This window comes from Saimiri boliviensis, chromosome 17, assembly GCF_048565385.1.
Source record: "Saimiri boliviensis isolate mSaiBol1 chromosome 17, mSaiBol1.pri, whole genome shotgun sequence".
NCBI lineage: Eukaryota > Metazoa > Chordata > Mammalia > Primates > Cebidae > Saimiri > Saimiri boliviensis.
This window is the reverse complement of record NC_133465.1, coordinates 32,862,482-33,006,660: the sequence shown is the minus strand read 5'-3', so window position 1 is coordinate 33,006,660 and position 144,179 is coordinate 32,862,482. Positions and strand designations below refer to the sequence as shown.

Here is a 144,179-nt window from a genome sequence, read left to right as displayed (position 1 = left end):
TGGTCTTGATCTCATGACCTCATGATCTGCCCACCTCAGCCCCCAAAGTGCTGAGATTACAGGTGTGAGCCACCACGCCTGTGAGTTTTTTTTAGGAATCACAATAGACAGCTTTCTGGAACACTGAAGTCTTTGGCATCCCTTGCTCTTTATGAAATGACTCCCTTAGATGAACAAATAGATCGGAGTCGCATTCCATGTGTGTTTGGTTTGGGTGCGTTTTTGGTGTGTCCCTGCCCTTGAGCCCTGTGAATTGATGTAAAGCATAGGACTAATGAGATCCTGGTGCACATCGGCTCTCCCTCAGCCACCCTCAACTCCTTCCCTGGACAGGCCTCAGACTCTGACCAATCAAAGGCAGCTCTTGCCCCTTGCTGGGGGCTAGCCCCCTCCTCCATCACCCACTATGCATATTCCAGAGGCTGCAGTGATTGTTCCCTGAGATGGCCTAGACTCCATCCAATCAGGCACCAGCCTTGTCTCCATCACCTGCTCACCACGAGCTTTTGTGGGCACTTCACATCCACAGTGAGTGCTGGGGGCTGCGGCCTTGGGCTGAATCACTGCCGGGAAAATGTTTGGCAGCTTCCAGCCAGGGAGCGGGTGGCACCAGCAGCCACCCAGCGAGGCCACCCGGCAAATGTAGCAGCAGGGGTTTTCTCCACTGTTGAGCTAGCATTTATTATTCTTAAAATAAAGTGGTGCCATGCAGCATTAATTCAGGAGGAGAAGCTGCAAATTCCAGGCCCTTTTGAAGGCTTGTTTTCACAATGAATTAATGGGCCTTAATTTAACACTGCATCAACAAACCAGGCTGCTGAAGGAATTCCAAGTACTAGCTGCTTTCTGCACCCATTCTGGCCCTCAGCTGCCACCACAGGGCTGTAGCCACATTGCTTATCACCGTGCAAGATAATAACAGTAATAGCTAATATTTATTGAGTGCTTACTATGTGGCAAGCATTGTGTTCAACGCTTTTCAGGCATTATTGCAATTAATCTCCACAAAAAGTCTTTGAAGTAGACATTATTATTATCTTTATTTTATAGAAGAGAAAATAAGCTTACAAAGGTGAAGCTTCTTAAGGTCACGTAGGTAGAAAATGATAGAACCAAAGTGCAAACCCATTTGCTGATAGAAGTCCCCAGAAAATGTTGTTTGCAGGCATCCAGGTGTCCTACATTCATCGCTTTGTGACCAGGTCTTTGCCTTCCACTCGCCAGACCTCTAAATTAGATGAAACTTACCAGCCTTAAATATAAAATATAAAACAGGCTGATGCAGTTTGATTATAATGCAACTGTCTGAAGTAGAAGTAAATATTCGACTTGAAATATAAAAGAAATACCATTTAAAAGGACTACTGGGCTACTTGTGCCTGAACAGCCATGCTGTTTACATCTATTCCAGTATTTATGAGGACAGTTCCTGGCCGTCCTCATAAAGAGTTAGTGTCAGTCCCATGACCAGCTCTCTGAGACAGCTTTGGCTCTGACCTCGCCAAGGCTCTCAAACAGGGTTGCTGTCCCACCTGGCTATAAACAGTCCCACCTGCTCAGCAACCTGCAGGCAGCCAGTGCCTCCTCCCACATCCTCCCAGGTGTTTGTGGGTCTGCCAGGAGGGGCGAGAGGCTGGGGGCCTTTACACACCACTGGGCTAGGGAGTTCTGGCCTTTGCTTCTGGCTAGACCTAGGCAGGATGGAAATAAAGCTTGTCAGTCTGTTTTCCACGTCAAGTCTTACTCATTTGAAGCAAAAAAAAAAAAAAAAGTTCTTCTTAGTTCCAGCTTAGAACTAGAAAACTTGGTATTTAATCAGCGAATACTCCCCAGCACCTGTGTTCCTAGCCCCTGCCAGGTGGTGCTTCCCTTCCCTGTCCAATAAATCTGATTCGACTCAGCCACACATTTTCCAGCATTGTCTATGTGGTAGACTCTTTCTGAGGCCCTGGGAACATAGAGGTGAATCAGGCAGAGCTCTGCCCTCAAAAGAAGTTCACAGGCCAAGGGGAAAGGCAGCCACACATACACCACATCTCCAGGAGAAGCCGGACAGTGACAAACAACAGCGACAAAGGGTATTAGAGAAGGGACGACTAATCCCCTGTGGGTTAGTCCCGAAAGGCTTCAGAGAAATATGGATCCTTGATCCAGCCTTGAAAGATGAGTAGGATTATCAACCAGGCAGAGATGAGGGACAAGGGCACCTGAGAGTGGGGAACAGCAGGAGTGAAGCCAGGGATTGGTGAATATGGTTGACAGCGGCGGAGAGCAGAGAGTAGTCCGGGATGATCAACATAAAACTCAAGGAGACAGGGAAGAGAAATAATGGGAGATGAAACTCTAAGGAGGGCCAGAAAGGCAGAAACTTTGAGTGTCCCGCTAAGGACTTGAGACATCGTTCTCCAGGTACTAAGGAACCATACATGCTTTTAAGCAGGAGAGCGACTCAGTCTGGCCTTTTTAGAGAGAGCCCACTTGTGTCAACACGGAGGACAGATTCTAGGGACAAGGAGAGGATGTGAAAAACACCTGGAACTCGGCAGTAACCTCAGAGAGCATCTTTTTAGTCTCTGGTGGTCGTGACATGTTTTGTGACATAGATTTTCTACCTTTCGCCACAAAGAGCACCCAAAAACTCTTTTGATATGTGATCGTGAACAGAAAACCTCTCTGAACCTTTTTTTGGAAAAATAGTTTATTATGGAGCTCCAGCACTCAGTTTGTAAAGTGATTTGGGAGGAAGGGGAAGTGTATGCTCCTCTCTTCTCCTCTCTCCTGTTCTCTCTTATACATACCTCCCCTTTCTGCCAAACCACATTAAAATGACAGACGAATAAATATAAGAATAAGCTCATAACCACCTTGTAAAACAAGGAGGATAAAAATATAATAGTTATCACTGAACAGCAAAGAATCAAAACATAGAAAAAAAGGCCTTTCAGAAAAGTGAAGAGATAAAACTAGTGGCCTAGTGACATTAGCATACCTCTATCCCTTCAGAGAGAAATAGAACTCAGTTATAATTTTAATGAACAAATACGATTTCATAAATATGTAGAGGACTTCATAACCTATAACTAAAGCATTGAATATTTGCAAAGACTGACGAGGATAAATGCATAAATAAAATTTCAGTAAATGCCAGGAAAAGGTAGGACATTAAGAAGGAATCTTCTCTGGCCAGAATAAAATAAAACTAGAAATATTAACAAAAGAATAATATCAGAAAACTGACCACAAAAAATTTCAAAAGCACTATTCAAAGGTAACTAAAATTATAGATCACTTCAAAATTAGAAATACAAAGATCACTATATATATAAAATCCCAGGGGATTAAGACCAAAGCCCAGCTCAAAGAAAAAGTGATCACCCAAAACACTTTAATTCTTAAACAAAAAGAATGAAAACAACCAAGCTTTCAATTCAATAAGTTACATGATAAACTATGAGATCTTTTAAGGCAGATGAAATATTTAATCTTTCTAGTTTAAAGCAAGAAAGAATGAATTAAAAAGAAAAAAATCTATGAAGTTAAACAAACTAAAATCTGGTTATCTGGAAATTTGGTAAAATGCACACAAAACTGGCATGCAAAGAATAAAAGAAAGGAAACACAAATATCCAATATTTTTTTAAAGTGACTAGAAATTATGAAGGAGATTTAAAGTTACCAGAGAATAGTAGATACAACATTGCCAAAAAATTTAAAATAAGGATTTTTCTAGAAAATAAAAATTTCAAACTTTTATTCGTGTGAAGCAAGAGTCTGAGAAGTTTGGGGAAGCATAGAAGAAACTGATAGAATTGTCCAAACACACACACACACACACACACACACACACACACACACACACACAAATGGTGCCACAGCCAAAGGATTGATGGAGAATGTATATTAAACATTCAAGGACTGAATGTACCCAGTGTCATTTAAACTGTCCCACAGCATAGGAAAATATGGAAAGGGTCTCAGATTATTCTAGGAGAGATGCAAAAGCCCTGAAAATGACAGCATGCAAACATCATGCATACCTGCATGCACACACATACAGCAAGAATTTATAAACCACTTATGAATACAGATGCAGCAATTCTACATATTAGCAAATTAGATTTAACAGTACATTAAAAGAAGCCTTCAGCATGTACAACTAGGATTTATTCTAACAATACAAGGGTTGTCCAACACCAGCAAAAATATTAACATAATTTACTGTAATCATAGGTTACAAAAAAATTCTACCAATGGACTCCTTCTAGGACAATAAGCATGGACAAGCTTTTGCCTATTCTTTCTGTCAGGTACAACTAAAATCCCTGGTCATATATGTATAAATAGGCATAAGACGACTCTGAAAGGTGGAGAGAAGAAGGGGAACTGACTTGGGACTTTCAGACCCAAGGAACAGCATGATGATGAGTTCCCTGAGTTACAGTTTTGCCTCATGTATCCCAGAGATGAAGAAGTCAGCCACATAAACACCAATGGTGCAGACTAAATAAATAAAAAAAGCCTGAACAAAGCCTGCTCTCTCAAGCCAAAGAACCAGGAAAGAGACAGCCTACCAAGAATGATAACTTATAGATAATAAGTGCTGTACTCCAGCACAACACCACATAAAAATACTGTGCCCATATGATGCCCATGCACATCAGCAAAGGCCAAATGGTGAGCCTAGACTTCCACCCCCACCAGTGATAAGGTTCTGCTCCCCAAGGGGCTGGAGTCAGAGGAGGCTGAGTGGAAGATCAGGACTTTCACCACCACCCAAAAGTAATGAGGACCCCAGTGCTGTCACTGGAAGCTACCTGGTGATCACTAATGAGACATTCCTACCTCCTCCCATCCCCCACCCCACCACCCCACACACACACCCACAGAGCCAGGGAGATATCAGTGGAGTCCTAGTGGGAAACCAGAAATCCTCCCCTATCCCCCAGTAATAAAGAGTTTCACCAACTCTGGTGTCAATGGAAGCCAAGTATGAAGCCTGAAATTCAACCCCCACCTAGCAGTAACAAGGCAGGGTCTCCCTCTACTGATGGAATGGTATTGGAGAAATCCAGATAAATTTTAAGGTTTAAATAAGATTGAGTCTCTGCTATGGTTTCAATACGTCCTTCCAAAAGCATGTGTTGGGAGCTTAATCCCCATTCAACAATGATGAGAAGTGGGACTTCATGAGAGGTGATTAGGCCATGAGGATGGAGTGAATGGATTAATGCCATCATCACAGAAGTAGGTTCCTTTTAAAAAGAGGAGCTTAGCACTCTCTCTTGTTAGCTTGTTTCTCTCTATATATCTCTCTGTCTCTCTCTCTCTGCCTGCTGCCTTCCACCATGGGATGACATAGCAAGAAGGCCCTCACCAGATGCAACTCCCTCAATCTTGGACTTCTCAGCCTGAAATGTGAGAAAATTAATTCTGATCATTATAAATTACCCATTCTGTAGTATTATTTTATGGCAGTATGAAACAAACCAAGACACTCTCATAACATTACACTCAAATAGTCCAGGCGTCAATCAAAAATCGCTCCATGTATTAAGAAACAAAAAGCTCTCAAACTGAATTTAAAAAAAGATAATCAGAACTATGGGTTGAATTGTGTTCTTCCTAAAAGATCTGTTCAAGTCCTAATCTCCAGTACCACAGAATGTAACCTTATTTGGAAATGAGGTCTTTGCAGAAGTGATCAGTCAAGATGAGGTCATAGCGGAATAGGGTGGGTCCTTAATCCAATGTGACATTCTTCTTTATAAAAAGAGACATGGAGACAGATACACAGAATGTCGTGTGGAGACAAAGGCAGAGGTTGGAATGGTGCCTGTGCAAGCCAAGGAATACCAAGGGTTGCCAGCTGTTGCCAGAAGCTAGCAGAGACGCCTGGAACACAGCCTCTCTCAGAGCCCCCAGAAGAACCGAACCTTGCCAATACCTTGATCTCAGACTTCTAGACTCTAGAACCATGAGAGAATTCCAGTCATTTTTAGCTACCCAGTTTGCGGTACTTTGCAACAACAGCATTAGGAAATGAATACAGATGGCAACATTGACATAACAGATATGCTGGAATTGGCTGACCAATATTTGAAATCAGTCACCATAACAATACTTCGATGAGCAATTACAAACACACTGGAAATAGAATGGGCAGATACATAGAGACGGAAATTAGATAAGTGATTGCCTGGGCTTGGGGACAGGGCAGGTGAGGTGGGGAGGAGAGAAATGAGGAATGACTGCTGACAATTACAGAGTTTCATTTTTATGTGATGAGAATATTCTAAAATTGTTATAAAAGTTGCAAAGCTCAGTGAACCTACAAAGAACCATTGATTCATACGCTTTAAATGGGCAAATTGTATGATATGTGAACAGAAATACAGCTGTTTTAAAATACACACACAATGGCAACAAATAAAAAAATACAAACTCTCAGCAAAGAAATACAAAGTCTTAAAAAAGAAATAGAAAACATAAATAAAAGCCAAACAAAAAGTTTAGAATTGAAAATAGAGTAACAGGCTGAGTGCAGTGGCTCACGCCTGTAATCGCAGCACTTTGGGAGGCTGAGGCGGGCGGATCACGAGATCAAGAGATCGAGACCATCCTGGCCAACATGGTGAAACCCCGTCTCTACTAAAAATACAAAAATTAGCTGGGCGTGGCGGCACATGCCTGTAGTCCCCACTACTTGGGAGGTTGAGGCAGGAGAATCACTTGAACCCAGGGGATGGAGGTTGCAGTGAGTGAAGATTGTGCCACTGCACTCCAGGTTGGTGACACAGTGAGACTCAGTCTCAAAAAGAAAAGAAAAGAAAAGAAAGCAACCAAAATAAAGGACTCAATGCACAGAATCAGTAACAACGAACAAGATAGAGGAAATCATCAGGATGTGAATACAGAGCAATAGAAATTATCCAATCTGAACAACAAAGATAAAATAGACTAAAAAAATGTAACGGAACCTCAGGAACCTATAGAACTGTAACAAAAGAACCAACAGACATGTCATCAGAGTTCCAGAAGAAAAGGAGAAAAAGGATAGGCTGAAAAATAACTTCTAAGATGGCTGAAAACTTGCCACATTTGGCAAAAGATGTAAACCTCCAGATCTGAGAAGCTGAATGAGCCCCAAATAGGGCACAGTCCAAGAATACAGAGTTACATAAAGACATAATAATTCTTTTCTGTCTATCAGTTTTGCATTTCATCCCCCAAGGTTGCCGAAGCTAAGTCTGATATGCGTCCTCACTTACCTTTCCCTGTTCATAGGCAAACACACAAAGACAGGTTCAAGTTGTAGCCTTATTTTGTTTTGCTTTTTACAAATATATGATTATACCACTCACCTTACTTACTGTTATACTTAGCAATATATTACGATCCTTTCACAGAAATCTAACTCATTCTTTCTAACAGTTGCATAGTATTTCATGCCCGGATATGTCATAATTTAGGCAATTGGACTCTTATTTTGTACATTCCAACGTTGTGCCACTTCAAATATTAGATGAAAAAATGTTCTTGTGCTACTGTCCTTAAGTACTGGCTTTTTTTTTTTTTTTTTTTTTTTGAAATGGAGTCTTGCTCTGTCATCCAGGCTGGAGTGCAGTGGCGTGATCTCAGCTCACTTCAACCTCTGCCTCCTGGGTTCAAGTAATTCTCCTGCCTCAGCCTCCCAAGTAGCTGAGACTACAGGTGTGTGCCACGATGCCTGGCTAGTTTTTCGTATTTTTAGTAGAGACAAGGTTTCACTGTATTAGCCAGGATGGTCTTGATCTTCTGACCTTGTGATCCACCGGCCTCGGCCTCCCAAAGTGCTGGGATTACAGGCGTGAGCCACTGCACCTGGTCACATTTTTACTTTTACAGAATACTTTTACAATACCCAAGGGGGATTCTGGGTTAAAGGGTGTGTAAATTATTCTGGTAACAATGGGAAAAATCAGTCAATTTAAAGTTTAATTGTTAAAAAGTTTCTATTTGGGAGGTATATCCAGAATTTAGAGGGACATCGAAACAAGAAGATCGAGGGCAATGTGGTAGAGTCACAGGGAAGGTGACATGTGAGCTAGAGCCTGAGAGAGGAGTGGGTGTTTGCCAGGTGAGTAGAGGTAAGTGTGGAAGGAGTGTGGCCTAGGGAAGACCATCGCTGCTGACCAGAAGGAGAGGGGTTCACCAGACAGCCCAAGTGAAAGATGTGCCAGGGTGCTCCAGGCGGAGGGAACACATAAAGGTGAGGAGAAACGCAAAAGCATTTGTCTGCTAAAGTATATTGGGGGCGGGGGGGGGGGGTGCGTGTGTGTGTGTGTGTGTGTGTGTGTGTGCATGTGCACACGTGCCCATGCTGGGAAGAAGGGCAGCTTGTCAGGAAGAACAAAGATAAAGAGATCTGATTTATGCTGAACCCAACTGGGATTCCTTGAAGGCTTTTAAGCAGAACGACATGGTCAAATCTATTTTAAAAAGATTCCTTGGGGGAAGGATAGCATCAACAGAGAAGCCTGAGGTTGGAGGTGCACTCCTAAAAAGGATGCATTTACAAGGGCACACGAACCCTTGCAAGGCAGCTCGCAGTGGGAGGGCTAGAAAGCTGGGTCACCAGAGCATGGTGAGGACAAGCAGCTCAGTATAGGTGTCCCCAAGGCCTTTGCTAGCAAGCTCCAGCATCCATGAGTCCACAGCATCCACAGAAGCTGTGGACAAACAAGGCTCACTAATGTCAAAGGTGTTTAACTACCTGAGGCAAGGTTAGCTCAGCAGTCATGCCCTGCAGCCTTCACTGACTACTCCAATCTAGAGCTTGGGTCACCCGCTGAAACACCCAGTCTATGGTTACAGACTTTTGTAAGCATGTCCACATCCTGCATTGCATGGCCCAACTTCACAGAAACTCCCCCAAAGCAGGGCCCCAACGTGGCCATCCATGTCCCCAAAGACCTGGAATCAGGCTTTAACACACTGGTGTTAAGTATGTAAGTGCTGATGAGTTGACAGGCTGCTTGTTGATTGACTGATCATCACTCAAGTTGCCTGAGGTTTAATGGTTTCATAATTGAAGAGGGCACGAATTGAGCTTTCCCCCTCAGTCCCCACTTCCCTCTTTTGCAGAAAATATCTTAAAAATAAAATTAAGATGCCAGGACTGCCATCCTCCCAATTTGAGAAGAAAAACTCTTACCTTCTTTCCAATATGTCGTCTTTTGCATATAAAGACAATGCTCCCAACCTGTTCCTTTTCTCAAAACAGAGGAACCAGTTCTGAGTTCTGTTCAAAGCAGGTAACTTGGACCACACAGTCATCTGAGCTCTCACACGTTTGTGGCCTATCCTGCAGGGGTCACTATGGGTCGGAGGCTATCTCAGGGCTGTCTGTGGATAGATGAGCTCCTTTGATAGCCAGGACCAGGCCAGACACAGTGGCTCACACCTGTAATCCCAGCACTTTGAGAGACTCAGGCGGGTGGGTCACCTGAAGTTGGGAGTTCAAGACTAGCCTGGCCAACATGGTAAAACCCGGTCTCTACTAAAAATACAAAAATTAATAGTGCATGGTAGAGGGCACCTGTAATTCCAGCTACTTGAGGGGCTGAGGCAGGAGAATGGCTTAAACCTGGGAGGTGGAGGTTGCAGTGAGCTGAGATCGTGCTGCTGCACTCCAGCCTGGGTGACAGAGCAAGACTCTATCTCTCAAAAAAATAAAAATAAAAAATAAATTCAAAATTTCTTTTAAAAAGATAACCAGGACCAAGGTCCCCATTGAGGCCAAGGTCAGGGCCCAGCCTGCGGCATGACGCAGCTGCCCAGTTCTCAGAAGCAGCAACCCCGGCATCCCCAGCCCCAGAGTCTCACCACAGGCTTAGGAGACCCAGTCCACATGGGATGTTCTCGGCTCCTCAGTTGTTCGTGCACAGAACAGACCTGGCTGTCACTGGAGCTGCCTCTAAGCTGGCACTGCAGAGCAGCCTGGCCAGCACCACCTCCCTCTCAGAAGTCGGTTTAATATCCTTCCCTGGCACCTTCTCCCAGGGAGCGATCTGAGTGTGTGCTGGAGACAGCGGTAGCTCACATCACCATCACGATGATGTGGCAACCCAGACAGCTCCTCCACTGTGTGGTCTATCTCTCCATCTGGGCCCACAGGTTGCTCTTCAAAATTAAATCAGAAACTATGGGAAATGAATTTAAAAATCACTAGGCTGCCTGGTTTTCCCACTAAGGGCTGCTGAAGCCAGCCACCTAGAAGTCCATTGACAACAAACCGTAAGTAACCCTTCATCCAGTCATTGCCAAGCCCTGTCATGAATTCTCAGGGAGGCTAGGTCCTGGAATATGATCTTCCAAAGGCAGGGACAGGCAGGGGAAAGGGACCAAGTGGAGCGAGTAGACCTGGGGAGAGAATTCGGTCCCCCTGGGGGTGAGGGAAATGTGCCCTTGTTTTAACCAAAGATGGAAGAAACAGTAGACTTTGGCCATGCTGAAGATTCCTTCTACAACCAGATGCAGGCTTCATCATGTGGCCCATGGCCAGAGAAAGAGTGTTATCCTCCTGGTAAGCTAATACATTTCCTACTAACTGAATCTCGTTGCAGCGGAATCTTCCTGGTTTTCTAAAATCTAATAGCGTTGCCAAAGGAAAACCTCATTCAGACAGCAGCTCTGTGGACCAGGAGCTGCAGGAGGAGGATAAACATTGAGGGGACTTTTTCCAGCTAAGAATGGTTTTTACATTTTTAAGTGGTTGCAGCAAAAGAAAGAAGGTCGAGGAGAAGGAGGGAGGGGAGGGGAAAAAAGAGGAAGAAAGTCATATATAACCCTCAAAGCCTAAAATATTTACTCTCTGACCCTTTACAGAAAAACTTCACCGATCACTAGTCTGAAGCAAAAGGCTTGAATTTCAACCATGGTCCACAATTTTGGTGTGAAAAAAACATTACTTTGTAACTTTATTTTATTTCAAGTTTCTGCTAGGGTGGCATAAACCAATCTCAGTCAAGTTGGAGACCCTCTCCTTTCCCTGGGGTTGCGACCACGTTCTTATATAGCTCATAATCAACTGGGTGCTTGATGTCATCCAACCACAAGAGCATCCCTGAGATTCCCATCATCCTCTCTGCCTCTCGCATGTCTCTCGTCTGGCTCTTTCAGGCCCGCAAGCTCCCTCCTGTATCTCTGTGGCTTGTCTGAAAACCCAGCAAGCATTCAGCTGCTTCTGCACCACAGCAGAGAGCAGGATTTTTACAGATAGATCATGGTCCCATCGTGTTGATAACTTCTTCCTCTAAGTTTCCCTGGGGATCCCCTCAGAGAGTGGGGCACAGGCCCTGTCTACTCCCAGATCCCACAAACTTCTCTTGGGTCATGTTACCTCCCCAGGGCTCTGCCCAGGAGGTGGAGACCAGATCGCTCCCCCTGGACACACAGGGAACTATACTCGCAGCCTTTTCTCCACTCCTGTGTTCTTTGCTTCCTTTAGCGTTTGGAATCTTTGCTCTTTCAGAGACCAGAGGATGGTTACTTTTCTCAATCGCCCAGTCTTAAAAATGTTTGTCTAACTGTTCAAAGGAGCTTTTGTTCTGTCAAATACTGTTATTTTATAACATAAAATTCAGGAAGAGAATTCACAGCCCTTTCCTTTCTGACATACCCCTTCTCTGAAGGATTGAGCACAGAATGATCAGACTGCTTAGAATTGGAGAGAAGGCTATGCTGGAGGAGAGCAAGGTCTGCCATGTTTCGTGACTATTTTTCCATCATGCCAAGCTGTTCATTTATAATTAACTTATTTACTTATACCAGTTTTATAATACAGCCAGCTTATATTGGCTCTTGAGAGCCAATTGTTGAATTTTCAGAAAAGTTGCAAGATGATTGTTAAACTACTGGTAGCTTGAAATCAGCCACAGTAGGAGCATTTATACCACAAAAAGTGATGAACATACAAAGCCAGGCATCTCCTGACCTACCTCCAAAAGAGCTAGTTGTTAACATTTACTAGCACACCACTGCTCATACCCACCTCATTCCACAAAGGATTTAAGGTAGATTTTCCAAGTGCGGTGTGTCCGAGATGTTAATCCCCGCCAGTCCCACTACTCATTCTCACTCTAATTAGATTTTTTCTACTCACAGTTTCTGCTGAATAAGCAGCTATGTTTCCTACCCCATGACCTGGTATCGCACCTGATATAATACCAGACAGTCCCTATCGGGGCCAGAAAACTGTGTTTTGGAGACCTTGGTCTCCAAGAAAGATGAGGCTGTATAGCATTCAGTGTATGAGCCACCCCAGATCCACACATTTGATTTCCAGTTGGAATGGCTGGAGCCATGGCTTGTCCCTGTTCCTGTGGTCTTACAGTCACAGTAACAGTCAGGTTGCTGTGAACTCTACCCTTGCAGCAGCCTGAGGGATTTGCTCAAAACCCTCATCACCACTCACCCCGTGCCTGCTGCAAGCCTCCTGCCTCCCACCTCAGGACGTCCTTGTTGCTGCAGAGACAAGAGACACCAGGCTCACATTACAAACAACCCAGAAACATGAGGCATTAACATCCCTCAGAACAAATTTTAACCAAAAGGATACGGGAGCCCACAGGTAAATTCCTATCCGTTCCTCCCCTAAGAGTCCAGCCTAGATCAGTGCTTCCTCGCCTCGGCGCTGTTGACATCGTGGACCAGATGGTTCTTCGTTCAGAGCAGGAGACGCTGTGCACTGGAGCATGTTTAGCAGCATCTCTGGCTTTCACCCACAACATCACCAAATGCCATTGTCCTCCTAGACATGGCAATCAAAAATGTCTCTAGATGTGGTCCAGTGTTCTCTGGGGATCAAAATCATCCCCGACTGAGAACCATTCACCTAGACAGACTAGAGATGCTACAGTTTCATATGGCCTCTCTGAAGATGTCCTGTAATACCAAGAAATCAGCTTGGTTTTTTTTTGTTTGTTTTGTTTTGTTCTGTTTTTTGAGATGGAGTTTCACTCTTGTTGCCCAGGCTGGAGTGCAATGGCACAATCTCGGTTCAACACAACCTCCACCTTCTGGGTTCAAGCCATTCTCTTGCCTCAGCCTCCGGAGTAGGTGGGATTACAGGCATGTGCTGCCACGCCCAGCTAATTTTGTATGTTTGGTAGAGACAGGGTCTCTCCATGTTAGTCAGGCTGGTCTCAAACTCCCGACCTCAGGTGATCCACCCACCTCGGCCTCCCAAAGTGCTGGGATCACAGGCGTGAGCCATCACACCCAGCCGAGAAATCAGCTTGTTAGGCAGCTGCAGTCAGCTTTGCGACACACTCTCCTGCCTTTGCTCTCCCTTCTTTCTGCCTCACTCCCCTTTTCCTCGCCCTTCTCCCTGAGAGTACACTTCCCAATAACATGTAAGCTTTTGCCTCCAGTTCTATGTTCTAGAGAACCTGGGTTGAGGCACTTGCTAATTAGATTTCATCTCACGAATGTGAACCAAGAGACCCAGAGGAACGTTGCCACGCAGTGGTGAAGGCTGCAGCTGGAAGGAACTGTTGCGCTGGGGCTGAATAGAGGGGTGCAGGAGCTAGGAGTGAGCACAAGACAGAATAAGTCTGCCAGAAAGAGAAGAGAACAGGAGCACAGAGAAGCAGACCTACTGAGAGAGTGAGAGCAAGCACGGGACAGAACAGGGATCCCTCTTATACCCTCATGGAAAAGCTTGTTTAAGTGAGTCTCTATTGCTTACAGTAACAGAAAACCACTGAAAGTTTTGGAAACACCCTGATTTCCCACAGAGCTCATACAAAGCTGATTTCAGCCCAATTTAAGGAATAACATTTTAATAGCTAGAGACATTCTCTCATGAAATAAGGAGGTGCAGAACAAGAGTCAATGAGCTTCCCCTCCCCCATTGGTCATCCTCAAATGGCGTGGACAGCCAGCCTCCCATCAGAAATATGGCAGAGCAGTCAGGCACGGTGGCTCACACCTGTAATCCCAGCACTTCAGGAAACCAAGGTGGGAGGATTGCTTGAGCAATTCAAGACCAGCCTTGGCAATATAGTGAGGCCCCATCTCTGCACAAAATTTAAAAAATAGCCAGGTATGGTGATGCACACCTATAATCCCAGCTACTCAGGAGGCTGAGGTGGGAGGATCACTCGAGCCTAGCAGTTTGTGGTTACAGTGAGCTGTAACTGGGTGACAGCCTGGGTGACAGAGCAAGACCCTGTCTCAAAAAAAAAGGAAAAGAAATATGGCAGAGGATGTGCTCTCACGCTTGAGGACTTAGGAGAGCTATCTGGGTGCCTTCTACAGCTCCTTCCTCCCCACCTGACTCTGGACTTCCCTGATTCCTGAACTTAGATTCAGAAAAACTCGATTTTCTACCCTGAACCTCTGACCACCTTGCTGTGTACCCCTAAGCAAGCCCCTGCCTTCAAATCTAGGTCTTGTTTTTCTCATCTGTATAGAAAGAGGTTTAATGTCATGCTTGTCAAAAATCTCAAAAACATGATGTTCACATGATGGATGTCAGAACCCAGAGCCCAAGTAATAATAGCAGGTAAGAATGCAAGGAAGGTGGTCATGCCTGTAATCCCAGCACTATCAGGGGCCAAGGCAGGTGAATCACCCAAAGTCAGAAGTTTGAGACCAGACTGGACAATGTAGTAAAACTCCATCTCTACTAAAAATACAAAAATTAGTTGAGCATGGTAGTGGGTGCCTCCAGTGCCAGCTACTTGGGAAGCTGAGGCAGGAGAATCACTTGAATCCGAGAGGCAAAGGTTGCAGTGAGCCCAGAGGGTGCCACTGAACTCCGCCTGGGCGACTGAGCAAGACTCTGTCTCAAAAATAAAAATAAAAAAGAACGTAAGAAAGTCTATGAAGGTCAAAGTAAAGACCTATCCTTGAGTGCAGAAATCTGGCACGGGATGCAAAGAACATGACTCTGCATCAACAGCCGTAGAATAGAATTTAGAAAAAAAATAGTGAACTCCAATGTCATGGAATTAGCAGTGTGGTATGGTCACCAAGAAATAAATGCTATCTGGACCATGTCAATAGAAGCATGGAGTCCAGAATATGGGTGGTGGCCATGTTACTCTCCTTTACACTGCTCCAGACTCATTCAAGGTACTGAGTCCCCCACACTCTCAAAGGGAGGGTCAATCAAACTTGATCAACTAGAATCCACTGTGTTGGAAGGACATTCAGAGGAGCTAGGAGTGCTCCTTCTGGGAAAGGGAAGATTTGGGGAAACAAAAACACCGATTTCAAGAATCAGAAGGGCTGTCACAGTTAGAGGGAGCTGACTTCAGTGTGGCCCAATGATCCAGACTTAGTTCAAGGAACTCCAATGGATAGAAGCTACTGGTAGATCAATCACAATAAAGCTGAGGCTGGGTTTTCCCATGTTCATACTGGGAGCTGAATGGGTTCTGCAGGGCCTGGATGGAAACAATAATCATGATTGTAATAGCTACTCATTAAGTGTTTTCTGCATGTGGAGGACTCTGCACATATTTCGTCTTTACAACAACCCTAGGAGGCAAGTAGTAGCATCTCTAAGTTACGGTCAAGAAAACTGTGGCTTCTGACTCCAAAGCCTGTGCTTAAATGCTGTTGAACAGGAGATGCTGGTGGAGAAGAGAGAGCTTCAGCTGAGAGCCTAGTAATGATCATAGCCAATACTTGCATGGCATGGGCAGGGCCCCATTCTGGGTGTTTTGCATATGTCAACAACACAAACCACAACACTTTAAGACATCATTCCCATCTATAGGAGGGGAATCAAGCAAGGCAAATTTAAGTAACTTGTCCAAAGTCACTGGTTCATAAATAGTAGACCTGGAATACTCTTCACTGCTGTACTACCCTGCCTCCCAGCTGAACTAAGAGGCTTTTTACTGGCTTCTAGATTCAGCACCTGTTACTTCCCACAGAGGAGTCTCAGAGACAATGCCTTTTCCCCATGGTTTACTGCAGAAACTCTTGCCAAAATTACAATTTGGTAGGGGGTTCCCTTGGCCCTGGTAGTAGCTGGGTTTTACTCTTTGCCGGTTCTATCCCATCTGACAGGCACACTGATTCTCAGGGATGGTGGACATCGTCCTCAGATACAGGCACCAGCCACATCAGCAGCCCCTCCTGAGCCCCAGCCCCTGAAACCTGGCTCTGCCTCTCCGCCACTTCACTCGAGTCTCTGACAAGGGCAGCTATTTTGGGTGAGAAATGGGGCAGGCAGAAAAAAAATTCATTCAAGCAATTAAAGAATCACTGCATTTTTCATGATTAACTTCATGTTCACAGATTGAATGCAAAAAGCTGTTAGCAGAGCATTTCCATTTCTGTACCTGACATGAGCAATGGGAATATTTGTTCTGCCCGGGAGGATTACACCTTCCATTAATCTCAGTTTTATTGAAAGTTTAAATAACAGACAGACACAATGTGATCAATTAGCAGTGTAATTCCAAGGAGATGTCATAGTAAAATTAAATCTCGAGCACATTCGCGGCAAAGATGCCTGCAAGTTCTCTCCCGTCTCCCTTCACCATCGCAGTGTGTATATTTTAATTGAAAGTTTATTCTGCTGTGTGCCTCGTCTACTAAATTTTAATTTAACATTGTAATGAGGAGGGTGTTTCTGAGGAGCTCTTCATAGACAAGTCCAGGAGGTTTCACAAATTAAGAGAACAAGTGAATTTATGGTACTTTCCAAGCTGCTATGGGAGAAGAGGGCACCCCTAATCCTTTAGAGGGAATCCCAGGGCCTGGAGGCCCAGCCCAAGGGATGTTTAGCAAGTGTGGACAGCTGGACCATAGGGTGACCACATCACAGAAGCTGTAAGGTCGCAAGAGATTGGGATCTCAGACCAGACCTCTTGCAGGAGCAGCAAGCAAAAGAAGCTGCACAGCTCTTCTTTCCCCGTCTCCCGGCATCCCTCCAGTGCCCCCTAATGACAAAACCCAGTAGGAAACCTGCTGGCTAAGTGAAAATGCTGTTCCCCCTTTAGCTGGAGGTTGCAGAGCTGAGTGTGGAAGGGCAGGTCTGGAGGTGAGAGGCAGTAGCTTAGTAACCAGCAGAGACTTGGGAACATCCCTTTGCCTCTCTGACCTTTTGCTTTCTCAACTGTAAAATGGAGATAACAATACCCAGTTCTCAGGGTTGTGGTGAAACACCAGCAAGACAGAGACCTATTGCAGGGTTTGGAGGCTAGAATATAAAGTTGAGAGGAATTGTTCCTTTCTACCGCTTTTCAGAAAAATCCCAAGGGAGCTTTTCCAGAAGGGAGACTCTCCTTCTTTCAGTTGACACCAGAAAATGATTATTATGTAGCTGAGGTTTCAGAAAGGTCTTGGTTTTAGAGGTGACCTGAAGTTCAGGCTGAGCGGGGAGGAAAGTGGAGGGATAGAACGTGCATTGTCCCCAACAGCAGAACCAAAGCAGAGTGAGCATCAGCCTATTCTGCTTCATCAAAGACAGAAGTCAGTCCCTACAGGGGTTATTTCAATGGAGACGTGAATTTATTCCTACCAGACTGTAACTAACTTATTGCTGTAACCCAGCAGCCTGCGCAGTACCTGGCCCCTGGCATGCACTCAATGTGTTGCAGATTTGAAATAAAATTACAGAACTGTAAGTACTGGGTGCACTCGTGGCAACTGCTGGTGAGAGGTGGTATTGCAACTCAGCTCTATCGGGCCCAGAAGTGAGTACATCTCTGGAAGCTGCCAGTGTGTAATCAAAGAGTTTCCAGGGAAAGAAAAAAATATATATGCTAATGTTCAGAATTTAGCTAAATGGCAAAGAAAAGGAAAAAGATATCGCGTCTGGCTTTATTGTCTGCCACTCTACTGCTTGTTTACCCCATTCCATCCACAATGCCTTCCTACCCAAGTGTACCCAGCAGGCTCCTGCCTCCGGTCCTTTGGTCTTGCTGTTTTCTCTGCCCAAAAACATCTTCTCATATATTCTCATGGCTTGCTTTGTGGTTCCTACTCAAATGTCACCTCCTCAGATGAGACTTCTCTGACCACTGCATTTAAAATACCAAAGATTTCCGTCATTCTTGCTTTTCTTCAATGCCCGTATTACCTGCCATTATCTTATATGTATATAAATATTCATTTTTTTCTGTGTCTCCTGAATATAAATTCCCTGAGGGTAGATGTCTTCATTGTTCTCAATTTTATCCTTAGCACCTAATATATTAATAACATGTCAGTCACTAAAAAAGTATGTGTTGAATTACTAGAGAGAAAAAGACTGTGATGTGACTTAATGACAGCACTTTTAGGTGATTTCACACTTCTTCTTCTTCTTTTTTTTTTTTTTCTTGAGGCAGAGTCTTACTCTGTCAGCCAGGCTGGAGTGTAGTGGCACAATCTTGGCTCACTGCAACCTCTGTCTCCTGGGCTCAAGCAATTCTCCTGCCTCAGTCTCCCAAGCAGCTGGGATTACAGGTGCCCATGACCATGCCTGGCTAATTTTTGTATGTTTAGTTGAGACAGGGTTTCACCATGTTGGCCAGACTTGAACTGGTCTTGAACTCCTGTCCTCAAATTACCCACTCACCTCAGCCTCCCAAAGGGCCGGAATTACAGGCGTGAGCCACAGTGCCTGGCTGATTTCTCTACTTCTAATGGATTTGTTGCACACTGTGCTGTGAAGACATTTCACTGCTGAGCACTGACAAGCATCCCTGTGAGAAAAGAGCCCCACAGTCTAGAAATCAGGAATTCGTCAGGGTCATGGGTTCTACTATTGTCCTTCCCTAAATGTCCCTTCTGGTCTTCATCAGTGCAGCGTGTTTACCAGTGAAGACCAGAAGAGACATTCTGGTGAAGCCCAGGAGAGGATCGATCCATGTCTGTGGTGGACAGAGTATGTCTTTCTCTCCTGTCATGGGGGAAAAAAAACAGCAAAGAGGCCACTAACTTCTGAAGTCTTAGATTGCACTTATGCAACTGAGACTTTAGTTAGTGTCCAGCGGCCCTGAGAACTCTGAAGCAGTCCATGAAGTAATTGTCAGTGCCTCACATTTATTACATTGTTACACATTTACTGTATTGTTCTTCTTTGTGTTCGTACAAGAAAGTCATTAAATCCTCATGATAACACATCTCTGACTTAATAATAGAAGTTAATGGAGAACTGGGATTCACTTTTCAAAAATTTGCTTTGCCATCAACTTGGTTAAAACAGAACTCATTGTATAACGCACCTGTCATCTGAATTTTCTGTCGTCAGTCCCAATCAGTCTATTCTGTGTCATTTCAGATAGCTAAAGAGAAGATATTTGGAAACTTGGTAACACAGAAGATTTTTTTTTACTAGTTAAGACTGGAATGCACACGGAGACCAACAAGATTAACTCTAGAATGTGGTTGATTCTGTATTCATGAGACAGAAGAAAGGTGATTCAAGATGCAACATCTTCTTTTGGAAACTCCAGTCTAAGTCGGCCAGGTCAAGACCAAGCTTACCAGATCCATCAGATTCTGGACTAGATCTTCCAACTGAACCTCCAGAGTCAGTGGTGAAGCTAGAGCATGTGTGCCAGTGTCTGACCACCCTAATTAAGAGGGCAGATAGGAAGAGACAGAGAAGCTGTTTTCTTCCACTCCTGGCTTCCTTCTTCCCCCACAAGCAGATGCTGCCACATGTCACAGGTGACACACCTTCCATTCTTCTGGCCCCAGAACTGTCTGAATCTTTTATTTGTTTGGTGTCCACATGGCAATTTTCATCCAGGCAGGAGAGTAAGCTCTCCAGTGGTCCTCCCAGCCACATCTTTCCATCGACAGGCCTCACATACCTGCTATGTCTCACTTCACACGCCTCACATACCTGCCATTTCTCAGCTTCAGCCTTAATTGCTTGTATTGTGCCTCTCGCCTTAAAGGAAATGTTTCCCACATCAAAATTATTCAATAGGCCTCTGATTTTCTTATCAGAAATGTCATTCTGACATTTTAAATCCCAACCAAGTCTTTCCCATAAGGTAGCTTTGATCTGGCCTCTCTCCATCTAAAAAACTTTCAATTATGACCACCAGGCTTGCCAAAAGCCAAAGAACCAGGCACCACACAGACTCCACCTGAGAAGTGCACTGACCAAATAGCCCACCGGACCCATCCCTGAGGGCTGGCCCCAAAGCTTTTCCTACAGCCCCCTCCAAAAGGCTCTCTTTCCCCTCACAGCCTCTACCCCACCCTTCACTGTGCCAAGAACTTCCTCAAAGTCAGAGCAAGCCATACTCAGCTCACTATCTCAGGAACAAAGCTTTGCCCAAGATGAGGAGGCCCAGGAGACAGAAACCCTAGATCAGTCAGGCCCAGTAAGGGCACAGAATCCAACTGGGAGGATGCAAAGGGAGAGTCTCAAATGCAGGAACTCCTCTCAGCATTGCAGCAGGAATCGTGAGGCCCCCAAAGTGCAGCCACAGTGGTGAGGTGTCACCACCCACAGGCATACAGGAGAAGAGGGAAGAAATGTGACTGGGACCCAGTGAGAGCTGGAGCCACTAAAGGTGACACCAGACCAGACATGGATGGATCCAGCAATTTCCAGAACATGGCCCAGATCATGGAGGGTCAGAGGAAGCCACACCTCATCCTTTCTCTCTTTCTCTCTCTCCCTTCTCCAATCTTCTATTAGGGCCTCACTGGCCAAATCCAACAGATAGTCAGCAATGAAACCCTGGGTGGTGTCGTCCTGGGCACAGCATAGGTCAGGGAGGCAGCAAGGGCAGGCAGGATTTGAGGGTAAAGGACAGGGGTTCACAGAGAATAGCAAGCACCAGCAGAGTCTGGTTATAAACATCTACTCTCCTGCCCCTGCCTCGCCCTCCCTGAAGCTGGTGCCCACCCAGCACCCATCACTCATGGTCCTGCTTTCACGATCTCTGTTTATCTCTCCTAGCTCAGGTCCACAGGACCACTGGCAAACCTGAGCATGCAGAATCTTCCCATTTTCCCTCTGTCTTCTCTCTATTTCCTTTCTATTCTCTTTTCATAAAGGTTCTTTTCATTCCCTCAAATACACTTCTTACCTAAGTCCCTGGTCCAAGGCAGCACTGTAAAGCCTAGGGTCACTTCCGTGATGTCAGGCAAAGAAGCCGGAGGAAAAACACATAGGATCCTCTCCTATTTCAGAATCTAAGAGCCTAGGATAGGCACAGGGTTCCACGATGTCCCCTCTGCAAGTGAGCCAGGACTGTGCAAGCACAAGCTTTCTCCACAGGGCAGCAACAAGCTGGGTTTCACTCCTGGCTCTGCCACTGGCTCCTGTCCAGCCTGGTGATTCCCCGCATCCTTACCAACTGCTCAAATGAACCTCCTTCTAAAAGAAGTCCCAGGAAGGAGTCAGAGAACTGGAAGAAGCTGTCATTGTTCCCTTGGAGTTACTGGGTCGACAGCAAACCCAGCTGTCAACCAATAGCCTTAAACACTGACACTCAGCAAACATGCAGCCAACTGAATGGAGTTCTGTGGGAGCCCGACGGGGAGTCCTCACTTTGTCATGCTCCCCATTCCCATGTTGAACTCTAATTCCTCTCCCCTCCCCCACGATGCGGCATGTTCTTGCCTACTTTATGGGCGTCCTTCTGTGGGGCGCTGATATGGCAGGGTTGCCAATGAAAAATGATCCTCGCTGGCCATTGTGCAAATTCACAGCCTTGCCTGACAGCTAACAAGCTCTGTGGCCAGCAAGCGCAACAGAGCGAAAGTCCAATTACGGCAGAGGAAAGCCTCCTACAAAGGGCTTAAATGCGCTAACAAGCCACTGCGGAAGGTCAGGGAGCCCCTAATGGCCCTCCTGCTGTCAGAGAGGCAGCAAAAGGCTGAAAGCGGCTCCACAGCTGCAGCTCGGAGATGTTTGTCGTGAATCTCTCTTGTTCAGAATCAGTGTTGTTGACAGACAAAAAGGGGGAGGAGGCATCACTAGGCAAGGGGACAAGCAAAGCCATTAGGCAATTTTTGTAAAGCGCAGCTCTGGATGGCTTCCTATGCCCTCCTCAAATCCCTCTTTGGTGATTCCCCATTGCCTGCAGAATAAAATACCGATGTCTCCCTGCCTGACCGTTAGAAAAACCCATTTCCCTACAGCCAGGTGTCTATGAGGGCAGTTTTTGGGACGTGAGCAGTAGAACTTAAAAGGCAGATTTGGCTTTTTTGTTTGTTTGCTGTTTTTGAGACAGAAGTCTTGTTCTGTTGCCCAAGCTGGAATGCAGTGGCATGATCTCGGCTCACTGCAACCTCTGCCTCCCAGGAGAGGTGCTTCAAGTGATTCTCCTGCCTTGGCCTTCTGAGTAGCTGAGATTACAGGCACCCACCACCATGCCTGGCTGATTTTTGTGTTTTTAGTAGAGACAGAGTTTTGCCATATTGGCCAGGCTGGTCTTGAACTCCTGACCTCTGGTGATTTGCCCACCTGAGCCTCCCAAAATGCTGGGATTACAGGTGTGAGCCACCACGCCTGGCCTAAAAGGTAGACGTGTATGCTCCCTCCCAAGTTCTTGAATTAGAATCTTGGAGGCAGGGTAGGGGCAGAATTCTTTCCTGAATGATCTCAACAAATTGATTCATTCACTCATTCATCCAATCAGCAAGTATTCAGTGATCAGTTATTCTGTGCCAGGTGGGCCCCATGCTGGGTGCTGGGGATAAGGGGTGAGCAAAAGGCATTCACACTCGATTTTTCCTGGAGGAGGTACTGGGGACAGACAAGAATCACATAATCACACGTCTGAGCTGACACTTAGTCACCAACTCTGAGTACAGCCAGAGCCATGCGTGGTGCCCACAATGACAGCATGATGAAAGCCCAGCCTTGGAGTCAAAGCCAGACTTCTCAGGGCTCCACTTCTGACTGTGAAGCCCTGGGCAAGGTCCTGCACTTTTCCAAGTCTCAGTTTTTTCCTCTGTGAAATGGAGCCAACCATACATAGCTCATACTCCTAAGAAGAGAGTGAGCTAATCCATGTGAGGCATTATCACTGTGTCTGGTGCTTCGTATGTACGGGGTAAATGTTGGGGGGTTGTTGTGGTGGCAGGACTGGAGTTAGTTGTCAAGCAACGTGGCATTAGTAGGTGCTCAGTGAAGTTGCAACGGAGTAGAACTGGACTTTTATAATTTCTCCTAGTTACATTTTCTATCACCAGCTGATTTGAGGAGAATTTCACTTGGGTATCATAGTCACTTTCTTCCTTTCCTTTGGATGAAGGGAACAGGACACAGAAACGGTCATTTTAAATCTAATAAGCGGGACCAGGTGCAGTTGCTCACACCTGTAATCTCAGCACTTTGGGAGGCCAAGGTGGGAGGATCACTTGAGCCCAGGAGTTAGAGACCAGCCTTGGCAACATAATGAGAACCTGTCTCTGTAAACTAATACTAATAATAATAATAATCATGATTATTATTAGTAGTAGTATTAGTCTAATAATAATAATGATTATTATTAGTAGTAGTAGTAGTTAATTATTATTAATAATAATTAGCTGGACATGGTGGTGCATGCATGTAGTCCCAGTTACTCCTGAGGCTGAAGTGGGACAATTCCTTTAGCTCAAGAGTTGGAGGCTGCAGTAAGCCATGATCATGCCACTGCACACCAACCTGGGTGACTGTGCAAGACTCAAATAAATATGTAAGCAAACAAACCAACCAACCTACTTTTCCAATCTTTGGTGGGTTGAGACTGTCTCATGACCTTGGCCAACTCTCTTGACCTCAAAGGAGCAGCATACAAACAAAGATGAGACTGGACTACGTGATGCCTCGGGCCCTCAGGGCGGGTACCAGTGTCTTGTTTGGCCAGATAGGACTTCTTAAATCTACAAGCATTATTATTTCATTTAAGAATGATATCTTAGCACTAAAAGCATAGAAAGGACATTGTTTCAGAATAAACTAACAACCTTCCCAAAAAAGAAATGTTGGCTGCCTTGCATGCATATGATGTGGACATTTGGGTCTCACTTTGACTACCTGGTAAAAGCTTCCCTTACAGACCACCCCAGTCCAAAGACCCACAGTGGTTGGGACTGATGACCTAATCTGAGAATGATGATGACGATGACAATGGTGATGCCCACGGTAAACATTTACTTTGCGATCAGTACGTCTGAGGCACTGTCCTGAGCACTTCTATTGACTCACTCATTTAACGCTCACTATCACTCTATGAAGTCGTTCTATTCGTGTCCCCATTTTGCAGAAAAAGTAATTTTCCCAAGGTCTCACCAGTAGAAAGCAGCAAGATGGAATCTAAGGAGCCTGTACTCTTAACCACTCCAGTCCACAGAGAGGGAAACTGAGGCCCGGGGAGGAAAAAGAAATTGCTCAAAGTCACACAATTAGGCAATCTGGAAACTCCTGCCTTCTGACATTTCCCTGAAACATGCTATGCTGTTTGATCCTGCCTCTCACGCATCCAGACCCAGCTCCCCTCAAGGAGGAAGGTGGCCCCTCCAAATAAACTCCTCAAAGGAGGTGAAACAATTACTTTTGAAAAGAGTCCGCTCATCATTTGGATAACTTGACAGTTTTTTTCTCCCACCTAGCAGTTTGTCCCACCTAGCAGCCCAGGTCGCCTAACCGAGGTAGTCAGCTACGGGTCACTTCTGCTGGACCTTTGCTTTGCCACCGAATGAGTGCAGCTGTGATGAGATGGGCTGAGGCTCAGGCACCCACAGGCAGAGAAGAACAACGTTCAATTAATCACCTCAAAGCCACTAACAAACACACAGCCATCCGGCATCTCCACTGAAAACTGGACAAGGCTGCATTTCAGCCTCACCTGGAAGTCCAGGTTAGACCCCTTAGATGCTGAAGGAGAAAGGCGCTGTTTTCCTTTCCTCTCCTCTCATCTCCAGCTCTTCAGCCAGGGTTTACTGAGCTTCAACTGTGTGTCAGGGGATGCATCAGAGCCAGGCCTGCAATGGCTCACAGCTTGGAAGGAGAAACAGATAAACACACAAGTCACTAGATCGCCATGTGGTAAGTATCACAGCAAATAGGTGAACTCATACCATGTCAGCACCAAGAAAGAAACATCCGCTTTCTTGGGGAGGAATCAGCCAGGATTTCCCCCCCGGGGACTTGAAGGATGAGTCGACTGGTTAGGGCAAGATAAGGCCAGCAGTGCACTGTCCTCTATGGAGGCCAGCAGAGCTGCTGAACCATGGAACTTTCCAGCATGGAAACAGGGTGGGAAGCCACGTAAGCTCCCCCACCTCATGGAGGAGGTGCCCAGCCTCTCCCCATGTCATGGATAAAAGATGCAAGTTACCCAACTGGGCCATGCCAGGCCACCACTCTGCGGGGGCCTAATGGTGGGGAACAGTCAAGAAACACAGATGGCTAGCCCGCAGGACTTGCTTCCTCAGCCTAAACATTCTTGCATTGTACTTAGATTCACAGAAGCATAAAACAGGCAATTTGGATTTGACATCAGAGGTTATTCTTCGATGCTGGAAAGTAGCGATCTGGCCTAGTAAAAATAACAATCCTTTAAATTTGCCTAACACTGTATAGTTACACTTCATTTCATTTGGCTGGTACCTGCAGATGTAATCAGTGTTCACATCTGCCCTGTGATCATCCCAAGTAATCCCCTGTGTGGCTGGGTGTAATCTATGCATCCAGCCACCAGCCGGGACTTTTCACCCTAAACTTTTGGTACCAATGTGGCCAAAGCCTCTGGGTTTGAGGCCTGAGGGAGCCAAAATTCTTTTCCTTCGGGAAGAAAATAAATTGCTCTGAGTAACTGAAGGGAATCTGGGATAATAGGCAGTCTTAATGAACAGCTCACACAGCACCTAGCTCAGTGGAGCGTGACGGGGCTGACAGGAAACGTCTCATCTCCAAACACAAATGCAGTGTCCGGCAAAAAGCAGGCAGCACAGGGGATATGCTTGACTGGGAAAAAGAAAAATGACTGACTACAGGGGAAAAAAATACCAATTACCCTAAATTTGGCAATTGATCCTTCACCCTGGCCAGGCATGGAGACTCCAGGGATCTCTTGGAGGAAGGCTGAGTGTTGCTAGTGAAACGGGCTTCAAGGCTCTTAGCTGCACATCCCCATGGAGCATGGGGGACAGAGTGGATAGGTGTCTGACTTGTGGCTGAAAATTTTAAAGGACAGAAGGTTGGCTGAAGTAACCTGTGGCTGCATTGTAGAGAGCAGAGGTCAGATGGCTCAGGGTGGTCTTCAAAGAAATTTACCCAGAGGGCTGCCTGGAGGGAGAGCATCCCCAGGAATCAGAGGTCTAAGGAAAATGTCATAAACTGCCCACATAGAGTGGGCAAGTGAAAGAGACCCCAGAATAGGGATGAGGGTAATATATTGCATCATAGGTCACGATGATTCACTCCTTTATAATAGAATGACACAGTGGCATGTTGGCTATGAGCTCCTGGTAAGCACAGGTGACTGCTGACAAGTGATTTGCTCCTTGACTTTGAGCTGGCCCAGTGACTTGCTATAGCCAAAGGGATACTCTGGGAGCAGGGGAAAAGTGAGCAGGGTGGGGATGCAGATGTGCTTGTATGTGGCTGGACTAGCCCTCTTGTGTTCCAGTGATCCATCCTGAGAAGATTAAACTGGGCCTGAGCCCTACAAGGAACATAGAGGGTCCGCAAACTGAATCCACAACCTGAACCCACAGCTTGAAGCAGACCCACCAGCCAGGCATAGTCTAAATCAGCCAAACAGCTGTGGGCTTGCAGACCCACGACCATGAGAATAAATAGTTTTTTGTTTGTTTGTTTGTTTGTTTTTTGGGTTTGTTTGTTTTTTTATATTTTTTTAATTGCATTTAGGTTTTGGGGTACATGTGAAGAAGATGCAAGATTGTTGCATAGGTACACACATGGCAGTGTGGTTTTCTGCCTTCCGTCCCCTTGCCTGTATCTGTCATTTCTCCCCACGCTATCTCTTCCCACCTCCCCACCCCCCGCCCCTCCCCCATTTCCCCCCAGTGGACCCCAGTGTTTAGTGCTCCCCTCCCAGTGTCCATGTGTTCTCACTGTTCAACACCCGCCTATGAGTGAGAATATGCGGTGTTTGCTTTTCTGCTCTTGTGTCAGTTTGCTGAGAATGATGGTTTCCAGGTTCATCCATGTCCCTACAAAGGACGTGAACTCATCGTTTTTGATGGCTGTGTAATATTCCATGGTGTATATGTACCACATTTTCCCTATCCAGTCTATCATCGTTGGGCATTTGGGTTGGTTCCAGGTCTTTGCTATTGTAAACAGTGCTGCTATGAACATTCGTGTGCATGTGTCCTTATAGTAGAATGATTTATAATCCTTCGGATATATACCCAGTAAAGGGATTGCTGGGTCAAATGGGATTTCTATTTTTAGGTCCTTGAGGAATCGCCACACTGTCTTCCACAATGGTTGAATCAATTTACATTCCCACCAACAGTGTAAAAGTGTTCTATTTCTCCACATCCTCTCCAGCATCTGTTGTTTCCAGATTTTTCAATGATCACCAGAGAATAAATAGTTTTATGTGTCAACTTGGTTAGGTTACAATCCCCATTTATTCAATCAAATGTGAACCTATGTGTTGCTGTGAAGGTATTTTATAGATATGATTAAATCCATAATCAGTTGATGTTAAGCAAGGGAGGTTATTCTAGATAATCTGAATGGTCCTGATTCAATTAAGAGCAGAACTGAGACTTCCCTAAAAAAGAAGAAATTCCAACTGCAGATAGCAGCATCAGCTCGTGCCTGCAAATTCCATCCTGCCTTTCCCAGCAACCTTCCCTACAACTTTCAGGCTTGCCTGGGCAGTCCCTACAATCACATAAGCCAATTCCATGCAATAAATCTGTTTATATGTATCTCCCATTGATTGGCCTTATTATTTTTTTTTCTTTTTGAGGCAGATCAAGACTCTGCCTCAAAAAAAAAAAAAAAAAAAAAAAAAGGCATCCAAGACTCCTGTCCTTCCCAGAAAATAGTGGTGCTTGGACGTTTTGGTGACAGAGACAAAGGTATGGATTTTATCTCAATATGGAAATACCAAGGGGCAGTGGAAGGCTTCTTGGGATCAGCAACCAGAGCATAGCATTGCTTAGGTTGGAAATGTCAACCCCATGGCCAGAGCAGGACCTCATCAAAGAGGAAGATGAAGCGGCAGCACATCAGCACTTCTAGGCTCTTTTCGTGAACCTAATCACCTGGTTTTTCATTCCTTTCATTCCTTGAACTCTCTCCACCTTTCAACTGCATGGCACTTTCAGCCCCTGTATTGCACCTGCTCTGAGCCCCCTGAGCTGTGCCTGCATGGAGGCAGGGAGTCACAGGAGCACTTTTACGTCCTGGAGTCTTTGATGAATAATTAGCCAGGGTTTTACCCTCTCAGTCCCAGGTCTAGACTTGAAGGTCAAATTCACTGAATGCGAAAGAGTACCACTGGGATGTCATAAGGAGCAGACGTGAACCATGGACCCCACACATTGAAGCTGAGGCTGAATGGCTTTACATTGGGATGGGACTATCTCCATATCCAAACCCTGCCCCTTCCTAGGACTGTGTCTACAAATGACTGAACTGCTCTGGATCTTGCTTTTCTTATTATGAGGACCATAGTGCCCACTTCATGAGGCTCTAATGAGGGATAAAGGAAACCACCTAGGGAATGGCAATGCTCAAAAATCAGTAGCTGGAATAATAATAATAATAAATATTACAATTAGCCAGATACACCCCCACTTGCACCTGTTTCTGCACCTGCACTGAGCCTGCTCCTGAGCCATCCTCCACCTGCACCTGCACTGAGCCTGCACCTGAGCCATCCTCCACCTGCACCTGCAGTGCTGTCGCCACCTCTGCCACCACTGTTTTCACTGGCCCCAGACCCACCCCCACTGCCAGCTACCACAAGGCCTTTCCTCCCGAAAGCCCCGTGGCCATAAACAGTTAATGTGATTATTGCATTTAGCCCACATTTGCAATCTCTTCCTCTCTTTAATCACTTTGAAGATGTTTCAAATTCCCTTCCAACGTGACTGAAATCAAAGTGGCACCTGTGAAGGCAGAAAGCCTGACTGCCGGTGCGAGGTGGAGATGTAAAACAGTCAGGTTTGATGGGGAGAAATTATGTCTTGCTTAATTCCTTTTACCCTATAATTACCAGATACGACCACGTGGGTTCACAGCAAAAATAACTTGCCACATGAAGACGTTGTCTATAGAATCCTGGTTTGAATCCCCAGTCAAGACTCTCAGGGGAGGTTCCCAGGCAGTCCCCCACCAGGCATCTACACAGTTCTGTGGTCCACCTTCCTCACTAGCTTTCCAGCCCCACCACTGACCCCCAACCACTGAGGCTCAATTCCCAGGTGCCCACTCTGCCTTATCCTCCTCCCTTCTCTGCAGCATTTGATCGGCAGTCACCTCCTTCTTTACACCATTCCCCGGTTTGACCTCCCTGCCTCACCCCACCCTCAGTCTCCCTCGTGTACCTCTCTCCCCTCCTCCCTTCGACCACCCCCTGGGCCCTATCAGCATCTCTCTTCTCTTTCTTCTTTCCTCTCTGTCTCTCCTTTTTCTCTCTCATCTCTTCTTTTCACTCCCATTCCTTCAGACAGCAGGTCTACCCTTCGGACTCTCAAACCCACAGCCCATCTGCGATCCCTTAGACTTCAGGACCCAAACTCCCACTTCCAGCTGCTGGCTTAGCGTTTCCACTGGATAGCCTGCTGCGTCCAAACCTGCGCCCTCCTGATTTATCTTTCCCCAGGTAGGAACTCCACCACTACGGCTTATATCTAAATCTCCAAAGCTGCCCTACCTTGTCTTTCTCCTCACGTCTGGATCCAATCTGACACCGCCCACAAGGGAACTATCATGGGATGGCTTAGAGGAAATGGCAGGAGCTTTTGAATCATAGGCACCCAAGTTCAGATCCGGGCTGGGAGCCTTCAGGTCATATGACTTTGGTGTCCTTATTCATAAAATACCAAGAAAAATTCTTACCTCCCAATATGATTTTTAAGAACTAAGTTATACAATATATGATTATGGTTAACACATCTTCCCTCCCCCCACATCCCTTTTCTGCCCTACTTCTGAGGCTTTTACTGAATCTATAGTGACAATCTCAGAACCAGTCTCTCTGCCCCCAAGCCCCAACACTCCCTTCCCATCCACCATCCACCCTCCTGCCAGAGGGCTTTTTCTAAAATTCAGTTCTGGACCCATCACTCCCCTATTTAGAACCCTTTGGTGGTGGCCTGTGGCTCACAGGTTAAAGTTTAAAGCAGAAGCTGTGTCAATGTGATGGAGTGAGAATCAGTTGACTATGGGGTTGTATAGACAAATTTCAGATCATCATCACCCGACCAATTAATGTTTTAGACTTTGAGCCTCACTTTTCTCTACTATTTTGTTTTTTGGTTTTTTGTTTTCGTTTTTGTTTTGTTTTGTTTTTGAGACAGAGTCTCACTCTTGTTGCAGGCTGGAGTGCAATGAGTCTCGGCTCACTGCAACCTCCTCCTCCAGGTTCAAGCGATCCTCCTGCCTCAGCCACCCAAGTAGCTGGAACTACAGGTGCCCACCACCATTCCCAGCTAATTTTTTGTGTTTTTAGTAAAGCTGGGATTTTACCATGTTGGCCAGGCCGGTCTCGAACTCCTGACCTCAGGTGATCCACTTGCTTCAGACTCCCCAAGTGCTAGGATTACGGGTGTGAGCCACTGTGCCAGGCTGATGTTTTCTTTTTTCATCTTTAAATGAAAGCTCTGTATTAAGAAACAGCAAAAGGTGGTCATGCCGTCTGTGGAGGAAGCACAAGGGTTGTAAGCCGTGCTGATGAAGGTAAATGGATCCTAAATGTGAACCTCCTGCACCCCCATAGTAGAACCCATGCAGAACAATGTCACTGAGGCCCCGGATTAAAGAACATCCCAATCTGGAGCCCCTCAGACGGTACACACCCCAAGAGCAAGAATTCCTACAGGAAGAAGGTAGTAAGTAAAAGGTCAGGGCCAATATGGCCAGCTGATTTTTATTTTGCTTGATTCACTAATAAACATGCATGCCTATTTTCCTCCTTAAAAACTGATTACGCACTGTTCATAGACAGATGCCATATATCACACACGTGGAAAGAAAACACCTGTGAGTCTTTCTTTTCCTTTCTTCCAAGTAAAATATCATTTTGACACAAGCCTTATTTAATTATCTGGGGCATCTCAGGACTCGCAGTTGGATCTGTTGAGAGGCGTGTGACCTTGGCTTTGGCTTTGGAGGATGAACCTGCTCTGTGCGTTCCCCTCCCTTGTCAGGTCTTTCTCCTGATGTCCACAAAACTTTCCCACGCCCCTCTGCACATAGCAGCTTGCCTGGAAATATATCCAGCACTTCCCACATTTTTTTCTATTGCACTTCTAAGGATTTTTTTTTTTTTTGCAGCGAAATATATACAACATCAAATTTACCATCTTAACCATTTTAAGTGTACAGCCCAGTGGCATTAAATACATTCACACTGGGCATCCCTCACCACCACCTCCAGAACTCTTTTCATTTTGCAAAATTGAAACTCTGTCTCCCTCAATCAACTCCCCCTTGCTCTCTTCCCCCCACCCCAGCCATCACCATTCTACTTCCTGTCCCTGATTTTGGCTACGCTAAGAACCATGCATGAGTGGAATCGTACAGTCTTTTTGTATCTGGCTTATTTCACTCAGCATGTAATGTCTTCAGGGTTCATCCACGGTGTAGTGTGCATCAGAATCTCACTTCTTTTTTAAGCCTGAACACCACATTTTGTTTACCCATTAATAGACACTTTGGATTGTTTTCACCTTTTTTAAAACATTTGAGGTAAAACATGCATCTGTAATTTAGCATCTTTATCATGTTTAAGCTTCCACCTCTTGTCTCTTGTGAATTACGCTGCTATTCACATGGGAGTGCGAATCTCTGTCCAAGCCCCTGCTTGTTTGTTCTTCTTGGATATACACCCAGAAATGGGATTTCTTCCCCCATTCTGTTTTGCATCACAGTTAAAGCGTTACAAATCTTCTCCCTTCACCCTCCATCCCTAAAACAGCAGCCCCTCGCATAGCACAAATCCTTCCTGAAATACAATCTCTCTCATTTTGGCACATACCTTTGTACCTGTCTGCGGGTGACCTGAGTTGGCTGGAAGTAAGCACTTGGTGAAGTTTTGCTGATTTGAACCCAGTTGAAGACGTGTGTTTCCTCCTGGCCATTCTTCTGAGACCAGAGTTCCCTCTAGGCCTGAAATACAAAAGGAAACCAAGATTTGCACATTTTTCTTAATTACCCTGGACACTCATTTCCATCCTCTGTGATTTCAGGTACAGACTTTCCCACTTAGCCTGGAATATTCTGTCATTTCAGCCCCTCGGAGGTTTGCCAGGAAATCTCATTTGCTAATAAAGCGCCCTTTTGACAGGGCAGAGCAACAAGGGCCAGAAAGTAGGTCAGACGCCTGTGGGTGAAACTGGCTTGACCTAGGCCATTAGAACAAGCAGTACCCTCCCAGACCAGCTGTGCAGAGGGCAGAGACGGGGGGGGGGGCGGTGGGGTGGGGGGAGTGGGGCAGCCCAAACCCACAAGGACACTCAAAGCCAAATGTGGCCATCACCCAAGGGATTCAGAAGGGAGAGGCAAATTGCAGGGGCCTGAGGTCTCCATGAGCCCTGCATTACTTGACTGGAGAACAAAAGTCTGTGCCAAGCTATACCGGGACTTTTAGTATAATAAACCGATACCAGACATAAGCTGAAGAAGAGCAAAAGGTCCCAACTGCATGGGAGGGGAAAGAGCACCAGGCTGGGAAGAACTTTTATTTTATTTTATTTTATTTTTGAGACAGAGTCTCACTCTGTTGCCCAGGCTGGAAGTGCAGTTGAACTCCAATCTTGGCTCACTGCAACCTCCGTCTCCCGGGTTCAAGCTATTCTCGTGCCTCAGCCTCTCAAGTAGCTGGGATTACAGGCACACACCACGGTGCCCAGATAATTTTTGTATTTTTAGTGGAGAGGGGGTTTCACCATGTTGGCTGGGTTGGTCTTAAACTCCTGACCTCAGGTGATCAGCCTGCCTCAGCCTCCCAAAGTGCTGGGATTATAGGCATGCGCCACTGCGCCCAGCCTCTAGGAAGAATTTTCATAATGGCCTCAACCTTTCTTATGCACTTGCCACAAGGTGGCTTTGTAGCTTCTCCCTCCAGGAAGTGAGTCTATTTTACCTCCCCCTGAACCTGGGCTCACCTGTAACTTGCACTGACCAATAGAATTCAGTCCAAGTGATATCAGGACCTTCTGGGCCAGACCTGGAGGAGCCCTGCTGTTTCTTCTTTCTCCCTCTTTCTGCCCTGAGGCCACTATGTAAGAAAACTGCTCTTGAGGGGCCACTTGGAGGTTAACGAGGAGTCCAGCCAACAGCCATAACCAATCTTGGAAACAGATGCTCAGTGCAGCAAAGAAAAATTAGCTCTGAGACAAAGAATCTCTTGACAAGGCAATCTTTAGTTTCTGCAGATAGGGTGCTCCCGTTAGCCATCTTGCCATGAGAGTACAACAAACAAAGGAAAAGCAGACATATTTATTTCTTATGCATTTGGGGTCGTCCTTACCGCTGTGTCTGATCTCTGCTGGTTGGAGCCAGACCTCACAATCTAAACTAAAACCCAATTGGCTAACAACTTAAAACTTTTCTAAACAAATAAAAGCAAAGAACAAAAAGGAAGTCCAAATAAGGAATAGACATAGGCCACGAGCTGGGACATGCCTGTGAGCAAGTCCAGCACAGATGTCTTGGTTAAAGTACAAGGACATGGAATGTACTACGTGCCTGTGAGCATGTCTAACAGCTACATAGGATAGGGCTTAACAAAGAGCTACTAGCAAGAAGGCTGTGAAGAAAGTCTTTTTAAAAAAAAACTATTATTTCTGACACTTACGATTTATTCCTTAACAAGAAAGGAAACTTTGAAGATGAACTTTTCTACTTCCCACAACCAACTGCAGACATGTGTGTGTGGCCAGCTAGGACCCTACAACCCCACCAACCATCCAGGCAACACAGAGAGCCCGGCAATACCAACCGCAGAACAGCCAGCCAATCACAAACCAAGGAAAATAAAACGCTCCTATAGTTCTGAGTCACTAAGGTTTGTCAGGTGGTGGTTGTTGCAAAGCAGTCGTTAACCCAAGCTGAGTTTTAATTCCTGCTCCACCACAAACCCGCTGCATGGCTTCAGGGAAAACTCTTCTGTTCTCTGGGCTTCTGTTTCCTCTGTAATACAATTAAGGAAGTAAGGGATGAGAAAGCAATAGAAAAATCACAGGCTTTAGAGCTCATCAGCTGGCATCTTAGCTGTGTCACTGCCTGTGTGACCTTAGACGAGTTCCTTAACCTCTCTGTACCTCCATTTTCTCATCTCTTATGTAAGAGTAATGATACCTGATTGGGTTTCTGTGAGGATGAGTCAAAATAAAGTGCTCAGCCCATGGTAGGCACTCAATAAATATTAATAGCAATGTCCGAGAGAGATCCAAGATGGCTGATCACTAGCAGCTCAGGATTGTAGCTCCCACTGAAAGCACAAAGAAGGAGAGGACGCCACACCTTCACATGAATTCTTGTTGCTCACGCACCAGGAGATTCCCAGCGGAGGAGCCCCACGGGTCGCCAGCGCGACTCTTGTGACCGGCGAGGCGGTTTTGCCGGCGCCTCGGAGCGTCGGTTCTCGGTGCAGAGTCGGAAAAGCACCCTCAATCTTAACGCCGCTGATTTAGTCGGTGCAGTGGGTTGCTCAGATTTCGGCGCTGAGAATCAGTAAGTTGGACGTCCACTCAGAAACCCAATTACAAAGACGGTGATTATAAAGACTACAGATGGATGAATCTACAACGAAGGGAAGAAAACGGTCAAAAAAGGCTGAGAATACCCAAGATCAGAACGCCTCTTCCTCAGCAGGGGATCCCAGTTCCTCATCAGCAACGAAACAAGGCTTGATGGAGAACGAGTGGGTTCCAATTACAGAAGCAGGCTTCAAAACGTGGATAATAAGAAACTTCAGTGAATTAAAAGAACTTGTTATAACACAATCTAAAGAAACTAAGAACTTTGAAAAAAGGTTTGACGAAATGTCAACAAGAATACAAAATTTAGAGAGGAAAATAAGTGAATTGATGGAGCTGAAAAACAATACGAGAACTACGTGAAGTATGCACAAGTTTTAACAGCCGAATTGATCAAGCAGAAGAAAGGATATCAGAGGTCGAAGATCAACTCAATGAAATAAAACAAGAAGACAAGACGAGAGAAAAAAGGATAAAAAGGAATGAGCAAAGTCTCCAAGAAATATGGGACTATGTGAAAAGACCTAATCTACGCTTGATAGGTGTACCTGAATGTGACGAAGAGAATGAATCCAAGCTGGAAAATACGCTTCAGGACATTATTCAGGAAAATTTTCCCAGCCTAGTAAGGCAGGATAATATTCAACTCCAGGTAATACAGAGAACACCACAGAGATATTCCTTAAGAAGAGCAACTCCAAGGCACATAATCGTCAGATTCACCAGGGTTGAAATGAAGGAGAAAATACTAAGGGCAGCCAGAGAGAAAGGTCAGGTTACCCACAAAGGGAAGCCTATCAGACTTACAGCAGATCTCTCAGCAGAAACCCTACAAGCCAGAAGAGAGTGGGGGCCAATATTCAACATCCTTAAAGAAAAGAACTTTCAACCCAGAATTTCACATCCAGCCAAGCTAAGCTTCACATGCGAAGGAAAAATAAAGTTTTTTGTGAATAAGCAAGCACTCAGAGATTTCATCACCACCAGGCCTGCTTTGCAAGAGCTTCTGAAAGAACCACTACACATATGAAAGGAACAAACAGTATCAGCCTTTCTAAAAAAATTATCAAAAAGAGCATCAATATAATGAAGAATTTATATCAACTAATGGACAAAATAGCCAGCTAATGACAGTATTAAACTCACATATATTATTATTAATTCCAAATTTAAATTGACTAAATCCCCCAATCCAAAGACAGGCAATTTGAATAAAAAACTAAAACCCATCAGTATGCTGCATCCAGATCCATCTCACATTCAAGGATACACAAAGACTCCAAACAAGGGATGGAGAAAGATTTACCAACCAAACAGAGAGCTAAAATAAATAAATAAAAAACAGAAGTTACAATTAAGCAACAAAGATCAAAAGAAGCAAAGAAGGACATTACATAATGATAAAAGGATCAATGCAACAACAAGAAGAGCTAAAGATCCTAAATATATACGCACCCAATACAGGAATACCTAGACATACAGGACTTATAAAGAGACTTAGACTCCCACATAATAATAGTGGGAGACTTCAACATTAATATTAGACAGATCAATGAGACAGAAAATTAACAACGATATTCAGGTCTTGAACTCAGATCTGGAACAAGTAAATGTAATTAACATTTATAGAACTCTCCACTTTAAATATACAAAATATACACTCTCATCAGTACCACATCATATCAATTTAGAGGTTTAAATGAAATCTTGGTTGGCTCCTTGTTTGTTATTCTCTTCCCTCATTTTCTTTCATGTCTCCATTATTGAGGACAATTGTAGGCATACCCATATTTAGACTGCATTCTAGCCTGGGCAATAAAGCAATACCCCCATCCTCTCTCCCTCTTCCTCTTTCTCTTTCTTCCTCTTCTTTATAAAAAAAACAAAAACCAAACAAACAAACAAAAAAACACCTTTATTGAGGTATTATGCACATACCATAAAACTTACTCATTTTAAGCATGTAATTCAATGAATTTTGGTAAGTTTACAGTATTGTGCAACTATTATCATCCAGTTTTAAAACTTAAAAAAACAAATTCTCCAAAGATCCCTTTCTTTGTTTACAGTTATTCAGTATTCTTACTTTAACCCAGTGCAATAGTCTACTTTCTTCCTCTATTGATGTGTCAGTTCTGAATATTCATATAAACAAAACCATACAATTTGTAGTCCTTTATATCTGGCTTCTTTCACTTAGCATAATGTTTTGAAGATTCATCTATGTTTCCAGGATCATTTTAGGTTAAAGTCTAAGTTTGCAAATTTATCGGACCACATAAGCATGAATTCAACCACAATTCTGTCCAAAGCCCAGCTTATAGATACAATTTTTTTTCTTACCCAATGCTAAGGCTGAAATAGACAAATTTTCTTGTTGACCGTTTCTGAGTAGCAGATTTCTTTAACATTTGCTCTTTTACAGAGGGTGTAGCTCTTTGTGACATTGCTTTTATGTCAAGGTTCCTTAATCGACTCCCTACCTTATCTCCAATGTGGCCCCATAGTGGAACCTCAAGGCCTTCAGATTTCAGAAGTTACTCTCAGGGAAAAGCCAGCCTCAGCACTCATTCAGCCCCAGAATTCTTTTTTTTTAAAAAAATTTTACTTTAGGTTCTGGGATACATGTACTGGTCATGCAGGGTTGTTGCATAGGTGCATAAAAAAAAAAAAAAAAATAGCAATGTCCTCAGGGAGGTGGGATTATGGTTAGGCACATGGACGTTGGAGCCACCTTATCCAGGTTCAAATCCCAATTGTGCTACTTTCTAGCTGTGTGGTTGTAGGCAAGCGACTTAACATCTGAGCTTCAGTTTCCTTACATTATTATTAGATGACAGTGGTACCTAGCTCATAGGGTTGTTGTAACAATGCAGAGTGTACGCATGTAAAGAGCTCAGAGCTGTTTCCAGCACACAGCAGGTGGCTCAGTGAGTATTAGATGTGTGGGCGTTTGGGGGTTTTTCAGTGTATAGAACCCAGTCCATCTACTCAACCTTCCCCTTGTCAGGTAAAGAGGTGAGGAAACAGGCCAGTGAGCTTGCCAGTTGATTTGTGCAAGGTCACAGAGCTAACAAGTGGCAGGAGATGATTCAAACTCAGGTCTGCAAGACTCTGAGCCCGGAGAGATGAGTAAAAAGCAGCCACCATTTACTATGTGCCTGCCCCTGTGCTGGCCTGCGGAGTTACAACAATGAATGAGACCTTTCTGCACCCTCAAGCATTCTTGGGAAGGCAAGCAGGCAATTACAGTGTGATACAGGCTGTACAAAGAGCACTTGGAGCCATTAACTCTGCGGGGGCAAGTCCCAGGAAGCCCAGAGGAGGGTCCCATGTGCTGAATATAAAAATATTAGTAGATTCGAGCCACATGCACAAGGAAGTGTATTTGAGGCAAAAGGCGCAGCAAGGGCGGGAGTGCGGAGAACGGGCTGGCAGCATGCGTGCAGAACCGCACTAGACATCAGGGTCTAGTGAGGAGGCTGGTGAGAAGGTAAGATTTCTTTACTGCCACACATAAAACACCAAACCAGATTCTTACAGATGGCAGTGAAGACCACAGCCAGGGCCTCAGTCACTCGTGCTTGTCTCTCTCATCAACACCAACTGCCCCAAAACCTAAAATGCAATAAATTTAAAAAAAAAAAAAAAAAAAAAAAAAAACACCTACTGGCAAAGTCATAGTTTCCATAATGCCCTTGCACATATCCTTTCAACCCTTCCTTGGAAGAGAGAAAAAAGGAGGAAGCAAGTTTATTCTCTTTCTACTCCCTCCTACTCCGGCCCAGCCTGTACCATCCCAGGCCCTGACATGACCAACCCCACCTACTCTGTCTCCCTGGGCACTGACTAGTAAGGCATGAACTAAATTAATGAGTTTGCAGTTGAACTCCAAATCCCAAAACTTTACAGGCTTGGAAGGGTGCTTGAAGGTCACCTGGTCTGACAGGGCTCCGTGCAATAGTGGGAGGTGGAGGCTGGGGGATGGAAGTGGCACAACCCCAGGTGTGAAGGACGCATGAATCACCCAAGAGCAATCTTCCCACCCTGAGACAGACTCTTGCCCACACCTTCTGGCGTCTGCAAAAGGGTGGACTCATAAGCCTCAAAAATGAGCTGTCTCAGGGCTGCTGAGTGGACACCTTTGCCTGTTCCATAAGTTCTTACTGAAGTGCCACAATAAATCATGCTTTGTGACAAGTATGCCGCCTATGGGAAAAAAAAAAATCTATCCTAGCTCTTGAATTCCCATTTCTAATGATCCTCAAGAAATTATGGAGAAAATCAAAACACTATGTTTCCAAGTGCTCTTCAAGACTCACCACGGTTCAAACGGTCTCCATAAATCCAGAACGCAAAAGGCATTTTTCAAAGGTTTACTATTCCCCAAATGACAATAATGCCATATTGACTGACTTCAGAGGAGCTCTGGGAATTTGGAAAAACCAGTCAAGCAAGCAAGATCTTTAACAGAGAAAAAAAAAAAGTTGGTGAACTTGACAGTTTTGTTGAAGTTCACAGCATTTTCCTGTTTTGACAGCACTTTTGCAGGTCCTGATGCCTCCGGGGGTTGGATGACACCATCCTCCCCGTCTTAGAGCTCCGGCCTCCAGCATCCCCGCACCAGGCTGCCCCCAGTGCTGCCAGCAGAGACATCCTTCTAAAACACAAATTGAATGTTACTTCTCAAAAACTTGTTGCAGCTTCTGGGGTGTTATTCTTGAAAGAAACCGTGACAGTTCTCCAGCTTCTCCAGAATCCCCCAACCCACCTCAGCCAGAGGGAAGAAAATTTGGGTACTATCAATAGTCTGAGATTCATGATGGATACAGACTCGCATTTCTTCATTCAACAAGCATGTAAGTGCATATTATATATGACAAAAAAACAGCAGGCAAAAATCTATGCCTTCATGGGGTTTATATTCTAGAGAAAGAGACAGACAGACAGACAAGTCAGATAAATAAGATATTTTGTACATTAGACAGTGATATAACAAGCATTATGTGCTGGATGATGGAAGCAAACCCTCCACCACACCCCATCTTCAGGCCTTCCATACAGAGCAGAAAGCAGCCACAGCCCTTCTCTTTAATAAGGACTTTATCCCACCCAGCTGTAGCCCTCCTGGGAGCACATGGAGTGTCCCACCTGAAGTGAGCTCTAAGATGTTTGTTTATCTTAACCCAAGCTAGAACCATCCCATCCTCCCTGACAGCAAACACACCCCTTCCCAGAAACAAACCTCTCACTTCTTTCCCTGTTCAAAGGCAGTCTGCAACTTGACACAGCAATAGAAAGATATGGCAAAACATATGCAAAGATATGGCGGAACATGCCCGTGGGTTTCCTAATAATACGGCGAGATGGCCCCATAGAGAGGTAGGAGGCATAGAAATTCCCAGCAGCCGTGTCTTAGTCATTACAGCCAGGAGAGCCTTGTCTGGGATTCAGAGAGAGGGTGAGCCCATGCAGGCTCCTAATATCCAACCAGCCATGTTTCAGCTCCAGGGAGTCTGGCCCAGAGAAGTAAAAGGGCTTGCCTGTAGCTGCACAGCTAGCTATTAAGTAGCAGCACTGAGACCCAAGAGCAGGTCTTCTGTGAAGCATGAGAGCATGAGCATTAAGAACTTGGGTTTTGGAGGCAGAGATGCTTGTTTCAAATTTCCTCTTGCCTTTTGCTAGCTGGGTGGCCATGTGTACGTTTATTGAGTTCCGAGCTTTAGTTTCCTCACCTGGAGAATAGGGATGTCAGTGGCTGCGTTCCAGAGAGATTATGAGTTGATCCTGTTACTGCATAAGGTATGTGGTGGGCACTCAGTAATGTCAGTTCTTATCACTATTATGCTGACACCAGAATCTACTGCTACACACACTCACGCAGGCGTCATTCAATTATCCAGGGTCTGCTGCTGCTTCTCTCTGTCTCCTCCCGCCTCTCTATCACTGTGCTGTTCTCTCTCTCTCTCTCTCTCTCTCTCTCTCTCTCTCTCTCTCTCTGTCTGTCTGTCTCTGTGTATGTGTGTGTGTGTGTGTGTGTGTGTGTGTGTGTGTGCATCTTTGCAAGTGTGTTTTCCTCTGTGCCTCTGTAGGAATGTCTACCTATGACTGTGACCCTGTGTGAGTGTGTGTCTATTTCCAAATATTCTTGTCTCTTTACACTTGTTTCTGTGTCTTTGCCCAGCCCTGTCTTTGTCTGTATCTCTATTTTTATTTTCTTTCCTCCTTCTGTGTCTCTCTGCTCCTCTCTTTCTTTTTTTGTTTCTGTTTCTCAAGCTCTCCATGCATCTCTGTCTGTCTCTGTCTCTCACTCACTCTTCTCCTCAAAACCAGAAGTGACCCAGCAGACTCTCACAGTTCGTTACAGGGAAAACTGAACAATCATTCTTTGCTCGCGCAAGGAGCTCGACAGCTGGAGCAAACAATGGGAAATTCGGAATTAATTGGGTGCTGATTATTTGCCAGACGAAAAAAAGTGGTGAAATATGTATGAAACAAAAGACAGCCTAGCAACAGTGAAAACCTCAGCACGCAGCAACAAAAGCAATCCCAATGAAGCATGACAATGCCTACACAGAGCCGACAGCCAGCCACCGCATACTGAGAGGGAGGGAAACAGATGTGAGCACTGCCCTGGAGCCAAGTGAGGCCATTTTGGGGCACTTGGGGTCCTCAACAGCCACAGGCTCCCAGAACTTCCATGTCAAAGAGCCCAGCGATCCCAGCCCATGCCACATACCTGGGCCCCCCATTTACTCAGTCCCCGTAAGAGCGTTTTGTAAGCTCATAAGCACCTGCCTTGGCACTAAGGAGGTAAGCATGACCCAGACAGGGTCTCCATGCTAAAAGAATGCCCAGTTCAGCCTGGAGGTGGGAGCAGATGTACAGCCATTTGCAATCTATCATAAGAGCTGCAGCAGAGCTGCCACGGAGCCCAGAGCACCCGTACTAAGTTTGCACACAGGATGAGGAGGATTCAAAGAGGAGGTAACACTCCGGCAGAGTCTGGGAAGAGGAATAGAAGTTTGTCGAGTAGGGAAGGAAGGACAAGCATAAAATGCAGGAGGAGTGACACGTGTGAAGGCACAGGGGATGAAAAGGCACAGTGGGTCCAGAGGACATTGAGAAACCGGGGCTGAGGTGGTTCCTCAAAAGCTTAAATACAGAGCTGCCATATGACCCAGCAATTCCACTCCTTGGTATATACCCAAGGGATTTGAAATAAGACACTCAAATCCTTGTCCGTGAGTGTTTATTACCAGCACTATGCATAATAGCAAAGGTGGAAACAACACGAGTGTCTATTGATGAATGAACGGATAAACTAAATGTGGTGTGTTGATGGGATGGAATATTATTATTATTATTTACTTTAAGTTCTGGGATACATGTGCAGAACATGCAGGTTTGTTACATAGGTATACATGTGCCGTGGTGGTTTGCTGCACCCATCAACCCGTCATCTAGGTTTTAAGCCCCGTATGCATTAGGCATTTGTCCTAATGCTCTCCCGTCTCCCCCAACAGGTCCCAGTGTACAACATTCCCCTTCCTGTGTCCATATGTTCTTATTGTTCAACTCCCACTTAGGAGTGAGAATATGCAGTGTTTGATTCTCTGTTCCTGTGTTAGTTTGCTGAGAATGATGATTTCCAGCTTCATCAATGTCCCCAAAAAGAACATGAACTCATTGTTTTTTATGGCTGCATAGTATTCAATGATGAACATGTGTTTCTTTATCCAGTCTGTCATTGATGGGCATTTGGGTTGGTCCTATGTCTTTGCTATTGTGAACAGTGCTGCAATAAACATACACGTGCATGTGTCTTTATAGTAGAATGATTTATAATCCTTCGGGTATATACCCAGTAATGGGATTGCTGGGTCAAATGGTATTTCTGGTTCTAGATCCTGATGGAATATTACTTGGCCATAAAAAGGAAGTATTGGTTCATGCTACAACATGGATGAGCCTCAGAAACATCATGCTAAGTGAAAGAAGCTAGACGCAATAGGTCACATATTATATGCTTTCATTTATATGAAATGTTCAGAGTAAGTGATTCCACAGAGACAGAAAGCATGCTAGTGGTTGCCAGGTGGTGAGGAGTGGGAGAACAATGACTGCTAGTGAATATGGGATTTCCCTGTGGGGTGATGAAATGTCCTGGGACTGTGTGGAGGTGATGATTGAGCAACATTGTGAATGTGCTAGATTGTACACTTTCAAAATGGTTAACAGTTAATATTGCATTATGGGATTTTGACCCCAACAAAATTAAATAAAAATAATAAGATCGAATTAAAATAAAAGTGAAGGGATCACAGCTGATGGTTAGCAGATGGGTGGGAAATGGGGCAGAGACCAGTAGCCAAGGGTCTTAAATGCCACTGTCTTCACCTTGTTGATGATGAGGGGCCTTAGAACATCTGACCAAAGGAGTGATGTCAGCTCACATACGTGCATCAGGAATATCTCCTACGGTTGCAAACAAGAAGGACTGGAACCAGTTTAGTAGAGGCAGCGAGACCCAGCAGGAGACTGATGCCAGATGGGAGAGTCGCAGAGGTGGGTGAATAACAGGTGTATTTCACAAACGGGCACCAACCGTTCCATAGGAATGCAGGCTTGGACCCAAATAAAAGCTCATCGTGAAGTCTCAAGAATGCAAGGTCCCTGCTTCAGGGAGGCCTTTGCAGACTGTTTATTGCGTCTTCCTAAAACCTTCGTTCTCAGTTCCAGGGGAGAGGAGATCAGGAAGCTGAGGCCTGAGGCCTTTGCCTCAGTAACCAGGTTGCTCCGAGAAGAGCCAAGAGGAGTAGCAGCCGGGGTGTGTGTCCCGTCATTAGCAGCTAATTCCAGGAGAAATGTCCATCTCAGAGATTTCCAGTCCCTCTGGGGCCAGCCTCCAGGTTTATGCTTTAAAGATTTGTTTTAATTAGATCAGTCTCATTGGAGGTGTTGAGCATTCTCTCCACCTCAGCTCGCTCCTTCCCTTTGCTTCTTTCTTATCGACTTTCAGAAACTCTGCCAGCTACATTTGAGCTTTGATTATTTTTTCATAAAAGAAAAACCAAAGCAAGTTTTTAGAAGCAAGGAGCTTGCCCCTCTGAAGAGTTGAAAAAAGATGCAGGGTAGGTCCTGGGCTGATGCATCTGGTGTTTTAGGATGCCACTCCCTGCCTCCCCCAAACTGGCCCGAACCCATAGGTATCCTCAGCTTTGACAAGGACTGGAACTACTAGAGGTTCCTGGCATAGGGCAGGCCAAATATGAGGATGGCAGAAACCAGAAACCAGGCAGATCTGCCACCATATACCAGGCAGCTGCAAGGAACACCAAGGAAAGGGATGGGGAGGTGGGCAGGGGCCTGGGACAGACTCACTGGGGGTCAGAGGTAGCAGGGTAAGGCATTGGAGTGTGACAGAGCAGATCCTGGAGCTGCAGGCAGCTGATCATTGCCAAAGTAAGCCCCATTTATCCATCAATCCACCAATGTACACATCATCCATCTGTCAGTTATCCACCCATTATTACTTTGTCATTTCATGGACACTTCCAGTCATTCAACCATCCTTTCACCACATCAGTTCCACAAACCCATCCAAATTACCATTCACCACATGCCCATGCTGTGCTGGTAACAGAGCCTTATCCCATCAGAAGAACATCTTGGAAGATCAAAATACAAATAGTCTAGGACCATGGGACAGGGAGCTTCCAGGTGCCCAGAGGAGCTAAAACATGTACAAACTTTGAGATCAGACAAAGACATAAGAGGCCTAGAGTCTTCAAGGAAGTAGAGTTAGATTTCTGGCTCCTGAGATGGGGCTGCAGCCATGGGGAACACAATATGGCAGAAGACCCTGATGGGGTGTCCTCACACAAGGTCAAATCTGGTCCAGCAAAGAGTTCCCTCATGTTGCATCCCAGAACAGGTGGTGAAAGCTCTCAAATCCCTACTAGTTGGGCCCAGCACGAATCCTGAACCCTTCACAGTCGCTGAGACTGCAGGTGGGGTGAAGGCTGGAGTCCTGGTTGAGATGTGGTCAGATTTGGGGACAAGAGAGAGGCAGGGACTGAGACTCAGGGGTGCCAGACTTGGAGTGCCCCCACCTTAACTTTGTCCAGTACTGGAGCTTATTCCTCTGCAACATCATGACCCTGGCTAGGGGCAACTCAGGGTTCAGAAGCTGCTCATGTGCTCTGCTTGTGAAGGCGCTTCTTGCTAACAATGGAGGTAAAGCCAGCAGAAAGCATGTCCAGGGTCTTATTTGCCCAGTTTGGGAGTGTTGGCCTCAATCTGCTTAAGATTGAAGAAATCAAAAACCAAGGAGGACCTACATAGATCCTTCCTGACTTCAATCTGTTCTGTTTTTTGTTTTTTGTTTTTTCTTTTTTCTTTTTTCTTTTCTTTTGAGACGCAGTCTTTTGCTCTTGTCCCCCAGGCTGGAATGCAGTGGCACGATCTTGGCTCACTGCAACCTCTGCCTCTCCTGGGTTCAAGCGATTCTCCTGCCTCATCCTCCCGAGTAGCTAGGATTACAGGCACCTGCCGCCATGCCCAGCTAATACTTGTATTTTTAGTAGAGACAGGGCTTCGCCATATTGGCCATGGCTGAGCTCGAACTCCTGACCTCAAGTGATCCGCCCACCTCAGCCTCCCAAAGTGCTGGGATTACAGGTGTGAGCCACCACACCCAGCCTTAAATTTGTTCTTAATCTCAGTATCCAGAGGGAAACGTCCTTCCAGAAGTGATGCTGTGCTCAGAAGAGGGGAAACTCCCCAAGTTCCGCAGTGTACTCCAGGTTAGGCTCAGAGTTCACGGTAACTTGACACAGAGCAGCTGAGGGTCTGACCGTCCTGGGGGTGGGGGAAGCAGAGCTGGTATAGAAAATGAAAACTTGTATTGGATATGTCACTTATTCAAAGCCATTTAGTTAGTGACCCGAACAGATGGAAACTTAGGACTCCTGACTCCAACCCACTGCTCTCAGGTGCATTGTGCCACCTCCTGAGGAGATATGTGAGCAGAGAGACAACACAGAACTTTAGTTACCAGAAGGGAGTGCAGAGAGCAGGGCTGGGAGTCAGGTAGGTGGGGAGCATCCCCGTCTCGGGCTTGAACAAGCCAGCAGCCTCCAGCTGGAAGGGTGATGTATTATTCAATGTACTAATGTAGAGGTTTATTGGTTAGAGATTTACCAATAAATTCTTTCTTCTCGAGAAGATTTGAAGCATCTTCTTTCCCCATATTCTCTCAAAACTAGGTGCACAGTAGGCATTCAGTCCGCCTTCGTGAATGTCACCCATGGTGTGGTCTTTAAATCAGTATCAAACTGAACACTTCAGCAGCTCCATGCAGACCCCCTCCTAGTCTACAACTAACTGCAGCAAAGAGAGCTTCCCTTCCCCCACAGTTTCAACACAACTGAGTCTCGTTGAGCTTACTTGGATCACGTGCCCATTCCTGAGTGGCTCGTGGCCACAGGAAAGAAGCATACAAGAATCAGTAAGGGCTGAGCCCCAAAATGATCCCTGAAAGTTGGGGGAGATGTCACCCTAACCAATGTACTGAGAGAAGAGGGGGCAAAGTAAGGCGCTGTGGCCAGAAGAAAGGGGAGTGGGTGCAGGCAAAACTACCGGCTATGCCCCACAGAAAGGCACGGGCGTCAGGGTCCTGACCAAGCATCTGGAGCCCAGTGGAACTCCAGCCTCCGACATCCTGGTTTGGTTCTGATAGAGTCCCATGAACCATCCCTGTACGAAGTACAAAACCCCAGAAGTGAGATCAGATAAAGCTTTAGGCTCGCTCGGAACCAAGAGGGAGCAAGGGAGAGGGAAAAGAGCTTCCAGACCCCTTGTGCTTCATCTTTGAACAAAAACCTCAGAACCCATACAAGCCACCAGCTTACTACCCACCAGCCAGAGGGCTGGCCACTGCCACCTACATTGCTGATAGGCAAGAAAAAACATCCCTCTCCTTCCCAAAAAGAAGGGATTGTTGCATTTCGGGAAGTCTCAGCAAAGCTATAGGAAAAGGTCGCAGTGCAATAAATTATGGAGATTAAAAGAATGCCCATATCTTTGGAGGTTAGACCTGCAACACAGCCTTCTGGTTTTCTCTTTAATCATCAGTCTCTAATTCTGGGACATAAAATTACAAGCTCATTGATAATGATCAGTGACTTACCGGAGAAAGCCCAGCCCTAATTAAGAGCAGAAGAAGCTGACACTGCTTTTCAACTTCCACCAAAGTCCAGCAATGAAATTACCTGGTTCCACCGAGCAAATAACACCAGCAGACATGCAGGGGGCCTGGGTTACCTGATTAACGTGTGCTTGGCCCAATTAATATACAGAGACAATTGCTTTGAGTGTTAGTAGTTTGCACGTAATTGGGGTATTGATGGACGATGGGAAAAGCAGCCAAGCTCATGCTCAAACACGGAGCCTGTGTCTGCTATTACACAGAGAGATTTGCAACTGGGAGAGATTAGACAACTCTCCCAGTAGCTGTCTAGGGGTCAGGGGTCAAGAGGCAGTGTGTAACCACAGTCTCAGTCTTTGGTAAGAGTCAAATGTCAGCGCTCAGGGTTTAGTCAAGGTCAGAGATGAGTGTGTGGCCAGAGAGAGGTGAGTCTACATTCAGGATGGGGGATAGAGTTGCTCTGTGCCTGGGATGAGGGACTCAGGCTCGGTCTATTTCTCCCGTCGTATCTTCTGTACCTCCCTGCCTTTCTTCTCACTCTGCTGCAGAATCTCTCCTATGTGTTTCTCATCTCTTGCTGCAGCTTCTTTCCTCTGACTCCAGACATAAGAGGAGTTTGACATTAACCTCCCAGCCTTTGACTGTATAAGAGACCTCTTAAGGCACTTTGAATTAGAGGCTCAGACTACTTTAGAGCTATGGCATCCCTGGAGCATGTTATGACCCTCCTTGGAGTCAATGCCAGGGAATGACAAAAGGGCAGGTTGTATAGCTTCCACTGGGGAAACCTTGCCCAGTCCTGCAGCCCTGAGCACAGGCTCCCAACAGGGCTCTTGGTTCTCAGTTCTCCTTGTGAAGACCCTGATGAGATCAGCAAAGCTGCCATTTGATCATGTCAGTGGTTGAGCTCAGCCTAAATGGTGGACTCTTCAACCCATCCTCATAGTGGTCTTCTCAGGACGGCTCTAGAGATTCATTCCAGGAAGGAGGACCTAGAGCTTCAAGCCAGACAAAATGCTAGGGAAGGAGTTGATACTTTGCTCAGCACTGTTGATGCCCATTTTCTGGTGGAGTCTTCCTGGAAGTAAATGGGGTGCCACACACATCTTACACCAGCAAATTGTCCTGATTTGGGGAGTTTCCTGGGACATGAGATTTTCAGTGCTTAAACCAGAAGAGTCCCAGGGAAATTAGGATGGCTGATTACCCGATTCCTGGGAATATTGGCTCATCTTCTCTCTGGAGCCTTGGACAGGCTGGTGCTGAGGGTGTTGTCTGTCCTTCTGTTGCTACCAAGACTCACCAGCTTCAACACCAGATGCTGGTGGTCTGAAGCCAGACACCATAAACATCAGTATCACTGCTTCCTCCTCTGAATTGACAGGATCAGAGACATCACCACAATGAGCAGAGAGTGGGAGGGAGAGAAATACAGCTCCACACGGTCTCTAAGAGGATTCAATGCAGAGCACCTGTAGGTTTCCTGGGAGGAGTTGAGCCCAGGGGTGCTGGAGTCCTTGCACCATGAGTGGAAACTGATGCTTTATAAGAACCCCATTTTTACATGATGTTGAAAAAGAGCCAGGAAATATGAGTTACACTTACATTGCTTTCTTGCTTTGAAATATACACACTGTCTTAGTCATCTCAGACTGCCATAAAAAAATACCATAGATTAGTGAGGCTTAAGCAACAGACATTCATTTCCCACAGTTCTGGAGACTGGAAAGTCCAAGATCAAAGTGTCAGCAGATTTGGATTCAGTGAGGGCTCTTTTCCTGGCTTGCAGATGGCTGCCTTCTCACTGTGTCCTCAAATGGCAGGGAGGAGAGAGCACTGGGGCTTCTTCCCCCAAATACAGTCACACTGGGGATTAAGCTTCAACATATGGGGTTTGGGAGGTCACAGACATTCAGTCCACAAAACACACAAACAAGCACACACACACAAACACATACGTCTCATCGAATCCTAAGAGTAAGTCCAGACAGGTATTACTGTTTCTGCTTTGAACACAAAGTCACAGGCTCAGAAAGCTTACAGAATTTCCCCAAGGCCAGTAGTAATTACATGCTAACCTTTTAAAAATATTTTCCTTTTTTTCTTTTTTGAGACAGAGTCTCACTCTAATGCCCAGGCCGGAATGGCAGTGGCCCAATCTCAGCTCTGCAACCTCTGCCTCACAGGTTCAAGCAATTCTCCTGCCTCAGCCTCTCAAGTAGTTGGGATTACAAACATGTGCCACTACACCCAGCTAATTTTTGTATTTTTAGTAGAACGGGGTTTCGCCATGTTGGCCAGGCTGGTCTCAAACTCCTGACCTCAGGTGATCCAACCACCTTGGCCTCCCAAAGTGCTGGGATTGCAGGCGTGAGCCACCACACCCAAGCTTTTCTTATTATTTCTAAATTATCATGTTAGTAGCCAAGTCTGTCAGCTTCCTACCTACATCTCAGCTCTTACTTATCATTCCAGTCTCTGACGACTGTGTCCTGCTACAAGCACCTGGACTCTCCTTCCCCTGGTGCTGCCCTCAGCCACCATGGGTGGGAACTGGAGGACAAATACCACGGCTTCTTTGCCCCCCTGATGCTTTACAACATGTTCTGTGCAGTCTCCTAGAGCTCCCCAGTTGGACAAGCTGCCCATGTGGTAACCTGCTGGGTGACATGCAGTTTGGCTCCCTGCCCTTCCATCTCACCTCCCCAGTCCCCTATCCAAGCTCACCTCTTATAAACAACTTACCTCCGAGTCCTGTCTCAGTGTCTGCTTCTAGGGAATCACAACCTAAGACAATGTTTTTAAACAAAATTTGGAAATTATAAAATTCATACTCAGTTCCACTTATCAAACATTTAAAGTGCTTTCCTGCTATATACCAGTTGGCAGGCAATCCTCTACTAGGATTAAAAAATTAATAAAAAGCAAAACCTAAAATGCAATAAAAAAATAATAAGCAAGATAGACAATTGCTGACCTCATAAAGTTTATAGCCTAGAAGAAATAAAAAAATCTTCTGCATCTTACTAACTAGAAATAACCATTGTTATTTTTCTCCATATATATATAATTCTAATCTTGCAATTATTCACATGTAGATATTTACCAAACCTGTATCATGCTAAATAGTTTTGAATCCAGTTTTTTGTTCTCATTACAAGTATTTTTCCAGGTCTCTAATTACTCTTTTAAAACATTATTTGTAATGGCTAAGAAATATTTTCTGATATGTACCACCATATATTTAACCATTCCCCAATCATTTCCAATGTTCCACGATTGCAGATAACACCGCAATAAACCTTAAACAGTTGCCAGATCTGCTATGGTATAATCAGATTAGCATTTTAGAAAAACCAGCTTGGTATTTCTGGAGGCAGATTTGAGTAAGATGAAAGCACAGAGACCAGAGTCAGAGCCATCAGTGATATTTCAAGTCAGAGGCAGTGATGCCTAAATAAGGGTGTTGGTGGTGGAGGGGAAGTGGGCGGAGAAGTGGGGATTAGGAAGTCAGGGCTGGGGACCTGAGCGGCTTCTCAATCTCTAGCTCTGTTGACAATCTCCCATAATCACTTTGGAGCTTACATGTTCTTTACTTGTCTCATTCGTCTTGACTTCCCTACTTAATTGGCAGTGCCTTCATTATCAAGCAAAGGGGGCTTTCTGTCTGATGCACTAGAAGTCAATACTATGATGCCAAATTTTTTTATTATAATTTAAGTTCTGGGTGCATGTGCAGAACAAGCAGGTTTGTTACATAGGTACACATGTGCTATGGTGGTTTGCTGCACCCATCAACCGGTATCTACATTAGGTATTTCTCCTAATGCTATCCCTTCCCCAGTCCCACACCCTCAACAGGCCCAAGTATGTGATGTTCCCCTCCCTGTGTCCATGTGTTTTCATTGTTCAACTCCCACTTGTGAGTAAGAACATGCGGTATTTGGTTTTCTGTTCTTGTGTTAGTTTGCTGAGAATGATGGTTTCCAGCTTCATCCACGTACCTGCAAAGGACATGAACTCATCCCTTTTGGTGGCTGCATAGTATTCCATGGTATATATGTGCCATATTTTCTTTATCCAGTCTATCATTGATGGGCATTTGGGTTGGTTCCAATTTATCCAATTCTTTATCCAGTCTATCATTGATGGGCGTTCGGGTTGGTTGCTATTGTGAGCAGTGCCATAATATACATGTGCATGGACACCAGATTTTTGAAAAAAGAAAACCTTTTTATTGACCAACAAGGAGACCAACAGGGAGACAGGAGTCCAGCTCAGATCTGTCTCCCTGGGCCAGCTTCAGGGCAGCAGTTTTGTTAGAAAAGATTTGGGGGATGGATTGTAGGATTGGTGGAAGGAAAGGGGAGGCTGGAAGGTCCTCTGGAATGCACAGGTATCTCTTCATACTACCTCATGGATCACATGTGCACATTCAGGGGAGTAATAAGTATGAAGCATGTGGTGGAAATTTAGGCTGTGATGTTAGCAAGCTCATTCTGCACAAACTCCAGTCAGCTGTATTGGTTTTAATTGATTCCAGCCAGTTCTGTTATCTTGCAGGTGAAGGGAGTTTCAGCATTTCAGCAAGTTGTTTCTTTTATGTGCAACTCTGCAAATTCAAGAATATCTGTTAGTCATTGGTTTCTCACTCTTTGGGGCACAGTTTCTATTTCAGCTTTTCATCAACTGGTTTTTCATCTGCTATCCTGTAAGCCCCAAATTTTAGTCATTCGTTTCTCTAACTCTTTGGGGCATAGCTTCACCTTCGATGGAGAAGCTTCTCTTGCCCTCCCATCGCCATAAGCTCTACTATAGGTCTAGACACATCATCCTGGAGTGAAATGCCCTACTTCCTTTGGTAGAAATAATTCTGGAGACATAATTTGGCTTTTTTTTTTTTAAGAGGTAGAGTCTCACTCTTTTGCCCAGGCTGAAGTGCAGTGGTGAGATCTTGGCTCACAGCAACCTCCGCCTCCCAGGTTCAAGTGATTCTCCTGCCTCAGCATCCCGACCAGCTGGGATTACAGGCACCTGCCACCACACCTGGCTAAGTTTAGTGTTTTTAGTAGAGATGGGGTTTCACCATGTTGGCCAGGCTGGTCTCAAACTCCTGGCCTCGGGTGATCTGCTTGCATCAGCCTCCCAAAGTACTGCAGTTATAGGCGTATGGCACCTGGCCTAATTTGAATTCTTAAACTAGCCTGTAGGACACAGAAATGATAGAAGTCCACCACTGCAGCTACTTGCAGGATTAGGAGTCATCCAGGGGAGCCTCATAAGGTGGTGAGTGGAGCTGGTCTTTGGAGTAGAAAAGGACTTGATCTTTCATTGGACCTGGGATATGTCAATCACCTCCACACTGCCAATGAGCCATGGTATGAAGGATGCCCTGGCATTGGACCTAGGAGATGTCAATCACCTCCACTCTGCCATCAGGCCATGGTCTAGAGGATGCCCTGGGAGTCAGCAATGGAAATGTGGAGCTTGATGCTCCTGGAGCCGCTGCCATCAAACTGACTCCAGGGTGGTGACAGTGAGCCAGGGCAAGAGCAGGCTTTCCAGAACCTTCCTTCAGGGAGTCATGGGGAGGGTGAAAGAGGCAATTGTGAGCTTAGGATAAGCATATAAAACCCAGACTGAGAAGAGATTTTCTGCCTCAGGGAGGCCAGGAGCTAAGGGAATTTTTGTCAGAAACAAGTAGCAGTAAAGTGGAAGTTCAGCAAAGCCCAGAGCAGCAAAGAATACCACTCATTTCCTGAGCACAGACATGCCTCAGACACTGTGCTGAAGGCTGGGGACACAGCGGTGAACAAGCAGGGCACCTGCCCTCATGGGGTCTACAGTCCACAGAAGCAGGTTGACATGGACAGAGGAGACCAGGGAACAGGCACCTCCCTGTAAATGATCTAATTTCATTCCCTCGCAGCCATCCTATGAAATAGTGCTGTTATGGTTCCCATGTTACAGGTTCACAAGTTGAGGCTCAGAGAGATTATGTTTACTAGCCCAGTATCACAGCTGGTGGGTGATAGGGCCAGGAGGGATTTGAACCAAGATACAGCTAACTCCAGCTGTCTCCTCCGCCTTCTGCTACAGTCATGGTTCTCCACTAGAGGCTGTGTTTTCCCCCAGGAGAGTATTAGGTACCGTCTGGAGACATTTTTAGTTGTCACAACTGGGGGAGGGGAGTGCTACTGCTATGTAGTAGGTGGAGGCCAGGAATGCTGCCAAACAGCCTGCAATGTCCAGGACAGCCCCGTGCAACAAAGAATTACCAGGCCCACATTGTCAACAGCACACAGGCTGGCAAACCCTGGGCTACAACATGAGCCATGAATACCCAGAAGTGGGAGTTTGTGTCTCCCTGACCATTCTCAGGACTTGTCTGAATGCACAGCCAGTTGGACCAGTGGATCCATCTGTGATCCTCTGGGTATGGTCAAGGCCAAGAGAAGCCAGCTCCAGGCCCCAGGCTAGAACATGAGCCCAGGCAGACGCAGAGAGGGCAGAGGCAAGATAAATGTCCCAGATGCCTGAGAAGTGATGCCGGAGGGAGGAACAGGAGGTGGGCTGCAGAGAACAGCTTCCAGGGCGACTGTCCCCCTCCCACCCTCCCTACAAGTTGCTCAGCAGCCTATACGCCAGCTCCTCGAAGGATACAAAACATAAGCAGAGCTTGGAGCTGCTTGCTCTCCCTGGACAGCCCTGAACTAATATTTGTTTTAGCAAATGGCTGAGCTGTTCATCTTCTCTGGCAAGAGGGATTTGTTTTCTTTTCCAAAAATCACTGGCATTCTAAGTCTAAGAAGTTGCCATCCAGAGGGCCAGAGTCTTCTGTAAGGATCAAAGCCTAGGAAAGCACCCTCTGCGACCAAGAGGCAAGAGCAGAGGGACACGGAGGTGAAGTTGGCTGTGGTCCTACTGTGTGCCAGATTTTCTAGGCATCATCTCATTCACAAGAGTCCTGAGAGGGAGAGGTTGATTTTCGTTGTTGTTCCATTTTTCGGAGAAGAAAACTTAAAGTAAGAGACGGTGGACTACTTGTCCAAGGTCCCACAGCCTGTGAGGGATTTAAACACCCAGGTGTCTGATTCCAAAGTCCCGAACATGTGCAAGTCAAGGCTGCATCAGCACCAGAGACTTGTGAGCAAAGCAGAGGCCTTACACCTCTCTTTGTTGAGACAGAGAAGCATCACTCAGGAGCAGAAAAGCGGACAGCCAGGTCAGCAGACAAGCCCGAACGGAGCCTTATCTACCAGGAATCTTTATGGCACAAGTCAAAAAAAAACAACTCAAACTGACCTAAGCAATATAAGAATGCATCAGCTCATAAACCTGGAAGTTTTTGAGGTAAGGTAGACTTGGGAATGAGCTGGATTTGGTCGTTCAATAATGCCACGGAGGAGCTGGTGCCTTCTGTATCTCCCCTCTGCCTTCTCTAGTGTCAGCTTACCTCGTGGTGGCAAAGGGCTGCAGCAGCTCCAGGTGTCCCTTCTATATCCCACCACTTGGAGAAAGGGGAGCTAGCCTCCCATAGACCTCTCTGGGCTGTGAGCAACCATCTTTCCATAACCCCCTCCTTAGAGTCAGTGGTCCGATTTGGGTCACAGGTCCATTCCTGAACCAATCTCCTCTTCAGAAGGCCTGGCACCCACCAGCTTATGCCTGGGGTTAGTAGCAGCAGACACTGCAGCAGGGAGGAACCAATCAGCTTCCTAATCTTATCCTTCTTATTTCGAAGAAGAAATCAGAGTCAACTCTTAGAAGATAACTCAAAAATGACATGGCCATTTCGCATAATGGTTGCACCCACAAGCAAGGGATGGAGGAGCTGTCAGAGAGGGAACCATCTGGTCTACCACAAGCACCAAGTAAACCAGTTTCTGTTTGGAGTCAGGCTAGGGGACGGGCCAGTCAGTTGGCCAGTTTAGATTCATTGAAAAATAATGACAAAAGTAAGAAGTTATGTCATAAAAGAAGAGGAAGAAGCCATGCATTCTAAGATTCAGCAGAGGGAAGAGTTAGTACAAATGGGGACTAGCAGAAAGGGGAAAGAGATCAGGGAAGATTGCAAGAAGGAAGTAGCATTTCGTCTAGGACCTGAAGAAAAAGATTCTGACAGCTAGAAGGAAAGAGTGAGGTGGTCCCTTCAGGTTCAAGAGCAAGAAAATGCACATACCTGAAAAATAATCTCTCTCTCTCTCACTCTCTTTCTTTCTCCTCCCACCCTCCCCACCACCGCACAACCTCCAATCCAGGTGTCCTTCCATTCCTTAAGGCTGAGAGACATTTCAGGAGGCTGCAAAGCAAAGAACTGTGAGCTGAGCATCTCCTTCCGATGAACTCAGGAAAGCCCATTGTCTTTCTCCAGAAAAATCCACTGTGGCAGCCAGGAGAGAATTCCAAACCAACTAACATCCATCTCAGAGCAGATGCCCTCAGGGAAAGTGAAAGCCTGTCCTTGGCCAGCTTCTCTGCAGCTCACCTCCAAGTCTCAAATGCAGCTGGTCTGAGTGAGGGTCCCTGTAGGACCAAGCCAAAGTCCTGGAACCAAGGGACTGAAGCCATGACTTCACCCCACCCCCCGACAGATTCCACGGAGACCCCCAATCCTCAGCTTCTCCACAATGACTAAGAACCAAGGGCTGAAGCCATGACCTCCTCTCAGCCTTTCAGTAGGAAAGACCAGGAAAGAGACAGGGACAGAGACAAAGACAGAACTGGGTTGGGGACATAATCAGAGAGAGAGGACATGGAAGACACAGAGCAAACAGGAGCCAGAGAGGGGTGGCAGCAGGGACAGAGAGTAGAGAAGAGCTACGGACTCTGACAGATAGAGGCAAAGACAGGGCCACCGATAGGGACAGAGATGGAGAAAGTGAGCAGAGGAGAGAGCAGGGGAGAGGAGGGTGAGGGAAGAGGGATGGAGAAGGAAGATGGAGGGGACGGGAGAGGAGCAAGACAGGCAGTGGTGCTTGAACAGAAAAACAGGCAGCCATCAAGGAAATGACAGAACCTCTGAGAATGAAATAGAATGATGGGGTCAGGGGCAGGAGGATACTTTTTGAAAGAAGAGTGAAGTTGGACCTGACAATCTATAAACCTCTGTGTGCAAATCAGGCTTTCTAGGTCTTAAAAGGAGGGGGAAGAGGAGAAGACAAAGGAAAGAGTTAGAGAAACAGATCAAGGAAAGGAGGAAAGAGGAAGGGGGGTGCTGAAGAGAATTAAGGAGGCAGAGGGGAAGGAGATGTCAAGAGAAGGAAGAGGCAAGAGGAGAGAGGAGAGACCAAGCGCAGTGGGCACGGTGGCTCATGCCTGTAATCCCAGCACTTTGGGAGGCTGAAGCAGGTGTATCACCTGAGGTCAGGAGTTTGAGACCAGCCAGCCAACATGGTGAAACCACATCTCTATTAAAAATACAAAACAAAATTAGATGGGCATGGTGGTGGGTGCCTGTAATTCCAGCTACTTGGGAGGCTGAGACAGGAGAATCTCTGGAACCCAGGAGGCAGAGGTTGCAGTGAGCCGAGATCGCGCCACTGCACTCCATCCTGGACGACAGAGCAAGACTGTCTCAAAAAAACAGAAGAGAGAGGAGAATGTCAGCCCCACAACTGCAAACAGAGAGAAAGGGAGTGAGAGAACGCAAGGCAGGGAGGTAAAAGTGCCCAAAAGATGACTTTAGGCTCCCAGGAACTCCCTGATCTGTAATCAGCATTTCTCAGCAGCCACAGAGAACAGACACTGCTTCCAAGAGTTTGTGATCCCCACATCACAGGTGGAGTGATGGTGTTTGCGGACCCCTGCAGATGAATCTAGGGATCTGGCCACTATGGAGGGAACCCCACTGGCTCTTCCAGGGGCAGCAGAAGGTGAGAGCTGGCTTCCTTTCCTGAATTCCTTCTGCAGCTTTTCCCCACACACAGTTCTGTCTAGCACTTATTATTTTTAAATGGAAATGTATCAAAATTAATTTTATTTTAAGAATTATCTGAGAATTTCACAGCCCTTCTTGGGAACGTCAGTGGTATCCTAGGGGAGCTGCACACAGAACTGGGAATCCTTCTGAGACAGACGTGTGCCATCTGCCAGCTCCAGAACTGCTGCCACTGCCAGGAGTCCATAGTGTGGGCCCCTGAGAGGGTAGGGGGGCTCTGAGTGATGCAAGCTTCCACCCAGAGGTGACAGCTGAAATGTGACTAGCCCACGTCAGCACTCAACCTGTGGCTGTAGCAGCTTCATCTGCTGCTTCCTCTGTGGCCAAGGTCATAGGTCAGGCAGAGTTCACTCTCTGAGGTCAAGCAGTAATGTCACAAAGATTCTGGAGGAGTCTCTTCCTGGCCCAGCTTTCATTGCCTCCCCATCATCCCGTGTAGCTCAGGACCCATCGAGGCTGGTGCCCGAACCTGCCCCTGATCAGGCTCACAACACCAACCCCTGCTTGCACCCCTGAACCTCCCAGACATCTCCTCCCACTAGTCCCTGTCTCTCCCACTGCCACCACCTTCCAGAAATTCTATAGTTTTACAAAATCAGATTTGCCCATGTGGAGAGATAACTACAGACACTGTCACCTACAGACATTCAAAAGGGACTGTTGGCCAGGTACGGTGGCTCACGCCTGTAATCCCAGCACTTTGGGAGGCCGAGGCCGGTGGGTGACCTCAGGTCGGGTGTTTGAGACTAGCCTAACCAAAATGGTGAAACCCGGTCTCTACTAAAAATACAAAAATATTAGCCGGGCTACTTGGAAGCCTGAGGTAGAAGTAGTTGAACCCAGGAAGGAGAGATTGCAGTGAGCTGAGATTGTGCCATTGCACTCCAGCCTGGGCAACAAGAGTGAAACTCCATCTCAAAAGAAGAAGGAGCAGTGGAGGAGGAGAAGGAGAAGGAGGAGAGGAAGAGGAAGAGGAAGAAGAGTCAGAGGAAGAAGGGGAAGGAGAAGGAGGAGGAGGAGGAGGAGGAGGAGGAGGAGGAGGAGGAGGAGGAGGAGGAGGAGGAGGAGGAGGAGGAGGAGGAGGAGGAGGAGGAGGAGGAGGAGGAGGAGGAGGAGGAGGAGGAGGAGGAGGAGGAGGAGGAGGAGGAGGAGGAGGAGGAGGAGGAGGAGGAGGAGGAGGAGGAGGAGGAGGAGGAGGAGGAGGAGGAGGAGGAGGAGGAGGAGGAGGAGGAGGAGGAGGAGGAGGAGGAGGAGACTCTTGTCTTGGGCTGCCCAGGGTGCTAAGCATGAACAGTAGCTAAAAGCGAGCAGGCTCAAAGGCAGATCAGCTCACAATGTGCAGCCTGCATCCTTCTACCCACCAGATCTGCTCAATGATGGGACACTCACAGTGAACAGCTATCAAGTGCCGAGTTTGTGCCAGGGGCTACGCAGAGCCCTTTGTATTCACCATCTCATTTGATCCTTATAACAACCCTGGGAGGTAGATACTGTTCTACCATCTCCCTTTTACAGCACAGGAAGCTGAAGCTCAAGAAGATGCATAAAACTATCAAGGTGGCAAAATAAGCTGGACCACCACTGACACTGGAAAGGTGCAAGCAGGGAATGGTAGTGACTTTTTGGAGACCAAAGAAGGAATCCAAGCATCAAATGGGGAGTTTAACTGGATAGACTCTGAGGTCTCACTCAGCCTGACTTCCTGTGAATCTGTGACCGAACGTATTCCAGGCAAAGGGAAAAAAGATGTATAGAGCCGATCATTAGTTCTCACAAAGAGGAGAGACTTTGTACAAAAACTAACCTTCGTATGTGTTTGGTTTGAAAAATAAAACCTTCTGTGTATAACCTGGAAGATCTGGACTCAGATAAAGCCATGGCTGATCCACTCTGTGTGAAATATAAGAAAAAATAGGGAGGGTTAGGGAAACAGAGGCAGAGAAAAAGAAGAAGTCAATGTAGCCAGGATCCCAGTGAAACAAAAATACCAGTGAACGTTATTTATATCCAGGAATAGCCAAGAGATTTTTGTGAGCAAGGATTTCTAATACCTGTATATGTTGTTGACCATGGTGCTCTCCAAGAAACCTCTTCCACTGCCCCCAGCCTTTAGTAAAACGGTCAATAGAAAGTACTGATTATTAATATAATAAATACAGATTTATATGGATATTGTAAAAATGAACATACATCCATAGTCACACTTAAAACTAGGGAGGGACTCGTTAGCGACCTGAATACCAAGAGGACTTTCTGTATGGAGGAAAGAAGTGGAAGGAATCAGGCCAAAGAGGGAATCACACAGGAGTGTGCAAGAGGACTCGCAACACAAGAGGGAGAAAGGGAGGTGAGAGGCAGTGGACAGGGGGACTCGGGGTGGTGGGGCTGCCCAGAATAGTTGATGGTGCCTTGAAAGAATAGGAGGCACCCACATCCAGAAGACCAACCACTGAGGCACCCTGCCTGAAGGCATGACCCATCCAGCCATTGTCCGCACTCACTAAAGACAGCCAAATCCCCACCCAGCCCCCACGTGGGCAGCACAAGAGTCTAAGAGGAAATCTCAAGCATAAAGCAGATCACACAGGCAAAACTCACTGTACAAGGCATGGGACTTGAACCAATTAGACTTAAATCCTGAAGGACAAAGTGACCTTACAGACTGATGACTTGGGGACTCCTAGGAAGCAGCTATGGCTTCTAGAGCCATCCTTCACTGTCCTTGGCAGAGGCAGATCCCAGACAGAAATTCCTTGAGACTGACTAGGCAGTGGTCTGGGGTGGGATGGAAGGAGGAATAGAAGGAAAATCCAGTGGTTCAAGGCTTGTTCTCTGGACACTTCACACCCAGATGCTTGGAATCTCTTCCCACCTCTGGTAGAGCTCCCTAAATGAGTTCTTTTCATTTTCAGGAAATTCTTGACATAATGTTAGCATCTTCAGGTACCGTCAAATGTTGAAATGAAATCCTAGAGGCGAGCAGACCACAGCAGGGGAGATAATGGATCACATTTTCTAGATATCAGTTTCTATTAGTTGCAAGCAGAGGTTTATATTGCAAATGGGGTTTGTCCACGAGGAGAGAACATGGAATGCAGTTAAATTGTTTTTAGGTTTTTGGTTTTTGGTTTGGTTTTTTGTTGTTGTTGTTGTTTTGAGGCAGACTCTCTCTCTGTCACCCAGGCTGGAGTGCAGTGGCACAATCTTGGCTTACTGCAACCTCTGCCTCCCAGGCTCAAGAGATTCTCCTGCCTCAGCCTCCCAAGTAGCTGGGATTATGGGCACCCACCACAGCGCCTGGCTAATTTTTTTTTTTTTTTTTTGTATTTTTAGTAGAGACGGAGTTTCCCCATGTTGGCCAGGCAGCCAGGCTAGCCTTGAACTCCTGACCTCAGGTGATCCACCCACCTCAGCCTCCCAGAGTGCTGGGATTACAGGCATGAGCCACCATGACTGGCCTGCAATGCAGTTAAATTGAAGTGTGATCCTAAGAGAGGCTTACAGGCAATAAGCAGGCACTATTGGAGCAAAGGCCTTTGATTCATGCCCTAAGGTCCACTTTCCTCTGCCAGCAAGCAAGAGGAGAAATGGAAACCTCCCCGGACTTTGCTCTCCTGCTTATTAGCACTATTCTACCTCGGTGGCTTCCAATTCACAGCCCGTGGCACCATTGCAAAGGATCCTTGAATCCCTATGTGCACCAAGCTTTGTCTGCAACCTGCACAAATCACATGCACAACTATGTTTCTAGTGGGTACAGATGCTTAAGAATAACTGAATTCAGCCAGGTACAGTGGCTCACCCCTGTAATCCCAGCACTTTGGGAGGCCAAGGCAGGCAGATCATGAGGTCAGGAGTTTGAGACCAGCCTGGCCAACATGGTGAAATCCCGTCTCTACCAAAAATAGGAAAAAAATCAGCCAGGTGTGGTGGTGCATGCCTGTAATCTCAGCTACTACTAGGGAGGCTGAGGCTGGAGAGTCACTTGAACTCAGGAGGTGGAGGTTGCAGTGATCAGGTCACTGCACTCCAGCCTGGGCAACAGAGCTACTGAATTTATGGTAAGCTTTTTCGACGTTGAGTATTTGCTGGGCCAATGAGTACTATGAACATTGCTGCTAACATGTGGAAGTTCATAATATTTTTTGATGTAACAAAAGTTTTCTTATATCCCAAAAGACGACATCAAGTGCTCCATCCAGAGATCCCCCTTTTTTGCCAAGGGAAATTTGGTTTAGAAGAAACAAGAGGAATGGGGAGTTTGCACAATTAGATGTGGTAGGCCATGAATAAACGTAACAGGTATGTCTGAATGGAAAAACTCAAAATGTTTTTCCTCTGCTCTCACAACACAGCAATCAACCCAGAAAACTTCTGTGACCAAAGGAGTAGGGAATTTTTCCCGCCCAACGGGCAAGCAATCGCTTCTGTAGTGGACACCAGCTGGGTGTCCTCCAATCCAATTTTGACCTGGTTTAGGGCTCAGTCCCCAAGACTGCCCCCCCCGACACAATTCTGATGCCAGTTGCAAGCCCTGGGTTGTTTTACCTATGCTTCTGACCAACTGGGATCCCACAACCTCCTCCTTTGGTTTGATTAATTTGCTACAGCAGCTCATAACTCCAGGAACACCGAATTGTGCGTACTTATTTATAGTACAAAGGATACAGAGGAAAGAGCTGCCTCCATATGAGGGAAGGGGGCTTGGAGCTTCCATGCCCTCCCTGGCTGGTGAAAGGAAGGCAGGGGAAGGTCAGAGAGATTCTGTTTTCTGAGGCTGAGGCCTAGAGTACCCCACCATATAGCAAAAGACTGTAGTAAGGGCTGCGGGAGTTATAAGCCAGGAACAGTGGGCAAAAACCAGTCTATCTATCTATCTATCTATCTATCTATCTAGAGTTATAGATATAATATCATGGCTTAGGTGGTAACAGTGGGTGGGAGGTTAGCGTGGGGCATCAGCTGGGTTTTGCACAGGCAGTTGGACCTGGGTGAGCAAGACAGGTTAAGGGTGAGAACCAGTGGCTGTGGGTGAGAGTTCACACTGGTGGACATGAATGGGTATCCGTAAGTGTGAATTGGTGTGGTGGGTGCGAGCGCATGTGAGTGGGTATGAACGGGCTTGCACGGGTGTGGGGCAGACAACGCTCTCCCTCAGTTTTCCATCCATTCCCCCAAACCTCCCAGCCACTCCTTGAAGTGAGGCAGGAACTATGAGACTAGTTTGAGGTAATAGGCTATGGGCAAAAATGACTTGTGTCCCATCTGGGCTAAAGCATAGAAAAGCTGGTGTGTGACCCTCTGGCCATCTGTCCTGGCACTGCAGTGACCAGCAACATTCCAGCTGCAGAACATTATCATTTTAGAGCCCTGAGTGACTGTCAGTTTGACCCCCACTGCTAGCTGAGGTTGGACACATTACATGAATGAAAAGTAAACCATAGCTGTATTAAATCCCTGAAGTTTCAGAGCTAACTTTTTTGCAGCATGACCTAACCCACTCCAGGTAATGCAATGGTACCAGGAAGAATGATCATTGGAGTCATGACGACACGCAGTGATACGTGGGTATAGTCAGCCACTTGTTAATTCATTCCGTTTATTCAACAGGTACTCATGTAAGAGGTACTGAGGAATTCATTAGTGAACAAAACAATCAAGAATCTGGTCCTGCAGAGCTTGCATTCTAGCAGGGGACAGACAGACAATAAATAAAATTAATTGGATAGGTCAGGTGCAGTGGCTCATGCCTGTAATCCTAGCACTTTGGGAGGCCAAGGTGGGCAAATTATTTGAGGTCAGAACTTTGAGACGAGCCTGGCCAACATGGTGAAACCCCATCTCTACTAAAAATAAAACATTAGCCAGGTGTGGTGACACATTCCTGTGATCCCAGCTACTTGGGAAGCTGAGGCAGGAGAATTGCTTGAACCTGGCAGGCAGAGGTTGCAGTGAACCAAGATTGCACCACTGCACTCCAGCCTGGGTGACAGAGCTGGACTTTGTCTCAAAGAAGAAAAGAAATTAATTGGATAAATCATATATTGGTGGATGACAAATGTTACTGGAGAAAAAATAAGATATTGACATTGTAACCCTGGCTAATAACAGTTGCATTCTTAGACCCCAACAGAGGTGGGCAAAAAGAACCCAAAACCTAACTCTAAGCTAGGGTCTTGGTTTCTCCCCTGACCTACCCAGGAGAAACTCCCTACCCGTGTGAAACCCAAGAAGAAAACAGAAGAGGCCTTCAGGGGTCATCAGTGTAGTTTGCAGTCTGGTCTCTGAAGATGAGTCAGTTTTGTTGAGTACTGAGGGAGCATCTGGATCATATAAAACGTGGGCTGAGTAGAGGAAGGGCTGATTTTTGTCCAGAATGAATCTGCCATGGATGACAAGAGTCCTCCTGGCACCTGAGACAGAGCAGTAAGCAATGAAATGGAAGTGTGCGGACTTTGTGCCGTTTTTTTTCTTCCTAACTTTCTTCCCATTCCCGGACTAGATGTCAATTTTTAGGAACTTAAATTCCTGGGGATGGTGTGATTCTGTTGTTTCTTCGCCTTTCTGCAGCCTAAGAGCACAGACTAGATGTCACCGTTTCCCGACTTTCATTTCATCTCTCCTAGGTAAAGAGCTCCCAATTTGGTGATTAACGGCAGCATCTTCCTCCTTTCTCCAGCTTACCTTATGCGATAAATAAAAAGAATATTACTGAGCCTGGCTTAGCAGGAGAGCAGAAGGATGGGAGTAGGAGGGGGTTTCAGGATGACATTTGAAACCGTGTTATCTCCTGCAGCGCCAGACAGACTGTCTCAGACCCCTGCGAGGAAGATGTAACAGAGATCACTTGATTGTGCAAAAATTAAGTACAGTTCATTAAAACACAATATTTAGGTCTAATAATTCTGCAGAAGCAGCTTTGAGTAATTGAACATGCACTTAATTTACTGTATTGCTCTGGTGTGAATACTACGAGTGAGACAATAGCAATTTTAAAAATTGAGTAAATATTGATTAATAAATTTTTAACACAGAAGTTTCTTGTTACCAGGCACATGGTTTAATTCTCTGTGCACAGGCCTGAGCTCATGCATGCTGACATTTGGTGAATAAGCCTGTTTTAAGCTCTGCCAGGATCCCTGTTTTTCCACTCACCACGTGCACCAACCACAGACTTTGATCCCTAGCTTTCTCTCATGATAGACCCTAAAAGCTCATAGCATTCGTATCATTTCCAGATAATTTCTTAAATATCAACTTCATAGTAAATAATATTAATGCAAAGAATGTATCAAACTTTTTAAAGTAAAATTAAGTTTACATTTTTTCCTGTATGCTATGACAACTCCACGAAATAACTACTCTACCCTTCTTATTACAGAGACTTGGGTTAATCCTAGGTCCAATTTAATCAATAGCTTTGTGTTGCACTAAATAAATGACTATTTACTGGCAATCTGGGAAATTCCAGTGGTTAAATAATAGCATCAGTGATAAGGAAAAATAGAAACTAAGGAAATAGGTCAGTGAGCATGCATGAATAATAATTAGAATGAAAGGGGAATGAGACTATGTAAAACTCTTAAAAAGTCACATGGAAAGAGTCCAGGACTTAGAGTTTGGGGACCTGTTTTTGAAACTCAGCTTTGTCACTTTGAGGGTAAAGGGCAAAGGATGTGAACAGACACTTCTCAAAAGAAGGTATTTACGCAGCCAACAAACATATGAAAAAAAATTTCAACATCACTGATCATCAGAGAATGCAAATCAAAACCACAATGAGATACAATCTCATGCCAGTCAGAATGGCGATTATTAAAGTCAGGAAACAAAAGATGCTGGCGAGGCTGTGGAGAAATAGGAACACTTTTACACTGTTGGTGGGAATGCAAATTAGTTCAGCCATTGTGGAAGACAGTATGGTGATTCCTCAAGGATCTAGAACCAGAAATACCATTTGACCCAGCGAGCCCATTACTGGATATATGCCCAAAGGAATATAAATCATTCCACTAAAAAGACACATGCACACCCATGTTTATTGTAGCACCATTTACAATAGTAAAGACATGGAACCAACCCAAGAGCCCAACAATGATAGACTAGATCAGGCGTCCCCAAACTTTTTACACAGGGGACCAGTTCACTGTCCCTCAGACCGCTGGAGGGCCACCACATACTGTGCTCCTCTCACTGACCACCAATGAAAGAGGTGCCCCTTCCTGAAGTGCCATGGGGGGGCCGGATAAATGGCCTCAGGGGGCTGCATGCAGCCCCCTGGCCGTAGTTTGGGGACGCCTGGACTAGATGAAGAAAAGGTGGCACATATACACCACGAAATACTATGCAGCCATAAAAAGGAATGAGATCATGTCCTTTGCGGAGACATGGATGAATCTGGAAGCCATCATCCTCAGCAACTAACACAGGAACAGAAAAACAAACACCACATGTTCTCACTCGTAAGTGGGAGTTCAACAATGAGAACACGTGGACAAAGGGAGGGGAACAACACAAACCATAGCCTGTTGCAGGGTGGGGGTGAGGGGAGGGAACGTAGATGCACGTTCTACACATGTATTCCATTTTGTGGGGGTGGGGGGCGGGTTTATGAAAGAAATGAAATTCAACTGTTTCACTTTGAGAGTATACTTTTAAATACCAAGCACTTACTTGGCCCTCTCACATGCATTAAGTTGGTTAATGTTTCTTTATCTTCTATCCTAGAAGGGACACTTCTGCTTTCATGCCTACATTTGATACTCAATATTCCAAAATGCTACACATTACAACATAATTATGTAGCGGCACATTGCAGTACAACTATATAATAAATTATACAACATAATAGGATCGACATCATAAATTACATTTCATACTTTGTATGCTCCAATAGAATTTACAAAGCATTTGTCCATAAATTGTCTTACATTTACATTGCTGATCTCAACAACTCTTCAGTGGGTATCATCACCCTCCTCTTTTTTTGTCAAAGTGAAAGGAGAGTCTCAGAAAGCAGGTGTGGCTGCTCAGTGGTGGCCTGAAGACCAGGTCTACTGACCCTGACTACAGAGGCCATGTAAGCCATAACGGCATTCATTAGTCTGTAGCCTCAGCACCAACAAGACCTTGGTTACCCTCTTACATTCTTATTATGTCTTCCTAATACAAGTAAACAAGAATAATTATCAGTGTACAAATACAAATTTTGAGCATCACAGATAAAGTAAAGCAAACTTCCCTTGACCATCACTTTTTATTTCAAGTTCTTTCCCCAAAGATATCACTGATCTCAGTTTGGTGACTATAATTCCAGAATTGTATGGATGGATGGATATACAAATAAAATTTTTAGTATGTAATACAATATTTGAAACAGCTTGTACTAAAGCAGGTATTTGTCACTTATCTGAAATTCACATTTAACTAGGTGGCCATATTTTTATTTGCCTAATCTGGCCATCCTCTTCTAGAGTATAGAGCCAGGCACTGCCAGGTTGGGTAGTCAAAAAGTTTACCTCACTCTCAAAATAGGGAATCTTTACCATTTCTGCCCAGAGACATCATAATTACTATATAATAGTAATTTCTATGTGACACCCTTTCTCCCTTTTTGTGGTGTCTTTTTTTTTTTTTTTTGTATATCTGTTTTTTCTTCTCTCTGGTAATTCACTGTGTATTTGTGGGGAAGAGCAATTGGCTTGAAATTGACAGGTCGCTAGTTCATGAGGAGCAGCAGGGTCTGAGGAAGGACCTGCTGCACATCACACAGACTGGACAGACTGCTAGTTGCCTACCCAAAATCCATTTGCCTTTTTTTTCTTTACTGGTAGAATGCCTTTATTATTTGGGGTAGCAACATGCCCAGCCAAAAATTTTCCTTTTCTAGCTTCCAATGCAAGTAGGGGTAGCCAATATCACATAAGCACACGTCATTAAATAGAACTCTCAGAAAGGCTAAGACGGCCAAGAATCATGCCCTTTGGCTTTTCTCTGCTTTATTTCTTCTTCCTGCATGGAATGTAGATGTGATGGTCGGAGCTCCAGAAGCATCTTCAATCATAAGCAACCTTGAAAATGAAAGTACTTCATTAAGTATGATGGGGCAGACAATAGATAGAACTTGGGTTCCTAGTGGTCGTGGAGCTGCCATGCTTGTTAGGGACCGGTAACCTCCAGCTCTCCTCTATGCAAAAGACCAATAATAAGGCTTCCTCTTGTTTAAGTCATTTGTCTGAGTTTTCTGTCATGTTCAGCTACAGCTAGTCTAAACTGACATATTCATCCTACTTCTGCTAATTTCTTTTTTTGTTTGTTTTTTGAGATGGAATCTTACTCTGACACCCAGACTGGCGTGCAGTGGCATAAACTCAGCTCACTGCAACCTCTGTCTTCCGGGTTCAAGCAATTCTCTGCCTCAGCCTCCTGAGTACCTGGGATTACAGGCTGTCGCCACCACGCCCAGCTAATTTTTGTATTTTTAGTAGAGATATGGTTTCACTATCTCAGCCAGGCTGGTCTTGAACTCCTGACCTAGTGATCCACCCACCCCAGTCTCCCAAAGTGCTGGGACCACAGGTGTGAGCCACCGTGCCTGGCCAACCTCTGCTAATTTCACATGCCACCTTTATCATATATTGAATTCCCATATATTATTTTTTGCTGATTTCCCTATTCTGGTTCATTTATCTATTTTTTTTCCTGCACTAATACCACACGGTTTGATTATTAATGCCATATATTTTGATGTTTAAAGCAAGGGTCCCTAACCCCCAGGCCTGGAACCAGTACCTGCCTGTGGCCTGTGAGAAACCAGGCCACACAGCAGGAGGTAAGTAGCAGAATAGTGCAGATTGCCTCCTGAGCTCCGCCTCCGTCAGATCAGCTGGGCATTCAATTCTCACAGGTGCCCAAACCCTATTGTGAAAAGTGAATGGGAGGAATCTAGGTTGTGAGCTCCTTATGAGAATCTAACTAATGTCTGATGATCAGAGGTGAAACACTTTCATCTCAAAACCATCTCCCGCACCGCATCTGTGGAAAAAATTGTCTTCCACTATTCCAGTCTCTGGTGCCAAAAAGGTTGGGGATGGCTGGTTTAAAGGAGAAAATACTAGACATCATTGATGTCCTTTTTCAGATTTATCTTGGCTGTTCTTACATATCTGTTCCTTCATATAAATTCTGGAATTTGCTTATGAATTTCCATGAGGAATTTTGGTGACATTTTTATTGGGGTTATAGATAATTTAGAGTAAATTAGCTTATTTACAGTTGAGTGTTTCTATCTATGTAGATGGTATAATCTCTCCATTTACTTAGGTTGTTTCTGACATCTTTTGTTAAACATAATTACCTTCATAAAGGTTTTTTGCATTTCTTATAGTTTTTTTCCTATTTTATATTCGTTGTTGCTATTTTCAGTATAATTTGGAATTTTTGTTACCTTTTCTAATTTATTACTGTTAACCTATAGAAAATCTATTGATTTGTTTATATATAGTTTGTATTCTATCATATTCTGAACTCTCATTGATTTTTCCAATTTTCAGTTAATTCTCTTCCATATTCTAGGTAAATAATCACATAGTTTTTTTTTTTCTTTCTGGTATCTATGGCTTTTACTTATTTTCTTTACCTCATTTCATAGGCTAGAGGATTGTTTTTAAACCAACCACCTAGAGAGCTGTGTAAAATACCAGTGCCTGAGCCCCACCCCCAGGAATTCTGACTCAGATGCACTGGGATGGGACGCAAGCCTCAGTGTTATTTTAGGACTCCCACACGATCCCAATAGACAAACTGCTTTGAGGACCCCTTGACCAGGAGCTCAACCCTAGCATTGAGTAGGAGAGGCAACAGGCAACATCTGCATCCTGTTCTGTGTGTGCTAAGAACCTCAAAAACATTAAATGTGATATTTCCTAGGTCTCACGTAAATACCCATTACCAAATGCAGCACGTTTTCTATTCCATCTAGTTCAAAGAGACTTTTTAAACAGGGAATGGAGTTTTATTTTATGCTTTTGTCCGAATTCTTGGCTGAAAGACTTATTTGATTTTAAGTTCTCTTTTATTTTTATAAAAGCGTTTATGGTTCTAGATTTTCCGCAGAATACCATTTTATCTATAACACAGTTTGCTCCATAATGTTTTTCTAAATCAATATATGAAGAGATTTTAATTGTAATACATTTTGATTTCTTCTTTAACCCAAAAGTAGTTAGAAATTTACACGTGATTTTCTAAACCTTTCAAGTAATAAGGTTCTTCAGCTATCTTTTTGTTGTGAATATATAATTCTATTGCATTTTGCATATGAAAATGGCCTGTTTGAATTTGCCACATGAAAGAGGCTTGTTTCTGCCTTTTAAAATTTACTGTCATTTCCTTGTGGCCCAACTTGGGCTGACTTTTTAATCTAAAACGTAATTACAAGTAATATAGTTGAAAACTATATTCTCTCGTAGGCACCAAACTACCAAATCAAACATTTTTATACAAATTATCTTTTTTCTTAATTATTTTTATCTATTTAAGATGCCAATTTATGAGTGAAGTATAAGGCTTTGTCCATTTTTCCTTTCATTTCTGTTTTAGCTTTATGTGTGGTTGCAGTTTTGTGCATTTCTCCTTGTATTTCTATTTGGTTTTGCTTTAATATTTTCATATTTATGTTGCTGGCACACAACGGCTCATAACTGTGATCATTACTCGATGGATTATTTCTTTTTACCTATAAACAGTGTTTCAGTTTGCCCTTTATAATGCTTTTCACCCTAAATTCCATTCTGCTTAGTGTTAATATTGCTATTCTAGATTTATTTGTTAATATTTGGGATTTTTTTCACCCCTTTATTTTCTTTTTCTTTTTTTTTTTTTTTTTTTTTTTTGTCTTTTTTTTTCCAAAATGAAGTCTCACTCTGTCACCCAGGCTGGCGTGCAATGGTTCAATCTTGGCTCACTGCAACCTCATCCTCTGAGGTTCAAGCGATTTTCATGCCTCAGCCTCCCTAGTAGCTGAGATTACAGGCACCACCACACCTGGCTAATTCTTTGTATTTTCAGAGAGATGGGGTTTCACCATGTTGGCCAAGCTGGTCTCAAACTCCTGACTTCATGATCCACCCACCTCAGCCTTCCAAAGTTCCAGGATTACAGGCATGAGCCACTGCACTTGGCCTCACCCCTTTATTTTCAACATTCTTCTGTCATTTTAAGAGTTTCTTGTGCAAATCACATATATTCAGATATTGGGTTTTTTTGCTCAACTTAGAGTCTCTTTTAATAAGTAAATTTAACACATTATCATTGTTAGTTGGACTTACACCCGCCAAGTGATTTTGTGTTTTTCATACCTTCTTGTTGTTCTTGATTTTCCCCTTTCTGGGTTTGTTTGATTTGATCAAACTTGCCTTCATTTTTTTTTCTAAGTTTGAAATTTACATATTGTATTTATTCTCCCAATGTTTAGTCTTAGCTTTGTAACACGTCTACTTAAACTTGTATTTTTCTTTTTTTTTTTAATTTCTTCTTTTTATAGCTCACTGCAGCCTCAAACTCCTGGGCTCAAGCAATCCTCCTGCCTCAACCTCTAGAATAGCTAAGACTACAGGAGCGTGCCACCATGTCAATTACTTTTTTAATTTTTTATGGAGATAAGGGTCTCACTATGTTTGCCCACACCAATGTTATGTTATGCTAACAGTATCCAAACTCAAGTTATCTATAATCTTTGCCCAAACAAGACCAAAGCCAACTCCCATTTATTTCCCCCAGCCTTCACCTGTCACATTCATCACCACCACCTCCTTAGATCAAGCAATGTATTTAACTGGGTGGTGTCTGTGCTCATCTTTGCTCCTTACAGTTCATTGTCTTTTGCTTGGATTTCTCCCACATGTTGTGGGAGATGATTGAGGAATCCTAATTTTTAAAAACCCAGAGAACTTGTGAGCATTGTGACAATTTCCCTTGGAAAAGACATAATTAATAAATTATACCTATTGTTACTGAAGCATTGCAAGGTTCTGAAAATTCCATCAAGAAAAAAAAAGCAAGAAGCCAAAAAGCAAAGAAGAAGAAGGAGAAGGAGAAGGAGAAGGAGAAGGAGAAGGAGGAAGAAGGAAGAAGAAAGAAGGAAGAAGAAGATAAAAGCAGAAGGGAAGGAAACATATAATATCTATTAAATTCTTATAAGGAATCTCTACCTGGGCCCAGAGAGTATGCTTGTAGACAGTTCATTGACTCTGTTAGTGAATACACAGAACTTGTCCCTCCATTCTCAGGTGAGAAAAGGAATAACTGTGATAAGACCATCATTTCCATCATGTCTTCCTCAGGGAGCATAAAAGGAGGATGAGAACGTCTCTCCATTATGAACCCATTCTCAGTTTTGCCCAGCAAACTTGTCTATGAGCTGTCTTCATCTTGGGACCCTCATGGATATTTGTGGGGGAACAAAAGAAATCACCATCAAAGGTGGTCAACAATGTGGTGATAGCTGATTATTACTTAATATTAGAGAAAGAATCGTTGTTCCTGCAAATGGTGGAACAATTGGATAGCCGTATGCAAAAATACCAAACTTCAGTTCATACTTTGCACCATGTATGCACATTAACTCACAACGGAGCATAGACATAAATGTAAAACCTGAAACTATGAAACTTCCAGAGGAAATAGGAGAAAATGTTTGAGTTAGGTGAAGATTTCTTAGATACAACTCAAAAACACAACCCATAAAGAAAAAATTGTTAAATTGTATTTAGTGAAACCTAAAAATGTCTACTCTTTGAAAGACACTGATAAAAGAAGGTAAAGATGAGCCACAGACTGAAAGAAAACATATGTAAATCATGTGTCTAGTGAAGGATGTTTATCAAGAATATATAATGAACTCTCAATAAAAAGAAAAAATAAAATTAAAAGAAACCTAAATAAAAGAAAAAGGAACCTCAATAAAAATAAAATCAACAATTCAAATGATTGATTTCTATCTCTTCATTTTCCAAAGCTTTCATCTATTTTTGCTGTTTAAGAATTAAAACAAAACTTATCCCAGAGATGGAAGTCACCTTCAGTTTTGGCAGTCCTAAAACCTGAATGACATACTCTGGTAAATCTATCGGTGATACAGTTCCTTGTATATTTTAAAATACTTTTTCACCTTTGCTCTTGAATAGAAGGATACTAGGTTCTTAAATATAGAATCTAAGTTCAAATTACTTATTCGTTCTTAGCTTTGAAGAAATTGCTCCACTTCCTTGCAACCCTTGTTGCTAATGAAAAGATAGATATCTATCTACTCAGTCTGCTCATCTTTTCTTTATAGAGAATTGCTGGTTGTTTTTTACTCTTTAGAAGCCTTTAGGATTTTTCATGATCCTTGGTATTGTGAAATTTCACTACTATATGTCCAATAGTCTTCTTGCATTCATCCCATTTTGGTTCTTGGTGGACCCTTTCAGTCTGAGGAATCATATTGTTCTTCTGGGAATTTTTTTTACTTGTATTTTTATTTTGTGTATTGTCTCCTCTTCATTCTCTCATTTTGGAGTAGGGTGGGGTGGATAGTTACTACGAGTGGTCTTCCTCAATTGCCATTCACTCCTTTCTTCTTAGAAACAGAATACTGATTTTCACAGGACACATTGCCGTGAAGAATGTCTGCTTTGAAGCTAAATGTAACCATGCGTTTAAATTCTAGACAATGATATCTAAGTAAAAGTGTTTTGTAGAATTCTGGGAAGCCTACTTAAAGGGATTTGAGTTAACTGGGGAGGTCTGGAGTTTCTCTTTTTCCTGCATGCAACACAAATGTAGTGGCTGGAGCTCCAGCAGCAGTTTTTAATCGTTAGATGAGCTTGAAGATCCCATGTGCTGCGCTGGCCAAGCAGGAAGACAGGAATCAGGGTCCTTGATGATACTTGGGGAGCCATCGCATCAGCTCTGGACTTCCTTCCCTCTGTACTCTTCTTTGGTAGCTAAGTAATCTATGTCTTATTAAGCCACAGCTTTTTGCATCCTACTATTCCTAAGTAATACTTAATAATCCTTTAGAGTCCTTCTGACATTTCTAGTCTAGGGATGTTAGAAATTCTAAAGTGATGCTATGTGCATCAGTCTTTTTTCCAGCGTTTCTGTTGGTCGTTCAGTGCTGTATTCTGAAGTTCTCAGTTCAGTCTTCTAGGTTACTAATTTACACTTCGGCTGAGGCCAATCTGCTCAACTTTCTATTTTTTTAAGTTTCAATCGTGACTTTTTTTTTATTTCCAAGTTATCAAGCTGATTCTTTTTTTAATTATGGTAAAACATAACACAAAATTACCACCTTATTTTAAGAGTACAGTTCAGTGGTATTAAGTTTGTTCACATGGCTGCAACCATCATCACCATCCATCTCCAGAACTTTTCATCCTTTCAAACTGAAACTGTTTTCATTAAACACCAACTCCCCATATTCCCCTCCCCCTAGGCTCTAGAAATCACCTTTCAACTTTCTATTTGACTACTCTAGGTAACTTACATAAACAGAATCATAAAGTATGTGTCCTTCTGTGACCGATGTATTTCACATAGCATAATGTGTTCTTCAAGTTCCTCCACGTGATAGGATTTTCTTCCTTCTTAAGGCTGAATATTCTTCTGAACATTCTTCTGTATGAATGTGGCATTTTGGTTTCTCCACTCATCCATCAGTGGATACTTGGGCTGCTTCTGCCTTTTTGCTATTGAGGATAATGCTGATATGAACATGGGAGTAGCAGACTGATTCTTAGGGCAATATTTTCTCATCTCTTTCTTTTTGTTTTTTGGGCTTTTTTTTTGTTTGTTTGTTTTTTACTTTAAATTCTGGGATGCATGTGCAGAATGTGCAGGTTTGTTACATAGGTATACACGTGCCATAGTGGTTTGCTGCACCTATCAACCTGTCATCTAGATTTTAAGCCCCACATTTTGACAAAAGCTTTGCAGTTTCCTTCTTGTGCTCTCCTTAAGGAATAGTTTTTCTTAAGCATTAGGTATCTGACCTAATGCTCTCCGACCCCTTGCCCTCCACCCTCCAACAGGCCCTGGTGTGTGATGTTGCCCTCCCTGTGTCCATGTGTTCTCGTTGTTCAACTCCCACTTATAAGTGAGAACAGGTGGTGTTTGGTTTTCTGTTTCTCTGTTAGTTTGCTGAGAATGATGGCTTACAGCTTTATCCATGTCCCTGCAAAGGACATGAACTTATTCTTTTTTATGGCTGCATAGTATTCCTTTTTTATCTCTTTCTAAGGATAATAACTAAACATACCCAAGGTCCTGCTCCACTTGCATTTTTAATGCTGTTCTCACATGTAAGTTCACATGTTGACTTTGATGTCCCTTTCATGGGGCTGGCTTCCCTCAAGTGTTGTTAGCTTCTGGTTGTATGCCTATTTTGTTTGCAAAAGTCTCTGTGCATCAGGCTGGAGAAGCTACACTGATGTACAATAGCCTGAATGTAAGAAGGGGTTGAATGTGCTACCCAAGCAGATACTTCAGCCTCTCTCTTGATTATGGCAGAGATATGAGACCTGTAGAGAGGCATTAACTCATCATCTGGGCACATGAGCTGCCTGGTTTTGCTGGGAGTTGTCAGCCGCCCCAGGTCCTGGTGTGCCTCTCCATTCCAAGTAACCACACCTGCTACTTCCTCTTAAAACAAGACATTCCATTGTTTGCTACCTGACAAAGGGGCAGCATCTCCCGTCTATCATTCCATCGGGAGCATCAGGGTCCTATCTCATCCTGGAATCACAATCTCTTAGCCTGCCATACCCTTGCACCCTTGCCCATCTTTTGCATCCTTCCTCTCCTACAGACAATTTTTGACTGCAGTTTCCTTGCTCAGTCTAAGGGGCTTCTCATAATTACTGTCCGTCAAGTGCATCTCTCCTTCCTTCCCAGCATGGTAATGAGAACTTGTTACAATAATTATTTCTGTCACTTCTCAGAAGTTAGGGCAGGAGGGGGAGGCTGCTGCATATATATTATCTGCTCTCTTGAACTGGTTGTCTAGCTGTTTTTAAAGTCTCTTATTCTCAAATCACCAGCACAAATCCGAAAGAGTCTGTTATTTTGGGGAGGCTCATAACACAGAGAACAGACAGTGCTGGGGCACTCATGCATCTGTCTCTGTTAAGCAAACAGGAATTTTTTGGTGGCCAAACATTTTGACAAAAGCTTTGCAATTTCCTTCTTGTGCTCTCCTTAAGGAATAGTTTTTCTTAAGCCCAGAGAATCTGTGGACGGTGATTGGCCTAAAAATGCAAATATTTCCTTGAGTAATGTGGGTTTATTCTGACCCATCCCCCACGGAAGCAAGCAGACTGCTTTTTATATACCTGTGCAGCTGGAAGGAAATTTTTTCTTCTCTCAGCAACTGGCGCAAGAATTCCCAGTAGACTTAGGGAACACACTTTTGTGGGGACAATTCCTAGATGATCCTACCTGGGTTAGAAGCTGAGACTCTGGAGGTGGAGGCAGAAGATGAATAATGTAAGAGAAGTAAACATTTCCTCTATCATTTTAGGTTCAGTGATTGGGGTTCTGTAAATTAAATGGACAAAAGACAGATCAGCAAGAGAGAAGAGTTTATTTATGCAAGCCTGAGCGTTCAGTGATGAGTAACTCAAAGTCATAATTAGAATTTGGGGCTTACATACCTAACTTAGTAGGGGAAAGGGAGGAGAGAGGAAAGGCTCCTCCAGGAAATACAGATGGGCTTCTTTAGGAAAGACTTTTTTTTTCAGAATCACAGGACATTTTTTAAAGTGTGTGAAGATGTTTTCTCATACAGATAGAGCTGGTCTTTCCATCTTCCTCAAGGCCATAAAACTCCCCTAGAGAAGGCATTTATGGTAGCTTCATTTACTAAAAGTTGCTGCTTTTAGTCAGGTAAGGGAAGCTCTGAGGAGGCTTTTTTCTGCATCTGTTGAATCTCAAATGTCTCAGACGTCTTCAGTTTAAAATAGTCTTTATTCCAACTCTGGGGTTCTGAGTGGGTCCACACAGTAAGCTCACATGAGCTTCAGATGCTGGGAAGAGGGCTGTTGATCCTGAAAAAGAGATGAAAAGAGAGAGGAAAGAGAGAGGCACAGTGAAATGGATGAAGATTCTGGGGAGCCTGGTGAGACCCCTCAAATCCTGAGCAAGTCCACCACACCCATGAATCATCTGTTGGGAACAATCTTAGTGGAAACCACCGCAGACTGGGTTTTTATCCCAGATGGCAGGAGGCTGCACTCTCCAATGCTGACAAGAATAGACTCAAGAATTAGGCCATCAGAAATTCTCCAGGATCATGAGGAAAGTCGTGAGTTTTCAAGGGCTGTAACTTGGGAGGGTTGAGCCAAGCTTACCTAAATTTCCAGGAGGCACAGAAGCCCCATTTGAGGAGGGTAACCTGTAAATGGCATGTACATTCCCTCAGGGATGTGGGCTTTGAGCTGATTGCCCAGTAGATGGGACTCCAAGTCACTTCCTTTCTGTGTCCCAGTATTCCTGGGAACCTACTCCTCCAGGAGCAACAGCTCTGATTCCAAATACCTTTAAAATGCCATGGAAATGTTGTTTTTTAGCAGCTAAACCATATGCCCCTGACTTCTTCTGTTTTAACTCTTTCTATTACTACTTAGGACAAAAGCTCCTTGTCAGACCAAGTTTCAGTCCAGGAAGGTAAAAAAAAGTCCTGGAGATGGATGATGGTGATGGTTGCACAACTATGTAAATCTGCTAATGCTACTGAACCATATCCTTTAAAATGGTTAAAATGAGTCTTTGACAACACACCAAAAAAAATTGATAAATGCTTGAGGTGATGGATATTCCCATTTACCCTGATGTGATTATTACACATTACATGCCTGTATCAAAATAGGTCATGTAGCCCATAAATATACAAAGTAGGCCAGGCATGGTGGCTCACACCTATAATCCCAGCACTTTGGGAGGCCCAGGCAGGTGGATTGTTTGAGACCAGGAGTTCAAGACCAGCCTGAACAACATGGCAAAACCCTGGCTCTAAGAAAAATATAAAAATTAGCCAGGCATGGTGGTGTCTGCCTGTAATCCCAGCTACTTGGGAGGCTGAGGCAGGAGAATCACTTGAACCCAGGAGGCGGAGGTTGTTGTGAGCCAAGATTTTGCCACTAAACTCCAGCCTAAGCAACAGAGTGACAGAGTGAGACTCTCTCTCAAAACAAAAAAAATTATATATATATATATATATATATATATATATATATATATATACACACATACATATACTATGTATGCATAAAAGTTAAAAATTAAAATTTAACAAAAATGATTAAAATGGAAAATTTTGTTTTGTATATTTTACCATGATAAAAAATATTCCATCATATTTTAGACAGCTTTTAGAGGCATAATTGCCATACAATAAGTCACACATACTTAAGGTATATAATTTAACTTATATGTACTGTACATAGCCAGGAAACTGCCACCACAATCAAGATGTGAACAAATTCATCACTCCCAAAAGTTTTCTCGTGCGTCTTTATAATTTCTGCCTCCCGCCACTCCCTGACATCTCTCTTTGGACAACTACAGGTCCACTTTGTGTCGTTATCAAGTAGCTTTTATTTCTTATAACTTTATATGAATGGATTTTAAAGTGTTTGCTTTCTTCTTGTCTGTCTCCTTTCATTCAACATGAGATTGATCCCTGTTGTTGCTTGTATTAATAGTTCATTCCTTTTTATTATTGAGTAGTATTCTATTACATGGATGTACCACAATGTTTATCCATTCATCTGTTGATGGGCATTCGGACTATTACCAGGTTTTGTTTGCTATTACAAATAAAGCTGCTAGGAACATGTATGTGCAAGTCCTTGTATAGACATATGCTTTCATTTTTCTGGGATAAATGTCTAGAAGTTGAATTAAGAAACTGCTGGCCGGGCACAGTGGCTCGTGCTTGTAATCCCAGCACTTTGGGAGGCTGAGGTGGGTGGATCATGAGGTCAAGAGATGAAGACCATCCTGGCCAACATGATGAAACCTGGTCTCCACTAAAAATACAAAAATTACCCAAGTGTAGTGGGTGCACCTGTAGTCCCAGCTACTCGGGAGGCTGAGGCAGGAGAATCTCTTGAACCCAGGAGGCGGAGGTCGAAGTGAGCCAAGATCACACTGCTGCACTCCAGCCTGGCCACAGAGCAAGACACCATCTCAAAAAAAGAAAAAAAGAAACTGCCAAATTATTTTCCAGAGTATTTGTACCATTTGACATTCCACCAGCAGCGTATGCTATTTAGTTCCTAAACATTTGAGGGTTTTTTCAGAGAGCTTCTTGTCATTGATTTATAATTTAATTCATTGGGATAAAATTTAATCCATTGGGGTCAAATTTAATCCATTGGGTTCCACTTGGCATGAACCAAATCCCTTTAGATTTATTGTGACTTGTTTTAAATGCCAGAGTATGGCATATCTTGACAAAAGTGCATGGTGTGTTTGTTTTTTGTTCGTTTTGTTTTTATAGTAAATATTTAGTTGGTTCCATCAGCGACCCCAGCGTATGTTTTCCTGGAAGAGGGGCAGAATCGAGCTATCCCAAAGGTTCATAAGTTATTGTTTTCACTGATGAAACCCCCCAGAGTCACTGACCCCAATCCACACACCTGATGACCCTGTAGGATGAAGGTTGAGCTGACAGAATGTCAAGTAAGGGAGAAGGAATCGGGGAGAGGGAAACACACGCCCTTGTCTATACTCTTGCCTGTAGGAAGGAGAGAGGGCAGGAGAGACTCCCTGCAAAGAAGGACTGGAACTGCACAGTCAAATCCTCAACCCCAGTCACTCTCCATCTGTCTAGTATTAGGAACTACTCCCCAAGTGGTCTTCTGTCCCCTCTGCTCTATCTTCCAATTCTGTATTCCAAATTCCAAATTCCGCAGTTAAACCCAAGTTCTGAATTCCAAGTTCTATCTTCTGAATTCCTGTTATGTGTCTGTCTCCTGCCCCTAAATCCTTCCTGGTTCCCATTCTTTTTCCCTGCCTTTTTGGGTGGAATGTCTGGACATCCTCCTGGCCTTGCTGATTTGAGGGGGGATTTTTTTTGGCAGTTCCAGGATTTTCCCCAGCAGACGAGAGTTGGCTCAGACTATCCAGCAAGTCGGTGGCGGTGGCCCAGTGGAGACCAGGGAATTCCTGAGGATCCAGGTTGGGCCTGGCCTGATCTCCTTCCCTCCCACCCTACCTCTAACCGCTGGACACACTTCCTTTTGTGCAATTAAGCTAAACCAAGGATTTCTGTGGTAATAGCTGGGGACTGAGAAATCTTAGGAAAAGATGTAAGCAGGCCTGGAAGATTGTTACGCTTCATTTAGAGAAGTTAGGAACTACTTCCAGCAGGGGGAAGGAGGGAGGAGGGGAAGCAGGAAGAGACTGGGCTGAGCTGTTAGTCCTTAGAATTTGTCTTAGGCAAGTTCCTCCTTGTCTGAGCTAAGAACGAACCCTCAGAGTTCTCCCAGAGCTAAGAGAAAACCATGACAGCAGGACTGGGGCTCTCCTCTGTCCAGGGTTGCCCTGAGGGAGAAAGGGAAGGAGGTAGAAGTATTGGCCGCATCACTGGAGACATAAGATCTTCAAAAGGATCCTGATCCAAGACTCCGTGTGTTGCACCAGGGGAACCGTATAATAGACATTTCATCCCAGCCCTTCTTCCTCTAGGCAGCACTTTGGATCTCTTCCCAAGACTACAGGTCTTTTTTGTTTGTTTGTTTGTTTGTTTGTTTGTTTGTTTGTTTGTTTGTTTTTGAGATGGAGTCTCACTCCATAACCAGTCTGGAGTGCAGTGGTGCAGTCTAAGCTCACTGCAACCTCCACCTCCCAGGTTCAAGCGATTCTCCTGCCTCAGCATCCCAAGTAGCTGGGACTACAGATGTACAATACCATGCCCCGCTAATTTTTGTATTTTTAGTAGAGATTGGGTTTAACCATGTTGGCTGATGGTCTCCATCTCTTCGCCTCGTGATCCGTCCACCTTGGCCTCCCAAAGTGCTGAGATTACAGGCACGAGCCACCATGCCCGGCCGACTGCAGGTCTTCATAGGCCCAGAGATGATGCACAGGTGGAGCTCTCCTATTTGGGAGAAGCCACCATCGCCTCCTGGTTCTCCTGCTGGGACTTACTGCTGGTACCTGCTAGGAGGAGCCAGGTTGTTCCCTTACTTGATTCATGGTTCCTGGCTTGAGCTTGCATGTCCCCAGCTCATAGATGTTGGGGCTTCCTCTGGGCTGTGGCTCATTCCAGAAGCTGAAGTCAATTAGCAATTGGTATCTCCTGGACAGCAGCATCTGGCTGCACCCCTTCTAGACCTCCAGGTACTCTTTGTCTGCAGTCCATGGGGGCTGGGTAGCCACCTGAGAGCCTCCACAAGTGCAGTGCCTGGTCCTGCTCCCAACACCACAAGTTCCAGTTGCCCATGAGGGAGCAGGGATGGTCTTCATCCTGGTGCAGCATGGACAGTGCTGCCTCCATCAGTGCCTACTATAGGCATCCAGGCACTCGGGCTTCTCACTGTAAAATTGGATCTTGTAGAGATTGCTACCCTCCTTCTTGGACAGCAGGATGGAGTGGGCATCCTTCCAGGGATCCACTTTGTGAACAAAGACGGAGCAGACCAGCAGCCTTCATCGTCCTTGGAATAGAAATGCACCACAGCCGCAGCTGCAACATCCCCAGCACAGGACTGGGCCTTCCAGTAGCCACTGTGGCAGTGCAGAGGTGCTGCACAGCCACGAAGCCACTGGATCAGGAAAGGTTGCAGGAAGACCTCCTGGTGTATTTGAAGAGAATGTATATTCTGCTCTCACTGGGTGGAGTTGTACTCGATTGGTGCAAAAGTAATTGCGGTTTTGGCCCGTGAATTTTAAATTATTATAACTAGGCTCAAACACATGTTTTTTAACTTTTAATTTTTTATTTTAATAGGATTTGGAGGATCAGGTGGTGTTTGGTTACATGGATAAATTATTTACTGGTGATTTCTGAGATTTTGGTGCACTTTTCACCCAAGCAATGTACACTGTACCCAACGTATAGTCTTTTAACCCACACCACCAGCCACCCTTTCCCCTGAGCTCCCGAAGTCCATTATATTATTCTAATCCCTTTGCATCCTCATAGCTTAGCTCCCACTTATAAGTGAGAGCATACAATAGCTGGTTTTCCATTCCTGAGTTACTTCACTTAGAATAATAATCTCCAATTCCATTCAAGTTGCTGTGGATGCCATTAATTCATTCCTTTGTATGGCTAAATACTATTCCATTATATACATATACCACAGTTTCTTTATCCACTTGTTGACTGATGGTCATTTGAGTTGGTTCCACATTTTTGCAATTGTGAATTGTGGTGCTACAAGCATGCGTGTGCAAGTATCTTTTTCGTGTAATGTTTTCTTTTCCTCTAGGTAGATACCTAGTAGTGGGTTGGCTGGATCAAATGATGGATCTATTTTTAGTTCTTTAAGGAATAGCCACACTTTTTTATAGTGGTTGTACTAATTTACATTCCCACCAACAGTGTAAAAGTGTTCCCTTTCATTGCATCCACACCAACATCTATTTTTTTTTAATTTTTTTTATTATGGCCATTCTTGGAGGAGTGAGGTGGTATCACATTGTGGTTTTGACTTGCATTTCCATTATAATTAGTGATGTTGAGCATTTTTCCATATGCTTGTTGGGCTTTTGTATATCTTTTTTTGGGAATTGTCTATTCATGTCCTTAGCCCACTTTTTGATGGGATTGTTTGGGTGTTTTGTTTTGGTTTGGTTTGGTTTGGTTTGGTTTGGTTTGGGTTTTGCTGATTTGTATGGGTTTGTTGTAGATTCTGGATATGAGTCCTTTGTCAGATGTATAGATTGTGAAGATTTTCTCTGACTCTGTGGGTTGTCTGTTAACTCTGATGATTATTCCTTTTGCTGTGCAGAAGCTTTTTAGTTTAATTAAGTGCTATCTATTTATTTTTGTTTTTATTGCATTTTCTTTTGGGTTATTGGTCATGAAGTCTTTGCCTAAGCCAATGTCTAGAGAGATTTTCTGATGTTAACTTCTAAAATCTTTGTGGTTTCATGTCTTAGATTTAAGTCCTTGATCCATCTTGAGTTGATTTTTGTTTAGGGTGGTAGACAAGGATCAGTTTCATTCTTCCACATGTGGCTTGCCAGTTATCCCAGCACCATTTGTTGAATAGGGTGTCCTTTCCCCACTTCATATTTTTGTTTGCTTTGTGAGTGATCATTTGGCTTTATTTTTGAGTTCTGTATTCCCTTCCATCAGTCTATGTGGCCATTTTTATACTAGTACCACAATGTTTTGGTGACTATGGCCTTATAGTATAGTTTGAAGTCGAGTAATGTGATGCCTCCAGATTTGTTCTTTTTGCTTAGTCTTGCTTAGTTATATGGGCTCTTTTCTGGTTCCATGTGAATTTTTGAATCTTTTTTTTCTAGTTCTGTGAAGAATGATGATGGTATTTTGATGGGAATTGCATTGAATTTGTGGATTGCTTATGGCAGTATGTTCATTTTCACAGTATTGATTCTTCCCATCCATGAGCATGGGATGTGTTTCCATTTGTCTGTGTCATCTGATTTCTTTTGGCAGTGTTTTGTAGTTTGCCTTGTAGAAGTCTTTATGTCTTTGGTTACGTATATTCCTAAGTTGGTGTTTTGTTTTGTTTTGTTTTGCAACTATTATGAAAGGGGTTAAGTTCTTGATTTGATTTTCAGCTTGGTCACTATTGGAATATAGCAGAGCTACTGATTTGTGTACATTAATTTTGTAGCCTGAAACTTTGCTGAATTCATTTACTAGTTCTAGGAGCTTTTTGATGAGTCTTTAGGGTTTTTCTAGGTATACAGTGGTATCATCAGCAAACAGCAACAGTTTGACTTCCTCTTTATCAATCTGGATGCCTTTTATTTTTTCTCCTGTCTGGTTGCTCTACCTAGGACTTCCATTACTATGTTGAATGGAAGTGGTGAAAGTGAACATCCTTGTCTTCTTCCGGTTCTCAGCGGGGATGCTTTCAACTTTTCTTCATTTACTATAATGTTGGCTGTGAGATTCTCATAGATGGCTTTTATTACCTTAAGATATGTCCCTTCTAGGCAGATTTTACTGAGGGTTTCAATCATAAAGTCATGCTGGATTTTATCAAATGTTTTTCTGCATCTATTGAGATGATCATGTGGTTTCTGTTTTTAATTCTGTTTATGTGGTGTATTACATTTATTAACTTGTGAATGTTGCATCAGTCAGGATTCTCTAGAGGGGCAGAACTAGTAGGATAGATGTATATATAAAGGGGAGCTCGTCAAGGAGTATTGGCTCACACAGTCACAAGGTGAGGTCCCACAATAGGCCGCCAGCAAGTTGAGGAGCAAGGAAGCCAGTTCGAGTCCCCAAACCTCAAAAGTAGGGAGGCCAACAGTGCAGCCTTCAGTCTGTTGTTCAAGGTTCAAGAAACCCAAAGCTAAAACTTGGAGTCTGATATTAGAGGGCAGGTAGCATCCAGCATGGGAAAAAGATGGAGGACAGAAGACTCTAGTCCTTCCACATTCCTCTGCCTGCTTTTATCCTGGCTGCACTGGCATCTGATTAGATGGTGCTCACCCAAATTGAGGGTAATTCTGCCTCTCCAAGTCCACTGGCTCAAATGTTAATCTTCTTTGGCAACACCCTCACAGATGCACCCAGGAACAATACTTTGCATCCTTCAATCCCAAAGGTGACACTCAATATTAACCATAACAGATGTTAAACCATCCCTGTATCCCTGGTATGAAACCCACATGAAACCATCTTTATTAGTCAAAATAGGAACCATTGCAAGCAACACATTTTTGCCTATGAAAAATAAGTTTGTTTATTCCTATAGCATAAAAATCCATGCTTTAGGATTGAAACAAACTCATGGAAAGCATTTTCTGCATCCTGCTGGTTGTGGAAGCATTTTCCCTGCAAAAAGTTGTTGAGATGCTTGAAAAATTGGTAGTCAACTGGCAAGAGGTTAGGTGAATATGAGAATGAAACAAACCTCTGTAGCCCAATTCATTCAACTTTTGAAGCGTTGTTTGTGTAATGCATGGTCACATGTTGTTCTGAAGAAGAATTGGGCCCTTTCTGTCATCTTCAAGGCTCTAACCCTTTTGAATGGGCTTTCCCTGGCCCCAGGTAGTTTTCTCACATGCAGGCCCTGATGAGTTCTGCACTGAAGTCTTGAGCCCTCTGAAGCACTTCAGAGTTCTCTCTGTGCAGCTGTTTCCAGTATTCTATCTGTCCTGCTCTCCAAGACTTAGTCCATCTCCTCAGTTCAAGAAATATCTTGGGCTCAGCCTTGGTGCTATGAATGCAATGCTTGTGTTCCCCAAAATTCATACGTTGAAATCCTAATTCCCAATGTGATAATATTTAGGGATGGAGCCTTTGGGGGGTGTTTAGGCATTGAGGGTAAAGCCCTTATGATGGGATTAGTGCCCACATAAGGAGAGATGTGAGAAGGCTTGCTTCCTCTCTGTGCTCTCTGTCTACCATGTGAGGACACCATGAGAACTCAGCCACGTGTAAACCAGGAAGAGGGCCCTCACCAGAACCCAACCATGCTGGCACCCTGGTCTCAGCCTTCCAGACCTCAAAACTATAAGAAATAAATTCCAATTGTTCAAGCCACCCAGTCTATAGTATTCTGTTATAGCAGATTGAACTAAGACATTGGTTCCCTGTTCTTTGTGCTGCATCCTGGAAACCCGAGTTTCTATCCATATGGATGGAAGTATAAGTTGGAAAATTCCACAATTTATACATATTTCAAAACACCATATCATACACCATAAATACATACAAAAATAAGGTAGAAAAAATATTGGGGCAAGACAAGAGGTAAAGGTGGGGGTGAGGGATGAGCTCCAGGATATCAGGATATAATGCTAGAGAGATGGTCAGAGCCAGATTAAAGTCCTATAAGGAGCTTGGATTTAATTCCAGAAGCCATAAGGAGCCATCAGAAGACTTTGAGCAGAATGAGTGTCATTTGGTCTGCCTAAATAGTAATCACATTGGCTAATAGTTATTGAGTGTCTATTATGAGCCAAATCCTTTTCCATACGCTTTACCCTTATGATTTTGTGTAATTTACACAGCTACCCTACCAGGCAGGGTCTGTAATCTTCATTTCACTTACAGGGAGGAAGAGACACAGAGAGGTTAAGGAACTTGTCATAGGTGATGGAACATCACAGGTTCAGAGCACACGCTGCCTGCAGTCACCACTCCAGCTGCAGTATGGAGCTGGCCAGAGCAACACTAAAGGCGGGCAACCACCTGAGAGGAGGCATGAGGCCTGAACCAAGGCAGTGGTGTGGGGGTGGAGCAAGGGAACCATTGGAAGGAAACACAGGATGCAGTCACCAAGTTATTTATATGCTTCAGAGAGGAAAGGATTTGAAAAGAAAGGATCTCACAGGGTGCCATTCACTGAAATGGGGGCCATTAGGAAGGGCAGGAGGTGATAATTTCATCTGTCCATGCTGTGTTCCCACTCCCAGGATCATCTGAAAATAGTTATCCAGGAGGTGGACAGGTGAAGGTCTGCCACTCAGGGGAAGGCCACTGGTAGGACTAACATACCATCTATGTCCAGGTGTTAGTAATTGCCGTGGGACAGATTAGGCCTCTTAAGAAGAGGTGGATGAGATGATTGGCTCTGGCTAAGGATCCAGCTGGGGACAGGAGCCACAATTAGGGCTTGAGCCTCGGGACAAGACATCCCTTCTCCTTACACCTAATCTTGAAATTCCTAAGAACGACCTGCAACGTATATTTTGTAACAGTCCACCATGCCTCAAGGCTGGGTATACACCACACCACAGAAAAAGCAGCAAAGTAGGATGAAAAGAGTCAGGGCTGGGCACGGTGGCTCACGCTTATAATCCCAGCACTTTGGGAGGCCAAGGTGGGTGGATCACCTGAGGTCAGGAGTTTGAGACCAGCCTGGCCAACATGGTGAAACCATCTCTACTAAAAATACAAAAATTAGCCGGGCATGGTGGTACATGCCTGTAATCCTGGCTACTCGGTAGGCTGAGGCAGGAGAACTGCTTGAACCTGGGAATCAGAGTTTGCAATGAGCCAAGATCACGCCATTGCACTCCAGCCTGAGTGACAAGAGTGAAACTCCATCTCAAAAAAAAGGAAAAGAAAAAGAAAGGAAAGAAGAGTCAGACTTCAGAGTCAAGACCTGAGCATGAATCACAGCTCCACCATTTACCACTTGTGTGACCGTGAACGATCATTTAGCTTCCCTAAGTCTTCATTTCCTTAACAACAGGAAAAATGATGCAGCTGGTAATGCCTACCTTGAAGAGTGTATGTGAGGATTAAATGGGAAAATGTATGGAAAGCACTACATAGACACATAGTAGACATTCAGTAAGTGACCACGTAGCCATCTCTCCTGCAGTCCCAGCCGCTTTCTTCTTCAGAGCACGTTTGATGTCATTCTGGCCTTGGCAGAGCTCCCCTCTAAACCTTCTCTAACTCCTTCATTTGTGCTGATGGGAAGTGGAAGGCTACAAAGCATTTGGCAAAGAAGTGATTCTTAGAGCATTTAGCATGTTTAGTGGGAAATGTTTTAATCAGACAGCTGTGAGTTCCAAAACAGACTCCAACACTTGCTGGGTATATGACCTCAAGCAAGTCACCCAACCTGTCTAAGCCTTAGTTTCCTCATCTGTAAAGGGGGGTGATAACACTACCTCATAGGACGATTCTAAGGATTACATGAGATCCCAGATGCAAAACACCTGACACAGAGTCTGGCATACAGCAGGTGCTGAGTCAATGTTAGTTCCTATTACTTTCAGCTTTCTTTCTATTCTTCCTTCACTGAGACAAAGTCGGGAATTATCTCTTCCTCCTCCTAAACCTAGAAGTCCAAATCACTATAAATGTCCTTCTAATGGAATGATCATAGTCTGCCTCCTGTGACCTTTATTTCTGAGAAAATCCTGCCTGCCTTCTAGACAGGGAGCTTCCCAGGAAGCAGAAACACACCTCTGCCTTCCCCACAGTGCCCCGTGCGCCATGAGGTACATAGTAAATGTGCACTGAATCCAGGGATGAATGAACGACTAAATGAATGACATTGCAGTTACATCAGAAGCTGTGAGTAAGAGGAAATTAATTTGCAGACGAAATTATTACATTGTGTACCCAATCTTGCAAAACAATGAGGCACAGCTTGTAGGAGTTTCAAACACTTTTTCAGAAATTTAATTGCCAGTTAATTTTCCTGCAAAACACAATAACCTCTGTGCTAAAGGAAATAAGACACAGCTCTGAAAACCTCATTAGGCTGTGCCTGAAACCACAGTGGCTTTTTCCAAGTAAAGGACCTGAGAATGCAAGCTGCCGTAATTGGCACTATCTTTGTTCATATGCAGAATGCCTTTGCCCTGACTCCTCTACTGCTCATATCCCACTGAGAGGGCATGGCTCCCACCTGTGACTGCAGAAGTGAGGGTGGCCTGAGCTGAGCCTTCCTCAATCTCTTTCTCACTGTGTTCTGGTACGATCAGAGCTTAGTCTGCAACCATGATTAGAGCTCAGTCTGTGACCAGAATCAAGACTGTCCCTGTGACCAGGAGGAAGGCTCAGGCCATGACCATGATCAGAGCTCAGTCTGTGACCAAAATGAGGGCTCAGTCTGTGACCATGACTACAAGGAGGTCTGAGGCCAGGATCCAGGGTCAGCCTCCATCCATAGTCATAGCTATGGTCACACATGCACACAGCTTCGACTGGAATTAGAGGCGGGCCAACAGGACGGACAGAACGTAAACCGCAGAGGTTTCTGCTACACCACTCAACAAATTATTTGAAATTAAATAAATGTTAGATGAATCCTCTGAGTTCCAAGGTGTAGTAAGACATGGGTAGAAAGAGAGGAATGGGAAGTAGGAGATCATCAGCACTAGTGAGAAAGGGCCCAGAACTCAGGTGTGCCAGAGTTAAATCCTGCCCTGACCCATTTAAGCAATCCTTGGCCAGGGTGCTGGATTTCTCACCTTCAGCTTCACAGTAACCTACATAGAACTCAGAGAGCTCCAGACGGCCTGCCTGAATATGTGTGCCCTCCGGCCAGATCCTGTCAGCTCCAGTAGCTGTCACTTGCTTGGGTATCACTGCTAAGTGGGTCAGCATTTGCCAGCCACTCTGCTGATTAATGGTGTGTAAAGTGGCTGTCTCATGGTGGCTGGGGCACCATGACTCAAGCTTGGGAAATGCTGCAGTACCAGCAGAGAGCTCATCTCATGAGCAGAGGTGAGGCTCTGAGGGTGTTAAATCTCAGTTGCTCCTGTTTGGGACCCCCATGAACTCTTTGCAGCAGTATGTCCATTGCTTGGTCTCTCCTCTCTGCTTCTTCCAGTGTCCCCTGTGAAGGGCACCTTTGAAATGAGGGATGAGATGTAATGAAGCTAGATACAAAATTAATCAAATATGACATGAGAATTGATGTGGAATGCAATCCCGTCAGCATATGATTCACCTCCTTGGAGTGGAGTTGCTTGTTTACTGTTTGCAGCATTTCTGAAGGACTCAGGCAAAGAGCAACACCAGGGGTTATTTTTCAGAAGAAGGACTGCAGACACAGAACACAATCATTAAGGGCCGGGCGTGGTGGCTCATGCCTATAATCCCAGCACTTTGGGAGGCTGAGGTGGATGGATCACTTGAGGTCAGGAGTTCGAGACCAGCCTGACCAACATGGTGAAACCCCATCTCTACTAAAAGTACAAAATTAGCCAGGCATGGTGGCACCTGCCTGTAATCCCAGCCACTCTGGAGGCTGGGGCAGGAGAATCGATTGAACTTGGGAGGCAGAGGTTACTGTGAGCTGAGATTGAACCGTTGTACTCCAGCCTGGGCAACAGGAGCAAAACTCTGTCTCAAAAAAAGAAAGAAAGAAACAGAAAACAATCACTCAGGAGGGTGAATCTAATATTTAAATGCACTGAGATTCTTATATGTTGATTATTCTTGTTTTGATCTAATTATGAGAAATGTCTAGAGCGAGCACAGTGGTTTATGCCTGTAATCCCAGTACTTTGGGAGGCCACTATAAATCTTCTAATGGAAGGATCATAGTCTGCCTCCTATGACCTTTGTTTCTATATAAAGGTGGATGGATCACCTGAGATTGGGAGTTCCAGACCAGCCTAACCAACATGGAGAATCCCATCTCTACTAAACATACAAAAAATTAGCTGGGCATGGTGGTGCATACCTGTAATCCCAGCTACTCAGGAGGCTGAGGCAGGAGAATCACTTGAACTCAGGAGGTGGAGGTTGTGGTGTGCCAAGATCACACCACTGCACTCCAGCCTGGTCAACAAGAGCAAATCCATCTCAAAATAAAAAAAGAAATGTCTAAACATGACTTCAAAGAAGCCGATTGCCATGTATCAGAGTAGAAGCCATTCATTTATTTGTTCATTCATTCATCACTAAAACTAAGCACCTACTGTGTGCCTGACCCTGTACTACACACAGGAGCAAGCCAACCAAAAAAATAATAGTCTGGGTTGGGCACGGGGGCTCATGCCTATAATCTCAGCACTTTGGGAAACCAAGGCAGGTGGATCACCTGAGGTCAGGAGTTCGAAATTGACCAACATGGTGGTCTCGCCTCTACTAAAAATACAAAATTATGCAGGCGTAGTGACATGTGCCTATAATCCCAGCTACTCGGGAGGCTGAGAACTGCTTGAACCCAGGAGGCAGAGGTTGCAGTGAGCTGAGATTGTGCCACTGCACTCCAGCCTGGGTAACAGAGTGAGACCCTATCTCAAACAATAATAATAATAGTAATAGTCATTGCACTAATGGTAGCAGTTGTTGTTATTGTTGCAGTTGATAGCTAGTATTAACTGAAGATTTACCATGTGCTAGACTTTGGGCTAAGCACTTTGTAAGCACCATCTTATTTAAGTCTCACGTAACCTATGAAGTAGCTGCTATAAGTGTCCCCATTTTACAGATGAGAAAACTGAGTCACAACGCAGTGAAGTAACTTTCCCAGAGTCAAGCAAGTGGTAAGTGGTAAAGTTCATGGCACAGGGCCATTCAGATCTTCTTGCCTCAAGATTTAAATTTTTAAGAGAATGACTAAAAGATTCAAACGTAGTTTGGAATTTATCCCCCAGGCATGACTGAACAAGACTACTGGCATTGCCCTGGTCATTTTTTATGCCAAGCCAGAATCTATAGCCTTCCCTTCAATCCTTCAACACCCCCCACCTTGTGAAGTACTGCAGTGCTTCAGTTAGCCAGAGTGGGCTTCTGTTGCTTACACTCAAAGAAAATTCACTGGTCCAAGTAGTGAACTCCTCATGATAGGAGATAGAGGAGAGTGGAGGCTGCATGAGCATGTGGTGGGCTGCAAGGAAGGGATTCACATGTGAAATGTTGCGATCGGGTATATTCTCCACAGACAGCTGCAAAAATATCTGTTGTCTCACATCCCCTTCTAACTTTACCACTTCCCCATTGAAGGGTGAGATCAATATCCTCTTCCCTTGAACCTAGATTCTATGGCTGCCTCAGCCAAAGCAGCATGACAGAAGTAACATTATGTAACCTCCAATGCTGTATCACAAAGCGTCACACCCTCTGCACTGCTCTTTTGGGATGCTTCTTTTTTTTTTTTTTTTTTGGAGATGGAGTTTTGCTCTTGCTGCCCAGGCTGGAGTACAATGGCACAATCTCGGCTCACTGCAACATCCACTTCCTGGGTTCAAATGATTCTCCTGTCTCAGCCTTCTGAGTAGCTGGGATTATAGGCGAGCCCCACCACACCCAGCTAACTTTTATATTTTTAGTAGAGACAGAGTTTCACCATGTTGGCCAGGCTGGTCTCAAACTCCTAACCTCAAGTGATCCGCCCACCTCAGCCTTCCAAAGGGCTGGAATTACAGGTGGGAGCCACCATGCCTGGCCAGAATGCTTACTCTTAAAACCCCTTCACCATGCTGTGTACCATTCCAAACTAGCCCATGCAGAGAAATCACATGCGGAAGCCAAATAGAGGTACTCCGTCCATCTGGCTCTATCTGATGACCAGCTTCAGATATTACATATCATATCAACCTGCAGATATAAGTGAAGACATCTCTAGATGACTCCAGCCCAAAGTTATCAAGTGACACCCCCAACACCTGCCTTCAAGTCTTTCCAGTGGAGTCCCCAGACATTATGGGGCAGAGACACGCCATCTCAACTGGATCCTGTCCAAATTCCTAACCTACAGAATCTGTAATCCTAATAAAAATGGCTGCATTACACCACTCAGTGTTGCAGCAATAATGACTAGAACTGATGGGTGAAGAGACCTTTACAGACATGTCTAACCTAGAAACTGTTATCCCAGGAACTTCCCACAGAAACTACTCCTCACATCCACAAATATGCCAAAGCAGGGGTTCTCATTGCTGATGACTTCTGCAATTTGGGGGGCCTAACACTTCAGAAGCCAGAGTCTGGGTGACACATCAAGCCCAGGATCTGAAAAACTAAGCCCATGTGCTCAGCAGACAACCCATTTGCTGGGTCAAAGTTTCAGGTGTCAACTGGGAAAAAGTACCTTCTGGGGATGTATCCCATTTAGAAACTAGAGGAACAAGAAGTGAATCATAAATCCCTCTGAAGGGTGCATCCTATTTGTTATTCAGGGAAGGATCATTTGTATCTAAGGAACATCAAACAAACCAACGGAGCCTCCTTTTTGGGCCAGGGAGAGATGGAGCAGGTGAAATAAACAGGTTATGCAAAAATGATGGCATCAGGAAGTTATCTAGAGAGAAACAAAATGTCCTGAGCCAGCTGAGAATTTCATTAAAGTAAGTCTTTGGTAATGGTAATGCTCTGTTCTTGTCACCACTGCGATCTGGCCATCTCTCTCCTGAAAATGGATTGGTGTTCATGCTGAGGACAAGGACAATCCAGACACTCTCTGTCTCTGTCTCTGCCGTGCGTCTGTGTGTGTGTGCGTGTGTGTGTGTATGTGTGTGTGTGTGTGTGTGTGTGTGTGTGCATATGTCCGTCCCCAACCCTCTGTCACCATGCCCTTGTCTATGAGTTGTGGCTAATAGGACACACTCCTGAGTCAGGATGCCTGGGTCCAAGCCCCATGTAGCCTCAAGAAAGTTAGTCATCCTCTCTTGAGCTCAGTTTTCACAACTGTTAAAGAAAGAGAGAGAGAGAGAGAGAGAGAGAGAGAGAGAGAGAGAGAAAGTAAGCCCTGGCAACAGAGAAAGACCCCATCTCTACAAAAATAAAATTAAAAAATTAGTCAGCCATGGTGGCATACATCAATTGTCCCAGCTAGTCAGAAGGCAGAGGTAGGAGGATGACTTGAGCCCAGGAAGTGAAGGCTGCAGTGAGCTGTGATTGCACCACTGCACTACAGCCTGAGCAACAGAGCAAGGTCCTGTCTCAAAATTCAAAAAAAAAGAGAAAGAGGGAGAGAGAATTATAATAATATCTACTTTGTAGGGTTGTTGTGAGATTTAATTAACTATTAGCACAGACCATGACACTCAAGGAATTTCAGTTTTATTGTCTTTATCATTATTACTGAGTGATTTTTCTGGGCCTGTATGGGTATCTTGGTTGAGGGGCCCCATGTATCCGTGTGTATATATATTTCTGTTTCTGTATGACTGCCTTTCCTTCATTCTCCACACTCAACAATTCCTCTTCTCTGGATGAACAGAGAAACCACCAGTGTCATAAAAGAGCAAAGAAAAATATGAGCCCAACTGGTTTGTGGCAGGCCTGGTAAGAAATGCCAGTGTCTGTAATTACCAACCTCGACATTTCAATGACTTCACACAGGGTGGTTTCTTGTTCATATCACAGCTTGAAACAAGATAAGACATTGTCCCTGAGGACCCTCCTCCAAGTGGGGACTCAGGGATTCAAGCTCCAGCTGTCTTTAAAAAAAACCACCATTCTGGAAGCCTGGAGGGTTGAGGGGGATGTTTTTAGCTCAGTCCTGAGCTGCACAATATCTGCCCATTGTTCTTCCTACCGCGACTCCAGCCTTCTCTTTTCCAATGCAGCTGATATCGTTTGAATGTTTTGTTCTCTCCGCATCTCATATGTAACGTGACCTCCAGTGTTGGAGGTGGACATAGTGGGTGTTCAGATCATGGGGGCAGATCCTTCACGAATGGTTTCGTGCTGTTCTTGCAGTCATGAGTGAGTTCTCTCTATGAATTCACATTAGATCTGGTTGTTGAAAAGAGCCCAACACCTCCTCCCTCTCTCTTGCTGCCTCTCTCAGCATGTGACACACTGGCTCCCCTTCACCTTCCACCATGACTGTAAGCTTTCTGAGGCCCTCACCAGGAGCATTTGCCAGCACCATGCTTCATGTAGAGCCTGCAGACCTGTGAACCAAATAAACCTCTTTTCTTTATCAATTATTTTTTAGGATGGAGTTTTGCTCTTGCTGACCAGGCTGGAGTGCAACAGCACGATCTCAGCTCACTGCAACCTCCGTCTCCTGGACTCAAGCCATTCTTTTGCCTCAGCCTCCCCAGTAGCTGGGACTACAGGTGCCCGCCACCACAGTCAGCTCATTTTTTGTATTTTTCATGGGGTTTCACCATTTCTTCATAAATTATCCAGTGTCAAGTATTCCTTTACAGCAATGCAAAGGGACTAACACAGCAGCCAAGTCAACTGAAATGGAAATCTGAGCCCTCCATCTCATATATAATAGTTGGCTCTTAGAAGTAGAGTCAAACCCTTGAGCTTACAAGGCCTTCCTCGCCAACCTTCCTCCTGCTCACTCTTCTCTTTGAACTCTGGGTTCCAATTTGACTTCCAGCAGTTTCTCAACTTCACTGTGCTATTCTCATCTCTGTGTCACATGTGGTGCCTCTGCCTGAGACACACCTTCCCACCCACCTCTGGCTCCTCTGGCTGCATAATTCCTGCCCATTGTTCAAGCCTTAGCTTGAAATTAGCTCCACAACCCCAAACTGGATTAGGTCTCCTCTTCTTCCTGCCCTCATAGCACCTTATCCTAAACCTCATCCCCTTTTATTGTGAAGCTACCTGGGATTCCCACTAAATTCCAAGCTCGAAGAGGGCAAGCAGTGTGTCTATAGCCCATTCACTGCTGTCTTCCCAGCAGGAATAACAGTGCCTAGCACATAATAAATACACAATAAACAGTTGTTAATGACTCACTCTATTAGGGCATTCAAGGATACTCCATTATACCTACCTGTTTACTTCCCTGACTTCTCTACTTGATAGAAATTCTTCAAAGTCTCTCATGTATTTTTCGTACCTAAACAAGGACTTTGCACACAGAGGAGGAAAAAGGAGAAATTAACTCATATTGACAAGTAAAATTTAAAAATCATTTTTCGTCTTCATCCATCAGCTTTGACAGTACATGGAAACCAGTCAGTATATGAGTCAGAAATTAGGGAGAAGTGATGTTGGGATCCAGATTCAGTTGTGGGTTGTGTGGTGGGATCCATTTCAGGCCTTAGGATTATCAAAGGCATCCCTGCAGAGCCATCGGCTCATTAAACAGACCCTAGGGAGAATCAGGCATTTTCTTCAGAAATCCCACCCTCTGTGGTAGTTAATTAGTCTTAGCTTATGATAATTGGCTTTTTTCCTCAGGGCAATATTATCTGAGACCTAAACCAGCACCAGCTGCCCAGGAACCTGCAGCCGCTCCAAGACCCCAGCGTCATTCCAGAGGTAGGTGGGGAAGAAGCCAAAAGAGAGTGTTTCTTCATGTCACAGAGGGAAGAGAGGTTGTGATTTCACAGAACGTTTTCCTGAACATGAAGAGAAAGAAAGTCAAACAAAGCAATAGCTTGGCAACAGATGGTGAGCAACATCAGTTGGGAAAATCTCTTTTGGGGTTGAAAGGAAAAACTGCAGAGATGCCTCTATCGAGGGTGTCACCGACTCCCACCTGCCTGGGACGTCTTTATTTGCTAGCCTAAAATGTTTCATCTGAGGGAAGATCAAATCCAAAGAGCTGTCTCGCACCTTTCATCTGAACCAGCATGAACGTGTCTCAGAAGGCAAGGAAATAAAAGCTCAATAGAGTCTTAGCTCAGTCACCATTCAGGACCAACCTCAGGAAGCAGGGCGCTGGGGATGGGAGTGCTGGTTTCCATCATGGACACTTCAGAGCTGCACCGTGAGTTTTGATGTGGGCAGAGGGTGGTCAGCCTCCTCACGGAAGGCCAGGATGGGGAGGACTATTGCCCAGACACAGATCCACATCACGAAAGTTACCAGAGGACAACCACAAACTGTCTCCAACTATGGAAGGGTTTCCCAAACCTCTGCCAAGCATGGGTCACCTAAGCCATATGACATCATGTACCTCTTTATGATATGCACTGAGAATGGTAAAACATGACTTCTGTGGTATGCATGAGAAAATATCAGAGAAACCCAAGTTAAGTGGCAATCTACAAAATAACTGCCAGTTCTCTTCAAACTTATCAAGATCATAAACGATAAAGACGTAAGAATTGTCAGTGTGGAGGAAATTAAATAGCTAGGAAGACTGTATTTGTCCATTCTCATACAGCTCCACAGAAATACCTGAGACTGGGTGATTGAGAAAGAAAAGAGATTTAATTGGCTCGTGGTTCTGCAGGCTATACAGGAAGCATGGCTGGCGGGTCTCAAGAAACTTGCAATCATAGCGGAAGGTGAAAGGAAGGGGGCACATCCTCACATGGCCAGAGGAAGAGGAAGAGAGAGGAGGAGGAGGAGGAGGAGGAGGTGCTGCACAGTTTCAAACAACCAGATCTCATGAGAACTCTATCACAAGAACAGCATCGATTGGTGGTGATCAGCAGGGACAACCTGTTGAATGCCGAAACCAAGCCCTCTGTCACACCCGCATAAGGGTTGCTGGAGGGCATCTAAAATCTCTGTGTGGTAGTGTCCAGCCCTCCTGCGTCTAGAGGGTATTCTCTACAGGTGCGGAGACGAGAGACTGTAGAAATAAAGACACAATACAACAAGATCAAGAGAAAAAGAGTTTGGGGTCCACTACCACCAGTTCGCGGAGAGACGGGTACTGGCCCCGAGTACCTGGACACTCTTTATTAGGTACAAAACAGGGGGACAGGGTAAGTAGGGTGATTCTTCAAACAGATCACATGTCTAAGGAACAAGGGGCCCAGGACTTTCAAGTAGCCGAAGCAGGGAGCAGGAAGATGCGTCAGCACTTCACGTTATACTTGCCAAGTAAGAGCAAAGGCTTCAAAAATTATGCCACTTCTTACTGTCTTCAAAAGAGGAACCAGGTGCAGAAGCAGGGAGTGAAAGCAGACACAGACTGCAACCAATATAGCACAGCACCACACAGAGACAAGCCCCCAGGGAGCTGCAGGTTGGGCTGACTGATATCGGGCCTTCCACAAGAGCCCGGGGGAGTGGAGCATTCTCTGACTGCCCCAAGGACAGGGAATGTTCCCATCCAAGGTCTGCTGAGTAGCGGGTGCTTCCCCAAGCACTAGCGCTACCACACAGAGATTTTAGATGCCCTCCAGCAACACTTATGCGGGCGCGACAGAGGGCTTGGTTTCCGCATTCAACAGGTTGTCCCTGCTGATCACCACCAATCGATGCTCCACAGGTATTAATGCTGTTGCCTCGTGGCCACATTTCATAGTGTCCCTTATCAGTCCCTGACCACAGCAACCCGAAGTTCCTAGATAATTATGCATAAAGTACAAGAAGGCTTTAATCAAGGCTTAATATTCAGTAAGACTAATATCTAATCACTCATGACACTTACTCCTAACTAGATTCTTCGTTCTATATTCTATTTAGTAATCAGGAACTGGCTTGAGGCTTCAGTCTCCTGCCTTGGTACTTAACAGACTTTCCGCCCACAAAGGGAGAAATCCACCCCATGATCCAATCACCTCCCACCAAGGCCCACTTCCAACTTTGGGGATTGCAATTCAACATGAAATTTGAACATAGATGCAGCTTCAAACCATATCAACTACTAAAGGCAATGTGGGAACTCAGATTAGATCGGGACCAGAAAAAGGACACCAGTGGGAAAACCGGCAAAATTCAAGTAAGGTCTGCAGATGAGTTAAGCATATCAAATTGATGTTAATTTTCTGGTTTCAGTAAGTGTCCTATGGTTATGTAAGATGTTAGCATTAGTGGAAACTGAGTGAAGGGAATATAGAAAGTCCTGTACCATTTCTGACACTCTTCTGTATATCTAACATTATTTCCAAAAAAAGAAAAAAAAGTAAATAAATCTGAGCACAAACTTTTTGTAATGAAACAAATTTATTTTCAAAGAAAACTATCACTCCCAAAAAAAGAAAAATCAGGAGCATTAGCCATAAAATGTTAACTGGTAAAAAATAAATACAGTGATTTCCGGGAAATGAGGATTGGTCAAAGGATACAAAATTTTAGTTAAATAGGAGGAATAAGTCGAGAGATCTATTGTACAACATAGTGACTATAAGAATGTATTGTATTCTTGAAAATTATGGTAAGAGAGTAGATTTTAAGTGTTCTTGCCATAAAAAAAGTAAGTATCTGAAGTAATGCATACGTTAAATAACTCAATTTAGTCACTCCACATGTATACGTTTCAAAACATCACATTGTACATGATAAATATATTTAGTTTTTGTCTGTCCATTAAAAACCAATTATTTTTTAAATGAATCTAATGAAAGCTAAGTACTATTGCCCACTGAAGGCTCTGAGCTCAAAGGGAAATTAGCAACTGCTAGAGAAGTGTTAAAATACATCAGCATCCAACTGGGACTTTCTCCCTGATGAAATCAGAAGAGAAAAGAGATTTGGAAAGTGAATCGTTTTCTCACTATGTGATTCATTGTTCGTTAGTATCTTGTCTGTGTACCTTTTAAAAATCATCTCTGGTACCAACTCAAATCACATACCACTCTGGAAAAACACTGCTTTTTGAAACCTCATGGTGAGGTTTGAAGACTATGGGGCTGTAGAACAAGAATCAGAACTTCTGCTGCAGTGAAGAGTCGTCACAGTAATATCCCTGGTGGGGGGAAATAGCAGTTGTCATATACTGATGATGAGAGTGTAAATCGGTTCAACATTTTTGAACATACTCTTTGACCCAGTAATTTCTCCTTTCAGGTATTTTCTCTACTACATTATTATGTCTTTAGAGTATTGTTATACAGATTGAGCATCCCAAATCCAAAATCATTAAATGCTTCAAAATTCAAAACTTTTTGAGATCAACATGATGTTCAAAGGGAAATACTCATTGAAATATTTCAGATTTCAGATTTCTGGATTTGGGATGCTCAACTGATAAGTATATAATACAAATATTCAAAAATCCAAAAAAAATCTGAACTCCAAAACATTTCTGATCCCAAGCATCAAGTAAAGGATATTCAAGCTATAATAGGAAAAAACAGAAGCAACCTAACTGTCCATCAATAAGGAACATACTATATGATAGAATATTATACAGCCATTAAAATTGAGAGACATGCACATGTACAGTATAGAGCAATTTCCAACACACATCATGTGAAGAAAGCAAGGCGAACAATATTGCATATGTGTTAGTGATTGCTACGTAACAAACATCCCCAAAACTCAATGACATAAAGCAACAAGCATTATTTTCAGGCTCAAAGGTGTGCAGTCAGTTGGGACAGTTTCTTTTTCTTTTACACTCCCGCAGATAGACTGGGGAGACTCCAATCTATAACTCTCATTCTTCTGGGATCAGCCAGCTAGCTACGGCTTGTTCCTCTCATGGTCATGGCAGAAGCACAAGAGGAGATTTCCACTAGCTATATTTCAAATCTTTGTTCATGTGAAACCTGTTCATATCCCATTACCCAGAGTGAGTCATGGCCAAGCCCAACATCAATGGGGCCAGGAAGCATATTGCTGGGAGGAAGAGAAGGAAAGTGGATATTTGCTGAACGAATATTTTTAAAAGTCCTAAAAATCACCTGTGAGATACATAGATGGATGTATAAATATTTGAGATGCGGCTTTTTGTGCATATATATTGGACATATGGAAAAATCACTAAGGAAGCACACACAAGGAGTTAACAATGAGTTGGACCTAGAGAGAAGAAGTGAGACAGGTGGGAAGGGACTTACCTGATTTCACCGTCTTTTTGCAATATTTGAATTTTGGTATAAATTGCATATATCATTTTGTATAAAAGAAAAACAAACACCACCTTTTCATCCATACAGCATTTTTATATCCATTCCTTTCTTTGATGCTCACACTGGAGTGAAGCATAAGGTGGGCAGAAGATGGGGCTGACCCCACTTTGTGGATGAGAAGAAAACCAAGATCCAGCCAGGGAAGACAACTTGCCCTAGACCAGACAGCTAAAACAGGGGCAGGCCGGGGCTTGGAACCAGATCTCTCTTACACTGCAGACTCAAAGCGTCCCACAGCACCATGCAGCTTGCCTGGAGGGGCCTCCCCTGTTGACCGCTGCCATAGGAGTAAAACCCCTCAGTCCCAGTGTGCACCACAAGGGAGATACTGAATGTGGACAGCCCTCAGAGATTACTTTGTTCAACCAGGTCATTGTGTGTGTGTGTGTGTGTGTGTGTGTGTGTGTGTGTGTGTGTGTGTGTTGAGACAGGATCTTGCTCTGTTGCACAGGCTGGAGTACAGAGGCACGATCTTGGCTCACTGCAACCTCCACCTCCCAGGTTGAAGCAATCCTCCTGCCTCAGCCTCCCTAGTAGCTGGGACTACAGGCACCCACCACCAAGCCCAGCTAATTTTTGTATTTTTTAGTAGAGCTGGGGTTTCACCATGTTAGCCAGGCTGGTCTCAAACTCCTGACCTCAGGTGATCCGCCCTCCTCGACCTCCCAAAGTGCTGGGATTACAGGCAACCAGGTCATTTTACAGATAGGCAAAGAAAGACCAGAATCACAAAGCATGGTCCTTCCTCTCCCTGAATGTTCATCTCCCCATTGGCTCAGACAAGACCTTAACACCCACCTGAGAGGGTTGTTTGGGGGATCAACGAACACCACATATAGGAAAGCATTTTGCAGCCCAGGGAGCAGGAGGCATGATTTCAGGAACTTGCTTGCCCCACATTCATTCCCCACAGGAGAGCCAGGAGGCAGCACCTTCTCCCTTTCTCTGGCTAGGGAATATGTAAACTGACCCATTCTAGACTACTGGGTTCTCAGAGAGCCTAAGCAACTGCTTTCAAGAGAAGCCAAAGGGCTTTGGGCCACTTATGCAGAGAGAGCAGGTTGCTCTGCAATCGTGCATGTTAGTTTTGTACAGCAAACATGTCAGAGAATTGTTCTGCAGCGGATTTCATGCCTGAGCTGGGATTGGGTTTATGTGAGCTCCTTTGCCGCTCAACACATAAATGACTCCCTTACAAAAGCTCTGTCCCTGCGGGAAGGGCCTAGGTGGCTGCAGCGCTAAGAACCTCCTCTTTCCCCTCCTGCTCCAGATGGGTTTTTCTTGTGAGTCTCCTTCCCCACAGCGTCCCAGGAGGACAGCATCCCCTCTTGTCTGAGTGCCTTCCCCTCCCCTTATCATCAGGCCTCACATTTGCTCAGAAGGCGGCAAAGAAGAGGGGTGGGGAGGAAACAAACCAAGGCACCAGATGCTGGTGCAGTAAGCGGGGCCCGTGGAGTCCCACTTAAGCCATGTTCAACTTTGCATCAAATAGAAATTTCTGCGAGCTGCGCTGAAAGCTCCTACAATGACTAATGTCGCCAAGCGAGCTCTAGGAACAAATAGATGCTAATTATTTTGTGGAAGGCGAGACAAGTGGAGAATTTAAACAGAGGGTCCGACTAAGCAGATGGTGGGAAGTCTGAAGGCCCAGACCTGCCTCCCTTCCCCTTGCTTAGCTCGGGCGACCAGCTTGAAGTCCCTGAAGTCCCCAAGGCAGCCCTCTGCACAGTTCCCCATCTGGCCTCCCAGCACGGGGCCCCTACTGGCTTAGCGGCTGGCCAAAGCTGGGCTTCTGGAGCTTCCTTCATACAGCGGGAAGGCTGGGAGGCTGGCATGGAGGTGAACAACACCCAGCAGCCCCTCAGGGACATCCCAGGGTTTTGGGAATAAGGTGTTTAATGCCACTTTTAAGTCCACCCCCTACCCCCAGGAAGAAGGGGAGAGAACACAGGTGTGTTTTCTTTTCCAAGATAGACTGAGAAAGGGCTTAAAACCAGAGAAGTGTCCAGGTGCGGTGGCTCACACCTGTCATCCCAGCACTTTGGGAGGTGGAGATGGGCAGATCACAAGGTCGGGAGTTCGAGACCAGCCTGACCAATATAGTGAGACCCCCATCTCTACTAAAAATACAAAAATTAGCTGGGTGTGGTGGCACATGCCTGTAATCCCAGCCACTCAGGAGGCTGAGGCAGGAGAATCATTTGAACCCAGGAGGTGGAGGCTGCAGTGAGCCAACATCATGCCACTGCACTCAACCTGGGTGACAGAGGGAGACTCAGCCTCAAAAAGAAAAAAAGGAAGAAAGAGAGAAAAACAAAAACAGAGAAACAGTGGGCTTGGCCTCCCACCTTCCTCGGCCCAACCTGACCACAAGGGTCCTGGCCAGGGCCTGGGTTCTCCCTGCCAGGAGTCATCCTCCCAGCCTAGGATGTTGTGATCAGCCACTTTACACCCCAGCCCACTGAAAAACTGAATAGTATTGCTAAGTTGTCCCTCTGTGGCCTCAGCCCAGGCCGTCGTCTTCCTGGAATGCTCTCCTTACACTCTCTATTCGCCTCCTACCGGGCCTTTGGTATTCCAGAATCACCTCCTCCCATCCTCTCCTCGAGCCCCTCCCCTCCCGGCCAGGGTTACCCAATCCCCTAGGCTTAGCCTCCACTGCACTGGTAGCATGAAGTGTAAAATGACTTTTTTTAATTGCATTTTAGGTTTGGGGGTACATGTGAATAACATGCAAGATTGTTGCATAGGTACACACACGGCAGTGTGATTTTCTGCCTTCCTCCCCATCACCTATATCTGGCATTTCTCCCCATGCTATCTCTCCCCAACTCCCCATCCCCTGCTCTCCCTCCCCTATCTCCCCCTCAACCCCCACCGCAACAGACCCCAGTGTGTGATGCTCCCCTCCCTGTGTCCATGTGTAAAGTGACTGAGTGCAGGGCCTGGCTTGGAGTCAGCACTTGGGAAACTGGTTCCCTGGAGGTGAGCTGGCACCTGGAGAGCCAGGTTGGAGCCAGCCTCCCTCCAGACGGGACCCAGTGCCACCCCACACCCCAAGGAGATAGTGGCAGCTTATTAAGAAGATGCAGAAGGTGGTGGGGGGTGGGGCACTCTCAACTTCCCTCTCCCTTTTATCTACTCAAGAGGCTTTGTCCCAAAGCAGGTGCAGAAGCAACAGAGAAGAGTGCCACGGGGCAAACGAACTGCAAAAATCCCCAAGAACATGGAGCCCACTCATCCCCCGCCCACACCAGGAGAGTTGGGGAAGGACAGCCAAAGGCAGAGCCAGACCAGAGACACATCCCTTGATTTCTAGTGCCAGGCCCTCTTGCCCACTCACGGACAAACTGGCAATATTAATGGCAGAGACACTCACATTAGGGCTCATTGTGTGCTTTACATGGATCAACTCATTTAATCTTCTCAATACCCCAAGAGGCTAGGAACTATCATCATGAGCTCGTTATGAATAAGGAAACTGAGGCACAGAAATGTTAGCTCATTTATCCAGGGTCACACAACTTGTAAGTAGCAGAGCTGGGATTTGAACTGTAGCTGCAGAGCCCACACGACTAAACAGGCATTTTTCCCTCTCCACTCAGACATGGAACAATGCCAATGTACACAACTGACGCTTTGGGAGTCCTTGCCTGACAGGGCCTTCCTCATTCCAGAAGAGGATGCCCAAGCGAGGAAGTCAACATTCTGGGAAAAGGATTAACTCAGATATGTTTTCTGAATAGCACCCACTTGGTCATCTCTGTGGTAGTAGATACACTGATATATATCTCATATATATATAAGATACATATATATCTCATATATATATAAGATATATACACTGATATATATCTCATACATATATAAGATAGATAGATAGATAGATAAGCCATATCCATTATTTGTCATCACTAATCTATTGCCTGGTCCATTTCAAATGATTAAAGTATCCTGGGTTTTCCCCACAAGTCGTAATACCTGGTACAGAGAAAGCCCAGTGGACACTTGAAGGAAGAAGACCTGAATTCTGGTACTAACTCTGCTTATCTCATTAGCTGTGTGACCCTGGACAACATCGTGAACCTCTCTGATCCTGTGACTGATTACTCAGCAGTGTATGGACATATGATACCTTCCCTCCTATAGCACCATGCTAGGCACCAAAAAATGGGAGATGAGTAGAGCATAGGCCACATGCTGCTCCAAGGCTAGCGCCAAGGGCAACAAGGACAAAAGCCATCACAGTGACTGGCCAAAGTGAGGATACAAAGCCAGTGTTAAACGTGTGCTCTAAATGAAGAGACCCTCCAAACAGGCTTTGTGTGAGCAACATGGCTGTTTATTCACCCAGGTGCATGCAGACCGAGTCCAAAAAGAGAGTCAGTGGATGGTGGAGGGATAGGAGTTGGTTTTATAGTTTGGGGTAGGCAGTGGAAAGTTACAGAAGTTACAGTTCATGGTGGTTTTTGCAAGCTGCGAGGGGGTCATAGAGTCTGGAATCATGAGGTAGATCAAGGTCGGTTACAAAGTCCAGTTGCTTTATCAGTTGAGGTGGGAATAAGGAACAATAGAAGAATGTCTCAAAGTTACTTAGGCGCTGCAGGAGATGATCGTTTCTTCTCCTTTTGTGATTTTCCAGTTACTTCAGCCTTTCTAGTTCTAGGAACTCATCTGGAGTATACATGCAGGTCACAGAGGCTACCATGCCGTCCATGGCATGGTCAGCTTAAAACACCTTACAGACAGGAGTGCTCAGACCGCATCAGAGGGGACCAGGAAAAGACATCACAAAGCTGGAGAATCCTGAGGGGGGACTTGGAAGACAAGTTGGAGGTCTCCAGAGTGGAAGGGCTTGCAGGCAGGTAGGGCAGCCTAAACAAGGCAGGCACAAGGCAGGTGTGCATGGAGAAGAGTGAGTGGTCCATAGGGGAGCTCTGGATATGAGGGGGGTGGAATGAGGGATGCCAAGTGAGACAAGATCTGCAAAGGCACTTTGTAACATGATAGCCAGAAAGGTCCTCAGAGGGATCCACCAAGAGGCTGCAAACTCACATGCCCCCAGGGCTTAGGCAAATGATAGCAATAAGTGAACTGGGCCAGGTGTGAGAGAGTAGGAAGGGTGGGGTGCACAGCATTTAGCAGGTAGGACCTGCCTAAAGGTACTTAATTTTTGACCACCATGAAACATGTCTGCAAGATGAAGTTAAGCTTCTAAACTCTTGCTCCATTCTGATCTTTTCACTATACAGAACAGCATAACTGTTTTAAGGACAGGTTAAGGCCAGCCAGACCACCCCTCTCCCACCCCATATTCATATTTGTAACCCAAATGATACATATGAGGTCACAGCGTCAAGCTCCAAGACTGTTTCCCCTAGTTCTCTCCCTCTATCTTCCTCCCTCAGTCTTGATTTCCACTGGGATCCTGGTCCCCAGCACAACACCCTGTTCTTCCCACATTTTCTGCTGTTGCTACTGAGCCAAGTCTGCTGCCCACTTCTCCTCTGCCCCAGGTGCAGATCCCCTGGGATGCTCCCCTGTTCTTGCTTCATCATCGCCACTGCAGACTGGCTACAGACACGCTCCCTTGCCACTAACTTTGTATGAAGTTACCCAGATGGGCTTTTCCAAGGGTTGCTTGGGCCCTTGGGAGTTATAGCTCTCTTTTTGACAGTAGCATCTCTTCCCAGAGTAAACACAAGTTGCCATGGTGATTGGGTCAACAGGTAGGGAGGGAGGACTTTCAAGCAGCAGTCATTACATTGTTTCTCAGAACAAGCCCTCCTCTGACTCCCAGGCCCCCATGCTGAGCATTGTTTGCTCTGCTCCGTTTGTCCTGGGCCCCTTGCCATTTACAGGGATAGAAGGAGTTGGGACCCCAACCCAGGCTTGCTAAGCACATCTGTAAATGCCTGTGTCCCCATTGTCTTAGTCAATTTTTTGTTGCTATTGCTGTAACAGAATACCACAAACTTGGTGATTTAAAAAAAAAAAAAAAAAAAAAAAGAAGTTCATTTATCTCACAGTTCTGGAGGCTGGGAAGTCCAAGTGCATGGCACCAGCATCTCATAGGGACCCTCATGCTGTGTCATAACAAGGCTGAGGTTATCACATGGCCAGGGAGCAAGAGCATGCCAGCTCGGGTCTTTGTTCCTTTTCTTATAAAGCCTCCAGTCCCATCCCAGAGGCCTCATTCTGATGGCCTTATCTAATCCCAGTTACCTCCCAAAGCTCCCACTGCTAATCAACATATGAATTTGGGGATTCAGTTTTCAACACATGAAATCTGGGGGACATATTCAAAGCACAGCACCAGTCAAGGACAGTCTGCAGGCACCTAGAGATCAATGGAGGTAAACTTATACCTGAGAGAGAGGTTGTCACCTCCACCCACCAGAGATATCCAAATCTCAGCTTCAACTCAGCTAAAACCTCTGCTGTGTCTGTACTATCATACACACACACACACACACACACACACACACACACACACACACACCCCCAATATAAAGAAATTGAGGAAAGTGTTTAAAAATCAACCCAGTCATCTCCTTCGAGAGGGAAAACACTATACACATTTCCCATGTTTTTTTCTTGCCCTTTTTTCTAAGATTATGTGGAGATTAGAGAAAGAGATGGAAAGAGAAATAAAAATATAGATTAAGCTGTTAAAACATATGTATATGCAGTCGTATACCCCACTTTTTTGTTTGATATTATATCATAAGGATCTTCTTATTTCATTAGAATTCTTTATATTGTTTTTGAATGATTCATAATAATTTACCAAATGGATGTACTATAATCTACCATTGTCTTAATGGTGGGATATTAAGATTAGATCTAATTTAATGCTGCAGCAAACATTATTGTCTCTATCTCTGATTATTTTCCTAGGCTATATTTCTATAAATGGCATTCCCAAGACAAAGAGTATAAATATGTTAACGTTTTGATAATTCTTGCCAAACGCCCCCTAAAAAACCATTCATCTATCACCTGTGTTTGAAAACTGTCTTACCACATACTATATACTATACTGTTTTAAAATATTAAATATATATGTGTACATATGTGAAATTGCAAGACTTCGATTTACAATTTGCATAAATTGAGAAGCACTGATTTTAAGTGCAGTTTATATTAAAAGGATGTTCTTTACCTGGCCCTGGCCTTTAGGACAACAGGACTCACGTTTGAACTGCTGGTCAGCCCTGGATGGCAGTCCCTGCCAGTAGTGAGTTGGAGAACCCATAGCCTTTACACCCCCGTTCTCTCTGACTTCTCCACTGCTGGCCGAGTCAGTGACTCGGGAGGTGGATAAACGGCTCCGCTGGCTGCCCTTCTTCCCAGAATCCACTTCCTCACAATATAAGGGGCCCATTTGTCATTCTGCCACAGAGCTCAGCTCTGCCAGACATCTCAGTCCACCTCTCCTGCCAAGGACATGGTTCAGAAGGGCCAACTCAAATCTCGGGCTTTATGGGGCACTGGACAGAGTGCCTGAGTGAGTACAGGGAAGTCCAGTGTCTAACTTGCTGTGTGACCTTGGGTCAGCTATGGAGTCTCTCTGGGCCTGAGGGTCTTCAGCTGGACTCTACCACCTCCAACACATCCCACCCCCATCTCTCTGGGTCCCAGATGAGAAAATGGCCACTTTGGTCCTACTGATGGCCAGAGCCTGGCCACTGCCCTAAAGCCATCAATGAACAAAGTTGAAATAATATTCCCGGTCATGTAGAGGTAGACAGTACCGCACAGAGTTGAGTTGGAGCAGAGACTGGAGACACTGGAAACAATCAGGGAAGCTCCAAGACCATTCTCTATATCGTGGCAGGATAAAGCCAGGTCTGGGGGAAAGTCAGCATGTGGAAGAGTGCAGCAAAAAGGGAAAGAGCTAGAAGGCAGAGGCAGCTCCCAGAGTTGCCATGACCCGCTGGGCTCTGAGCTCCAGCCTGCTGTGGCTAACAGTGGCTCCCTACTGCCATCTAAAAGGCATATCTCCATCAGCTTCAGGTGAGAACAAAGCCCAGCCTACTGTCTTTTCCCTGGAAACCTGTGTTGCCAGGTGTTCAATTCCTGTGGAATATACCCTGAGAAAAAGTAGGGAGAAGGTTCAGAGGATGGGAGGGGAGATCCACAGATTTAATAGGAACAGTTAGTTTCAGACTCTAGAAAGGAAAAAAGGGTCTTTTGCTGTGTGTCTTTTCCCCTGTGTCCCTGAGTTTAAATGAAAGCAGCTGATTGATCAGCGGCCTCTCTTTAAAAGGAGGCAAACAAGGTACTTTCAAGTTGTACCTGGGAGTGTCTCCGCCCTCTTGATGCCGAGTGAAAAATGCAGTTCTATTTATTTCATTGCTTTTGAATCTGACTAGGGATTTTGTTTTGTTCTACTAAATTGCCAGTTGCAAGAGCGTCGTGTGCCAATACAATTCCTGGAAATGAGGGATAAGATTGAGCGCAGAAGACTCAAAAATAACCGGGCGCTCCTCAGAGGGATTTGTGTCTTGACGAGGAAGGAAATCACCCCAATGCTGTCTGTGATTCCAGACCTAGGGATAGTCAGCGCAACCCAAGACTGTGAACTCTGCCCACACCACAGAAGACGGGGAGTCAGGGGTCTGGGTTTCTAGTCACCACGGTATCCAAGAGCTGCTCTGCAGCCGTTTCAGGCCATTAGTATGAAAATAAATAAATAATGCAGGAGTCTCCATAAGCTGGACATTGGTGGAATGTTAAAGATGTTCGTGCTAACCTCAGGAGTTTAGCCGTGCCCAAGCTGTGACCCGCACGCAGCTCCCAAGGAGAGAAAACCGTGCCTCGCTGCCCAAAGAGGAGGCACCCAGGACCTCTCGGCAAGGAAACCCCACCCCCTCTTCTGAGGCTGCCTCAGTCTCTTGCCTTGCTTCTCACCCCTATGAATGTTTTACCGCATGGGTTGGGCGATTGTTCTGATGCTTTGTGACTGTAGCGTGCAGGAGCCATTGGAGAGGAGGAGAGGGAAGGGGCTCCTACTGGTATAGACTCGGGGATGTTGACGTGCACAGCTGCTAAATCCGGCCTTTGTGCTGGTCCTCCAGGGCCCCTCCGTCTCCCTTTCTTGCAGCTATCCCTTTCCCCCATCCCACCTGAGGGTGTCCACCCACTTCCCATTTCCCCCAAGAGGTGATAACCCTCCCTGAATAAATAATTCAATCCGAGCCCCCATCGGTCTCAGCTGGTATCTTGCAAATTTTGCAGCCTCAGAGCTTGAAGATTAGTGGCAGCAAATTCTCCCTGGAGGAAGCAGAGAGGCCTCATTTGACTTCAGTGCTTCTTCAGCTCACCATGTCCCCGTCTTTGGTTACACATCTCCAGGGATGGATCTCATGGCTCCTAAATGCAGCCCTACCCAGCAAAGGTGGTGAGAAAACATGTTCATTAAACTCCCAAATGTTTTCTGCAGCCTATCAGTGCCAGGCACTATGCTAGGGGCTGAGGGTACAGCAGTGAGTAAGGCAAGGATTGTTGCTGCTATTGTTAGAAGTAGATGTTAAATTAAATAATTTAAATTATTCTGCTATTGTTAGAAATAGACATTAAATTAAATAATTATATGAAAAAGTTATGACTGTGGTAACCATTACAGAGAACAGGATACTATCAGGGTTTGTAAGAAGGAGGACTAACCTCACTTAGAAGATCTGGAAAGGTTTCCCTAAAAAAATGATACATAAGTTGAAAGTTGAAGGATGGGCAGAGATTGGGAGAAGGAAGACAGAAGAGTGTTCTGGGCAGAAGAAACTGCATGTGCAAAGGCAGGGGGCATTATGCATACAAGAAATTTTAAAGGATGACAGATGGAGCATAGTGAGCAAGGGACCAAGGGGTGCAAGATAAGTTGTAACCGCCCAAGGGGTTCACCTTGTCCACTGCCTAGACAGAGCCAATTCATCAAGACAGGGGAATTGCAATAGAGAAAGAATAATTCACACAGAGCCACAGAGCCAGCTGTGCGGGAGACTGGAGTTTTATTTTACTCAAATCAGTCTCCCAAGCATTCAGGGAGCAGAGTTTTTAAGGATAGTTTGGTGGGTGGGGGCAAACCAGTGAGCCAGGAGTGTTGAATAGTCAGAGGTGAAATCATAGGAAGTCAAAGCTGTCTTTTTGCACTGAGTCAGTTCCTGGGTTCACAGGATCAGATGGGCCACTTTACTGAACTGGGTGGTGCCAGCTGATCCATCAAGTGCAGGGTCTGCACAATATCTCAAGCACTGATCTTGGGAGCAGTTTAGGGAGGGTCAGAATCTTGTAGCCTCCAGCTGCATGACTCCTAAACCATAATTTCTAATCTTGTGGCTAATTTTAGTCCTACAAAGGCAATCTAGTCCCCAGGCAGGAAGGAGGTCTGCTTTGGGAAAGGGCCATTACCGTCTTTGTTTAAATTATAAACTAAGTTTCTCCCAAAATTAGTTCAGCCTATGTCCAGGAATGAACAAGGACAGCTTGGAGATTAGAAGCCAAATGGAGTCAGTTAAGTTAGATCTCTTGTCTCAGTTATAATTTTGCAAAGGCAATTTCACTGTTACAAGTCAAGGACCACGTGACCGTGGAGGTCACATTAGAGAGTTCTGCCTTTCTCCTAAGGGTAATGATATGGAATTGAAAAGTGTTCAGTAGGGGAGTGAGGCAAAAAAGTGCTCCCCTACACAAATAAAACTCCCACTTTCTGTAAGTTACAGCGTCAGGTCCATTTTACCTTCAGGGACACAGGATGAGAAAGACGACAATGGAAGTTTGTCATAGTACGTGCTTAGTGCTGGCTACTATTGTGAGTGCTTTCTAGGGATCATCTGTGAGATGGGTGCTGTTGTCTCCGTTTTACAGGACAAGCACTGAAAGAGGATGTAGCTTGCCCAAGATCTCACAATTAATGTGTAGTGGAACCAGGAAAGAAACCAAAGCAGTCCGTGTCCAGGGGCTGAGCTGGTAGTCACCAGGGTATTGACTCAGGCAGCACCTGCTTTATTAAGATGGAGCTTCAAACGATTGAAGATAGCAATCCTGCCTCTTCTTTGCCTGAAGGAAGAAAGGAGGGGGAAGGAGCATTAAATGAGCATCTGCTCTCATTAAGTAATTTGCCCAGGGTTCCACAGCTGGTCTGATTCCACAGCCCATGCCCTCTCCAATACATCAGTCTCAATTGTTTTCTACTGGGATCTCCCAACTGGTGGATTAGCTGTCCCTTCCAGCACTGTGTCATCAGGAAGTCTGATAAACACTGCGGTGTCTCATGGAAGTTGTCCTGGACAAAAGGGCTGTGGCAAGTGTGCACCAGAAATCTCTGCATTCAGCCATCAATAACCCAAGCTTATTTATCACACCAGGGACGCTTCTGCCTCTGGTCCTCGAAGAGATGAGGCACAGTGTCACGTGCTTTGCCAAAATCAAAATACAGCACACAGAGTTATAGAAAGGGTCCCAAAGCAGAGATAGAACAGTTCAGTTTGAGTCTATATTCCATAACCTAGCTATGCGATCCTGGGTAAATCCCATTTTCTCTCTGTTCCCTTGTCTGTAAAATGGGCATGTTATTCTTCCCTGCCTATTTCCCAGGACTGTTATGAAGGAGGGGGAAAAATGATAGTAAAGGAAAATGCCTCAAAAACCAGGAAGTTTTTCCAGCTATGAGATTGTTTTACAGTGTTTTCATGCTAGAATGCGCTAATAATTCCCTCAGGGAAATTCTTGGGTATGACTTGTTACCAGTGAACCCACATTGGCTCCCAGGCTTCACTATTTTCTTTTTTCCTTGCTCACAACTCACCTGTTGAGCTGGAGGTTGTCATCTAACTCACTAGCTATAGTCTTTCATCTGCAATCTTCCTTTAGATTTCCATCTTACATTATGGAATTTCAGGGTGGGAAGAAGCTCTACAGGTGAAATCATCTGGATTTCACCATGGGCCTCTACAATACACCTCCCTCACTGGCCACAAAGAATTCCTTCTGCTCCATCATGGTGGACGTGATTGTCCTGGCAAAGTCTGGCCTGGTGCCTCACAACCACACCCGTGGAAAATGAGGAAAGCCCAGGCTGCCAATTCCAAGTAAGCTCGAAAAGGCCAGGAATCCATACTAAGGATGATAGACCAGGACTGCCCATTGCCCCCTCCAGACAAAGGGACTCCAGGACACTGGGCTCAGGCTGAGCCTCAACATTCCAGAAGCCTGGGCAGGTGCATGGGCGTGGAGTTTGGCCAGAAGGGAGCCATCAGGACCCCATTTGGACCAATATCAGAAAGGCGTGAAAGAGAGGGCTGGTCTATAGCATGAGTGACTAAGTCCAGCAGTGTCTGGATGTCTCCAAGGACCAGAAACAGATATTGTCAAGGAGATTCTCAGAACCTTCCAAATGCTGAAATTCAGGCTGGGATGCTACATTCACCAACTGAAATATCACCAGGTATCCAGGCTCAGAAGCACTTCCTAGTCACACACAGGTATCTTACAGATGGACCTCAGCCCAGCGTCTGTGTTCAGGCCACCTTGCCTCCTCTTTACTGAGCCATGCTTCCCTGAAGTTCTCCAGGAGAAAGTCTCTTTCTGGCAGATCTCCAGACCCAGGCGTCCTTTGCAGGGCCGCCTTCCCTGAGTAACAGGGGCCTGCCTCAGCTACCACCACTTGAACGGCTCTAGCAGAAGCCTCTTGTAAGACCTGACCAAATGTGCTTTAAGATGGAGGTTGCAAAAGCAACCCTTAACATACCAGCCCAGCAAACAGATGTCCTGGGAATAACCAAATCGGTGGCTCCCAGCAGCTCTGCCCTCTCATTGCAGCCTGTGTCCCTTCATCCTACCAGAACGAGGGTATACTCATCCATTTTTATGCTGCTATAAAGAACTGCCCGAGACTGGATGATTGATAAAGGAAAGAGGTTTAATTGACTCACAGCTCAGCATGGCTGGGGAGACCTCAAGAAACTTATAATCATGGCAGAAGGTGAAGGGGAAGCAAGGCACCTTCTTCACAAGGCAGCAGAAAGGAGAAATGCTGAGCAAAGCGGGAAGAGCCCCTTATGAAACCATCAGATCTCTTGAGAATCCACTGTCATGAGAACAGCACAGAGGAAACCACTCCCATGATCCAATTGCCTCTACCTGGTCTCTCCCTTGACACACAGGGATTATGGGAATTATGGGAATTGTGGGTATTATAGTTCAAGGTGAGATATGGATGGGGACCATATCATAGGATAAATGGTGAAATTAGCCTGCTTATTATGGCCATATAGCATAAAATGTATGGGCCCTGTTGCTGGGTCAGACTGCCTGGGTCCACAAGTCAATTTAACCTGTCACTGGTTGTATGAAAGTAGGAAAGTTAATTTCTCTGTGCCTCTGTTTCCTCATCTATAATATGGAGACCATAACAATACTAGGGTTATTGTGAGGATTAAATTGAGTCAATAAATGTAATGTGCTTAGGACAGCAGCTGGCCTAACGTAGGCTCATGTAGTGCTGGCTGTTCTTGTTATACAAGAGTCTTCGGGATGCCTTAGAGTGCAATTTGGTTCTCTAGTTTTTATTGGGCCAAGCTTGGCTATATCTAGACCACAGGTTGCTGGTATTACATTCCGAGTGTTCCTACTTACAGGATCACATGGGGATGCAGCTACAGAAACTGTGCTTGCCACAGCCTGCGTCCTGCTCCCAGGGAGGTCTCAGCGCAATGAAAAACAAAACTGCCTCCTCTCATATTTATCTGAAGAACCAGAGTAAGCATGTATCATTATTTGTTTTACAGTCGAGTTGAGTCAGAGAAGAGAATACACATATCTTTATTCTGAAAAAGGAACAGACTTCATTGAAAGTCCACCAGAGCCAGTAAAAAAGAGTGATGTGTTAGGTATCTGAAAGAAGAAAAGAAAGGAAGCCGGAGATTAAGTGCAGCAAGAGGCATTTTAATGCTCCTAGTAACTGATTTATAAATTCCGTGTTAAGACTCTGCTCATTTGATTCTTTGCCGTGAATGCAGCATCTCCATTTTTCCACTTTATAGTCTTGGCGGGAAATGGCCTTTTTCAGAGCTGCCACTTAAAGCATTTAACTGTGCCGCAGGGCATCTTGGGACAAGGCTGATGATAAGAGCCTGTCGTTGGCCCCAGGGGAAGAGCTGTGCCCAGTGCGGTGTGGGCTTGGACAGGCCCCTCCCTCTCTCAGTGGGCTCCAGTCCCTCCTCCTCCCCTGCTCTTCCCTCCCTCCCATCCACCTCTTCAGAGCTAACCTGTGCTCCTGGGAGTCTGGAAACTGCTCCTGCAAACCCCCAGTCCTTGGCTTCTTCCCGGAATAACCAGAATATCATTCCCATTTTTGGGAAATACCATTTCAGGCTGCTTAGATTATCATTTAAAACAGGATAAACCCAAGCCAATGATAAATTTTGGAGGGTTTTTAATTGATCATTTCTTCTGTTGCTCTTTTGGCCTGAGCGATGGCAAAAGAATAGTTCTCCAGGATCCTTTCTACAAGCAGTGCTTCCCTAAGCATGCTTCTTCTCGGAGTAGCGAGTGGAAGTTCAACTTCGAGGTCAGACAGACCTGGCTCCAACACTTACGCACAGATGGAAGATGCTCCAAGACTCAGCAGTCTCACCAGTAAGATGGGGACATGATTAACACCTGCCATAAAAAGCTCTGGTGTTGGCCGGACACGGTGGTTCACGCCTGTAATCCCAGCACTTGGGAGGCCGAGGCAGGCAGATAACAAGGTCAGGAGATCAAGACCATCCTGGCTAACATGGTGAAACCCCGTCTCTACTAAAAATAAAAATAAAAATAAAAAAATTAGCCAGTGTGGTGGTGGGCGCCTATAGTCTGAGCTACTCAGGAGGCTGAGTCATAAGAATCACTTGAACCTGGGAGGCAGAGGTTGCAGTGAGCTGAGTTCACACCACTGCACTCTAGTCTGGGCAACAGAGCAAGACTCTGTTTCAAAAAAAAAAAAAAAAGAAGAAAAAGGATAGAAAGAACTCAAATGTCCATCCTTATCCAATGAACGGATAAAGAAAATGTGTGCCGGGCGCGGTGGCTCAAGCCTGTAATCCCAGCACTTTGGGAGGCCGAGGCGGGCGGATCACAAGGTCAAGAGATCGAGACCATCCTGGTCAACATGGTGAAACCCCGTCTCTACTAAAAATACAAAAAAATTAGCTGGGCATGGTGGCGCAGGCCTGTAATCCCAGCTACTCAGGAGGCTGAGGCAGGAGAATTGCCTGAACCCAGGAGACGGAGGTTGCGGTGAGCCGAGATTGCGCCATTGCACTCCAGCCTGGGTAACAAGAGCGAAACTCCGTTTCACAAAAAAAAAAAAAAAAGAAAAGAAAAAGAAAATGTGGTTTATACATACAATTGAATATTACTGAATGTAATTAATTAATTACTTAATGAATACTAATGGAATATTATTCACCCTCCATTCAGTACATGTCTTCTCACTTTATTATGCCAAGCATTCAGCCTTAGCCCAATCAGGATCCACCCCTTTCCCTTCCAGGCCAAAGAGGCAAAAAAAAAAAAAATGGCACAACTATGGACTCTGCAGGCATCCTCCATCAACACAGAGCCTAGCCTTGACATTTCATTCTTCTCCTTCTCCCTCCCTGACTGTCTCTGTAACTGGAAGATTGAGATTTATTTTCCCACTGAGACAGGCTGTGCCAACCCCATCAGAGGTTCTTACAGTGGGATTTGGTGTGAAATAATACATTTTTTCACCCTTTCTCAGAAGATATCATGTCTGTCTACAAAACAGTCTCTGGACTGGGGCAAAATGGATTAAATCAATGGGGTGTGAACAAACCAGTAAATAGTGCAGGAGGAAAATATTAGAACATTTATATTTTTCTATAAAAATAAGAAATTATGTGTTAAATATTAACATAATTTAAGAATGTATTAATATTCTGCAGATTGATAATAGTATGATTTATAAATAAATATGCCTATCTTAAGATGGGATGCTTAAAAATTATGAGCATTCTCCCATACAAAGATGAGTGAACAACTGAAATGCTTGGTGACCATGGAACCAGGGGACAGTCCAGTTGGGAGACCATCAAGCTGGCAAACAGGTAATCTCACAGAAAACTGACCAGTCTGATACCTGGTCTCTAGTGATCTGCCACAGAGCTCGACCTGCCGCCCTAAGCTGTTTGCAAAAGCTAATATTTTGGAGAATAGAAAAGTAAAATAGGTATTGCATTATCCTAAATTTTCTTTTTCATTTTTTTTGTGGGGAGGGGGAGGGTGGTGGACAGGGTCTTGCTCTGTCATCCAGGCTGGAATGCAGTGGTGTGATCTCAACTCATTGAAACCTTCACCTCCTGGACTCAAAAGATCCTCCCATCTCAGCTTTCTGAGTAGCTGGAACTGCAGGCACATACCACCACGCTGAGCTACTTTTTTTACTTTCTGCAGTAACAGGGTCTCCTTGTGTGGCCCAGGCTGATCTCAAACTCCTTGGCTCAAGCGATCCTCCTACCTCAGCCTCCCAAAGCGCTGGAATTACAGGCATGAGCCGCCATGCATGGCCTAGCCTATATTTTCTTGTCACATAATAACATTATATAATTGGCTATATATTCCAAAACCTCTGAGTTCTTTAGTTTCTGCTGCACACAACTAAAACATCCTCTCCTTTTGAAAAAGCGTAAATGAAAACATTCCAAAATACTCACAGTGCTTATATTTAAATGGTAACTATCTGAGAAATTTCTCTTCTTTTCTCTATTTTTCATATTTTCAGTATGTGAATATATTACTTTTACAAAGAACAAACGCAGATGTTCCTTTCGCTTTTCAGCATTTTTCCCGCCCTAAGTATGTTGTCTTTTCATGTAGTCTGCCAAGAATCATGCAAGAAACTTGAGGCCCACAGGCCTTTGTTTTTAAGGATATCAGCAAAAGGCCAGGTGCAGTGGCTCAGACCTGTAATCCCAACACTTTGGGAGGCTGAGGTAGGAGGATTGCTTAAGCCCAGGAGTTCAAGAACAACCTGGACAACATAGTAAGACCCTGTCTCTACAAAAAGTTCTTTAAAAAATTAGCCAGGCATGGTGGCACATGCCTGTGATCCCAGCTACTCTGGAGGCTGAGGCAGAAAGATCTCTTGAGCCCAGGAAGTACAGGCTGGAATCACTGCACCACTGCACTCCAGCCTGGGCAGCAGAGCAAGACCCTATCTCAAAAAAAGAAAGAAGAAAAAGAAGAAAGAATATTGGCAGAAGTGGATAGTATGACACTGGTTTGAGATGTTTCCTTCACATTCCAAAGAAAATATCAGTGACGACATTTCACATTTGACTCGCACTCTGCCGTCTGCACACACCCTCCCCCACAGCAAACCTGGCTTGGGACGCCCCAAACAAGCTGAGTCCCAAGCCAGGTTTACTGTGGTGGGGTAATTGATTAGGATGGTGGCTGTGAAGGCCACACCATAAGGTTCAAATGTGAAACCTGGCCAAGCCTAACTCCTTGCCTCCATTTTGCCCTCTGTAATGGGGCATAGTGGTAATAGTGCTTGGCTCTCAGGGTGTTCTGAGGCTGGAATGAGTTAATCCAGGTAAAGGTTTTAGAGCACTTTCTGTACTTAGTACATCTACTGATATACTAAGTAATGTTTATTTCCCATGAATCCCACACAGCTCACTCCCCCTTGTCATTTGTTCAAATGTCTCCTCCTCTGAGAAGCCTTCCCTGACCATCCCGTCCAACCCCCAACTCCACCATACCCTGCCACCCCCTGTCCCCTACCCTGCTTGACTTTTCTTCACGGCACTTATGAGGTGTCCCCTGCTAAAGTGTAAGCCCCGTGAGGGAAGGGACTTGATCTTCCCCATATTCTAAATAATCCCCAGTGCTTAGAACAACACCTGGCCTTTAGAAACCACTAGTAAATATCCGCTTGAATGAATGAATACATTCCATCTCTGTCCTCACATGAAACCTCACTTATCGGGAAGGAAACGAAGTCGGAAAGGTAAAGCAAAGTGTCTAGGGCACACAGCCAAGAAGTGACCCAGTGCAGCCTTGAAGCCAGGTCTTCTGACTCCGGAACTCACCTTTCTCAGTTAGCCTTCTCTGAACTACCCAAAGCCTCTTGAGTCTCTGCCAGAATCACTCACCCTTCTCTGGTTTCAAACACTCTCATCTCTGTGCTCCTTGCTCTGGCCACACTGAGCACCCTGCAGTCTCTCAATCCTATGACACTTCACTCACCTCTAGACCTTACCCACGCCATCTCCTCACCTAGGGCATTCTCCCTGCTCCTCTCACCTGGCTACCAACTTCTAGTCATCTTGTAAATCTCAGCTTCTCAGAAGGCCCCTTCTTCCAGGAAGTCTGCCTGATTGACTGCCAGGCAGCCACCCCTCCTCTGTGCTCCCATAGACCACGTGTCAGTCCGTATTTAGTCCTCTCTTTTCCTGCACTGCACCCCCATGTTCTAAGCTCCATAAGGACAGAGAGAGACATTTAACTCACAAAACACCCCTGAATGATGGGTGACATTGCCCCCATTATAAAAGGCTCAGCTTATCAGGCTCAGCCTGGGCTTTGGGTTCAAGCTAGTCTTACTCCAGAGCCACGAGGGGGTACTCACTCATGCCATGAAGCCTCCCCAGCAGAGGCCCAGCTGCCCACTTCTCTGCACTCTTCACCCTCCACGGGGCACCCAGCAGGGAGGTTCTGGTGTGGGTCCTTCAGAACGACCTATCCTCTTGTCTAAGGGTCTTTCACCTGCAGACCCCGTGGCTTGGGCCACACCTCCTCTGACCGACCCCATGGAACCTTCCCCTCAGCCCCTGGGCTTCCAGTGCACAGCTCTACCCTTAGGGTAGGTCCTTACTCAGGACCACCCCATCCGGCTTCCTCCCCAGGATCAGACCAGGCCCACGAAATCCACACATCCTTTGCTCCCCTGAATGCTGCAAGCATGGGTCAGAGCATCAGCCCCTCACCCTGGCATTCAGGTCCCTGCTCACCTTTTCCTTCCTCTTCTGTTCTACTCAAGCCTCAGCAAAACGAGGACAGGTCATTGCTACTAAGTGTTTTCTGCACACCAGGCACTGCTCTGGGCTCCTTATGCATTTCAACCCATCAACTCTTCGTGATATCCCATGAGGGAGTTACAGCTTCTTTCCCCATTTTACAGATGGTCACATAGCAAGGAAGGGGCAAGGCTGGGATTCGAACCCAGAGCCCAGATGCTTACCTTCTCTACTACACAACCTACCTGGTGAAGCCCAACTACACTGCACCCTCGCCCGCCTCTCCCCATCTGGTGATGCCATTCCTTCCGTCAGTCTTCCCTCTTTGTTCTCCTCACCTGGCTGGTTCCTCCTTGTTCTTCCAGGTTAAGTTTCTCCATGCTCCTTGACAAAGCTCCCCATTCCTGGTCAGTACCCCATACCCTTTGTATAGGCCTCTGCCATTTTCCCTGGAGATTGCAAACTCCTCGAGGGTAGAGATGGTGCCCTCTGACACCGGCTCTGCACCCCCAGCTCCTGAATCCAGACCTGGAAGGCAAGAGGTGCTGAGTAAGTATTTAGTGAATCAGCCACTAAGTGAATTAGCAAGGGGCCAGCTCCTGATTTTCCTATTTGGAAAACTTGCTGCTTTCCAGGACAAAGACTTCACGTTACTCATGGATATAAATTGACAGTTTCAAAGGCTTAATCCTTCCACACTTACTGCAAACCCATACACACATGGAAATAAACAAGTTTCTTTTTTAGGAGGAAAAAGAAGGCTTTTTCATGACATCATAAAAGCAACAGTTTGTTTTTCATCTCCCAGAGTCTGTCTGGGTTTAGTTATGCTTCGGAGCCTGAGAAAGCCTCTGAGCTAACACTCACTTGAAAAATCACCATCTCCACGGCTGCCCGAGGCAGGTGGAAGGAGTAGAAATTTCTCTGTGTGTCCATCTGTGTTTGTCCAAGGGTTATCAATCACACTCAGACTGGGGCCTGTGTGGGTCGAGTGACTCTGTCATCACAGTCAATGGCAAACAGATTTGGTGAAAGAGAGAACATGTAGGCACAGGAGCTGAGAACGATGGAAAGGAAAAGAACACACATACATTTTCAAGACGCTTAAACCTTTTATCGGGAGCCAAAGAGTTCCAATATCATTATGTCGGGCAGTTACAAGTCTACATTGTCTTTTCCTGGGTCCATCAACAACCACCAAACTCAGATGGAGATTCTAATTGTATTCATTCATGCGTGCATGCATGCATTTATTCTGAGATGGGCATTAATGCTGCCCCCAAAATACTTGCCTCCTCTGTCTGCTGGGCACACCTAGGGTGAGTATTCTAGCCCCCTGTGTGTTTGGCTGGGGTTCTAGAATAACTAGACCAACTCTGGCCAGTAACTAACTCCGGCCAATGAATTTGAATGGAAATGACGAATGGCACTTCTGGGTTGGGGCATTGAATTGCCAGTGTGAGACCCTCCAGAGAGCATCCGTACTGGAGTTGGTGGCCACTCTGCTGGTCAGAACTCAGAGTGAAGAGACAAGGGGTAGCAGCACCAGCCACCAGGATGGATGTGACACGAGTGAGAACAAGCTGTGTCTCTGTAAGACAACAAAAGATCTGGGTTTCGTTGTTGCTGTTTCTGCAGCTTGATCTAGCCTATCCAGACTGATACCATGCAATCAAGAGACCCCAAATCCAGAGGCCGTCAGCTTCGGTCTTGGGTCCTATGACATATTAGTAAAGTATTGCTGAATAAGTCTCTGAGCTTGAGTCCCCCAAGCTGTAAAAGGGATAACAGCAAAACCTGCCTCTCTGAGCAACTGCACAAAATGGAAAGCACTTCTGCCATCCTCTTCCTGTAGCTGGGTCCCTATCCCATCATCTCCTGTCTACTCTGGAGTCTCCAGAACAAGAGCAGTTCACAGTCCTGGGGCATGAGACTAACAAGAAAAAGAAACATTGGCTGCCTTCACCAAACACCAGCCCCAGAGCAGACACACCGCTACTACGTGTTTTCCACTGGAGGAACCCATCACCCGGTCCAGCCCCAGAACTGACGCCTGCCAAAGAGTCAGCCCTTTAGGAATCAGAATGTGTTGAGTGTATAAGCCATGTGCATCTATGAAGCTCTGCAAAGAGAAAGAGGGGTGGCATGCTGTCTTTGTCAGCTCAAGCTGCCATAGCAAAATAGCAAAAGCTAGGTGGCTTAAACAACAGACATTTATTTTGCACAATTCTAGAGGCTGGAAAGTCCAAACTCACAGTGCCAGCCAGTTCTGTCCTGGTGAGGGCTCTCTTCCTGGCTTGCAGACATCCATCTTCTCATTGTATACCCCCCAAGGCAAGAGAAAGCCAGCTCTCTAGTGTCTCTTCTTATAAGGACATCAATCCTATCAGAGCAGATCTTCACTCCCATGACCTCATCTAATCCTAATTATCTCCCAAAGGTCCCATCTCCAAATGCCATCACATTAGGGGTTAGATTGCTAACATACAAATTAGGGGCAGGAGGATACAATTCAGCCCATTCTAAATGCATACCATGACTCATGAAATCTCTGAAACAGTTCCCATCTGCCCAGCACTTTACAGTTTACAGTGCACCTCCCGTACATTTTCACATTGGGTATGCACAATCAGCCCGTGAGGAAGGCCTTATAGATGAGGAGATAGAAGCATAAAAAATCTAAGCAGTGGGGCCCACATTTACTCAGCGGGAACCTTAGAACCCAGGATTTAAGGCCAGATCTTCCGCCTCTCAAGCACACTCTCCCTTCTTTACACTAAACTGCAAAATCTAATACAGCCATTATTCAAATAACCCTGGGCTGGGAGTCAGCCATGAATGACCTAAAAAATGTGTGAGGCTGGCATCAAGAAGGGTTCCGTTTCAGGGCTCTGGACAGGCAGTCCTGAGTTCCAGTCCAGGTTCAGCCCCCTGCCTGTGTTCTGGCCCTGGGCAAGTCATTTACCTCCAAGCTCAGTCCTCCACCTGCAACACGGAGGTCGCAATTGTTCCTACCCTGCAGGGTTGATGTGGGGATTCAGTGAGATAAAGCATGAGCCGAGCTCTGCTAGGGCTGCCACAACAGAATACCACAGGCACAGTGGCTGAAGCAACAGAAGTTTATTGTTCGCAGTTCTGGAGGCTGCAAGTCCAAGGTCACAGTGTCAGCAGGGTTGTTTCTTCTGAAGGCCTCTCTCCTTCGCTTCCAGATGACTGCTCTCCAGCCTCCTCTTCACCGTGTTCTCACAGGATCTTTCCCCTATAGAAGTTCATCCCTGCTGTCTCTCCATATGTTCTAATCTCCTTCTCCTTCTCTTTCTCCTTCTCTTTCTCCTTCTCCTTCTCCTTCTCCTTCTCCTTCTCCTTCTCCTTCTCCTTCTCCTTCTCCTTCTCCTTCTCCTTCTCCTTCTCCTTCTCCTTCTCCTTCTCCTTCTCCTTCTCCTTCTCCTTCTCCTTCTCCTTCTCCTTCTCCTTCTCCTTCTCCTTCTCCTTCTCCTTCTCCTTCTCCTTCTCCTTCTCCTTCTCCTTCTCCTTCTCCTCCTCCTCCTCCTCCTCCTCCTCCTCCTCCTCCTCCTCCTCCTCCTCCTCCTCCTCCTTCTCCTTCTCCTTCTCCTTCTCCTTCTATTTTTGTGAGATGGAGTCTCAGTCTGTTACCCAGGCTGGAGTACAGTGGCATAATCTTGGCTCACTGCAACCTCCACCTCCCAGATTCAAGTGATTCTCCTGCCTCAACCTCCTAAGTAGCTGAGATTACAGGCTCCCACCATCATGTCCAGCTAATTTTTGTATTTTTAGTAGAGACAGGGTTTCACCATGTCAGCCAGGCTGCTCTCGAAATCCTGACCTCAGGTGATCCTCTCAAAGTGCTGGGATTACAGGAATCTCCTCGTTTTATACAGACACCAGTTGGATTGGATTAGAGGCAACCCTCGTGGCCTCATTTTAACTAATTTCACTCTTAGAAAGCTCTGTCTCCAAATGCAGTCACATTCTGAGGTACTGGCAGTGAGGGCTTCAATGTATCAATATTTAGGGGAGACACAGTTCATCTCATAAAGTATTCAGGGCTTTTTAGCTCTTAGAGGACTAGAGAAGAACTCTCTCTCTATCTCTATATCTCCCATACACACAGCCAGCGTAATTGCCCGTCTGCTCTGTCCACCCACTTTGGGGTGCTGCTGTGCAGCATCTACTCAAGGTTCACATGCACGTACCTTATGACCCGGCAACTCCACCCCCACCAGAAATGCATCCATGCGTTCACCCAAAGACAGCCACCTGAACGTTCACTGCAGCCCTATCCATAATAGCCCTAAACTGGAAGCCACCCAAACACCCAGAAACTGTTAAATGGAAATATAATGTGTGGTATCATCACACAATGGAATACCCCACCCTGTAGGGAGAATGAAGAGACCACAACAACCCAGGTGAATCTCACAAGCAAAACGTTGGGCAAAAGAAGCTGGCCGGCATGGCGTCTCATGCCTGTAATCCCAGCACTTTGGGAGGCCAAGGTGGGTGGATCACCTGAGGTCAGGAGTTTGAGACCAGCCTGACCAACATGAAGAAACTTCGTCTCTACTAAAAATACAAAGTTCGCCAGGCGTAGTGGTGGCACTTGTAATCCCAGTTACTCAGGAGGCTGAGGCAGGAGAATCACTTGAACCTGGGAAGCAGAGGTTGCACTTAGCCAAGATCATGCCATTGCACTCCAGCCTGGGCAACAAGAGTGAAACTCTGTCAAAAAAAAAAAAGAAAGAAAGAAAGAAAGACGGAAAAGATAGAAAGAAAGTAGAAGAGAAGGAGAGAGAGACAGAAAGAAAAATAATCAGCACACAGAAGAGCAAATGCTTTTGATTCCATCTATACAAAGTTAAACAGTTAAAACTAAGGAGTGCATGGTGTTGAAATCAAGGCAGTGTTTACCCTTGCAGGGTGGGAGTGGATAGGAGCACAAAGGGGCTTCTGGAGTGCTGGAAATGTTCCATCTCTTTTCTATTTTTTTCTTTGAGATAGAGTCTTGCTCTGTTGCCCAGGCTAGAATGCAGTGGCATGATCTCAGCTCACTGCAAATCCACCTCCCAGTTCAAGCGATTCTCCCGCCTCAACCTTCTAAATAGCTGAGATTACAGGCACATGCCACCACACCTGGCTGACTTTTGTATTTTTAATAGAGATGGGGTTTCACCATGTTGGCCAGGCTGGTCTCAAACTCCTGACTACAGGTGATCTGCCCACCTCAGCCTCCCAAAGTTCTGGGATTACAGGTGTGAGCCACCATGTCCGGCCAGTGTGCCATCTCTTGATCTAGAACCTGGTTAAACTTGCGTAAACTCTGTGAAAATGCATGGCACTATACACTAAGGATATATGCAGAACTTTCTGCAAGTTATACTGGAATTAAAATGTTTCAGGGAGGTGGGAAGAGAGTAATACCCTCTTAGGGGGGAAATGTCTTACTTTGAAAGACTCCTCAGTCCACCTGGGTAAAATTCATGGCTCTCCCCACTTCTGCCTTCTGACAGCTCCACCCAGGCTTCTGCTCTGTCTAGCCCCAGTCCTCAGGCAGCCCAGTTCTGATCTTTGCTTGGTTTCCTGCAACCCCTCACCCCTCTGCCCTCCACGGCCTCACAATGCAAATCTCCCGCTTCCAGGAACGCAGCCCTTTCGCCTGTTCCCAATCACTTCTCACCTGCCTGACCTGCTGGCCCTGGACAGAGTGGTTTGCTAGAACAGGTTTGTGAATGGGAGCACCTTCTCCGTCCCAAGCCAGGAGGCAGATGGTGTCTCTCTGCCTCTCCCCAACCTCCTTTCTAATTTATCAGACTGACACCTGTTCCTTGACCCGACTCCTCAGGAAAAAAAAAAAAAAAACTATTTCCTACTGACCCAGATTCTATGCCTTTGACAGTGAATAAGAAGTTGGACTTTTGCCCCCAGAGATTGAAGCTTTGCAAAATGCTCACTCAAATCAGGTTAGAAAAAGAAAATAGGTCGGCTCAGGGTCTGGGGCTTCTCTTTGTGGAAGGGGCACTGGCCAGAAGGACAGGAGGAGAGGGGCTGGTTCCTGGGCAGCCTCAATAGAACAGGAAAGGCCCTTCAGCTCTTCTTGACCAGAGGTATCAAGGTGTTTTTCTTTTTCATTTTAAAAGCTTTATGGAGGTATAATTTACCCACTGTAAAAATTCACCTTGCTAAGGGTTCAGTTCAGTGATTGTGAGTTTATTTTAGAGTTGTGCAGCCATCACCCCATCTCAATTCAGAACACCTCCATCACTCCTGAAAGCAGCTCTGCCTGATTTGGCAAAAAATACCTGTGCATGAACACTTTGCATTTGTTCAGCACTTTACAGTGGACAACGTGCTTTTACATGGACTTAGTTAATCCTCATTTCTAATATGATCAACCCCTTTTTATACATGAGGAAATTGGGGCTCTGAGAGGTTCAGTGACTTGCCCAAGGCAACAGAGCTAATAGGTAACAGAGCTGGGATTCAACTCAGGTCTGTCTGAAATCAAAGCTGTTGTTAACCACTCTGCTTTTATTTCCACAGCCTGATAGCTACAGCGCAAGTGCTCTCACACTGAGTCATTCAGAATGAGATATAAAGAAAGTTTGTAAGGCACTATTCTAAATGCCTTACAGAGAGTAACTCATGTAATCCCCGTAACTAATAATGTGTGGGGTTCTATTATTGCCCAGAGAGGTCCAATATCTTGTTCAAAGTTACTCAGCAGAGCCCGTAATCAAACCAGGGAGTCTGGTTCCAGAACCCGAGATCTTATCCCTTCCACTATGAGTTTTATCATGCAAACAGTTCCAGAGCAGAAGCTTAGTTTATCTTCATTAAATTAAATGAGAGTAGCGTTCCCCATTCTCTATCTCCCACACCCCAATTTTGAATACATATTTCACCCCCTTCCTATGAGAAAAACAAATTCTTCCTTACCATGAGAACGAACTCTAATTATGAGGAAATACGGCCTGGACGAAGCCTCCCTCTGGCCAGGTGGCCTAAGTCCCAAGGCCCTGAGTCTTGTCTTCAGTGTGGCTTTGCATCACCAAGGAACTGGATAGAAATGCCTCATCTCGGCTTCACTCTACACCTTCTAAGTAGGGATCCGTAGTTTGACAAGATCACCAGATAATCTGCATGCTCACTAAAGTTGCAGAAACACAGCCCCAAGAGTTAATGCCCACAACAGCATCTCCAGCCCTCTTCTGGTATCCCCACTGCCACGTGGGCACGCCTTCCTGGGGAAGCTCACCCACTGAGCAACCACGGCCCACACCTGCATGTGGGCACTTCCCAGGTCCTTCTTCACGTCTCCCTTGCCCAGGTTTCTCCCAGGGTTCCTCACTTTTGCTTCCAAGAAAGTGCCACTCCCAAAGGTCTCAGCAGCCATGGATCAATTTTTTCAATTTGCATTCGGATGCCCAGTTCAAACGAAAGGACATAGACCCCAATTTTCCCCAGTCCTCATGACTCCTTACTGCTGACTCCATTTGCTTTCATCAGCAGCACTACCTGCCTGGCTCCTGAGGACATCTGACTTGGTAAGTCCTGGTTTAACATGCCCTTTTACATTCCACCAAATAATTTATATTCCAAAACAAAAAAACAAAAAAAAAAAAAAACCCCTGATTCCCATAAGATGCTTTGGGGAAAAGGTATTTCAAGGCTAAGTGCATTTTGGGAAATAGTATTATTTCCTCTCTAGTAGATTACAAGGCATTTTAAAGGCCGTGAGAAACCTTACTAACAAAAAAAAAAAAAAAGTCCTAATTTACCCAGCATTCCCTAAATTTATTGCCTGACAAAATCCCTATTCTCAAGTAATCTCTATAAATATTCAATAGTGTTGCTAGGAACTCAACTTAGGAAAAACTGCTGTGGGCTGAGTCATGTTACCAGTGTGTAAGGCTAGTGGAGCCCAGGAAATCTGCAGTTTATCACATTATCTACCCTTACCAGGTGATTTTGATAGAGAGGCAGAGTGCATCAGAACATGTATGACTCATGGAGTCTCTGATGATTACCATTTGCCCATTACTTTCTAGGACACAGTCCCATACATCATCACATTTAAGATGTTATCTTACTCAGTTTGGGCTGCCATGGTGAAATACCATGGCTTAAACTACAGACATATAGTTCGACATTTCTGGAGACTGGAAAGTCCAAGCTCAAGGTGCTGGCAGATTCCCTGTCTGGGGAAGACCCACTCTCTGGCTTGCAGATGGCCATATTTTCACTGTTTCCTCAAATGACAGAGAAAGAGATAGTTCTGAAGTTGCTTCCTCTTCCTAAAAGGACACTAATCCCATCATGAGGGTCCCACCTTGATTACCTTGCGTAAACCTAATTACCTCCCTAAGACTCCCACCACCAAATATCATCACATTAGAGTTAAGTTTTCAATATACGGATTTGGTGGGGACACAAGTCAGCCCATAACAGATGCTCAATGAACACCATAGAGTCTTTGTAGATGTATGCCCTTCCCTGAACCAAAGGAACAGGCCAGGCATTACACGTTTATCTGCTGTCCTCTCATAATGTCTAAGCCAAGGCTTCTTCCTCTTTGATCCATTCTCAACCAATATGGCAGCAGAGCCCATATAGATATAAGGTTCCCAAATGGCATCAGGTTGATAGGCTCCATGAGAGGAATGCAAAGCCAGGCTTGAGAGTCTCAATGGCCTGTTCTTCCTGGAATAAGGGGCCTTCAAGAGAAAAATGGAATATGCCCTATTATACTGATTCCCAAAAATAGATCAAGTCTACCTATAGTTGAATGGAGAAGTAACCTTGGACTAATTGTGTAACTCTCCAAGGCTTCATTTTCTCATCTATATAAATGATAGGGAGCTATGGTGAGGGCTAAATAAACTGACTTAATAGCACTTATCATAGATCTTGGCACATAGTGAATGCTTAATAAGTGTTAAATAAAGATTACATTTTCCCTTCTGGGCTGTCTTAGTTTATCTGAACTGCTATAACAAACTACCATGTACTGGGTGGCTTATAAAAACAGATATTTATTTCTCACAGTCTGGAAGCTAAAAAGTTCAAGATCAAGGTGTCAGCAAATTCAGTGTCTGGTGAGGGCCCATTTCTTGGTTCAGAGATGGCCATCTTATCTCTTTGTCCTCACATGGTGGAAGGGGTTAACAAGCTGTCCTGGATTTCCTTTATAAGAGCACTAACCCCATTCATGAAGGTTCTGACTTAATCACCTCCCTAAGTTGCCATTTCCTAATACCATCACCTTGGGGGGTTATAATTTCAGCATATTAATTTTGAGGGGGTAAAAACATTCAGGCCATTGCGTTATGCCTCTGGACTCCCAAAATTCATGTCCTTCTTCCATGCAAAATACATTCATTCCATCCCAATAACCCTAAAAGTCTGAACTCATACTGACATCAACTTAAAAACCTAAAGCCCAAAGTTTCATTTGAATATCATCTAAATTAGATATAGGTGAAACTCAAGGTACAATTCATCCTGAGGCAAATTTGCCTCCTTCTCTGAGTCTGTAAAATCAAAGTTAAGTGCTTACAAAATACAGTGGTGGTTCAGGCACAAGATAAACTTTCCCATTCCAAAAGGAAGAAATCGAGAAGGAAAAAGTGACAGGTCCCAAGCAAGTCGAAAACCTTAAGGCTTAAGAATAATCTTCTCTGGCTCAATGCTCTGCCCTCCAGGCCCACTGTAGTGGAAGTCTCATCCCCAAAGGCTTGTAGGTTAGAAGTTAGGTACCCAAGGCTCCAGGTGGCCCTGCCCCACAGCTTTGCTGGGTACAGCCCCTGCCACAGCTCTCACAGGTTGGACTTGTGTGCCTGTGTCTTTCCAGGCCTGGAATCACACACCAATGGCTCTACTGTTCTGGGGTCTCAGAGTGACCGTTCCACCTTGGTACCACTAAACATTGCCCTACCAGCGGCCCTCTATAGTTCTTGCCTGGGTAGTACACCCATGGCTTCAGGTAGATCCATTCTTAGAAATCTAGGTGAAGGTAGCCTTGCCCCCACAGCTTGTGCACACTGAGCACTACACAGACACAGCCAGTCTGTTGCCTGTACCTCCTGGATAGGCAGCCAAGGAGCAAAGCCTCGGATGCAGTGGAGTGGAGCCTGGGATATGAGGGATGCTGCACAAAGCCTGAAGGGGTCCAGCAGGCACCTGCAGCCCCTTCTATGAAGTTGTTCTGATGATCTCTGGAGCACCTTGCTATGGAAAGAGGTCATTCTTCCATTGTCTTGAACAGTAGCTCCTGGCTTCTGTTCAGATGGCTGACAAATCTCCATGTAAGATGTGGCCATTGGGCCACACCCTTAAAGTTCTTTAGGAACAGACTTTTTCATTTTTTACAATATGGAAAGGCTGAGAAGTTTCCAAATCTTTAAGTTTGGCTTTCTTTCTGGTTAACAATTCCATCTTTAAGTTATGTCTCTCTTTTTTTCGTTTTACTATAAGAAGTCAAGAGAAGCCAACCTGCTCTTTCAACACTTTACTTAGGTATTTTCTCAGCCAAATATCCAATTCCATTACTCACAAGTTCTGCCTTCCACAAAGTACTAAGACACAAACACAATTCAACTAACTTCCTTGCCACTTTGTAACAAGGATGACCTCTCCTCCATTGTTCAATAACATCTTCCTCATTTCCATCTGATGCCTCATCAGAATGGCCCTTACCATCTGCTATGGTTTGAAAGTGTTTCCCAAAGTTTGTGTGTTGAAAATGTTATATTTAATGTAGTAGTGCTGGGAAGTGGGGCCTAATGGGAAGTGTCTGGGCTATGGGACCACTGCCCTTATAAATGGATTGGATGGATTGGAGGACTTTTATTATCCTGGAAGTGAGTTCCCCATAAAAGGATGAGTTTGGCCCTTTTCTCTCTCTCTCTCAATCTCTCTTTCTCTCGCTCCTCTCTCTCTCTCTCTCTATTTTCTCTCCTCTCTCTCTCGTCTTTCACCATGGGATGACACAGCAAGAAGGCCCTTGAAAGAAGACAGCACCTTGATATTGAACTTCCTAGCTTCCAGGACTGTGAGAAATTCTCTTTTCTTTATAAGTTACTCTGGCATTTTATTGTAGCAGCACAAAATGAGCTAAGACACCATCCATATTTCTACTAGCATTCTTGATTGCTTAGGTATTCTCTAAGAAGATGAGACTTTCCCTACAGCTCCCCTCTTTTCTAAGCTCTTACCAGAATCACTCTGAATAATCTGTTCACAGCAATGTAGGCTTTCTCTAGCATGCACCTCAAAAATTCTAGCCTCTCCACATTACCCTGTTCCAAAGCTGCTTCCACATTTTAGGTATTTGATACAGCAGCACCCCCCACTTCATACCAATTTCCTGTCTCAGTCTGTATGGGCTTCTATAATACAAACTAAAAACTCCATTAAAGCAAAGTCTGTGGGTATTCAGCTGACCCCAGTGTCCCAGCAAAGCCTGGCACATAGTAGACACTCAAATAAATACCTGTGAGTGAATGAATGAAGGTATTCTCACAGCTCTCTGCCTTTCTCCACTCACAGAATGGCTCACCCTGTACTGATATTTACTGTTGAGCTCTCAGCCTCAGGAAGCCCAAGACTGTATCTTTAATGTCCACAAAATGTCCGAAGGACACAGCTCAAAGCTAAAGGACAGAAAGGCCCTAATCATATTGACTGAATAAATGAACGAAGAGGGAGTATAACTCTGCATACAGGCTTCAGAGTTAGATATCGAGGTTCTGGGAAGTGACCTTAAGCAAGTTATTTAATCTCCCTATGCCACAGTTTCTCATCTTTAAAATGGGAATAAAACAGTTTTTACCCATAGAGTCCTTTTATGGATTATATAGCAGATGTGGAACCCTTAACACAATGCGTGGCACAGAGTCATCACTTAACCGATGCCTAATAATAACAGTTGTTGTTATTAGGCTCATTAATCCTCATAAAGAACAGGTGCTCAGAACAGGCCAGCCTCCCTTTAGGCAATGAAGAGCATCAACTTCTGTCAAAGCTCTCGTTGAAGCACGAAATTTCCTTCCTTCTCTTTATGCAAAAAGACAAAAGCATGTTCGATTTTAGGCTCAAGCAAAGGGCTCTATATGAGACTACAGGAAGGTGAAAATGACTTCATTTTCATTCATCTTCCCTGGGCTCTTTCCTCTGACACTGGCAGCAGAGCTTTAAGCATTTGATATTGGCTTGTCCTGATTCATTACCCTGGCCTCTTCCTGCACACCCACCTCTGCCAGCTAAGTTGTAAAGCATGGCTCCAGATGGTCCCCATCAGAACTTGAGGGCTCACCACACGAATGGAAAATACCTGGGTTGCCTCTCTGCTACTTCTTCCCTTGCTGATATGTTTTTTTGTCTGCCATCCCCAAGAAACACTACTAGCCCTCCGTCGTTACGTGGAAATGACCGCCAGGTAATGGCTTTTAAAACACCAAATTGCATCAAGTACAAGAGCTGCTGAGAGTCTCATGTTCAGCAAGGAATTTTCCCCTGTTTGGTTTGGCCATCCAGTGGAGCATTAGACAGCAGTTTAATCATTATTACCGGTGCTGCACTGCGACTCTCTGGAGAAGCACTAAACTGGAATGAAAAGGAACTGACATAATTAGTCTGACACAGTTCAATAGGGAACTATTACACCAAAGGTAATGAGCTCCAATGATATGTTAATGTTATTGTAAGAAATTATGCCAGTGCAACAAAGTGGCTTTGAGTTGGGGGTGGGGAGGAGGGGACAAGCTATTCCTAGGCAATACACTAATGCAAAAAAAAAATGTGAAGGCTTATAAAATGTCCTTTCCTTTGACCCTGAGGAGCTGTGGTCACTTGGGGCTGAGGATCTGTTATCAAGGCTACAGGATGCTGCAGAGGCCACGTAGGTGATGCTGCTAGTGTCCACATGGATAAGTAGCTGGATATTTCTTCAACTAGGGAAATTTAAAACTCAAGAAATTTATTTTGAGCACTAATAACTATTCCTTACAGTTGTTCAACACTGCACAGTTTACAAAGTGTTTTCATGTCCCTTATGAGAAGCAACGGGATCCAGTCAAAGGGCAAGAACTTTGACACTTAATAAACTGTGACCCTAGTCAAGTCATGTAAGATCTTTGGGCCTCAGTTTTCTCATCTCTATAGTGGAAACAATAATGCCTGCTTTCAAAGTTGAAATTATGTCCATAAAGCTTCCATTCTATAGTAGGTGTGCAATAAGACATAATTGGATTATGCTTATTAATTGTCTTTATATTGTGGCGATATTGACAAAGACCAACTCTATGGGATATCAACATTCATTAGAACCTGCTGATTAACATTCGGCCTCAGAAGCAGGAATGTGGGCAACATGGTGATGGTCCCAAACAGCAAATGTCAACATTTCCAAAATACAACTGACCATTTTCCAAACCCAAATAATCAACTAACCCCCATCTGTCATGTGAGTGCAAGTCCTGGCTAAAGTTGGTATGAAGTGTGGACTTTTGTCTCATTAATTTTTCATCGGAGTTTTCTGAACATAAGGAGAAAAAGAGAGGAAATGAATCCCCAAGTCCCAGTGGAAAGTAGTGACTCTCATTAATTTTTCATCGGAGTTTTCTGAACATAAGGAGAAAAAGAGAGGAAATGAATCCCCAAGTCCCAATGGAAAGTAGTGACTCTCTTCATGACTGCTCCATTTCTCCATTTTCCCCTGGTTTCCTTGCTAACTCAAAACAGTGTTACAAGTCACATATGTACACAATTTATAGCTCACATGTTAATTTCACATCCAGTGCCTCATCCTCCCAAAAGAATCCCAGTGAGCAGTAGGACTGACATTATCATTGTTCCCATTTTACAGATGAGAAAATCAGGGCTCAAGAGGTTAAGTTCCCCCAGGAACTTAACTTCCCCAGCAGAGGAAGGTGAGGCAGAATGTGAGCTTGAGCTTTGAGGTCAACACAAGGAACAAGAAGGTTCTGTCACTGGGCTGCTCCCCATTCCAACCCACTTCACTTCTGCAAACCCTGGTATAAGGCATTCTTGAGTAACTATCATAGCAGGGTCCTTTCTTTCCATCCTAGAAAGGGGTGTCCTTTGTCATCTGGGGGAGTGGGTGAATCAGAGGAATTGGCCGTATGGCCTCAGGCTGGAAAGTGACCTCTAGTCTTTTATCCCCAGGGAAGGAAAAAGCAGTGCCCAGCCCCATGATCTGGGGGATTCCACCCCACCCCGTCCCCCACCAGCACTCTTCATTTTCTCAGACCAAACACTCACTGAACCTGAGGGAGGTTTAGGGAGCTGCCTGGTTGAGGAATTCAAGTAAGCCCCCCAAAACTTGTACAATAGCAGCCGACCACATCCAGGCCAGTGGCTCTCAAAGTGTGTCCTCTGACTGGCAGGATGAGTGATGCTCAGAGCCTCTTAGAAATGCCAGTTATCAGGCCGGGCGCGGTGGCTCAAGCCTGTAATCCCAGCACTTTGGGAGGTCGAGGCGGGTGGATCACAAGGTCAACAGATCGAGACCAACCTGGTCAACATGGTGAAACCCCGTCTCTACTAAAAATACAAAAAACTAGCTGGGCGTGGTGGCGCGTGCCTGTAATCCCAGCTACTCAGGAGGCTGAGGCAGGAGAATTGCCTGAACCCAGGAGGCGGAGGTTGCGGTGAGCCGAGATCGCGCTCCAGCCTGAGTAACAAGAGCGAAACTCCGTCTCAAAAAAAAAAAAAAGAAAGAAAGAAATGCCAGTTATCAGGTCCAATCCCAGACCTACCGAATTAGTAGCTCTGGGGTGGGGCCCAGCAGCCCTTGTTTTCCCAAGCCCTCCTGGTGATTCTGATGTGTGCTGATGTGTGAGGACCGCTGCTCTGGCACCTCATCCTCACATGTCGCAGGGTGGAGAAAGAGGAACTGGGGACCCCCCTTCCTTCCCACTCTCCAACTCACAGCCCCTCTGCCTCTTCCACCTGCAGCCCCCCAGCCCACACCTGGGTGCCCCCCACCCTTCCCTGAAGACTTGACACTTTTCTAAACAGTATTGGAATCTTGCTGCTTGTCCTGCGCTCTGCCCCTTCCATCTTCAACCTGATATCATGGGACTTCCCCTGCCCTATCCCAGAATGACTGGGACCCATGGACTGGGGTGGACCAGGCTTCCATTCCACATCAGTCTTTCCCCACCAACCACAGCCATGGCCAGTGTTTTCTCCTGATGACTTAAGAACAAACTCACCTTTCAACCAAAGAATCAAGTTTCTCCTGGAGACATCATATTTTAGTTTACAAGAGAAGTGTGTGAGTTTTTCCGGGTCATATGACTGATCCTACACCTTGTGAAATAATGGTCTGCTCTTATTACATCAGAGCAGCATCTGCTGACTCCATGGTCCTATTTTCACACCAAGGGGCCAGTACTTAACAGAAAGTGCCTCTGAGTCACCCAGGATGGCCCTGGCTCCCCATTTCTCCACTGGTAGAAAAAGGGGGCCATGCATCCCATCAATGGGTCACTGACAGTATAAGGAGCAGGACCAGGAAGAGCCAGCAACAGGGGTGCTAAGACCACTCAACCTCACTGTTTCGGGGATGGAGGCCAAGCCTCATTCCTGCCCCCATCAGCACCCACTGGGGCTGGACCTTGTTGGACTGTCCCTGTCACCAGGAGAAGCTCAGTGAGCAGAAACAGGGATACCAGGAGGGTGCTGGGTTCTACCTCCCTGAGTTTTCCTGAGGTAATCCACAGCAAAAGAAATGCCTAGATTCATGGCCCCAAATTTCTGCTCATTCTTCCCACACCATGACAGCATAGCTCGGGCTCCAGTGCCTCTGGGAGGAGGAGGCTTCCAGCCAGCATACAGCCCCTCTGGCAGACACAGCTCACGGAATTCCTGCTCCGTCGCATAGCTGCCAACTGTCCACACTACAGGGGCCTCCCCAGACCCCCGGTAGCCATCCACAAGCCCCAGGTGGAGCTGACCCCTCATCAGTGGAGGAAGGGAAGCCCTGGCCATGTGTCGATGCCACCTGTGTGGGCAGTAGCATCACTCGTGTGAAGAGCATTGAGGTTGGGCCCTCCTTCCCAACTGCAGGCTGCTCGTCTGGACCCTGATCAACAGTCAGGCAATTCCATGGGCCCTTAAGGAACCCACCAAATGTTTTGTCACCAACAGGCTCCCCAGTGACCACCAGTAGGGACACCTCCCAGGAAAACCAGAGTTTGGACACAGTCAGATTGAGTGGGTCCCCCAGATACCACCTTGTCAGATGGCAGCTCTGACATTCCCCCACGGACCCCCCCACCATGAGGCTCCCAATAATACTAGCTCTTTCAAACAGCAAATAACATAACAGTTAGGAGCCGAGGCGCCAGACAGACTCTTTTGACCCATGATCAAATCCCAGTACCTATTTGGGCCTCTGGGAGGCTACTTTAGCTCTGTGGATCTCCACTTCCTCATTTGTTTGATAGGAATAATAATGATACCCACTTCACTATCAATAGCTCATAGTACCTACTCACTTCAAACATTGAAATAAGGTTTTTATTTTTATTTTACTATTTGCAGCAGCCTTAGGATTGGAGGGTACCCAAGTGAAAGTTACAAGAAGGGAACCTCACCCTTAAAACAGCCTGACCTGCATCCTGAGCTGTGTCCGGCAATGGAGAGATGAGCTGAACAACCACACTCTCACCAGCACCGTAATGGCCAAGGGGTTTTCTTCATGGCAGTCTGAGGCCTAAGCCATGGCAGGCCAGTGATTCTTCTGTAGCCACCACAGCAGGACCACCTCAGGTCGGGGGCAGTGGGGCCTTGTATTTCCTTGTATTTCCTTCAAAGGGCAAAAAGGTCTCCTTGTGCTCAGTGCATGACCAGGAGTCCTCACGCACAGAGACCCCCATGCTGAATTCCAGGCTGCGTCTACACAGCTAGACCAGTCCCCCGCAACCCTTTGCCCTGGGCTTTGCACAGCCTTGGAGCAGCCCCCTATCCCGCCCTAACCTCTCCAGGCTCTTGCCTTTAGCTGTTTGACTTGAGACTCTTTAGGGGCAAGTGATTAAGCTGGCTTAAGTAAAAGAAGGAGTTCAGAAAGAACTAGCTCCAGGCATGGCCGGATCCAGGGTCTCAAATACAAATTATTCAACAAATGTTTAGCAATATTTCTGTGTTCCAGGCACTGTATTGGGCATACAAACCAAACTCCTGCCCTCACGGACTGAGCCTGCATAAGAATGTATATTCTCACCCCATGTCTTCGGGTGGGCACAGCCAGATGCCCCCTCACGGCCACAAGTGGCTGTAGCAGCAGCTCTTGAGAAGATACCCTTCCAGTTCAAATCCACCACAAGAGTGAGTCCCAATGAAAGTCCTTAAGACACTTATTGGACATATAAGGGTCAAGCTCCAGCTCCTGAAGCAATCACTGTGGCCAGGGAAATGGGATGTGGTAACTGGCTCGGGCCCTGGTTTCATGATCCATTCAGACCCTGGAAATGAGGCTGGAGGAAGGATGTGGCCAAGGAAGGGAGTGTGGGTGTGGGGGAGCAACAGAAAATGTCTTCCCCACTCCCCCTGCCCAGGGTCTCCTTGCCTGAGGCTCACTCTCCTCTCCAAGATGCAAACAAGCCCCTCTGAGAAGCTGAGCAGGCTGCGTCGTGCTCTTCTTTATTCTCTAGTTTCATCCCCAAAATAATAAAAATGTTATACAAGAGCACAAACTACAATGTACACGTTAATTTCACACCCATTGTCTCACCCTCTCCAAATGATCCCTGTGAAATTGTAGGTGCTGTATGTGGAAGGCTTGTGTCCCCCTAAAATTCATATGTCGGAGCCCTAACCCCCAATGGGGTGGCATTTTGTGGTGGGGCTTTTGGAAAGCGATTAGGGTTAAATGAGGTCATGCAGTTGGCCCTCTCATGATGGGATTGGTGTCCTTTTAAGAAGAAAGAGCTTACTCACTCTCACCCTCACCCTGCATGCACACAATGAAAAGGCCACGTGAGGACGCAAAAGGCAGCCGTCTGCAAGCCTGGAAGAGAGCCCTCACCAGAACCCAGCCACGCTGGCACCTTGATCTCAGACTTCCAGCCTCCAGAACTGTAAGAAAATAAGTGTCTATTGTTTAAGCCACTCAATATATGGCATTTTGTTGGGGCAGCCTGAGCTGACTAAGACAATAGGGTGGGCTCACATCTTCCTGCCTCAAGCCCCTCCTGGCCTGTCTAGAAAGGCAACAGAGCTTAGAGAAATGGCTTCTGCACCATGGAACCTGGAGCGGGATGACATAAAGGAAATTTCAGGCTGATGGAAGGGAGGCAGGTGAGGGATGCGCCCATGTCTTACTCCACATCCTACTGCCCTGGACTCTGGATGCGGGAACCAGAACTTTAGGTACAGGGAGGACTTCCCATCCTCTTTTTTTTAATCTTTGGGATAGAGTCTCACTCTGTGGCCTAGGCTGGAGTGCAGTGGTGCAACCTCGGCTCACTGCAACCTCCGCCTCCTGGGTTCAAGCGATTCTCCTGCCTCAGCCTCCTGAGTAGCTGGGATTACAGGTGCGCACCACCACACCCAGCTAATTTTTGTAATTTTAGTGGAGACAGCGTTTGCCATGTTGGCCAGGCGGTCTTGAACTCCTGACCTCAGGTGATATGCCTGCCTCGGCCTCCCAAAGTGCTGGGATTACAGGCGTGAGCCACCACGCCTAGCCCCTATCCTCTTCTCGGCTCAGCGCAGGGGTGAGAGTCAGGACTGACCACTGACGGGGACATAAGGACATCAGGACAACTGGTCTCCAGTCTCTGCTTTGGCCCTGACTTGCTGGGTGACTATGTGGGTGTCTTCCCCTCTATGAGTCTGTCTCCCCATCTGTAAAATGGTGAGTTGGAATCTTGTACACACAAGGTCCCTTCCAGCTTGAAGTACTGGTCTGTGCTCTGGAGCCTCTGAGGAACTGGGACAGCAGAGAGTAGTCCAGTGCAGATGGTGCTCAGGTACATGACCCTGGCATGCCCCTCTTTCCCTTCACTCAGGGCTCAGGGGAAGGTGCAGCCCAACAGCTCCAGTGAGCCCAGCATTCATTTGTCCAGGCATGGCCGGATCCAGGGTCTCAAATACAAATTATTCAACAAATATTTAGCAATATTTCTGTGTTCCGGGCACTGTATTTGGCATACAAACCAAACTCCTGCCCTCACGGACTGAGCCTGCATAAGAATGTATATTCTCACCCCATGTCTTCGGGTGGGCACAGCCAGATGTGGACCCTGCACAACCCACTGCAGGGTCCCACAGCCTGGCCTGGGTTGAGGTGCTGATAGAATTTCAGATGCTTAGTCATACTTTTTTGAGCAAATATCATGGTAAAAAGACATGACATTTCCGGGGCTAGTCTTCAGCATTAATAAAAGATTCCAAGAACAGGGTGACCTTTTCACAAAGGATTTGTAAATGCCAAAAACTACATAAAACCTCTCTTTCTGAGGCAGGCAGGATTGTCACAGCTCAGCATTTATTCCCCGACATGTGAGGCTGGCTCTGGTTTCTCCCAGTTTTATGCGCTGGCTGGTGAGAAGCTGTGAGCACTGTCTGAGGGAGGAGGAGGGAAGAAGAGGAGGAGGCAGGAGAGAAAGGAGAAAGTGGGGAGGGAAAAGCGGAAAGATGGACAAGGGAGGAGAGGAAGAAGAGAAAGGGAGAAGAAGGGAAAGGAGAAAGAAGGAAGGAGGAGGGAAGGAGAAGGAGGAGAAGGGCGGAAAAAGGGAAAGGGGGAGGAGAGGAAGAAGAGGATGAAGGAGAAGGAAGAATAAGGATGAAGAGGGCAAGGAAAGAGAAAAGGAAAGAGGAAGAGGAGTAGGAGGAAGAGGAGAAGAAAGGGGGAAGGAAGAATAAGAGGAGAAGGAGAAAGAGGAGGAGGAATGGGAGGAGGGAAAGGAGGAAGGAGAACACTAGGAGAAAAAAAAGGAAGAGCGAAGAGTAGGGCGGGGTCAGCCCTGGAAGTAGCATGGATGGGTGAGGACCTCTCGGCTGCTTAGGAGGCCCCTGAGGATGAAGCATCTGAAGTGTCATCCTTTAACCCACACCACAGGACTGTCTGTCACATCTGAGCTGGTCAAGCAAAAGGTGGCTCCTGACAACAACCAACCAACACAGTGAGAAATAAAGATGTGTCTTCCCATGGACGCTCTTCCTGCTACTCCCTTCCTCTTTCCTTTTCTCTTTCTTTGGGAAGACACGTTTTTGGGGCTTTGGGGTCATACTCAGCTGGTTCTGGGCTGGACTCTTTCCAGGTTTCAGTTTCATCATCTAGAAAAAGGACCTCCCTCTTAGGAGTAGAGGGCTGGTACCGAACATCACCACGTGCAAAGCACCGGAACACGAGGAGAAGCCGTCCCTACTGGAGTGCCCAGCTCCAGCCCTCCTTGCAGTCTTTCTCGTTGGCACAAGTCTCCTCTGCATGGGAAGGCATGGGATCCTGAGTACCTTCAGAAGTGGATTTTGATTCTCAGGCCAGAAAATTGTATCCAACCCTCCCCACTCCCCTCTCTGAGGTAGGGACCTGGGAGGAGAAGGAGACTCCCCAGAGCAGGGAACCCTCCACGTGGAGTACCACCTTGGCGATGACCAGCACCAGACAGCCGCTCCCCATACCACTCACTGCCTCTGCTTGGCTGGAAGCTTGGCTGCCCCTTTGCCGGGTTCATTGTGTAATGGTGCTTGACAGATCCTAATTTTCTTTTAAAAAGATATGCATTATAGCAGAGGACATAAGAACACACATCAGTGACATGAGGCAACTGTCCAGTTAGTGAGGATGGAGTGGGTTTCACTGCCCAACTGAAGCGCTTGACTGATGAAGAATTTTAGAAAGTGGTCTGCAAAGAGCGTTTCAATTCAATAATCATGTTTTCAGGACTGTTGATGGGTGAGGCCCTGTGCTGAGCAATGGGGAAGTCCACATAGAGAAGCTTGGTCCCTGCCCTTTATAAGCCCTAAAATAATGAAAGATGAGTCCTTACAGCAGCCCCGTGTATTAGGTCACATGAAATGAAAGCCCAGAGAATGTTAGAGATTGACCCCGAGTCACACAGCTCCCTAGGGCAGAACAGGGACTAGAGTTCAGACCTTTGCCTGTTTGGCCACACCTCTTTAGTCCATCCGGTAGGAAGTGAGCTCCAGGCTGATTCCCAGCTGTTCTATTCAGGTAGGATGGCACAGTGGTTAAGAAAGCTGAGCTCTGGAATCAGACAAACTCAGTGTTGCCTGACAGTTGTTATGCCAAATTAAGCTCACTTCCTGTTCTGGTGGAATGAATGTCACTTGATTCAGTGAGGCGGTTGGCAACATCTCCCACATCATCCTCGTGGACAAGGTGGAGACATGGGGATGAGGAATTGCTAGAGTTGGGAAGATTCCTACAGTCGACTCCGGCTCACTCGGCTCTCACCTTCCATGGGATGTGGACAGAGACAGGCAATTAAAGATGACTCTGGGCCGGGCATGGTGGCTTATGCCTGTAATCCCAGCACTTTGGGAGGCCAAAGCGGGTGGATCACGTGAGGTCAAAAGTTTGAGACCAGCCTGGCCAACATGGCGAAACCCCATCTCTACTAAAAATAGAAAAATTAGCTGGGCGTGATGGTGGGAGCCCAGCTACTCAGGAGGCTGAGGCAGGAGAATCACTTGAACCCAGGAGACGGAGGTTGCAGTGAGCCAAGATTGCACCATTGCACTCCAGCCTGGACAAGAAAGAAACTCTGTTTCAAAAAAAAAAAGATAACTCTGCATCAGCCTGGAGAATGGTCTCTACCTGGATAGGATTTCTCTGCTCTTGACTTCATCATCACTATGATTTATACGTCAATATGCATTCATGAAGCACTTGCTACTCCCAGCCTTACACCAGGAGGTGGGGGAAAATGGAGTGCAAAACAGATGGAGTTGCTGCCTTGAGGGAGCTTATAGCCTGGTGGGAAAGACAGACAACCCAGTAAGCAGCAATCACTGAGGGAGGCCAGTTGGCCAGTGCCACGGCTGGCGGTGTGTCTCATAAGAGCAAGAGCCGGAAGCCTATCCTGGGGGTGGTGGGCTGGCAGGGAAGCCATAATGATATGTGAAAGGTGAATTAGCCAGAGGAAGGGGGTGGAGTAAGAGCAGGTTCCTGCTAAAAAGAATAATGTGGGCCAGTTGCGGTGGCTCACGCCTGTAATCCAAGCACTTTGGAGGCCAAGGCGGGCGGATCACCTGAGGTCGGGAGTTCAAGACCAGCCTGACCAACACGGTGAAACCCCATCTTGAAAAAAAAAAAAAAAAAAGAATAACGTGTGCCAAAGTCCAAGTTTCAGAGGAAGCAAGCGTCCGGCAAATGGACCGGTATGGCCAGAACGTGGACCAGGGGGGTGGATGCTGCGAGCCATGAGGATGGAGGACAGAATGGGGGCCAAGTCTGGAAGTGTCTAGAACTCAGGCTTTATCATGAAATCTGGAGTGATCCATTGAAGGATTCTGGACAGAGTTGTCATGGTCAGGTTTGTTTTCTGAAGAGAACTCTCTGGCTGCCGTTGGAAAGTGGGCTGGAATCGAAAAGCCTGGAGGCAGGGAGCACAGGCCGGAAGCTCTGGTAGGAGCCAGGTGACGGATTGGGCTGGACACACATGGCACTGGGGGTGGAAGAAATGAACAACTGCGGAGATACCAAGGAGTGAAAGAGACAGACTTTGGTGACTGAGGAGGGTACTGCTGGGGCTGGGCAGGGGTCCTGGCCATCACAATCCCAACATAGCAAGAGCAGGGGAGAAGCTGTTAGGCCCAGCCAAAGTGCATAGGTCCAGAGGTCAGAAGCAAAATCACGTCCACTGGAGTGAGCCTGAGGAGGGAGAACCAGGAAGACACATCCAAAACAGAGCATCGAGGGCCGTGCGTGTGGTGAGGGAGGAAGCCAAAAAGCGCCAAAACACCAGGGAAGGGGACCCTAGCAGGGAAGGCCAAACTGGGGAGCGGGAGCATTGCTCTCAGCCTCCTAATCAAGATACCACTGCCCTTTTGTGTAGGGGTTCAGAAAACGTCAAGGGGCCAGTACAGGAGACAGCTGAGGATGCCACTCATGAGAGAGGCTGGTAGCTGAAGTGACAGCCTGCATTGATGGGGCCAGAGCGTGAAGCCCACACTGAAGCTGGACACCCAGGCACGAAGTCGTAGGTTCACAGCTGCTCCTGAGGGGCGGCCCTGGTGTCTTCATCTGCCTGCGAGGTCTGTGTGAGCTGCCAGCCGCATGTGGCTGCCAAGAAAGCAATTGCCTTCTCTGACTACATTAATAGGAGTTTAGTGTCTGGATCAATGTGGCTAAGAGTCCCACTGTACTCAGCACTTGTCAAGTTGAATCTGAGCTCAAGACTACGAGGCGCCTGCATGGCTTAGATACTTCCCTTGGGTGGGGTCCCTCAAATCTCAGTCTAAAAAGCCAATGGTCGTGCTTTTGGGTGACAGTGGCCCCACTCCCACAGCTGCAGGGCCCACCTCCCCTGGGAACGTTCCACCTCCAACTGAAATTGCCTGGGAGGCTCAGAAATAGGCAGGAGTATAGGTCCAATTGTTGCTATGTTTTAAAATAAAAGTCAGAACATCGGATTTATATGTGAAATCTAATGATTTTAAAATATTGGTCTAAATGTCTTTTGCTGTGTTATATTGTGTTATGTGTGTGTTTGTCGCTGTTGTTGTTGTTTTTGAGACAGAGGCTCACTCTGTTGCCCAGGCTGGAGTCCGGCAGTGCTCTCAGTTCACTGCAACCTCCACCTCCCAGGTTCAAGTGATTCTTGTGCCTCAGCTTCCCATCTAGCTGGGATTACAAGTGTGCACCACCGCTCCATTCCTGGTAAATTTTTGTATATTCAGTAGAGACAGGGTTTCACCATATTGGTCAGGCAGGTCTCGAACTCCTGACCTCAGGTTACCTGCCCACCTCGGCCTCCTAAAGTGCTGGGATTACAGGCATAAGCCTCCATGCCTGGCCTTGTTTTTGTTTTGATAGAGACAGGGGCTTGCTGTGTTGACCAGGCTGGTCTCGAACCCCTGGCCTCAAGTGATCCTCCCACCTCAGCCTCCCAAAGTGCAAGGAGTACAAGCGGAAACCACCATGTCTCACCCATCCAATGGTGTTAAAAACCAAGTACGGGACAAACATGTCTGTGAGCTGGATCAAGCCTACAGCCTCCAGTCTGTGACCTCTGAGCTAGCCAAGACCTCCGTTTTGCAGGTAAAGAGAGAAAATCTGAGAGCACATAGCTCAGCACCAAACTGAGCTTATCGAAATTAGGCTTCCTTTGTTCTTCTCCACAGCCACACCCTGTACCCCGTCCTCAAGTCTTAGTCCCTAATACCTGAGCCCCTATCCTTGTGCCTAGGATTGAAACTGTGTTGGGCTTCATCCTCCAGAGACCTCTCGCCCTGTTCTGATCCCAGCCCACTTCTGAGGCCCTCTCCAGGTCCCAGATCTGTCTCCACATTCTCCCTGCTGCATGAGTCTCTCAGTATGCCCAAAGAGCCCAGGCATCCACCTGCCCCATGCCTGAGCCTTCCCGACTTCTTGTGTTAGTTCCTTATTGCTGCTATAATTAAGTGGTTTAAAACAACACATATAGATTATAGTTCTGGAGGTCAGAAATCCAAAGCAGATCTTACAGGCTAAAATCAAAGTGTCAGCAGAGTGGCACTCCTGATGGTTCTAGGGGAGAATTCGTTTTCTTGCTTCTTCTGCCTTATAGACAGCACCTGCATTCCTTGGCTCATGGCCCCTGCCTCCACCTTCAAAGCTCATCACTGGAGCCTCTGCCTCCATCATCACATCTCCTCTCTAATACTGAACCTTTGCCTCCCTGTTACAGGGACCCTTATGATTACATTAGGTCCACCTGGATAAGCCAGGACCCTCTCGTCCTGAGGTCCTTAACTTAGTCATATCCAGAAAGTCTCTTTTGCCATCCTCACAGGTTCCGAGGGTGAGGATATGGACATCTTTGGGGGCCATTATTCTGTCTAGCATACTCCTCATCCTTCAGTCTGAATGCTTGCCCTTCCCAAAATATCTATGACTCATCTGCTATGGCGGATGAGTCTACTCTCTAGATCCTGGTGAGCTGTGGTTCTAACAGGCAGACATGCAGACAGACACGTGGACAGACATTTCAGCAGAGGAGGTATTTCTTAGCATGGAGACAACGCTGACCCTTGTTCTTGTTGCCATAACGAAAAAGCAAACACATGTGAGTTCATGAGTGAGAATAAATAAATAAATAAATAAATAAATAGAATGAGTGTACACCACATTTCCCAACTAGGAAAAAATACACCAAAACTAAGAGGATTGGGCCGGGTGCAGTGGCTCACGCCTGTAATCCCAGTACTTTGGGATGCTGAGGCAGGCAGATCATGAGGTCAGGAGATTGAGACTATCCTGGCTAACACAGTGAAACCCTGTCTCTACTAAAAATACAAAAAATTAGCCAGGCATGGTGACACACACCTATAGTCCCAACTACTCAAGAGGTTGAGGCAGAGAATCACTTGAACCCAGGAGGCGGAGGTTGTAATAAGCTGAGATCATGCCACTGCACTCCAGCCTGGATGACAGAGCGAGACTCTGTCTCAGACTCTGTCTCAAAAGAAAAAAAGAAAAACCACTAAGAGGATCACCCTATCTAGTTCTGCACCCTCTGCCCCTGGCAAACAAATGAAATATTGAGCTTTCTCTGTCATT

General features: G+C 45.5%; 1 pseudogene; it reads right to left on the bottom strand.

Moving 5' to 3' along the window:
* Positions 1–79,643: 79,643 nt before the first annotated feature.
* Positions 79,644–134,437, bottom strand: LOC101054398 (protein NipSnap homolog 1-like; annotated as a pseudogene).
* Positions 134,438–144,179: the final 9,742 nt, after the last annotated feature.